Here is a 121896-nt window from a genome sequence, read left to right on the forward strand (position 1 = left end):
ATACAATTACAGTTACTTCCTACCAGATCTGCATAGAAAACTGTTATAAAAGATACCAACTCCAGGCTGAAACAGCCCTTCACAATACAAAACAGCCAAGGTCATCCTAAAAGAATAGCCTCTTTGTATGTGAAAACAGTCCAAAGAAAACTATAACGGTCTCTTTTAACAGCTATAATACTCCTGATAGGATAAACATTACTCTGAAGGCATTTCAAACTTTACCTGTCAAGTGCATTTTTTTCAACTCTTAAATAAAGATGCATTTCCTGTTGTGATTTTTAATCTGTATGTACCCATGTATGGGATATGTATCATGTATATTAATGAAGTGGAATTCAATGAAAGGTGAGCCCTTGCCTTGACCTTGCCTGAACAATCGACCAACAGCAGTGATTTTTTTACCAACGCTGACAGGATGCACATTGTGATGCTGGGAGACAAACAGGGAGCACATCACTCTTCTTGCCTCATGCACACAAACACATGCGCTGTTTATCACACACACACACACACACAAAACAGTGATTTGAGGTCCTCTGTTTCTGCTCTGCCTATCCCCCTACCTCATCTACATTAGTATTCCAATGGAGTATGAGATGTTGCGTAATGATCACATCCACACACAGGGGAGCAGTGTTGCATAAACACAGCCTAAAAGACAAGGGGGGATAGAGGAGAGGGGTGGTGAGGGACGAGTGGGGAAATGCGATGGAATAGAGAGCAGAAAGGCTAAGGAGAAAAATAGGGATTTGGTGAGAGAACAGAGAGGCGATAAAGGGAAGATGAGAGGGTGATGGAGGGGAATAAGATGTGGTGAGTGGGCGGTGAGGAGATAAAGGGAAGATGAGAGGGTGATGGAGGAGGGGAATGAGATGTGGTGAGTGGGCGGTGAGGAGATAAAGGGAAGATGAGAGGGTGATGGAGGAGGGGAATGAGATGTGGTGAGTGGGCGGTGAGGAGATAAAGGGAAGATGAGAGGGTGATGGAGGAGGGGAATGAGATGTGGTGAGTGGGCGGTAAGGAGATAAAGGGAAGATGAGAGGGTGATGGAGGGGAATGAGATGTGGTGAGAGGGCGGTGAGGAGATAAAGGGAAGATGAGAGGGTGATGGAGGGGAATGAGATGTGGTGAGTGGGCGGTGAGGAGATAAAGGGAAGATGAGAGGGTGATGGAGGAGGGGAATGAGATGTGGTGAGAGGGCGGTGAGGAGATAATGGGAAGATGAGAGGGTGATGGAGGAGGGGAATGAGATGTGGTGAGTGGGCGGTGAGGAGATAAAGGGAAGATGAGAGGGTGATGGAGGGGAATGAGATGTGGTGAGAGGGCGGTGAGGAGATAAAGGGAAGATGAGAGGGTGATGGAGGAGGGGAATGAGATGTGGTGAGTGGGCGGTGAGGAGATAAAGGGAAGATGAGAGGGTGATGGAGGGGAATGAGATGTGGTGAGAGGGCGGTGAGGAGATAAAGGGAAGATGAGAGGGTGATGGAGGGGAATGAGATGTGGTGAGAGGGCGGTGAGGAGATAAAGGGAAGATGAGAGGGTGATGGAGGAGGGGAATGAGATGTGGTGAGTGGGCGGTGAGGAGATAAAGGGAAGATGAGAGGGTGATGGAGGGGAATGAGATGTGGTGAGAGGGCGGTGAGGAGATAAAGGGAAGATGAGAGGGTGATGGAGGAGGGGAATGAGATGTGGTGAGTGGGCGGCGAGGAGATAAAGGGAAGATGAGAGGGTGATGGAGGAGGGGAATGAGATGTGGTGAGTGGGCGGTGAGGAGATAAAGGGCAGATGAGAGGGTGATGGAGGAGGGGAATGAGATGTGGTGAGTGGGCGGTGAGGAGATAAAGGGAAGATGAGAGGGTGATGGAGGGGAATGAGATGTGGTGAGTGGGCGGTGAGGAGATAAAGGGAAGATGAGAGGGTGATGGAGGATGGGAATGAGATGTGGGCGGTGAGGAGATAAAGGGAGCCAAGGAGTAGCTGACCAAGCATGTTAATGCCAAACATCGACACGCCATAGGGGAGCAGAGATGAGTGGAGTCACAACAGGGAGTCATGCAAACATCTGACAGATATACTAACACAATCAAAATAATCCACCGGCCATATTTCTAGGTGATGAAATTAGGCAATATTTGTCTGGGGTCTAAGTAGAAGAGTTTGTGAGATGAGCTATTTGAGGTTTTCATATCTGGGTTGAATTATTAGTCAGACTTCAATTTGTTTACATCAATATTAGAATGCATTGCAATGCTATGAAATACATGTTTATTTTCTACAACCTCGCGAGGGCTTTTTATACCGCAGGGGAACATAAATACTAGAAGAATTCATGATCACAAGTAGGACAACAGACACTATTCTAAATAATTTTGTAATAATTATTTTCCCAGGATTTGTCACATTTGACAAACTGAAAGACAAAAATGACAAGAGAACTGTATTATTTTCCATGCTTACCTTTGCAATTGTTTTATTACAAACTTAAAAAATAATCTGATACAATAAGAAAGTGCAGTAGTAAGTCCCCATTCCCATGGGGGAGCACAGAAAACAGGTCATTGCATTTCAGTAGTGAAAGGTTCATATACATCTACAGGGTGTACAGATCAGATACGAAATAGGAAAATTATAACAAAATACACACAAAAGAGAAAGTACTATATTAATATATCTTACTTTTCAATTATATCCATTTATTCTTAAATGTTAAATAGAAAATACTTCTTTATTACAACAAAATATTCCAAAGTGTTAAATAAAACACACGTAGATAGAATACAAAACTCTGTTTCTCACTTTGATTCAATCCTGGTGCTAGAACAGCCTGCTTTTAGTGTGGATTTAAAAACCAAGTATTTTTAATTACAATACTTGGAGAGGATAGTGTAATCTGTTACTCATTTTTAAATGCAAGACATATACCAACAGCCAACCACTATACTGCAACAAAACACTGTCCATCCTGTGGCCAAAAAGCCAATGTGAAACAATATTTATAGTCTTCCTGTAATCCATCAGAGCTTCCAAGTAGAGCAGCCCCCATCCTCAAACGTCACAGTCCTCTGGCCTTCCCATTGGCAGTCAGTGACCGCAACATGGCCTCCAAGCCACCACTCAAACCTCCAGACCTGCTTTGCAGGCACAGGGAATTATATACAGCACACATCCGATTACCAAGAGTAATCTGACCATTATTTAAGCAATGGGGGGCAGCAGCACTTTGGGATGCTCGTAGGGATTTTGGAAACCAAACATCTCACTGAATCAACAAGCACAAATAAAAAATAGCTCTATCCATCACCAGCCTGTCCACCAGGATTGACCAGTCACTGATCATAATAAACAGCACATTCAATGACGATCCTCCTCCTAAACCTACTTGAAACTCTTGACTTGAAGAAATGTATTGGAATATTTGTGGTTTAAAAGGGCTAAGACCCCCCCACAATTGTGGTCTAAAATAGTTACACATTGCACTGGACCAGGGTCAGTGTCTGTGAGTAAAGACAGTCTTAGTTATGGCTATAGTAGCGGGAGCAGGGGAATGTTACCACAAAATGGACGTGAGGTGAATACTCATCAAGGATTAGACTGCAGGAACGGGTTTTTTGCTTTCCCTCAGTCTGTGTGAGAATGAAATGGGCAGCCAATTCAGTCACAGTAGGACTGTTCAAACACACAAATAAGGTTAGTGGTATAAAGCAAAGATGTATGGCACTGGACAATATATAGATGGAATATGAATGACTAAGGGACAAAATTAGTAACATATGAGCACTACTAAGGGGATTTGGTTTAAATGTGGAGATTTTGGTTTAAGTGTACAAACAGAAATCTTACACAAGTTATCAGACTGCCCTTAGAAACAGACTGAAAATGATGCTGTCAGACTCTCCACCCATTGTAAACATTCATCTCTGAAGCTCTTCAAAACCCCAATTTAACAAATTACATTTACCCGTCTTTTATTGGACAAATTCTGTACAAGGTACAATCCACATTCAATACTTTATTTTATACATCTTTATTTTTATTCCCAACTTGCATATATATTTAGTTATTTTTGTAAAAAATAACTTCACCACATAACTAAACAAAGGAAACCTGAACATAATATATACATATTCCTACTGTTATAACATCTCGCTCTCAACTTTACAAATGTACTTAATTACTTTTGAAAAAAAACATAGGAAAAATATAGAAATTTTTAAATAAATTACAAATGTAAAAATGACCCCTTCCCTCACAACCATTACATTTATAAAGAGATCCTCCCCTCCCAACCCCTGGACGGAAAGATAAATAAACAGTTTGAATGACACGCATATGACCAACAATCACAGCAATTACCAGTGTACTTATGTTAGCTTATACACAGATGTTAACATGGCACAATCTAGAAAACATTCAGATGGATAGGGACACTCCCCCTTCTATCCAAATACAAATCTCATTGGAACAGAACCAACATTTCTTAGCAGATGCAGCTGGAACATAATGGGCCAATAAGAAGAAAAAAAATATGTTTAGCGCCTTACATGACTGGTGGGGGTGGGGGGGTCACATGGCATCTATAGCCCAATAATATAAAGTGCTGGATGGCTCAAAAGGAAAGGTGGGGGCTGCCTGAACCCTGGTGACAATTACTGCCCCCTCGATTACCTATATGGAGCCAGGGTATCACCACCACCTATATGAGAATGATCTGACATGGCATCATAAAGTGACAAAAACACAGGTTTAGTTAACATTCATAGTCCTGGAAATTGAAAAGGAAAACAGCTTTCATTATATGATGCTGGTCTCCCACTGGAGCAGCAACTGGAACAGAGATAATTAAGGGGTTAAAGAGCAGGGGACCTAGCGTGGGCCTTTGGCTGCAACGCCACTAAAGTTCTACAGAAACGTGCTCCGGGTTTTAAAGTGTCAGTCTAAAGCCATTGCACCCAAGATGCCAAAAAGTGTTTAAATATCGATGCCCCTGCCTTGCCATCCCTTTTTCCTCTCCTTACTCTCTCCCGAGTAAGACCTCTCCTTCATAGTCACGCTAAGCCAGTCATCACAATCCCCATTGCTTAGCAGCATCCTATTCCCCTCCAACAACGCCCGTTCACCTTCACACACAGCTGACAGATCCGGTCTGTGTGTGTCTGTGTGAGATTAGTACATCATTATATCCGAAGACAAAGATCAACTTGCCTCACATTCACCAAGGTTCGCTGACCTCCCTGGCAGTAATTATTTCTGTCATGACAGATACATTTCCTCATACCCTGCACATTAAACCCTCCCTTTTCCCAAGACACTACACACAGGCTCCCTTTCTAAACAAGTCCATGACCAGATTTCAGAGCTGATGAATGGCAAATACTGATACCTCACGCCAAACCAATTCAGACATGTTTCAAGGCTCTAGTAACAGACTCACTATATTCACAATGACCATAAGCCACAGAAGAGCACATTTAACACTTGTTAGCATGAATAAGACATCACCAAACCCGCACAAACCCCTCTGTGCATTTTTGGTAACTAAGGCCGAGCAGATTGCAAAGCGCTAAGCTTTCCAAAGCCATTTTACAGGACATTGGTCCTTTTTCACAGCATAACTACCATACTGCTGTCAATAGACCAAAGCTGAAGGGCATTTTACTCTGCTGAACATTCAATGAAAATTATGTATGTGCAATAGGAGGCTGGTTACTCCTCTGGTTAGAGAAACTGAAATCAAAATCCACAAAAAAAAATCATGAATGATATGGAAATAATCATATTGAAATATATAGTGGAGGTTGTAGTAGTAATAAAACGAATTCTACGCTGTAGTATCAGTAAGAACAATTTTCAAAAAAAAAATACTTGAGCTTTACCGCCCTACTGCTGCAACAGAAATACTCATAAGAAAGGCTTAGTTGGCCAGCACCACTGGCTGGAAGGCCTGGCTGGGATATTGCAGGTTATACCCCCCTATACCCTCCACAAATGAGGGCTTCTCAATGTAAGAAATCCCACCGCTACCACCAATGATGCCAACAGCTGGACCAGGTGGGGGGCTGGAGAATGGCTCAAATGAGGGGTGGGAGTGGGTGGGGTGAGGGTGCTGGAAGGGGCTTGAGTGTGGTAGTATGGGCGGAGCATCGCTGTCAAAGTATAGGGGCCCTGGGGATGCCGGGTAAACAAACTCTTTGGCATTAGGGGAGAGCTGGCTGGGGATCTGAGCCCCCAGGGAGTGCAGGGAGACTGAGAGGGGCTTGTGTTTCAGCAGCCCTGGGGGAGAGATGTTGGTAGGGGAACGGGCGAGCATCCTCTGTGGCGGGGGCACGCCTACACCCGAGCCGCCAGCCGATCCGGAACCACCACACTTCTTCATCTTAGTGGAGCCAAATTTTGTGGCGGCAAAACTGGCCGTGGTGAAGGTGATGGGCTGCAGCGGTAGACGGGTGCTGGGCAGTGCGGTCGTTGGCTGCTGAGAGGGGAGGTAAGGGAGTGCCCCACTTGGAGGGGAAGGTGTGGATGTGTTAGAGTGGGCCGTTGGGTTCGTGGGTGTGCTGGAGCTGGGATAGCTGAAAATCACTGGGCAGGATGAGGCTGAGAGAGGTGTGGGTGAGCTGGAGAGGGAAGGAAGCAGAACTGGAGATATCTGGGCTCCAATTGGAACAAACACCTGGGCGTCAGGGTTGAAACCTAAGCTCTTGGCCTCCTCTACCTCCATGTCCCCTTTACTCACTCCACTTACTACTTCCACCATTTCGCCTTCCCCACCTAAGCCAGATGGATCCTCCAAGTACAGGACCTTAACGGCTCCATTCTCCCCGATTTGGTAGGACACCTCATAGGGGTCAATCCACACACTCAGCTCAGGGGGGACATTGGCACGCACTTCCTCTGTGTCCAGTCCACTTCTCCTGGCAGCTAGCTCCACCACTGGGTCCCTGGGGGCCCCTAGGTGCAAGCAGCGGAAGGCAGAGCCCCGCAAAGGAGCTTCAGGGTACCAGTGGCCTTCATAGCGCGACAACAGTATCCGCTCCAACTCCTCCCCGAAGAGGTCAGCACGACGACGGGGCAGTTTGTTGTACAGGTAGGACACAATGAAATTCAGAGCTACCTTTACCTCTAACTGCATGACTGTATCTGGCCAATGCAGTCTGGATAGCCAGGTATTCAAATCAAGCCCAAAATTAGACTATACTGGAACAGTTATCTCTGGCTTGTAGAGAGAGGTCTGATGTTTTCTTCTCCACTACATGTACTGCAGGTCAGTTGAAATCCGGCAGAATCTTTAAACCTCTTCCTGGGTGGTCAACATGGACAGACTTGGTGGCCAGGAGGCCAAAACCTAGTCCAACCAGTTGTTTTCAGTTGCCAGGTAACAAGACTTGACAGGTAACGAGATGAGGAGTCCAACTGGTGGAAAAATAAAAACATGGTGTTATTTCTAGGAAGATAAAAGGCAGACCAAATAGGTTCAACAGAAGGGATAATGAGAGAGTGAATGGGTTAGCCAGCCAACATGGAGGGAAGTAACAGCTGCAGTGATCAAGGCAGAAAACCATGATCATCTGCTTCTGCCAGATGCTCCACTACTCAGGATTACACAATTAGAGAAAGTTCAAAATCAAACAGTGTAGGTGCGAGAGAAGGCTGTGGGTGTACAGTTCACATGTAGGCATGTTTTGCATACTGTAAGTGGCAAGGTACTGGCTACAGTGCATAAAAGACACCATTTCCCACCATGCAGCACTATTAACGTCATCACAACACGTGCAATACATAGTCCACCTACGCACCATAAACATTGCCCAGCAGGCAGGATTACCCAGCAAGCTAAATTTAACAACTGTATACTTGAGATCTACGAGAACATGGTTATAATGTATGCATCAAGGACGATTAATTTTATATTGTGAATCAGATTAGCTTGAGAAAAAATATAATTATTGATATGAGATATAGCTACTCTGTTTGCAGGCAGAACATTGCATCGATGGCTAGAAGATGGGCAAGAACAAGACAATACACAACCTGACTTCGCTTCTTATTTAAGACAGTATTTTATTTGTGTTAAATCTATGAAGAAGCTCATTTGGAGAGGTGTGAAACCATTCAATTGGAGATGTTTGGCAGACGGCAAACAAACTTTCATGACTACATTTAAATCAATGATAATTAAGTTTACAGTACAGCTTCAAAAAGCATTAACCACCATAGTCATTTCCCATATCCAATGTCATTCAATGTCATCCCTACAAAGCTGTTTTTTCATCTTTTCATATGCAGCTGGGACTTTACGTTCAGTACAAAGTAAAACCTGTCATGTATCAAAATGGATCCTAGTTAATTTTGACAATTGACCTATAATGCATACACTGTATTAGTTAATGCAACATTACTCAACCATGAACATGTTTGTTTGTCATGGTTGTGTCCTACTACTAAGTAGACTACACAAGCCAACAGTAGCTACATGACCTAATCTGATAGTTGACATTGTTTACAGTGCATCATCACCACCATAAAGCACACATCTGTCCACTCACTGTAACAACGTGGCAAGCTTATTCAAGTGAAAACTATAGCTGTATATAGTAACAGAACACATTTCCCTAATAAGGACACATACACTATTCTAACAAACTGGAAGACCTTCATTTATTTACAATTCCAATTTGTAAGGAGACTAATTAAGTGGTGAATGTTGCAGTCTCATGTCATTATATCGACACATGAGCAGGACTACAATAGCTCAATAATAAATTGGTCCTGCCCGAAAACAGGAAGAAATGGATTAGCTGTATATGAGAAGAATAAACACGACTCGAATCTCAAATACGAGTTTGAGTGGGTCTGTCTAAAAATAAAAATAATCTAAAATGGATGACAGAACCAATTACAGTCTGTTTCTCAAAAGGCAGGGCATATTTTGAGAGTCCTAAAGCCTCTTTGATTAAATCATGAGGATGCACCATCTAGCCAAATGTACGGTTATGGCAGATAAATAAAAATGTATGTCAATGCCATACATGTTTATATGCGGACGCTGTGTATACTTACTAATGCAGCTTGTGTTCAGTTCCTGCGGTTTTAATTCCCGTATTTTACATTGCATTTGAAGGTGATGTGGCTTTTCAAAGTAGTTGTTTAGAGGCAGATATAATGTGGTGTGTTAAATGGGTATTGAAACGTATTCTCTTCATACGGTCTCCATTTCCACAACCGACAGGATGACCAAAAACTGCCCGAGAAAACTTTGGTGTTTGACAACCTTGCGCATTTATACAGGACTATTTCGCCCACACCCCCTGTTCTATGACGTTGGTCTGAATAGGGACTACTTTCTTGATACTTTTGTAATGTACACTATCAAATAAACTCATACACTCCTAGGAGAGAATAGTCGACCCTCAGTAATAAGCCTATAGTTTCAAGAATAAGTAAATCATATGAAATAGGTTACGGGTAATTGAGGATTGCAAATTATGGTAGTTATGATTGAACATATTGGTATGAACCACGATGCTAAATAACAAAATGCATTTTCTTTATTTTTCCCCACCCATGAGCCACACAATTACATCCATGGCTCTACAAAACCAGAAAGCGAAATCCTAGTTTAGTTGGCGAACGGATATTTGTAACTCCAAGTAAGTACTGTGCCATTGCTAAAAATATAAGCGGTGATAGCAACAGAGTCCCTATTGGCTGAGAAGGGGGAGGACCCGTATTTTATTGGGCTGCAAAAAGGGTGTCCAGTCAGCAAGTAAGTGATATGACGTTTTGCAGGAGTTGTGGGTAATGTCGTTCCAAACATATTGCGTTATTTACAATATTTGCTTGAATTTCCCGCTGAGACTTGTTTTGGGAAATCATTCTGCAGATAAAATTACATAATGCTGTAAAGTTACCATGTAAGATTGGCAAGGTTTCTACTTTTTTTCTATTTTCTCCCCCAGAGTGAATAATACTTTTCAAAAATTAAGAATTGTTTTCTAACTGTTGATATAATTTTTAATGTATTTTTCTTTTATTTGATATGCTATATTTTTGAATATGCAACAACAATCTATAGCCACATAAGGAGAGTGATTAAAAAGGAAAATATTTGGACACATCATTGGTCCAGGACCAGGACAGGTACTGGAAGAAATATACTGAGTAATGAGTACTCTTAAAAGTAATTATTATAATTAGTTTTATAGATTCCAATTTCTCTGTCAAAATACCTTCTTCAGGAACTTCATTATATGACTGCTGTGTCACATCAGTCATTGTCATCAGTGGTACTATGTAAATACGTCCAATTAATTTGTATCAGTAAAACTCATAGCCGGCAGTTAGCCTAATGGTGCGGCTGGTGTTCTCATGGGGCGGCAGGTAGCCTAGTGGCTTGTCACCGAAAGGTTGGTAGCTCGAATCCCCGAGCTGACAAGGTAAAAATCTCTCGTTATGCCCATGAACAAGGCAGTTAACCCACTGTTCTTAGGCCGTCATTGTAAATAATAATTTATTCTTAACTGACTTGCCTAGTTAGGTAAAATAGACCCTTTTAAACTGTAAAAGTGCATCAACTGTACGCTAACTAGGCATAGTTTATTATAGGGAGCTGATGACAACAACCTTACAGATAAGTACTAAACATCAACCTCTTACATTATTGGAACCACTTTGATATTTATTGTTATCACTTTAATTATTGGAACCACTTTGATAATTGTATGGAAATATTATATTTTGACATTGGGTTATTAGAGTCAGTCGTAAGGATTCACAGAGATATACACTTGCAGTTTTAACACACCTGTCAGGACAAAAAAAATGGACGCGTTTAAATTAGCAACACAGCTTTGTCAGTGAACAAAATGGCGTCCTACTGTATGACTGTCACTCGGCTTCGGGTAAGTACAACTTTATTTTATATTAATAAATATATTCAACACTATGCATCAAGTACAAATGCTCAGTTAAAAATTAATTACGAGATATTGTTGTCCACAACGATATTTTTTTAAATAATCAATATTGTAAACAATCCATTTTAGCGGCTTTGTCGTTTGGTCGCGGTGTCCCAGTAGACTGTTAACTTCACTAACTAGCGCTCCATGCAACGGCTAAAAGTTAGTCTGGGAAGTGTATAATTACGCTTTATCTATAATGCTGGATTACAATACAATGTGTTGTCGAAATGCAATAAATTGGATACTTCAAATTGCACCAAATGTCCAGCTGTTAGCAAGGTGATTCAAGGTTACTGAAGTTAAGTGCGCACTTGTCTGATTTCCACGCCTAATAACAGATTTAGTAAAAACACGATATCGGACAATGCGGCACCACATTTAGAAATGTAATTGAACATGATATGATCTTATAAAAACCTAATGAAATTATCTGAATGGACACTGTCCAATACTATTCTGCTACGTCTGTAAAGATATTTGTCCAAGGGCCTGCTAATATGAGGTAGATTTATATTTGATTCGGCAAATTAACATTACTGATTTTTCTCAGTTGGTTGTGATATTCCATTTGCTTTACGTCTTTTTACTCTAGATAACTCAAGTTAGACAGGCTGATTAACATCTTATTGAGGACGATTAGCTGTGTTGAAGATGCAATGTTGAAAATCATAACTAGGTTAGGCTACTTGAGCTGTCACAAAATTGTTGTGCTAATGTGTAGGGATTAGGTGTCTGCTTTAGGGCGAAACACTCATTTAACCAACAGTTAGGCTACTCATTCTAAACTTTAGGTGCTGTGTATTTGGGAAAATGAGTGACAAGTAGCTGGCTGACAGATTTACTTAGTGTAATGCAATGATCTAGTTTTTACTTTATTAGTCTTGCTGTCAGTCTCCATTGTGTCAGAGGTGATGGAACATAAGTCACATGGAGATAATGCAGATTGTAGATGAGTCATTTTATGGTGGCCTTGTTTTTTTGTGTTTAAAAAAACAAACTATTTTATTTTATTTGGCTTTGGGATTCTTCAACCAGCATGAAAATCCATAATGTTGTCTGTCTGGGCCTCTCTGTTGATAATGCCAACATGTTTACTTGAAATGACCCCCATAATAACAGAGCCTAACACTTTGAACATGAGTCAAGTGAAACTTTATCTTGTTCTCTGAGAGTATGAATCCTATATGTCTCTGTTTAAAATTTCTGGTCATTAGGCTATAGACTAGGTCGGGGAAATTCAACTCTTACCCTACAAGGTCTGGAACCTGCTGGTTTTCTGATCTACCTGATAATTGCACCCACATGGTACAGTTATGAGAACGCAGTGGAACTGGCTTTGAGGTCCAGAGCTGAGTTTGAGGAGACTAGGTCCTATGTTTGCAATGATTAGGAACTTTAAAGCCCCTCTATCCTCTTCCATGATGATGAACATGTTTCCAAGTTTGATGTATCATTACTAAAAATGTACCCCCCTTTCCTTTAGCTTGTCCTTGGAGAAGGGGCAAGGCGTCTCCATGTTTCGGCAGCCTTCAATGCCAAAGCCAAGGTGGCCATGAGCCGCTTTGAGCCTGGCACCAGCATCAGCTATGAGAAGCTGCATGAGAACATCGACATTGTGCGCAAGAGGTAAGTAGCTACCGTTCCAACCTCACACCCAGCGCTCATCAGTGTTCCTCTGTTAATAACTACTACTACTATGACATGCCCATTACAACTGCTCACTAAATCCTTTGACATGTTAGTGTGTAGACTTCTCATGTTCAGCAACACTGAGCCAACTTTAGATTACAAAGCATTCCTCCTAGTGAGTTAACCTTTTTAAAATGTATTTTAGAAGTTAAATTCTAGCCACAGTGGCCTCCAATCCCCGCCCTCCTCTCACCTCAGGCTCAATCGCCCCCTCACCTTGTCGGAGAAGATTGTGTACGGTCACCTGGATGACCCTGTGGGGCAGGACATTGCCAGGGGCCGCACTTACCTGCGCCTGCGTCCGGACCGTGTCGCCATGCAAGATGCCACGGCCCAGATGGCCATGCTACAGTTCATCAGCAGCGGCCTGCCCAAGGTGGCCGTGCCCTCAACCATCCACTGTGACCACCTGATTGAGGCGCAGATCGGAGGGGTCGAGGATCTAAAGAGGGCCAAGGTCAGTAGGGAGCAGAGGAAACTCAAGGGCCTGTCCAGATGTTTTTGGGCTCCAGCTGATTTCTGTTGGCTGAGATTTAGGGTGTTCTTCAGAGGGATCATCTTTTCCATGGTATCACAAGTTCCTAGGGGTAACCAAAAGTTTATTTAACCTTTATTTAACTAGGCAAGTCAGTTAAGAACAAATTCTTATTTACAATGAAGGCCTACCATAAGTATTGCATTGGGGCCAAGATGACCCAAATGAGAGGGAATGTTGGTTAACTGCTACACACACACACACACACACACACACACACACAGCATCACATATTTTTTTAGACAAAGCGAAGCCCTGAGGAATATTTAGCATGGGTGACACTTACTACATCCAATTCCAGAGGTCAAATTGAGGGACAGGGATTAAAGGGGAATTAAGGTCTGCAGCCAAATATGTGCTGTGAACGTTACATAAAGGGGACTACCGGCTAAAAATATATTCTCCTCAACTGACACCCCAAACTCTTCTCCCTGGTCCTTTTTTAATCCAGGAAGTGAATCAGGAGGTTTACAACTTCTTGGCGACAGCTGGAGCCAAATATGGAGTTGGCTTCTGGAAACCAGGCTCTGGAATCATTCACCAGGTACTGGAACTAAACTGGTTAGATTGAGCTGCCATGAGACTCATTTTGTATTTGAACAATATCCACTTCTGAACTTAGATTAACAACTAGATTGGAGCTCAGGAATACTGCTGTGAAACGAGTAGCAGAATATATTGTTCACTCGTGATATCAAACCTGTTATACATTCAGATCTCAACGTTATTGAGATCAATACTTCAAAGGATTGTTGTGCATTGGCTAACATATTTCACTTACCCATGACAGATAATTCTAGAGAACTATGCCTACCCAGGAGTCCTGCTCATTGGCACAGACTCCCATACACCTAATGGGGGCGGCCTGGGCTCCATCTGCATCGGAGTGGGTGGCGCTGATGCTGTCGACGTCATGGCTGGTATCCCATGGGAGCTCAAGTGTCCCAATGTGAGCTGCATGACAGTGAACCACCTCACTACATTCCCTTCACCCACTCATGTATCTATCTCCTTCCTACATGTATAAAAAAAAAAGACCTTTCACAAATGTAGTAATAACTCCATCCTCCCCATCAGGTGATTGGAGTAAAGCTGACTGGTAGTCTATCGGGCTGGACCTCTCCCAAGGATGTTATCTTGAAGGTGGCTGGTATCCTGACAGTGAAGGGGGGCACTGGAGCCATCGTGGAGTACCATGGCCCAGGCGTTGACTCCATTTCCTGCACCGGTGAGGCCAAAAGATAGTAAGGTTTACCTGAACTAGTGAGTAAACTACTCTATGCTGTTTGTTTTAACACGGCTTGTTTCAGTTGTTTGTCCAGTGGTTTGGTCTTGATTTGGTGCTAGTTTACATAGAAACTTGAAGTGACTTTTCCCACCTCCTGGTTGCAGGTATGGCAACTATCTGCAACATGGGAGCTGAAATTGGGGCCACCACCTCTGTTTTCCCCTACAACCACCGCATGAAGACTTACCTGAATAAGACTGGACGTGCAGGTTAGTACTCACAATAAGACATTCTGGAATATTTTTAAAGCCTGTTATTGCACAATATGTTCCGTGTCAGCCTCACAGCCACTGATACACATACAGCCTTAGCATTTTTGTTTTCTCTTTTGGACTTTTTCCATCTACTTTCAGACATCGCTGCCCTGGCTGACGAACATAAGGATGACTTGGTCCCTGACAAAGGCTGCAAGTACGACCATGTCATTGAGATCAACTTGAGTGAGGTGAGTCCACTCTGTTATTAAGCTGACATCCATTACTTGTATATAATATATTTTCAAGAAATAACACACGTTGTCAATGCTAACTGTTTGTCTGTCTTCTTTCCCTGGCAGCTGAAGCCCCATATCAACGGGCCCTTCACTCCTGACCTAGCCCACCCAGTGTCTGAGATTGGTGCTGTGGCTGAAAAGAACGGCTGGCCCTTGGAGGTCAAAGTGGGTCAGTATCAGCACCAGCAGTCACACGGTATCTTTAACACTCCCTTAAAAAGTATACATTTTGCTCTCTGTTAATATTAAAGGAAAGCCCTATAATAGGAAAGTACAGTAACATTTCATTATCATATATTTGCAGGCATATTTACATGACTGTTAAAATCCCCTGCGTTTCTCCTGTCTTTATTAACCTGATTTCCGGTGGTCCCTTGTGGTCCCACTAGGTCTGATTGGCAGCTGCACCAACTCCAGCTATGAGGACATGGGCCGCGCTGCTTCCCTGGCCAAGCAGGCCCTAGACAAAGGCCTGAAGTGCAAGGCTGCGTTTACAGTCACCCCCGGCTCTGAGCAGATCCGCGCCACCATCGAGAGGGATGGCTTTGTGAGTTCAAACCTTTTGGGAAAAATGTCCATTGCCAAACTAGTTGCTCTTTACTTGATTTGTAGGTACATTCTTATGTTTGTTTTTTCTCCTTCAGTCTAAGATCCTGAGGGATGTGGGTGGAGTGGTCCTTGCTAATGCTTGTGGACCCTGCATTGGCCAGTGGGACAGGAAGGATGTGAAGATGGGGGAGAAGAACACTATCGTCACCTCCTACAACAGGAACTTCACTTCCAGGAATGATGCCAACCCTGCCACTCATGCTTTCGTCACATCTCCTGAGGTACCAATAATTACAGCACACACACACTTCTTATATTATGACGTCCACACTATGTCCCCCTTTAACTGCCTTAATAACCCTCTCTCTTCCTATACAGATTGTCACAGCCTTGGCCATCGCTGGTACCCTGAAGTTCGATCCTGAGACTGACTACCTCACCGCGGCCAATGGTGAGAAATTCAAGTTGGAGCCACCCAATGGCGATGAGCTGCCTGCCCGTGACTTTGACCCCGGCCAGGACACCTACCAACACCCCCCTGCCGAGAGCGGCTCCGTTATGGTGGACGTCAGCCCCACCAGCACCCGCCTGCAGCTGCTGGAGCCCTTTGACAAGTGGAACGGCAAGGACCTTGAGGACCTGCAAGTGCTGATCAAGGTGAGGGAAGGGGAGAGGTGTAGAGGAGATGTCAAGACAGCTATATGATGAGGAAGGCCTCTTCTCACTGTTTGGCTGAGTTCTATCCTCCACCAAGGACCATGGTTGGAATTGAGAGGCCTTCAACAGTGGCATTACATTCTAATTATTAAAGACTTAGAAACCACTGAGTTGGCAGATGGTTGTTCAGGCATGTGGTGCCACATTTCGATTGCCATTTACCCTACGGTCTCTTTTCTTCCTTCCTGTTCCGCAGGTGAAAGGCAAGTGCACCACAGACCACATCAGCGCTGCTGGCCCCTGGCTCAAGTTTCGCGGTCACCTCGACAACATCTCCAACAACATGCTCATCGGAGCAATCAACATCGAGAACGACGCGGTCAACAAGATCAAGAACCGGCTGACGGGAGAGTACGGGGGCGTGCCTGACGTGGCTCGCCACTACAAGGTGTGACAGACAGTAACTGTCAGGAGAGGACCTATAGAGGCTGTTGGGCTGTCCCAGAATGACAATATTTAAATTAGAATCTGATTTTAAGAAATATTCCCTTTCTGCTCCCGCCAGGCTAACGGTCTGTCGTGGGTGGTTGTGGGGGATGACAACTACGGGGAGGGCTCGAGCAGAGAGCATGCAGCCCTGGAGCCCAGACACCTGGGAGGCAGGGTCATCCTCGTCAAGAGCTTCGCCAGGATCCACGGTACGCTTAGATGTTACAAGTGGAGTCACCAAGAGAGAGGACAGGGTATAGGGGTGTGGCGGGGAACGTGGGTGGGTAGCATGAGAGGAAAAGCTTTTGGTGGGAACCTGCTCAATCTGAGACTATTTGTGTTGAGAGAGAGCTCATGTAGCTATCATGAGACCCATTGCACAAGAGGGGAAATGTGGTTAGAAACAAGATCACCCACACACTTTGAATGTGCACATTGTTCTCTATGACCTTGACTTGGCATGTAATGGAACTGCCCCGCTGTGGTAGAAGGCCTCTCTGTTTACACAATGGAGCTCGATACGAGCCAATTCCCAAAGCTCCCTCTTGTTCCCCACTTTCTTTTTGTCTGTCTTGTTTTCTTTCTTTTCTCCTCATTGCCATTCTGTCCTCTTCTCAGAGACCAACCTGAAGAAGCAGGGCATGCTGCCCTTGACCTTTGCCGACCCCACCGACTATGACAAAATCCGCCCCGATGACAAGCTCTCCATCATAGGCCTCGCAACCTTTGCCCCCGGCAAGGTGAGCGTCATTGACCATTCAGCTACCAAAATTACTTCCCTCCATATAATGGGGATGGGACTTGGTAGTATGTGTATTTTCCACGGATGCCTTACAGGCCAGCTGTCTTTCTCCTCTAGCCCCTGAAGGGAGTGGTGAAGCACGGTGACGGCAGCCAGGACATAATCACCCTGAACCACACCTTCAACGAGAACCAGGTCGAGTGGTTCCACGCCGGCAGCGCCCTCAACAGGATGAAGGAGCTTCAGTAACTGAAGGGACCCAGGGGGGTCCGGAGGGGCAGAGGAGCACAGAGAGAGGCGGGCCTGGAGATACTGGGGGGGGGGGGGGGGTGCACAGAGGTGGGAAATGGGCGGTAGCAGCCTGCCTAGCGTAACCACACCCCATGCCGCTGTACAGATGAAATACTCGCGCACACATACAGGATTACTGTCAAAGCTCTCCCCACAGACAGGTAGAGCTGTATACGCACACACAAACTCTGACATAACACACACAATAACCCTTGTTTTTGTTTCAGCATAGCATTTAAGTGTTCCCGTTCTAGGCAGCACTGCTCTTGTTGGCAGTACTCCGTTTGTGTAGAAATCACATTTGTCACGCTTCTTGCCATTGACTGTAGTGCGGCAGTATTCAATTCATTCTTACCTCACAAACACACTGCTAGCTCTCCATATCTGGTCTGTAGCTTGAATCCTGCTCACATTCCTTTCCCTGTCATAGTTGTTGTGTTAAGCTGTGTACCTGGACCTCCACTTGTTTCCTCCAACACAGACAGAGCTGGTTAACCCAGCTGCACATTTTAATTCACTGAATGTATCCTTCTCATTCCCAGGATTTGCAACTCTTGTTAGTTCAATATTACTGCTAGTGAAGATGAATGTGAATATTTGTTTAGTTAAGTCCACCATAGTTCTAGTGGGCCTCAGGAGCTGCACATTTTTCCTGTGACTGACCTGAATTGATCCGTTTTAGTCATTGATTAGAGAGCAAGTAGGCTAACCTGGTTACCCAGGCCTAATAACTGTTCACAGAGTAGATTAAAGGCATCAATGGAACCATTAGATTATGTGGCCCCAGGACCAGGTTGTAGTGACAAGGTCAATCCTTCTACAGAGTGTAGTGTAATCATGTACTTTTTTTTGTAAGGTTTTCCTTTTCTGGCGTTTCTCTTAACCCATGGAATTTGGGGTACCGTTTGTCACTCCTTTGGATTCCACACTTTAAATCTCTACTGCTGTTTTCTCCACATGCTCCATTTGTTTCTACTTGAGGGCTATTGCATGAAGTTATATTAGATCCTAGCAGCCCTTTTCTGTGTGTCTTTGTAGGTGGGAGTAAAATGCTACAGACTGCTGTGTTGTACTAGTCTTGCCATTACTTTCCATGTGCGTGTCCATATATGTTAGCTAGCTAATCAGACCATTGCCTGTCCATATCCCTGTCTGGCTTTGTACTGCTCCTCTGTCCTTGCTAATACCAGAGCTCCACGCACAGCTTGAGGGACCTCCTCTTACAAAATGAACGCACAATCTAGTTTCCAGACTGCTGTACACTAGCGCTATATGTAGTAGTATTGTAGACACTCAGCCACGCTTTCACTTATACATCGCAAATGCTGCACTCCATAGCATCTTAAAGCAAGGATGTGATTTTTAATTTGAAATAACAGGATACAATGACAAATGTAATTTGAGAAATGTATACCATTATCTGATTCAAGTTATTACATTTGGCTAAAACTCTTGCCATTTTGTATCTACATTTTGCCACTTAAATGGTACATTGTGTGTTTGAGGATATTGCAGCTAAGTCTTTAAGTGTGACTGTTTTAAGTTGGCTTTGGGGGGGCCATGACCACCTATTCATTGCATTTGTTGTCTTGTCACTAAGGACTAATTTACTTTAAAGTAAGTTATAATCAAAGTATTCATGGGATTACTTTGGATTGGCTACTTCCATTAAATCCTTTGGTCATGGAGCCAAGATGATTAATGTTGCTATCAAATCAACATTTATTTTCATGTCAGTTTATTTTGCTTGTCAGTGATGAACTGAAGAGCTAACTGTCTCAGTTTTTGTAGTTGCAGTAGGGTGTAATGAAAGTAGAAATGCAATGCCTATTTTTGTCCACTAGCATATTGACTTCAGTGACAATATATTCAGATGAATGGCAATAGCTCTGTCAAACCCAAATGTATTTAAAGGAACTTGTTTTGGGCCTGTGTGTAAATGTGATATAGAGGTGTACATATGCACTATATTATAAAATGGAGAGAGGGTGGGCAGTAGCTGCCTGGTTGAATGCAGAGCCTTTCGTTCTCTGATAAACCCACTGTATCAAACTAATCATTTAATCTCCCATCAATTATCTTTTGTTAATCTGAAGCCTAAAATAGTTTTTCCATTCCCCCCTCTCCAATCTAAGGGTTTCACAACTTGTCAAACTAATTAACAGGTGGTTGGAGGTTTTTAAATGAAAGGTAAATTATTGTTGAAGCATTAAAGTAGGGTTGTACTGTACGTCTCAATGTTTTGTCGCTCTTGGACCTGTGCTGTACAGTGGTCCGTCTTTGTGTTGCACCCAGGTGAATGTTGGAGTTGTCAATGTAAAGGGAGAGACTGGTCAGGTGAGACATGCCTAGGTTTTGTTTTAAAGGTATTTGATGCAGATGAAGGAACCCCTGATTTGAAACAGGATTGGCTCCAGATCGTTGCAACTTTAACCCATGTTGTATGCGGTTTAGAGCACATTAACACATTAACCAACTTGTTATACTAATTCGGTATTTGCTTAACCTTAGCAAAGTTAACATATTGCTGATGAATTCTCTGGTCTGTCTACTGAAGTTAATCGCCAAAGATGCCTCATGAAAATGCTCCATTACATACTAAAACAAACAAACATAAGTGTTGTTACAAAGGTTTGCCATTCTGTTTAATTTCTTCATGTTTATGAACCCCATGTTTGAGTATGAAGATGACCAGTGTAATGCCAGCAGCATTTAAGTTTGTTAGTTGTGTGGCTTTTAAAAATAATTCATACAGTCTTAAATTCCCAAGTATTTAATGCAGTCTCTAAATGGAACCATTCCTTTGCATTGTAATTCATAAGAATAACAGCCACCCGTGAAGCAGTATACAATATGTTGATCCCTGGTTTAAATCGGAGTTTCTGAAATGCTACTGTGACAAAGTAAACGCTTAGTTGTACTCTTTAAGTTGTCTTCAGGAAATCCAAATCCTGAACTGCTTTGTTTTATTGGCCTAGCTATTTATTTTCCATTTAGAAACACTGTCAATGATTGACTTAATAAGAATGCAAATTTTGTTCAGACACTGCAAACAATTTAAATGTAGAAACCCATTGACAGGTTTTATTTAATGTAATCTCAAGTGGTGAATTCCACTTCATGGATTTTCTGTATTTGTTTTGATTTTAAAGTTGGTTTTGTATTAGGTGATTTGAATGCTTGCAGTTTCATAGCGTGCAAGATTTAAAAAGAGATTTTAGGATATTTCATGTGATAAATATTTAATAAAGATGAATAAAATCTTTTCTAATTTTTTATTTTTTGAAAGTTTAATTAGATTTAATTCAGCATTTTTTTAGTTACTGTACAAGTAATACAGTTAAAATACTACACAATTCAGCACTGTGAATATAGTATCCCTTAGTCATAATAGAGCAGGGCTGTGGAATTGGAAACACAAGTCTGAGCCTTTTTGGTAAAAAACTGAGGTAAGTCTCGAGTGGAAATATGCAATTATGGTGCTTTTCGAATGAGACTTAACCCCACACTAGAGATCTTCACGGGTCCTAAAAGTTGGACCCAGACCCAAGGCCAATTTCCCCCTTTTCTCCCCAATTTTGCGAAATCTAATCTTGTTCCATCACTGCAACTACACTATGGACTTGGGAGAGGCGAAGGTCGAGAGCCGTGCATCCTCCAAAACACGACCTTGCCAAACCCCTCTCCCTCTTGACACACTGCTCGCTTAACTCGGAAGCCAGCCGCACCAATGTGTCGGACGAAACACAGTTCAGCTGGCGATTGTAGTCAACTTGCAGGCACCTGACCTGCCACAAGGAGTTGCTAGAGTGCGAAGGGACAAGGAAATCCCGGCCGGCCAAACCCTCTCCGAACCCGGACGACGCTGGGCCAATTGTGCCCGTGCAGTGCCTTAGACCGCTGCACCACTCGGAATGCCCAAACACATTTTTTAAAAGGGTGACCCGCACCTGAATGGACCCGAGAACAATTTAACCTGAATGGGCCCGATGACAACCAGACCTAGAGCCAAATTTCGGGTTCAATCGAACCCATGAAGACCTCTACCCCCACACCAGTTGGTTGCCAGTGTTTTATGTTTAATGTAAGCTCCAGTGTAATTGTGATTCCTTCAGGAGTGTGACACTAAAGACGGGGTGAGCAGAATCAACAACCTCTGTGTCATTCAAGATGGTTGATTTGTGAGAAGGTGCTGAAGTTCACAGTTAGTCAGTGTTATGTAAAACAGACAAGTCTGGGTCTTTTGGGTAAACAACCAGGGTAAACCCTCAAGGGAAACTCACTATTCATGTGTTACATACATACATACATATATACATACAGAGGAAACTGCATGACTGAGCATAAGGACAAATAATGTGTATCTCAATAGTATTAATAAGTGGCCTCCTTTCTGTGTCCTTTTCTACACTATGTTGAAGAACTGGGCAGGTGAGAACAAATGTATGAGTTCTCAGATCAGTAGACCAGATAAGGAAAGGAGACCAGAGGAGGAAGCCAAGAACTTTGACGAACAAAATAATCAAATAAAATGTCAGCAAAAAAAAGAAGCGTTCTGTGTCTTTAAGATTGCGACCTGCCGTAAACGGTAATGTAGTAAATCAATAACACGTGTAAAAAAAAAAAAAGAAGATTTAATGAAGCTAGCGACACGAAGATGGGGATTTTGGTGTCAGTTTATCTATGATACCAGTATTTATTCAAACTAATACGATGTTGGTCCTTGCAGTTGAAGATACATTGTCAGAATTTTAATAATTTGAGTAGTTTAAAGGATTCAAAGGAAAAGTAGGTAACGTTAACAGTTTCAGGACAGTGATGCTGTGTTAGCTAACTAGGGAGATAACATGTTTCTTGGTGAAATTGTTATACGTTACTAGCTACATTGTTTCATTACACTGTAACAATGGAATTGAATATGATAAAGTAGCTGGTAAATGTACCTGTGCGATAGTACGTTAACATATTGCAGACTTACTGTCATACCACCCTGTCTGAAAGGTAATTGTTCTGTGATTTCATAGCTACTGTATATTGTTTCTTGTTTTTCCTCGGACCAGAATCATGTTCGTGGCAGTGGAGATGGTTGACACTGTCAGAATCCCCCCATGGAATTTCCAGCGGCAGTTCAATGAAGCCATAGCCGAAGAACTCAACAAGAAATTGGCCAATAAGGTGAGAGGATGCAGTACCAAAGATACTGTAACCTACTCCCCTATTCATCAGTGGACAGGGGTTCTGTATATTGTCAGCTGAGTTAATCTTTTATTGTTTGCTTTGTTTAGCCTAACACAATTGTGACATTGTAGTCTTGTTAACCTATCTGCTTTATTTATGTTTGGCTGTTCTTTAACTGCATCTCGACAGGTGGTTTACCAGGTTGGCCTCTGTATCTGTTTGTATGACATCACAAAACTGGAGGATTCCTACATATTCCCAGGTGATGGAGCTTCCCACACCAAAGGTAAGGAAATTACAATTTGCGACAGATTTTCATGTGAATATTTAAAAATCAGCATAAAAATATTATGCACATTATCCCAGCAGAGGTGGGTTTCCATCAAACGGACTTGTTGCAGATAAAAAGCTGTGCGATGACGGTGCACATTAAAAGCCCTTTTGTGCTTACATTTCTTTGTACCGAATATTTTATTTATTTTTATTTTCAACTCGACCGATGGTTTTGTTACAAACTGTTACAATTAATAGCAAACGTGCTCAATCTGGTTTTGGCGCATGCTCTCTAGACAACAGTTCACTTATAAAGTTGACAGAGTAGGTTATATGATGAGATGTGGATAAAGCTAAACACGGATCATGTCACTAGCAATCAAATAATACCCTCAATATTTATTGGACATTTGCAAGCTTACAGTGTACTTAAAGGGCCAGTACAGCCATTTGTATCGTAATATCAAATCATTTCACCAGGCAGGCCAAAAATCCATCCCACCAAAACAGGCTGAAATTTCAGGTTGTCTTTTCAAACAGCGCTTACAATAACGGGGCATTATCATTATTTTCAATTTCAGTATTATTCCAACCTTATAGTATGTAAATATATATAAAACACAGGGAAATTGCAGTTTTGACTGCACTGGGCCTTTAACCTCCATTTATTTAATCTGCCTATTAACTACATGCTTTTCCATGGCATGGTGGTAGTAAGCTACAACGTAACATCATTGCGTGACTCGAAGTTAACCTTGACAAGATGGTTAATATATCAATAGTTGCAGCGTTTCGACCATGATTATTGCATAATCTTTCACAGGCAAAAAAATTATCCACCCTTGTCTAGTGTATTTTGTGTTGACATTTTGCCCTCAAATGTGCTGTTTCTATCAGGCCTGCTGTGAGTTTATTTTTTTTATGTGGATTTCATCTACATGAAATGGTTGGATGGAAACCTGCTTAATGTTGCTGATAGGCCTACATGTTTCATATGAATATTGATTTGCAGGTAACAAGTGAATACATTGTTTTAGGATTGATCCCACAAATGTATTCACTTGTTACCTGCAAATCAAAATTCATGCAATAATCGTGATCAAAACGCAGCAAAATAATTCAAATTAAATCAAAACGGCACTGGTCCAATAAACGTGTTTATTTTCAAACGCTCCGCATGGAATTATTACGTTGTCTTATCTAAGGTAGAAAAAATACAGGTTAGGACAGACTACGTAATAATTCCATGTGGAGCCTTTCGAAAATAATCACATTCATTGGACCAGTGCCGTTTTTATTTTATTTGCATTACTTTTTTATTTTAACTTTTTTATTTAACTAGGTAAGTCAGTTAAGAAAATTCTTATTTACGATGACTGCCTAGGAACAGTGGGTTAACTGCCTTGTTCAGGGGCAGAATGACAGATTTTTACCTTGTCAGCTCGGGGATTCGATCTAGCAACATAATCAGTTACTAGCTAGGTGTCAGAAGCAGCAGGTTCACCATCCTTTCTCCCCTGCCTCTGGAATGGTTGAAGTCTGGGAGAATGTTGGACTTCCTAGCTAACATTCTTGATCCTGCTCGTTTGATCCTGATCTTATTCCAAATGCTCACACGGACGTTTTCCAATTCAGTCTAACAAATAATGGCTTATTACCAAAGCGGTATTGTAAACGCATTGTGGCCGATGTGTGTGATTGTTTGCAGACTTTTTTTCCCCAGCTTTGACCGTGCTACTGACTATAGTGGTGGCGCTCGAGCTTGCGCATGCACATTTAGTTCACACAACATTCTAGAATAGAATTTTGTTATTTGACACGTCAAATTAAAAGCTTAATTGACGCGTAGCTTTTTTGACATGTAAAGACCCAAAAGGCATTCCATATGTTATAGAAGTAGCTCCACCTTGCCCTCTGATAGGTTAGGTGGAACTTTCACCACATTGCACCATATTACTATCAGATCTACACAAGTGCCTGGAGGTCACGGCCTAAGAGATGTTTCTGGGCAGGGACTTTCTCTTAGGACTGACTGTCCATTTTGATGTGACCTTATCTTTTCCCTACTCTGTTAGTCCACTTCAGGTATGTTGTGTTCCACCCTTTCTTGGATGAGATTCTTGTTGGAAAGATCAAATACTGCAGTCAAGAAGGAGTACATGGTGAGAGAAACACCTCATCTTTCCCCCCACCTTCCAGTGTTCTCCCCACCCATCTGAATGTTAAGTCCTAGTAGCCAATATGTCCATATCGCATATACGGTTGAAGTTGGAAGTTTACATACACCTTATCAAAATACATTTAAACTGTTTTTCACAATTCCTGACATTTAATCCTAGTGAAAATTCCCTGTCTAAGGTCAATTAGGATCACCACTTTATTATAAGAATGTGAAATGTCAGAATAATAGTAGTGTGATTTATTTAAGCTTTTATTTCTTTCATCACATTCCCAGTGGGTCAGAAGTTTACGTACACTCAATTAGTATTTTGTAGCATTGCCTTTAAATAGTTTCACTTGGGTCAAACGTTTCGTGTAGCCTTCCACAAGCTTCTCACAATAAGAATGTTGTCCCATTCCTCCTGACAGAGCTGGTGTAACTGAGTCAGGTTTGTAGGCCTCCTTGCTCGCACACGCTTTTTCAGTTCTGCCCACTAATGTTCTATAGGATTGAGGTCAGGGCTTTGTGATGGCCACTCCAATACCTTGACATTGTTGTCCTTAAGCCATTTTGCCACAACTTTGGAAGAATGCTTGGGGTTATTGTCTGTTTGGAAGACCCATTTGCGACCAAGCTTTAACTTCCTGGCTGATGTCTTGAGATGTTGCTTTAATGTATCCACATCATTTTCTTTCCTCATGATGCCATCTATTTTGTGAAGTGCACCAGTCCCTCCTGCAGCAAGCACCCCCACAACACAATGCTGCTACCCCCGTGCTTCACGGTTGGGATGGTGTTCTTCGGCTTGCAAGTCTCCCCCTTTTCCCTCCAAACATAACGATGGTCATTATGGCCAAACAGTTCTATTTTTGTTTCATCAGACCAGAGGACATTTCTCCAAAAGGTACAGTCTTTGTCCCCATGTGCAGTTGCAAACCATAGCCTGGCATTTATATGGTGGTTTTGGAGCAGCACTTCCTTGCTGAGTGGCCTTTTAGGTTATGTCGATATAGGACTTGTTTTACTGTGGCTATAGAATCTTTTGTACCTGTTTCCTCCAGCATTTTCTCAAGGTCCTTTGCTGTTGTTCTTGGATTGATTTGCACTTTTTGCACCAAAGTACCTTCATCTCTAGGAGACAGAACGCGTCTCCTTCCTGAGCAGTATGACGGCTGAGTGGGTCCATGGTGTTTATACTTGCGTACTATTGTTTGAACAGATGAATGTGGTACCTTCAGGTGTTTGAAATTTGCTCCCAAGGCTAAACCAGACTTGTGAAGGTCTACAATTATTTTTCTGAGGTCTTGGCTGATTTCTTTTGATTTTCCCATGATGTCAAGCGAAGAGGCACTGAGTTTGAAGGTAGACCTTGAAATACATGCACAGGTACACCTCCAATAAGGCTAATTGACATAATTTGAGTCAATCAGAAGCTTCTAAAGCCATGACATAATTTTCTGGAATTTTCCAAGCTGTTTAATGGCACAGTCAACTTAGTGTATGTACATTTCTGTCCCACTGGACTTGTGATACAGTGAATTATAAGTGAAATAATCTGTCTGTAAACAATTGTTGGAAAGATTCTTGTCATGCACAAAGTAGATTTCCTAACCCACTTTCCAGAACTATAGTTTGTTCTAAATACATTTGTGGAGTGGTTGAAAAACAAGTTTTAATGACTCCAACCTAAGTGTTTGTTAACATCCGACTTCAACTGTACCTATGTCTATTCTTGACTAATAGGCCTCATCGTGTCAAAATAAGAACACTTGAACATGCTGTGATTTGCTGATACACTAATTTGGGTCAGATGCTTTTTATACACCGCCGTCACAGCCCCAGAGGAGTCTGTACACACTGCAGTGTGATTTCTACTGACCCTGTCTCTCAATGCATAAAGTGGATCAACAGGGAGAATGTCTCAGTATGAAGTATAACATTGATGTGGCAGTCTGTCTGTATAGATTTGTTCACAATGCCATATTTTGTTTCACAGTCAGCCTAGGATTCTTTGATGACATCGTCATTCCCCCAGAGTCCCTACAGCAGCCTGCAAAATTGTATCCTGCCCAGTGATGTGTTTTTGTGTATTTCTTACCAATGTGCACATTTGACAATTTGTTGCTTAAAGCTGAGTTGATGGCTCTGGAATACAATCATGTAAATGTTAATTCAACTCATGTTGAAGCTATCTGATAGACATTTTAGTTTACCTGTAAAAGCTGCTGAAAATAAAGCAATCCAGCAAGCACTCCTTGACTGCTGCCTCAGCGACGAAGCGGAGCAGGTGTGGGTGTGGGAGTATGAGACGGACGAAGGGGCCCATGACCTCTACATGGACCAAGGTGAGGACATCCGCTTCCGGATCACAGATGAAGTCTTCTTGGACACGTCGCCCACAGGACCTTCTGCCGCAGCAACCAACACCCCTGCAGCTCCAGGAGCAGAGGAGGGTGGCCAGAAGAAAGAGGCCCCTTACACACTGCTAGTAAGAAGGCGCTCACTGATATAACAGACTTATTTTTACTATTGTTGTGAATTTTATAATTTCAGTATCCATATACAATGGGGCAAAAAAGTATTTAGTCAGCCACCAATTGTGCAAGTTCTTCCACTTAAAAAGATGAGAGGCAAAGTAATTTCCATCATAGGTACACTTCAACTATGACAGACAAAAGGAGAAAAAAAAATCCAGAAAATCACATTGTAGGATTTTTTATGAATTTATTTGCAAATTATGGTGGAAAATAAGTAGTTGGTCAATAACAAAAGTTTATCTCAATACTTTGTTATATACCCTTTGTTGGCAATGACAGAGGTCAAATGTTTTCTGTAAGTCTTCACAAGGTTTTCACACAAAGACCCAGCCACGTTTCATCTTCAAGGCCCTTGCTGATGGAAGGAGGTTTTCACTCAAAATCTCACGATACATGGCCCCATTCATTCTTTCCTTTACACGGATCAGTCGTCCTGGTCCCTTTGCAGAAAATAGCCCCAAAGCATGATGTTTCCACCCCCATGCTCCATGTGGGTATGGTGTTCTTTGGATGCAACTCAGCATTCTTTGTCCTCCAAACACAACGAGTTGAGTTGACCAAAAAGTTATATTTTGGTTTCATCTGACCATATGACATTCTCCCAATCTTCTTCTGGATCATCCAAATGCTCTCTAGCAAACTTCAGACGGGCCTGGACATGTACTGGCTTAAGCAGGGGGACACGTCTGGCACTGCAGGATTTGAGTCCCTGGCGGCGTAGTGTGTTACTGATGGTAGGCTTTGTTACTTTGGTCCCAGCTCTCTGCAGGTCATTCACTAGGTCCCCCCATGTGGTTCTGGGATTTTTGCTCACCGTTCTTGTGATCATTTTGACTCCACCGGGTGAGATCTTGTGTGGAGCCTCAGATCGAGGGAGATTATCAGTGGTCTTGTATGTCTTCCATTTCCTAATAATTGCTCCCACAGTTGATTTCTTCAAACCAAGCTGCTTACCTACTGCAGATTCAGTCTTCCCAGCCTGGTGCAGGTCTACAATTTTGTTTCTGGTGTCCTTTGACAGCTCTTTGGTCTTGGCCATAGTGGAGTTTGGAGTGTGACTGTTTGAGGTTGTCAAACAGGTGCCATTAATACAGGTAACGAGTGGAGGACAGAGGAGCCTCTTAAAGAAGAAGTTACAGGTCTGTGAGAGCTAGAAATCTTGCTTGTTTGTAGGTGACCAAATACTTATTTTTCACCATAATTTGCCAATAAATTAATAAAAAATCCTACAATGTGATTTTCAGGATTTTTTTTCTCATTTTGTCTGTCATAGTTGAAGTGTACCTATGATGAAAATTACAGGCCTCTCATCTTTTTAAGTGGGAGAATTTTATTAAATGGTACCGGTAAGCTCACTCAAAACGTCCAGTGAGCAAGTATTGGATGTTTGATCAGGAGTATAATTCACTGGACGAATTCTCCTGATGACCTGGATGGAAGTCCCACCCAGTTGACTACTTCAACATTTTGACAGTCCTCAATGATGCTGCCCATGCTAAAACAAGCTTTGGGGCACTGGAGCTGTCTATCTAAGTCTATGGTGATGGTGCTGCCAAATTGGTACCTTTTGGGTACTGGCAACTGGTTAGTACTTTGTCAAGCGTGTCACTTGTCACGTGTCACTTGTGCGTGTGAAGCAAAACTGTTAGCAGCAGGTCACATAGGTGTACTTTTGGTTTACGTCACACGTCCTTTTTTATATTTAAAAAAAAAAAAGTGAATTTTTACCCCTTTTCCTCCCCAATTTCGTGGTATCCAATTGTTGTCTCCCGTACGGGCTCAGGAGAGACGAAGGTTGAAAGTCATGCGTCCTCCGATACACAACCCAACCAGCCGCACTGCTTCTTAACACAGCGTGCATCCAACCTGGAAGCCAGCCGCACCAATGTGTCGGAGGCTACACCGTGCACCTGGCAACCGGCACTGCGCCCGGCCCGCCACAGGAGTCGCTCGTGCGCGATGAGACAAGGACATCCCTACCGACCAAGCCCTCCCTAACCCGGACGACGCTAGGCCAATTGTGCGTCGCCCCACGGACCTCCCGGTCGCGGCCGGTTACGACAGAGCCTGGGCGCGAACCCAGGGACTCTGATGGCACAGCTGGCGCTGCAGTACAGCGCCCTTACCCACTGCGCCACCCGGGAGGCCAACATCACACATCCTTATTACAAATGACTATTTTAAGGTATTTTTCAATACTATATGTCAGTTGTTTTTCTTCTAATAATGGCCTTGATTAATTCCACCCCTTCCCTCCCTTTCTTGTGTATCAGGGTACCATTAGCGAGCCAGGCTTGGGCCTCCTGTCCTGGTGGAACAGCTAGCGAAAGGAGAGACCATTACAGTAGAGAAAACAGGGGAGACTGCTGTCAAGTATTCATCCCAGCTGCTGGACATACACCTTCTTTTTGGACTCTTCTCAGTCACTCCTCCCAGGTTGTGACTTTAACACTGGAGAAACATGCCTCTTAAGTGTCCTCAAGGCTAATAGACACAGAACTGTGGGCTCAAGTAGAGGAGCCAGGATTCCCATAATAGGAACTGCCCTATCTGCCTTCATAATGGCAAACCCGAGGACAAGGGACTAGTAGCAAGGATTTCTAATAGAGCACACAGGCAGGGGACGTGGAGAACTGTCTCACTTGCAAAGCTGTAGATCCACTTCCCCCTGTATATTGTAAATACTACCACCATAACTGTTAACGTACCAGCAGTTACACCTGGTGCACATGACTGTAAGAAAGACTGATTAAAGGTCCCCAATTGGCCTATTTAGTGTCACCATGTAAGTCTGAGTGTTCAGTTGAACAAATAATGGAGTGAGTGTGCCTAAATATACAGTTGTGTGTTGTCTTTGTGACCAGTATAATGTTTCCTCAGTGATCATTTTTGTTTGCATAATTTTAAGTTGGGTTATTTAAGCAATAAGGCCCAAGGACGTGATGGTATATGGCTAGTATACTACGGCTAAGGGCTGTTTTTAGGCACATCGCAGAGTGCCTGGACACAGCCCTTAGCCGTGGTATATTGGCCATATATCACAAACCCCTGAGGTTTCTTATTGCTGTTATAAACTGGTTACCAACAGTAATTAGAGCAATACAAATACATGTTTTGTCATACCTGTGGTATATGTTCTGGCTCGAACCACCCAGTTTATAATTGTGTATAGGACATGTATCCCAAAAATATAATTAAAAAAGTACAGTCCTTAGGAAATGCTGTCATGAACCCACAAGCACTACACCTCACTGTATTTTGTTTATTTTAGTGGGTGTGGAGTTGGTCCTCTAAAGCGCCTAACAACACTTTTGATAAACCATAGAAGCCAGTGTCTTCCAGGCCAAATTAATGTATCATAGTCTGATCTTGATTTTGGTTATTTTTTACTTAAACCATTACATGAAGGAATACATCAGTATGGTTTACAATACGAATACCTAAATGTTTAATGTAATAACTGATTTGACACGTATGAGCATAGCAGTCTTGTTATGCCTACAAATTTTCCGGGAAACAAGCATCACGCCCATTCTCTCAACTACGGTGTGATCTCAGCCAGCGGCAGCTGCGCAGCCTCAACAACACACTGCAGATCAGGGTATTCCGCGACTACGCGTATTTACTGGAGTTATTTATTTAATTGATGTTATATAATGGTAACTGACAAGGCACACACCCGTTCTCTACCGACAAAACGGACTCTAGCAATGCAGTAAGTAGGCCCATGTTTTTTTAAATATAATTGTACGAATATTCAAGTATGGGTATGCCTGCTATTGTTTGGATTGTAGAAAATCTGTGTCGCCTATTCATTAACGTGTGACCGCCTTTTTGACCAAAGTATAGGCTAAAGGAAATGTATGATAATGACAACTGTTGGGTATAGAATACCTTTGACGAGGCTACTCATCCCTATACCGTCTCTGTTTGTGCGCTCGGACTTTTCGAATGTTCTGGAAATGAGGAAAAAGTCGGATGATATGCGTGTTTATTACAAAATAATTTGGCAATGCAAACTGGTCATTCACTTAGCCCGAAATGCACGCCTCCGCAACATGACGAATCATACAATGTTATCAATGTCTCACGTAGAGGGATTTTTCTTGCGATATTTAGACACGTTGAGCCGAGTCAACTGACTATTTCAGATATTTAATTCTGATGTAGACCAGAGAAAGTATCCAGAGATAGACTTCACTGTTTCTCTTTTTTCATTTTTACTTTATAAAAACGGATTCCTCTCGTTCTTTAAACAGTCATTTTTCATTCGCGTGAAAGGATCATCTACTTTTCTAATTTGACCGTTTTGGTGTTACAATGTAGCAGCCCTAATGTTTTGGTTTGTCGTCATTATCCAACGCTTTCCAGTATTGCATGCTGACGTCAGAAACACACGGCTAGCGTTTTGCCAGCAGCTCTGTCGAAAGCGTGCGAGCTGTCAAGAGAACTCTGATTTACTGTAACCTTGATGATGCAGGCAGAGCGAAAGCATGTAACAATCTTAAACCATGCAAAGCCATCTTGGCCTTAGAGTGTGTGCTGTATCCTATCTTATTGTGTGCCCATGCCATCAATATGCTCCACCATGTCTTGGCACACAATGGCTGCTTTATTTATTTATTTATTTTATTTAACCATTTATTTAACTGCTTTTGTTGCAGCTATTCCTAAAGCTGTGCTTTTCTTGAGCTTGAAGGACTTGATACATAATGTAAAGAACAGTCATATATCTAAGTTGAGCCTGTTATTGTTTGTGGGCAGACTTGGGAATGGTTTGCAGTTTAAATGAATGGGATTTGAAAGTAAAAATTGTCTGTAATGAATTGAAAGGCGGCCAGTGTCATTTTTGGTAAAACATTGCCACTAGGCTGATACTCTTAACCAGGGTGTTCGACTAAATGGCTTCATAAGTGTCCAGTAATGTAAATCCAAACATCCATCTTAATATGAAGCTGTTATGAATGATACATAATGTTCTCTGCGGTAGGGATGAACTTAATGAAATCTGTCTTTGTTTCAGTTGTTCCTTCTGGTTCCACTTTTGCCTTTTACTTTTGTTTGTTTTCTTCTCTTTCTTTCTTCACAGCAGGCCCCTTAAGAAACTTGCTGAAACAAACTGACCTGTGTACTCAATAGCAAGATATATTAAAGCAGTGACAGTGAGCAGAAAAACACATAACTGGAGTGTCAGCATCAGGCCAGGTGGTGAAGAACCAGTAGAGTGGTAAGAAGAACGACCTGGCCTGTGACTCATCCATGGCAGACCCCAGCCTGACGTCCCCCTCAGAGGCCCCTCTGCGCTCCCCCCGGGCTGCACCCGTTTCCCTCTCCTTCCCCTTTTTGAGGGAGGGCAGCCGTGTGTGGGAAAGAGGAGTACCACCCCTGCCCCGGTCACTGCCCAGCCCACTGCCCACCAAACGCAACCGCACCTATTCAGCGTAAGCATCTAGATATGCTGCTCATTAATGCGTTTCTGTATTATAATTGGTTTGATAGTGCATGTTTATTATCCTTCACTTTTATGACGTTTATATATACATTCCTTAACTTAGAGAATAACTTATTTCCACAAGCAGTAGCAGAAGGGATATGGTGTTTTGATGTAATGTTTTGTTGAGAGTGGACATGATGCTCTCTCCTCTGTCTCTCATCAGCACGGTGCGGGCCACCTCAGGGCCAGCGTTTAAGGGCGTGTGCAAGAGCTTCTGCAGGTCACAAGGTCATGGCTTCATCCATCCCTCCAATGGCGGAGATGACATCTTTGTTCACATCTCGGAGTGAGTGGCCTTCATCACTACAACAGCCTTCTTTAGCTTGGCAAATTGCTAAAATGAACAGAATGCCCTGTTTTGCACAGCTTTCTATCTCAGAGCAGCAATGTAACATCAGTGTTCAGTGTCAGATAAAATATGGCAAGGTTCAGAGCAAGAACTGACAGCATATTCATATTGTGCAGTAAATGAACATCTAAATCATTAATTCAATCTATTTCAGTATCGAGGGCGAGTATGTCCCAGTAGAAGGAGATGAGGTCACATACAAAGTCTCCCGGATCCCACCCAAAAACCTGAAGATCCAGGCCGTGGAGGTGAAGATTGTTCATCTGAACCCAGGGACGAAGCATGAGACCTGGTCTGGCCAGATCATCAGCCAGCTAGACGAGAGCTAGGCTTCAGCGCTGGCCTGTTTATCTACACTTGGCTACAGGGAGGGCTAGGGTGGGAGGTTGAGGGGTCTGGCTAGGGCAGGCAGGGACGGCCAACTGGTGCTGGAGAGTCTGTCTAAATCAGGTGTGCTAGAGCTGGGCTGAAACAAAACTCTAGATACACTGACTGGCTCCCCAGGACACAAGTTGGCCATCTGTGAACTAGGATGTGGTTGGTACAGACTGGATTGATAAGTCATAAAAGCAAGTAAGGGAGGAGAATATGTTCAACCTGAAGGTACTGAAAATGGGTGAGGGGACAGAGCAGAGTGGTGGAGGAAATAGAATGAGAAATCCGACACCATTTTGAGGAGAAGCATTACTATTGGTATGAAATCAAAAGGAGGTTGGAGAGAAAATAACTGACGAAGGTTTAGAGGTACAGAATTGGAAACGTCTGATTGAGAGAGCAATCGAGAAGGGAGGGAGAGATGGATGTCATGGGAGACAAAAAACGTCTGATTGAGAGAGCAATCGAGAAGGGAGGGAGAGATGATGTCATGGGAGACAAAAAACGTCTGATTGAGAGAGCAATCGAGAAGGGAGGGAGAGATGATGTCATGGGAGACAAAAACGAGCTTGGAAGAATGATTTATATTTTACTGTGAATGGAAAAGCCACTATTAATATTTTCTCGAGGTACACAACCATCTTTGTATTTATATATATTTATTTGATCCTTTTGTTTTGATTTTTTTGTATCCGTTAGTTTTGAGGTTACTGGATTTAAGTTTTGGGTATTGTAGTCAAACAAATGCACTTAAAAACTTGAACTTCCATTCTGAAATACTGCCGAACCGACTACAACTCCTATTAGGCTTTATCATGTGGCAATATGTAGTCCTGTTTGCAAATTGTAACTCACCATGATGGTATGAGAAAATTACTGCAAGGTCTTTGAAACTATTTGAAACTTTTCTATTGTCTGAGAGACACTGTAACACACTGTCAATGGAATTGAAATACATTTTAATGTTTTTGTTTAAGTTTTGATATGATCATTTGATTGTTACTGAACCATTATTCATATTTGTTTCATGTCTGCCTATTATGTTTAGCATTTCTCAATATTTAGGAAATTTCTATGCATATTTATATCCTTCATTCTTAATGTTTTGGGTTGTTTTATTTCATATTTTAGTTTTAGTTAAAATGCTAGGTTTTCCATTGGTCACAGTTCAGAGCATTTTCTGTTACACAAGCCACTGTGGCTATAGTTTACCCTCATTTATTTCTATGTGAGCCTTGAAAGAGCACTAATAACATTTTATGATTCACAATTATGATGGCTTATCTTTTTTTAGTATTTATCTTTGGAGATAAGGGTGTAGGCACACATTAGAATGCCATGCCTATGCCTTAGTTATAATTTCCATCTGTTGTACAAAAAAATAACAAGTCACACTTGGCACAATGATATAAAATAATTTATTACAATGAACATAGTTCAAATTAATACAGTACTCAACAATCACATGATGATTTCACAATTAGTGTATGTCGATCAAACTGTACAAGTGAGTCCACTGGACCTTTGTCATTCAGGAAGGTCTAATGGCCTTTGGCAGAAGGGTGAAGACATCCAGATTATTATATTTGTAGCAGACGGCATTAACCTTTTAATAAAATTTGATTTGATACAACTAAAGGATGTGTACCTGTGAATACTGGGTAGGTAATGTAAAGGCTGTATAAGCCATCTGTGAGATCCATTTCTTAAAGTGGTGCAGACTGAAGTAGTAGGAATAATTTATATGTAATTGCATAGATGAGGTAAGACTTCTCCCTACAGTACCTAAACACTTAGTACCTTTTTTTCTATCTAGATCCTAAAAGGGTTTTTCGGCTGTCCCCATTGAATAACCCTTTTTGGTTCCAGGTTGAACCCTTTCCAAAGAGGGTTCTACATCGAACCCAAAAGAGTTCTAGCTGGAATAAAAAAGGGTTCAACCTGGAACCGAAACAGGTTCTCCTATGAGGATAGCTGAATAACCATTTTGTGTAGAACATCTACACCCCCCTTGGATTTCTTCACATGTTGTGTAACAAAGTGGAATTAAAATTGATTTCATTATAATATTATATATTTTTTTGTCAACAATCTACACAAAATACTCTGTTAAAGTGGATGAAAAAATGTGAACATTTGTTTTTATATGCCTTGATTAGATAAGTATTCACCCCCCCCTGAGTTAATACATGTTAGAAACACATTTGACAGCGATTACAGCTTTGAGTCATCTTGGGTAAGTTTCATAAGAGCTTTGCACACCTGTATTATGCAATATTTTCCCATTATTCAAGCTCTGTCAAGGTGTTGGAGATCATGGCTAGATAGCAATTTTCAAGTCTTGCCATAGATTTCCAAGCAGATTTAAGTCAAAACTGTAACTTGGCCACTCCAGAACATTCATTGTCTCCTTGGTAAGCTACTCCAGTGTATTTTCAGCTTTGTGTTGTAGGTTATTGTCCTGCTGAAAGATGAATTCCTCTCCAAGAGTCTGATGTAAAGCAGACTGAAGCAGATTTTCCTATAGAATTTTGCCTGTGCTTAGCTCCATCCCATTGGTTTTCATCCTGAAAAGCTCCCGTCTTTGCCGATGTCAAGCATACCCATACCATGAAGGCAATTACTCGGTGATGCGTTGTGTTGAATTTGCCCCAAACATAAGGCTTTGCATTTAGGCCAAAAAATACATTCCTTTGCTGTGTTTTTTTTTGCAGTATTACTTTCGTGCCTTGTTGCATGTTTTGGAATATTTTAATTCTGTGTGTTTTTATTATTTTTTATCACTCTGTCATTTAGGTCATTATTGTGGAGTCACTACAATGTTGTTGATCCATCCTCAGTTCTCCCATCTAAGCCACTGAACTCTGTAGTTGTTTTAAAATCCCCAATGGCCTCATACCTAAGCAGTTTCCTTCCTGTCCTGCAGCTCAATTCAGAAGAACGACTGCATCTTTGATGTGTCTGGGTGGTTTAATGCATCATCCACAACTTAATTATTAACTTTACCGTGCTTAAAGATATATTCAATGTCTGATATGTTATTGTTATCTATCTACCAATCACTGCCCTTTATTTCTGAAGCTTTCGGAAAAGCTCTGGGAGGACAGAGCAAGAGGTGGTCATAAAAAAATATAATATCAACCCCCATTATTTCACACAGAGTGAGTCCATATAAATTATGTGATTTGTTAAGCCACATTTGACTTCTGAACTAATTTAGGCTTGCTAAACAAAGGTGGGGAATACTTAAGGAACAATTATATTTGAGTTAAAATTTGTTTTTACATTTGTAAAAATTGACAAACAATTACAATTAAATCTATTTCAATCCCACTTTGTAACGCAACAAAATGTGAAACAAATTCAAGGGGGTGCAGATTTTCTATAGGCGATTAATCTGAAAGTGGACTGGCACAGAGCAAAAAAAAACGATTCTGTTTTGCTCCATTTTGTTCAAAGACAACACTAGTCACTTCCTACATTTACAAAGAAAACAAATGATCCAAAACCCAGTTAGTCAGATAACTGTATCAATATTAGTGCAAAACATAAGTGGGTATTTACATTATATACTCAAAATGTATAGAATTCTTCACATGATATTCACAAAAGAGGATTGTCTTACAGGAGGGCCTATAAGACATTATGGTTCATTTGATGTTACATACAAATACAGGGACACGCTACAAAAACCATTGGGTTGATAGATGTTAAATAATCAGATATTACATTAAAACCTTAAAGAAACACTTAGTCATGATAAAAAACTGAAAACATTAGTACACTTCCTCACATTGTTTGAGCTACCATCCCTTTAAAAAAGCAGATCTGTCCACATCTCATAGTACTTTCCATGGGAGTCCAGCCAATGTGAATAACTGATGATCCCTTTATATGTCCAGTGCTAGTTAAAATAATATTATACAACAACAATGCATTGATTACTTAACAAATCTGTAGTGGTTTACCTCCCATCTCCACCTCTTCTCTTTCAGGTGCTCTTAGTACCTGCCCTGAACAGCAGGGGGAGCCCAGGGGAAGCTGACTGTGAGAGTGCCTGCTGCATGATTTATCACGACTCATTGGCGGGAGCTTTGAAGAAAATCTCTCGACAGTGTCTGGCTGTGTCCTCTGGTGAGTATACTGTGAAACCAATGGTCCGCGGGTCGTTGAAGATCTCATAGTCGTTTCCCCCCTGAACAGAGAGGAATGTAGATACGGCTTTAGAATCTGCTTGTTCACAAATAGGTTTGCACCGACTGCACTTTTCACTCTTGTCGACCTCTTTCCTTGTTTCCTCACTCACTCTTTATCTCTCTCTATGTCTCCGTAAAATAAGTTAAATAAACACAACCATCACAAAGCTCATGCAACATTGTTTCAGGCAGGGGTCAACTCCACTTAGATTGACAACAACAATGATATCTGAACTTTAACCTTTAACATTCAAGCCACAGCACAATCCTACTCTCATTGCTATCTTTAGCCTCAGAGCATTCCCCACCACTGACACGTCCACAAGGTCCTCCCCTTCACTTACAGACGACGTCTCGTTGCCAAAGAAGTAGATAGCGTCCAGGCCCTCCCCCTCCAGCACGTCCAGACAGAGCCTCTTGTCCCAGCCTTCAGGGAACACGTCAAAACTGATGAGACCGCCTGAATAGGGAGGCACAAAAGGGGGAATAATTCAGTCAAATTCAATTGATACATTACAATTTAACATCATGTTACTGAACAGAATATTAGTCCCCCCCCATAAAATAAACCCGGTCATGTTTTAGTGATGATTATTAACGCACTACAACCAGCTCTCTCATGCCATGTCAGGGATATTTGGTTTTGGTTGGTCAATGCACTGATTAGCGAGGATGCCCAATGCATGTAAAATAGGTGTGATATTTCCCCCATTACAGGAACAGCAGCTTTAAGATATTTTTTAATCTGCAACTTCAACCAGTTAATGCTGCACATTTCTCTGCAACAGACTTGGAGCCCAACACATTCTCCCCTCGAAAAGCATGAAGGTTATTAAAAGCCCCAATCACTGTGCTCAGTTCAGTAGAACAGACTTATTTATGCTCTGTGCATCGACTGTGTGATGATGGCTTTGACATACAGTCTGTGTCCAGGGAGGACAGTCTTATTATTGGTGATTATTCACTACTTGGCTGACCTCCATGAGGTCCCTAACAGTATGTGACAGCCATCAGGCTGCCCCATGAAGTGGACTCAGTTCCACAAACACAGCCTGTGGCTGACTCCTTTCTTTTAAATCGCTCTTTCCTTTTCATTCTACAACCAGAGCAGTTAGTCTTTAAATTCTGCTACATATTCAGGTCAACGAGCCGTGAATGTGCACGAAAAGCCCTCAGCAAAGTTTAAATTCTGCTTCTTGCCCATCCCCCCTGCCTTCAGATTCTACTTCATTACCCCCCAGTGTTTAAAGCGGCAATCAGCAGTTGAAGCGATAACAAAGCGCCCTCCTCACCACTGTTTCAGTAAAAGGTGTGGCGATGGGACTGGAGAAATGTAAGCACTCTCAAATTCAAAGGCAGAGCTATGAATGCAAGGACTGACCGTCCATGTTATCAAAAGTATAACTTTAACCATGTTTTCAGGCTATACAGTGTTTGTTTACATTTACTTTGTTTACATACTTTGGAGTAAAACTAGCTTATATTTTGTTTTCTGATTGGGTACGACAGTTGAACTAAGATCATATGGCATTTATAAGTTATATCCTTCAAGAATCAATGGTTACATATCATTAATTTATTCGTCCAGAAATGGATGTAGCAACTGCGGCTTAACCCTAAGGGAAAGCTCACAAATGCAACAGCTAGGGAGGTTTCAGCCAATCAGAGGGTGTATTGGCCACAAACGCCCACATCCTCAGCCCATCCCCCACACAGTTCCTTCCCCGCCCCTGCACCATAAAGGTGAAAGAAAACAGAGCCAGGACAAAGGTGCCTGTATCTGAAGTGACACTGCAATGTCGCCTTTTGAGCTGAGTGACACGGGCAAAAATCTATGGCGTAAGAACAGACAGTGCTGCATAGGCATAAACAGCATTGCATATGTGAAATGTGAACAAACCAAGGCAGGGTAGACGTGCAGATACAGACTGCAATGAGCAAAACACATACATCTTATCCACTAGCCTTCTCATTGGCTCGTTTTATCAGGCTCTGCGGCTGCAGTACAAACAGCCCTCCAACTTGCTCTGCTGCCAGTGCTATTAGCATCAGCTTCCACATCAGCAACCAGAAGGATTCCCAGTTAATATCAGCAATCAGAGGGATTCCCAGGGCAGTCACTCAGTTAGGGTGAAGTAAGGCCGTTAGGATGAAGTAAGGATGAATGTGTGTGTTTGTAACGACTGCTGCTACTGGCCCAAGGCTTTAACAGAGTGCCTTATGAAGACAACAGCCTTATCTCCAGTTGTTTGTGCAGCTGCCTGAATTGTGTACAGTTTCACAGGCCATTAAGTAAGCCCCACACCTCGTTACAGTCAGCAAACACCTAGTCTGACTAACCAGAGGAAAACATCTCTGAACCTCAGAGAGTGGAGCAGGGGAGAGTAATGTTTAATGAAGTTGGGCACAATGTGTCCAGGAGATTGACTACGCATGGCAGATCGTCTTTGTGAACTGGCAGATAGGAAACAACAGCAAGGAAAAGACAGCAAAGGAGCAAGTATATTCAAATCATAACAGGGTTCTATCTGAAAGATAAAAGAGTATTCAAATGTAGATATCACACCATGCACAGATGACATACAAAATAATACTGAAATACAAGACTAGAGGTGCTAATAGTTACACTGATATTCATTCCCAGCTCACATCCTGTGCCAGTTGGCTTACCTCTAGTAAATCTTAGACCCTTCCCAGCAAACTCCTCCTGCAGGGCCGCAACAAACTTCTCCCGGATTTTCTCTCTCTGTGAAGAGGTTAAGGAAAGGGGTCAGGCTTCAGGCCACTAAAGGTTAAGCCTCTCCACATCACCCATCAGACCACCTAGACCATCCATAATGTGTGGCTGTGAAACATCAATGTCTGTTCAGCCATCTTGAAAGCTCAGCATTGTTTTGACTTGTTTACTCTCTTCCTCTTTTAATAGGAGCCAACATAACAGTATAAGAAAACAATCATGCCTGCTTGCACTGTGCAGTGATTTGAGGTTATAAGAGGTTGAAAGCATGACTCAATCAATAACACGAGCTTTGTTTGTTTACTATTCATTTTAAAAAGTTGAGATGTTTTCCTTAGAAGATAATGACTGCTGTTTGGATCATTATTTAGGCACTCTTATACTGTGTAATACCTTGTCAATTTCAGAGAATTCGATTCGCTCCTCAAGTGTGCAGCTCCGGCCAATGGGGGAGATGTTCAGCATTCCGTTGCGGAATTCGATAAAGGTGCCCCTGAGGGCAGAATAGGGCATTAATCTGTAAGAAGAGAAGTTAGTCTGGCTTTGTTGCCATCCATCATACAAAAATTCTAGAGATTCTAGCGTTAAAAGTCAGAATTGGACTTAAGGAAATAAGTAGATACAGATCAATCCTTCTGTCTTAGTCTCTCCCTTAGGAATGCTGACAGAGCCATCATTAGAAGTTAATGAGAAACCCCACGCTTGCTCCGGAAATGTACATGAGAACTATGCACATTTCTCCCGAACAATATGGGAGAAATCTGACTCTTGCGCTTACATGTCAGGACTGTTCTCTTGGTACTTAACCATGTCTCTGGACTTCATACATCTCCTGAAATATGTGGCGTTAAAGACTCTGGTGACTATGGATTCTCGTCCAAGTGTTGTCTGTAACTCCAAATGTTGTAACCCTCGATCTAGACTTGCCATTATCTTGCTGCTTCTTTTGTCTGGAAATGTCCAGTCTAATCCAGGTCCTGACATTCTTACCCCTGTCGAGTTAAGTAGTCAGAGTGGCCTGAAGTTTTTGCATATAAATGTAAGATGTCTTCTGCCGAAGCTTGATTTTGTGAATATATGGATAACAACTGCCGACCCGGATGTATTTATGCTTTCTGAAACTTGGCTTAAAAAATCTATTACAGACAAAAAAATATTGGCATAAATGATTACATTGTTTTTCGTACAGATCGTAAATCTAAGGGTGGTGGTGTTGCTGTAAATGTAAAAGACAAGTTCTCGGTGGTCGTTCTGACCTCTGTTACTAAACCTAAGCAATTTGAATATTTGTCTTCGAACCTAAACCTTGGCTGATCTTTAAATATTGTTGTATCTTGCTGCTATAGACTTCCATCTGCTACTGTTGGCTCTCTGGATTGTATTTTCAAATTGTTATCACAGAGTTTGTCCTGATGGATGATCTGAATCAGGACTGGCTAACATCTAGCTCTGATCAACTTAAAAATCTGTGCAATACCTACAATCTCACTCAGATTGTCAACAGTGTAACTATGTTGAATATAAAATTTCCTCTGAAATCCTCTTTGATTGATTTGATCTTAACCAATACTCCTCATCATTTTAATGCTTCTGGTATTTTTGCAAATGACATAAGTGATCACTGTGCTATTGCCTGTGTGAGAGATGGTAAAATTCCTAAGAAATCTCCATGTGTTATTACGAAAAGAAACTGGAAGCGGTTTGACATTCAAGTTTTTTTACATGATGTATCTAGCATTGAATGGAATAGAATGGAATTAATCCCTGATGTTGAACTAGCCTTTTCTTACTTCCACAACGCATTCCAGGATGTATGCAATAGGCATGCCCCGTTACAAAAATTCAGGATTAAGGGCAGAGAGAACCCTTGGTTTACTAAGGAACTTACAAAAATCATAAGGGAACGAAATGCTTTGTGGGCTAAAGCAAGAGGGACTGGTTTGGCAGATGATTGGATGGCTTTTAAACATCTTTGAAATATGGGTGTGGCTATTATTTGTAAATTGAAAGCAGACCACTACCTGAAATCTACTTCACAAAATGTAAATAATCCATCCAAATGTTGGAGTGCAGAAAAGATACACAGCTTCCTAAACAATTGTTGGTCGACACACAGATTGTAACTCAGAGAACCTCCATTCTGAAATCCTTGAACCATCATTTTTTAGATGCAGGCAGTTTATTTTTAAAGGTCAAAGGTATTATTGAGCCCTCTATAAATTTACCTGACACCCCTGTGCACTCCTTCACCAGGTTCTCCTTTTCATCCTTCTCTGTTTCAGAAGTGTGTAAAGCCCTGAAAGAAATTGATTTAAAAAATCCCCTGGCCCTGATGAAATAGACCCCCGCCTCTTACACCTAGCCGCAGACATCATTGCTCCCCTTTAACATGTATTTTAACCTTATGCTTGATGTTAAGGAAACCCCCAAGTTATGGAAATCTGCTTTTGTACTGCCTCTCCTGAAAGGTGGAGATCCCTCACTACTTGACAACTATTGACCCAAATCAAAATTGTCTGTACTGTCAAAGGTACTGGAGTCCTTAGTTAGTTGGCAGCTAAAGACCTACTTCCAAGAAAACAACATCTTAAATGGAATGCAATCAGGTTTTAGGTCTGGCCACAGCACTGTTTCAGCAACATTGAATGTTTTAAATGACATCCACTGTATTCTTGATTAGAAGTTACATTGTGTGTCTGTTTTTATTGATTTGTCGAAGGCTTTTGACACCGTGGACCATGCTGTGTTAGTGCAAAGTTAAAAATGTTGTGGAATTACTGGTCAAGCTCTAGATTGGTTTATAAATTACCTATCAAATCGTACACAATGTGTAATGGCGGATGGTTGTAAATCCATAGAGGTGTGCTCAGGTGTTCCGCAAGGTTCTATTTTTGGCCCACTGTTGTTCATTTTGTATATAAACAACATTGGGGATCTTATTGAAACAGCAGATGTTCATTTTTATGCAGATGATACTGTTCTTTATTCAAGTGGTAGTAGTTTGTCTTTAGCTTTTGAAAATGCCCAAAGAGCAGGTAACATCATACAACAGAATCTGTATGATTTAAAGCTGATTCTAAATTTGGGTAAAACAAAATGCATGGTATTTTCAAATGCCAGGCATGTTACAAATCATGTCATTGCTACATTGGCTGGACATACTATAGAGCAAGTTAAAGTGTACAAATATTTGGGTGTGTGGGTTGATGATAAGCTGAGCTTCATTGTGCATATAGAGAACATGATAAGGAAGCTCAAGCTGAAAATAGGATTTTATTACCGGCATAAGGCTTGTTTTTCTTTTGAGGCCAGGAAGGAGCTGGTACGATGTACATTACTGTCGGTTTTAGATTTTAGTGATGTTTTATATATATATATCTTAGCCACTACCCTGAGAGCACTTGATTCAGTGTATCATGCAGCCCTTAGGTTCATTACAAATCAGAAACGTCTAACACATCATTGGGATCTCTACAGCGCTGTTGGCTGGTCGTCATTGACCTTGCGTAGGCTTAAACACTGGTATACACTGATTTATAAGGCCATATTGGGTAAAATGCCATTTTATCTCTGTTCTTTTTTAGTCAGGTCAGTAAATAAATATAAATTACGGTCCCATTCTGATTTGCTTCTAACAGTACCAAAAATTAGAACAGGTCATGGTAGAAATAGTTTTAGGTTACTTAGCACCGTGGTCCTGGAATTCTCTCCTGAACATTTTAAAATGTGATGATCTAGTTTTGTTGGTGGAGTTTAAACACTTGATCGATGTATATATCATAGAAGAGTGTAATTGTTTGTAGTCCAGCTGTTTTTAGTCAAGATGTTTGTGTTTTTAATGTAATATGTAATTGTTGTACTGTATGCGTGTTAATAGTTTTGTTTAATGTTGTGTTAGTGTATGTACATAGTTTTGTCTGAAACGTTGTTACCCCTGCTGCTATTGGACCAGGTCTTTCTTGGAAAAGAGATATTATCTCAATGAGAAAAAACCTGTAGAAATAAAGGTAAAATAAAAAATAATAAATTCCTTTCTCCAATGCCTACAGCTGTGATAGACAGGTTGTAGTGGCCATGGGGCCTCTGAATGACTAGGATGGAAAAGGAGCTGAAAGGAAAAGGAGCTGGAAGTAGGTCAGAGGGAGGGAGTCTCACCTTTTCTTAGGCAGCTTGATCAGCCCCATGTAGCTGAGACAGAAGTTAATGAGGTCCTGCAGTAGTTCCTCTCCTATCTGGTTCTGGATGGCCTGTAAGACAGAGGACATAGTTCAAATATTTGAACTGTCTTTTCTTATTAACACAGTGCAGTTTTCTTAAAGGCCCGATCATAACTTTCCCTTCCAATCTTAGCTGAGTACAGTTTACAAGAAAAAAGGTTGTCCCTGCATGTTGTTTACATGGAATCAGGTTTAAATAGCTTGTTAGTGAGCCAAAATATATTCTACTCCTTCCCTCACCTCAGTCACACCCACCTGTTTGGAAAGGAGCTTCCCATCTTTGTACTGCACCGTGCCATTCTCAGCAAACACATAGTCAAACTTCTGTATCACTATAAGAGAAAAAGAGGGCAAATTAGGTAAAAGTGTGTTACTGTGAGAACATTCATAGTAAATAGACAACACAAGCTACCAGCACATAGCCTAAAAAAATCCTCCCCCAACTGGAACACAGGCATGTTGCACCTGGTGCAGCGGGATTATTGGTCATTGTGGATTACCACCTATGTAACACTACCTGGAATAGTCCAGTTTAATCTCTGTCCTGTCCATTCACTGTACACATATCTCACATGGCTAGAGTATCAAAGTACTGAGCATCTCAATCTGTCTTGCATAATGCAGTCTGGGAATGATAAGGATAGAGAACTGTTGATGCAAAAAATGCACTGAAAACAAAACCTTGAATGCACTAGTAGCACTCCCACTTATAACTACTCTATCATTCATTGCTTTACTTTCTTTGCTGCTCTGAGTGATAACTGTCAGTTGTCAGTGTATTGGTGGCCAGTCTCCACTGCTGTGTGTAAACTCCACCACAGGGTCAGTGTGTCAAGGTAACACAGGTACATGAGCAAACATGTAACTCCAACTGGGTCCATGTGCGACCCGGAGCGGAGACATCAGTTATGATGTAGCTGCTTTCGTCTATGTCTGTTATTTATGGACTGATGTCAAATGAGAGTGGGCTGCCAACATGAATGCCCCTAAACTGTCTCTGGTGAATTTCCCTGAAATAATTGAATTACCATGAAAGCGACATCCTTTTGGGGTTTGCAAAGCCCTGTGAGAGAAAGGCAATAATGTGGGTTTGAGGGTGAATATGTGAGACTGAAATGAGACTAAAGTGAGTCTGAGGAGCGCTCACCTTCATCTCCCTCACCCAGTTGCTCTGCGATCTTTGAGTAGTCTGATCCACCCACTATGCCGATCTTCACTTTCCTGCGCAGAGACTGGAAAAACTCATCCAGTGTAGGGTCAATTTTCTGCAGGATGTAAGCACACATGCATGATGCGTACACACAACAAGTGCACACACACACACACACACACGGTCTGTACCTGTTTGTGTTGTCTATCATTGAAAACACCGTTTTAGGGACTCATAATATAAACTGTGACAAGACAGGCCATTTACAGTCCTGAAAACTGCTTTTGTTGTCTGACCACAAAGCAGGAGAATGCTTTTGTTTGTGAGGTTAGGTAGCATAGACAGAGTGAGATTGGCATCTGTCTCTGAAGGAGGAGGAACTTTGATAGTGGTTTATTCATCCTCTTCAGAAATAATCCTATTAAACCAGCTTTCCATCTTGCCAGAGAGACTTGGGCAGATGAATCAGGAAGGGACCGCTTCATGCTCACATGAGGAAACTACATTACATAATATAAGGGCAGTGGGTTTATTCTGCACACGTATGTCTCTGTGACCGACCAACGCCTGCTGAACTGGACACTGCCTACACGGCGGTCATTGAACATTTCTGTACATCACCGGTCCAGACACTGAGACAAGAATACAGATAGACAAAAAAACGATCATATTGTAGGCTGTTACAACAAAGACATCATCTTGTGATGATGGGCAGAGATAAGAGGGATAATCAACATTTTTATCCTCCTGTTTAATTGAATTATTTGAAGACATGGAGAACTGCCTATTTTCACACATGACAATTGCAAAGACATTCATTGGATGCAGCGTTGTGCAACCGAGTTAACCATTTATCAACATATGAATGAGTAATTTTTGTTAAACTACTGAGCATAAGGACATAACTAATAGGCTACCCCCATTATGAATGTCAACATCCTTGATCAAAGTAGTCCAAGTTTTTAGGGTAGGAACTTCATGTGACTCTTTACCCCATGTTCCCAATTTAAGTTGTTTACTATCAGTTATCTGTCTGTTAAAGTTCCAATGCAGCTGTTGTTATCTCAAAATCTGGGTAAAAATTAAGTACCTTAATTGTCAAAAAGAAACAAAAAAGAGCAATTTCTCAAGCAAGAATTTAGCTAGGACTGTCTGAGAGTGGTCTGAGTGGGGAGGGGAAAACGAAAAATTGTGCTGTTATTGGCAGAAAGGTCTGGAAGTCTCTTTCTCATTGGTCTATTAACTAATTTCCTGCCTTGTGATATCACCAGGCATGCCAAAACTCCATCCCACCAAAACAGGTTGAAATTCAAACAGCTGTCTTTTCAAACAGCTCTTACACTAAAAGGGTATTATTAGAATTTTCACAATATTATTCCAACCTAATAGTGTGGCAATATATAAGTAATTGATACTTCATATGGACGGACTTGAAACTTTCAGGAAACAGCAGTTATAGGGTAATTTGAATAAGCATTAGCAGTGTAACAGAGGTCTAGGGTTGACCATCAGCAGGATGCTATATGAAACTTGACATCATACGTGTTGTGCAAGTAGGCAACAGTAGCCTACAGTTGTGTTCTAGTACGGACGGGGGACATAACGTTCTTCCAAATTAATTATATCTCTGCTCCATGGGGCGCGCGCTACTTTTAGTGAAATACAAACTTCAGATGCGAACGAAGACATTTCAGTTTCATTCAAAAGAGTTGGCGGACGACTGCATTTGTAGGCTACAACCACGGGATGAAATAATATATGAAAGCAAGAACTTGGAAGGACAGAAAATGATGCTGTTTGCCTACATTATCAGGAAGTATATCGACAGAAAATAGTAAATCATTACATAGCCTGCAGGAACATTCCAGACCTTGCAGCAGATAAGACATTGACATTATTGCAACAGTTTTGCTCTATCAAGATGGCACGGCAATTGGCAAAGCGCCGTATAATTCTTTAAAAATAGAAAGCCTTGACAAGTTCGACAGCAACATTAGAATAAAGAAAATGACAAACAAAACACAATGGGATAATGAAAAATGTTATTTATCCTACCTCTCTCGGTGGGGTAAGAGTGCCGTCCACGTCAAATAAACACAGAATAGTCCTTTTTGAAGAACCGTTTGATTCATCCATTTCTTATTTTTCAATGATAGTGTTACTAATATGTAAGAGTGACTATTTTCTGATCTAGCCTCTTATGCAAAACAAAGACTACTGTATAGGCTACAATACAGTACACTGTTAAATGTATTGCCTACCACTAGTTGGATTAATAATTTATGCCACGCGGTCTAGTAGATAACGACAAACCATATCCAATGGTTGTTGAACTGTAGCTTATCCTCAGACTGAAGAATAGTTCTGCCACCGTTTTCGATCGAATTCAGAGAATCATCACATGCAGCTCGACACGTCTCAGGTTTATTTTGCAACAGTGTCTCGACTCTCGTAAACTACATGCAAACAGCCAATCGCAGCTTCTATGTTTGATGACGCGAGGTGGGCGTTGGTAAAGATATATAAACATAGAAGTCCATTGCCCCCCATGTCAAATCAAGACTGATTAAGACCCATCTCAACAGTCATTCGACCATTCACCTAGAGGGGAGGACAGTGCTCAGACTGTGCCTAGATATGCTATCGTATAATAAATTCACAGCCCAAGCAATGGAATGATTCCTTACTGCATGTCAGGCCAGCCAAGGCAATGAGAAATGTATGATGAATAACGTTTAGGTGATAGATCCATCAAGTGTTGCTTTAATTACCTCTGTAAAATAGATCCAACTTCCAAGATACACACTCACACTTGGCTCCGTCTGGATAGAGTTGTTGTTCAGGATTACCAGGACGTTTGTGTGTGGTCGCTTTTATTATCAGTAAGTTAGTTGCCCACAAGAGGGCAGGCTAAAACAATATACATGCCGGTGCACTATGGAAGCCAAATGGCATAGTGCAGAATAGCTATATCCCGAAGGAGGTTCTGAGGGCTGTTAGATGGATTTGTCTGTTAAGGGTATCTGTTTACATGAAGACATGATTATAGTCCTGGTCCCTATTAGCACAGATGGCCATTTGTTCTGCGTCACTCCTTAATAAACAGTCCATATTTTGATATTCTAACATCATGAATGGACATGAAAACCATGCATTTCAAATAGATTTCGAAAATATTTCTTATTGTTTCATTGTCGAGAAGGAACCTACAAGTACGCATTTCGTTGGACCACGTGTATCCTGTACATACGACTAATAGAACTTGCAACTAAATTAATTAAAACTTATGTTGTGTGTCTTTTATCCTTCTACCAGTTATCTTGGTATACCCTTGCTCTATATTTAGCTGGTACGCACAAGGCACCTTCATCTAGGAATCAATATCAGAGGCATATTTTATAGAATACGATGGTTTTGTATAACCTCATTCACCACTTTCAAGAGAATGGCTACATAATCATGAACACAGATACTGTGAAGCAGAGACAGGATTACTTACAGCCACAAGTCACAACACACAACTTACAGCATGCCTCAGTGAGTTTACCATTACTCAACTCTCACTTTCCCCTTCATTAAAAATGTGTCAGGGTCCTAGTCGGGGTGACAGTCTGCTTCTGCAGTATCCAGAGCTTTGTATTATCTGTGTTTTTGCTAAATATTTTATTTACAGGACGGACAGAGATAAATAGGGCTGGCTAAAGGAGACAGATGATCACTCAGGCCATAGGTATCCCATCATGAGCCTCAGTCACTGAGAAAAAAAACACTGAGAGACCCTTCAGCGGAACAGGAAATCCTCTGCTTGGAAGTGTGGGCGGTTATTGCTCATAAACACTTTGTGATGCACAACCAATCACTCTATGCAGTAGGCAAGATTGAACTTTTTACACAATTTATGATTTATATTTGAAAATGTGTTCATGTTTTAAGTAGTAGTACTTATATTAAAAATGACTTCTTTCTTATTTATGGTATGCCTACAGGTTTTGTCTGTGTTTGTGTGTGTGAGGAAGCATTTACATAGACAGCCTTTCTACATGTATCTTTTTATAGATGCACTGAAGTGTTCAGTAAAGTCCATATTTCTGAGGAAAACAAAAACATCCATAACAGGCATGTGTCATGCCACTCTGTCCAGTGGCAATCAGAGAGCTTTACAGTCACTATAAAAACAATCTCTTGTTCCTTTAACACATTATTACTCCATTTGCTAATCAACTGGGGTGTTTGAAGACGGAAGCATTATCAGCTCTCTCTCTCTCTCTGTGTTAACGTGACAGAATAACTGTGTTTCCCAAACCAACCCAGTCATTACACTTAGACACATTCCATGTAATATTTATATACGTTTTTACAGCCCCGGTGTCCAGTTCTCCTTCCTGAACACGTCGGTCTACATGTAAGAACGTGTGCAGAGTACATGACTTGAGTAAACAGAACTAACAGCTCATTGCCTCAGAACATGATGGAGTTACTGTCAGAGTTCAAGGTATTGGGGCGAATATGTTTTTATGCCAGAAAGAGATGCACACTCAGAGTAAATACGCTAAGATGTTGACATGGCAACCCTAACAATACACACACACGGCAAGTCATGATGTTCTAATCATTGAGGAGCAAAACAACAGCAATGTGAGAACATGAACAATAACGAGCACGATAATGAATGATACACATGGAGACTGGGCACAATCTTGGAAGGAGGGCAGTAAGGAGGGGTGGAATATAACAACTCGAACACATATGCCAGTCTGGAAAATGTATTATAGTCTAGACTACAGTACACACAGGTTCTGCCACAGAGAAGGCATATTTGTTTCTGCAACCAGTTCTCTTGATTTTACATGAACTATACATGTTTTGGATAATTGAAAATAAAACTGTGTAATAGCCTATAAATGTATGAAAATCTTTCGTTGATATGTCTCTCCAAAATGTGTATATTTCACAAAATGTTGTAGTGTGTGTGCTTTAAAGGGGCAATCCGCAGTTGTTACATCCATTTTTTGGACCTATAAATTAGTAGTATGTACCCATTGGTTCTTGAAGAATATAACTCATAAATAACTCATGAGCTTAGTTCAACTGTCATACCCCATCAGAACCATAAAATATCTGATTGTTTTACTCCAATGTTTGTAAACAGTGTAAATGTTAACATAAATTGCATCGTTTTGATATCATGGATATTTAATTTATTTTTTATTTAACCTTCATTTAACTAGACAAGTCAGTTAAGAAAAATTCTTATTTACAATGATGGCCTACCCCGCCCAAACCCAGACGACGCTGGGCCAATTGTGCGTCGCCTTATAGGACTCCCAATCATGGCCAGATGTGATGCAGCCTGGATAGTCAGACCTTGCATTCATAGCTCTATCTATGAATTTGAGAGTGGTTACATTTCTCCAGCCACGTTACTCAGCTTTTTACCAAAACAGTGGCGGGGAAGCACTTTGTTATTGTTACAACTGCGGATTGACCCTTTAAAGGTATAGCAAACAGTTTTATAGGCTTGCAATCTACCTGCTTTTATAACCGACACATTTATCTGTAGCACACAAGGTATCCATTTTATGGCCTTTTGTGACCTTCGCCCCTCTCCCTGCAAAAATTCTCCCTTCTACTGAACATGGAGTTTCTGGGGCATTCTAGACTGTGTTGCTGTATAATAATTCTGTAATTTCCATTGATTTCACATCTGTTTGTCCTCAATACGATTTGACATCTACCTGTTTGATTTTCACATACCTCCTTGTGAACTGGTCAACATTCCTTTGTCTTTGTTTTCCTTTCTTGTATATTCGTTTCTCCTAATTCTCATTAGGAGAAACACATTGTTTCCTCCAATTCCTTCTTCTAGTCAGTTGAACATTGGATTTGGGCCTACTCACCTGTATCCTATACAAGGAAACAATAGAGACTCAATAAAGGCCATGCTTAAAGAGATACATTCTCAGAGGCAAGTAGATTATTGTAGGGCCTACAATAAGTTAATACGGGCAATTACAATGTTTCTATAGGGTGTTCTGCATACTACAGGATTATTCCCATAAATGAGCAGGGTCGACAAATAGCATGTTTATAAACATAATTAAATCATTCAGTTTCATATTGAGATATATAAATAAATTAACTGTAGGTGTCAGGCATAGCTGCCCTCCCTCTTCTGTGTGCACAACTGGTGGTTGTTCATTAACGCGTGGGACAGAGTGGCTGGCAGGTACTATCTCACTGAAGCGCTCACTGGTGGATCTATTGCCTTTGCTACTCCTTCAAACCTTTCTACTTTTAATATCAGAGGGTTGTCTACTTTTTTGTTAATTTACCATTACTTTATCCAGAGAGTTGGTTGAGCTGACATAAACAACTTATTTCTATCCCATTTGTTCTTGTTCTACCTTAGCTCTGGTAGGTGTGTCTCCTGTGATTGCAACTAACTTAGTGTTCATTTGTTTTTGTATTTGATGGTCTGTCCATTGTTTTTCATTTTATATTTAGCCTGTCTAAGAATTGAAGTAGTTTACTCAAATAGATTTTCTTATTTTTACAGTCCCGCTTTTTAAAACAATCTTTTTTCTTATTTCTATTTCTAACTTTTCTACCTTTTTGGATTGGAGTGGCCTGTAACCCTTAAGGGTGTGTCTTTAAAGATGTTAAGAATTTCTACATCGGGATTTAGATAGTGGAGTCTTTTTTACAGTATTTTAAAAAATCCTGTTCTATACAGCATCAAAATGCTGAATTCACATTGTTTTCTTTGCGTGGGAGTCTTATTTGTGGCTCTTGTTGAGAGCCGAATGCTGGACAAGTGCATGAAATCCAAACCCAAATACACCATGAACGTTGTACTTTTGGAGGATCAAACCTCAGACTGGAGCCTCAGGTTTGTAAAGGTTGCAGTGTTGCAAGCAATTGAAGCGGACAGGCAACTGAACATGGCAGCAGGTACAGAAACATGCATTTATTTTTTCATTTCAACATAAAGCAAACATGTCAGTGATTAAACAAAATTCAGCTGTATCCTACCACACAAACCTATTGGACATTTCATTATGCTCGATAACAGTTATTATCTCATCCTCCTATAACACTCTCTCCCTTGCCAAGGTTTGAACACCAATTTAACGGCCAATTTCAATGGGTTTAACACCACGCTGTACAAACGAAGGGGCTGTGGGAGCAGCACCTGTGAGGGAGTGGAGATACTCAAGTCCCTGCATGTGAGCCAGTCTTTTTTAGACAGTAATGTCCATTCCCATCTTGATACCATCTCTTCCAGGAGACCATTGCTACTTGAATTACAGTTGAAGTCGGAAGTTTACATACACTTAGGTTGGAGTCATTAAAACTAATTTTTCACCCACTCCACAAATTTCTATTTCCTGTTCGCTATAGTTTTGGCAAGTCAGTTAGGACATCAACTTTGTGCATGACACAAGTAATTTTTCCAACAATTGTTTACAGACAGATTATTTCACTTATAACTCACTGTATCACAATTCCATTGGGTCAGAAGTTTACATACACTAACTTGACTGTGCCTTTAAACAGCTTGGAAAATTCAATAAAATGATTACATGGCTTTAGAAGCTTCTGATAGGCTAATTGACATAATTTGAGTCAATTGGAGGCGTACCTGTGGATGGATTGCAAGGCCTACCTTCAAGTGCCTCTTTGCTTGTGGAAAAATCATGGGAAAATCTAAAGAAATCAGCGAAGACCTAAATTGTAGACTTCCACAAGTCTGGTTCATCCTTGGGAGAAATTTCCAAACGCCTGAAGGTACCACGTTCATCTGTACAAACAATAGTATGCAAGTATAAACACCATGGGACCACGCAGCCATCATGCCGCTCAGGAAGTAGACACGTTCTGTCTCATAGAGATGAATGTACTTTGGTGCGAAAAGTACAAATCCATCCCAGAACAATAGCAAAGGACCTTGTGAAGATGCTGGAGGAAACAAGGTACAAAAGTATCTATATCTGTCACAACTTCCACCAAAGGTGGCTCCTCTCCCTGTTCGGGCGGGGCTCATTCTTATTGATTCACCAGCGTTACCCGTGGTGCTGGGGATACCCTGGTTGGCCCGTCACAACCCCAAGATCTCGTGGCAACAGAGGACTCTGAAGGGGTGGTCAGAAGAGTGCTCAGGCCTCCCGGGTGGCGCAGTGGTTAAGGGCGCTGTAATGCAGTGCCAGCTGTGCCACCAGAGACTCTGGGTTCGCGCCCAGGCTCTGTCGTATCCGGACGCGACCGGGAGGTCCGTGGGATAACGCACAATTGGCCTAGTGTTGTCCGGGTTAGGGAGGGGTTGGCCGGTAGGGATATCCTTGTCTCATCGCGCACGAGCGACTCCTGTGGTGGGCAGGGCGGATTGCACCCTAACCAAGGTTGCCAGGTGCACGGTGTTTCCTCCGACACATTGGTGCGACTGGCTTCCGGGTTGGATGCGCGCTGTGTTAAGAAGCAGTGCGGCTTGGTTGGGTTGTGTATCGGAGGACGCATGACTTTCAACCTTCGTCTCTCCCGAGCCCGTACGGGAGTTGTAGCGATGAGATAAGATAGTAGCTACTAAACAATTGGATACCACGAAATTGGGGAGAAAACGGGGTAAAAAAAATATAAAAAATATAAAAAAAGACAGATTGATCTGGTGGGCTCACACGTCCCCCTCCTCTGGTCATCCGGGCATCGGTAGGACGGTGTGAAGCCTTAGTGGGAAGTACTGGTGGTCCACTTTGGCCAAGGACGTGAGGGTTTATGTTTCCTCTTGCTCGGTGTGCGCTGAGTGCAAGGCTCCTAAGCACCTGCCCCGGGGGAAATTACACCCTCTTCCCGTTCCACAGCGGCCTTGGTCACATCTGTCGGTGGACTTCCTGACCGATCTTCCTCTCTCACAGGGCAACACCACGATCCTGGTTGTTGTGTATCGGTTTTCTAAGTCATGTCGTCTCCTCCCTTTGCCCGGTCTCCCTACGGCCCTGCAGACTGTAGAGGCCCTGTTTACACACGTCTTCGGGCACTACGGGGTGCCTGAAGACATAGTTTCTGATCGAGGTCCTCTGGTCTGATTAAACAAAAATAGAACTGTTTGGCCATAATGACCATCATTATGTTTGGAGGAAAAATGGGGAGGCTTGCAAGCCGAAGAACACCATCCCAACCGTGAAGCACGGGGTGGCAGCTTCATGTTGTGTGGGTGCTTTGCCATCACAATTTAGATGGCATCATGAGGATGGAAAATGATGTGGATATATTGAAGCAACATCTGAAGACATCAGTCAGGAAGTTAAAGCTTGGTCACAAATGGGTCTTCCAAATGGACAATGACCCCAAGCATACTTCCAAAGTTGTGGCAAAATGGCTTAAGGACAACAAAGTCAAGGTATTGGAGTGGTCATCACAAAGCCCTGACCTCAATCCTATAGAACATTAGTGGGCAGAACTGAAAAAGCGTGTGCGAGCAAGGAGGCCTTACAAACCTGACTCAGTTACACCAGCTCTGTCAGGAGGAATGGGACAAAAATCACCCAACTTATTGTGGGAAGCTTGTGGAAGGCTACCCTAAACATTTGACCCAAGTTAAACAATTTAAAGGCAATGCTACCAAATGCTATTTGAGTGTATGTAACTTCTGACCCACTGGGAATGTGAAGAAAGAAAGAAATGCTGAAATAAATCATTCTCTCTACTATTATTCTGCCATTTCACATTCTTAAAATAAAGTGGTAATCCTAACTGACCTAAAACAGGGAATTTTTACTAGGATTAAATGTCAGGAATTGTGAAAAACTGAATGTAAATGTATTTGGCTAAGGTGTATGTAAACTTCCGACTTCAACTATATATGTTGACTGACAGACTGATTTTGATGTGCAGATGAGAAGATGAATTGCCATTGAAGTGTAATTTCAACCATTCACTGTTGGCGGATCCGCTTGGCTAGTAAAACTGTTCTAAGACATCAGGTGGAGAAGTCTCCATTCCTACTGATGTATACTGCAATTACTATACTGAAACTAAGCAGTAATTTCAGTCAGATTAAAATTGGGCTGAAGAAGAGGGCCTATAAGATTAATAAAGATGACATTATTTCAGTAAGAGAAACGAGACAGGGACAAGCCCTTCCCCATTACTCAACAACATGAGTGCCTATGTTTATGTACATATTTGTTTGTGCTCCAGACTAAAGGTGAGGTGGGATGTGCCATGCTGGGACCCTCCTGTACATTTGCCACTTTCTTTATGGTGGAGTAAGTACTCTCTCTGTCTTGCACGCACACACACATGTCAATGATCCCCGTCTCTGTCATCCCCATTGAACAAGCATTTGTTTTGTCTGATTATTAGTAGTTGATGATGTGTATGTGTGGTAAATGACCCACTAGGTGATTATGATAACAGTGTTTATTGCTATGCTGGTTTATAATATGCTGTCCTGTAAGATAAGGACAGATTGTGACCCCCGGTCTGTGTGTCTCAGCGTGGAGATAGGCCTGACCCTGACTATCCCCATCATCTCCGCCGGGAGCTTCGGTCTGTCCTGTGACTACAAGGCCAACCTGTCCCGCCTGCTGCCCCCGGCACGCAAGATCTCCAACTTCTTTGTCCACTTCTGGAACTTCACCAGACATGGTCTGAAGATGCACTGGGGGAGGGCTTATGTCTACAAGAAGGCAGACCAAACTGAAGACTGTTTTTGGTGAGATGGAACACCTGTGCATTTGAAAGGGGATTTCTGCCACGTCCACACATACAGAAAGTACAGAGATGCTCATTGCATGTGTATGGTAGATTGTAACACTGTAACATACATATCTAGAGTAAGTTTGATGCCAGGGAGAAAAGCGTTTATTGTTGGGTGCTCCATGGTGCACCGTTACATCACTTCCCTTTTGCCATCGTCATAGGTACATCAATGCTCTGGAGGCACCCTCGGTCCAGTTTGCTATGTCAATCTCAAGAGAGATGCTACGCAGCAAGAAAGAGCTAAAGAAAGCTATTCAGTCTGAAAACAGACACAGCAACGGTGTGTATCTCCCTCTGTCTTCTTCAATACCTTCTCAAGTCTTATCCATGCCTTACACACCAGCCACTGTTTCCAACACAAATAGGAAGTAAATCAATGGATACTTAAAACTAAACTTTTGGCACCTAGCTACAATCTTTTAGATGTTATTTCATCACACAGATTTATAGCCCCTGCACAATATTTTCCAGTATTTATTCTCTGTGGAACCCCAGATGACATCACCACTATAAAGAACGAAACAACGATTCCCCCAGAAATTGTCTTCATCCTCATCGATATCTATAAGTGAGACTGGTTTTGGTAGTTTGTTACACTACATTACATTTTTTTTTTGTTGAGGACACTGATTGGAAGTTGAAACCATGTAACTTTTCTATCTTCTAGCCATGGGTATCACACTAACATGACTGCCAACCCAAGCATGGACAATGTTCTGGTGCTCACCATGCCTGAGAGACAATACAACAACACAGTAGTTTACAACAGCACGGTTAGTCCCTGCTCCACTCATCTGTCTTCATTCCTCAGTCCGTCTGACTTCCTAAAGTCTAAACAGAGATAACACCTCTCTCTCTCTGTCTTCCTGACTGCTTCTCCTCTCCTGTTGCAGAAGTTAAATGACTATGTGGCGGGGTACCATGACGGTGTGTTGCTCTTTGGCCATGTGCTGAGGCAGAGGTTGACCAGTGAGCTGAGAGGCAGAGCAACACAGCCCACCACCACAGAGCTCACCGATGTAAACCCCTTCAGGAATGTCTCTTTTCAAGGTATAGGAGGGCCTAATGGCCAGGGCCATGGTCCATCCTGTCCTCAGTCCTCCATTTAAACACCATAACATTTTACGTCAGGCAATGGTGAGAACCTATACTTGTTGGACTTGGCAAAGCTGCTCGGCAGCAACCTTTAGCATCTGATCTTTGACTCTCGTCCAATGGGAACTTGCGCAAACCAGAACAGTAAATGTTTCATTTTTGTCACACCACCGTCATTCTCCACACAGGAACAAAAAGCCACACATTATGCAGAAACCCATTCACTTAGATTTATTTTACAGTGCAGTACATGGCTAATTGGAGTGTTCTCTCTTTGCTGACTTTTATGGACAATATTTCACATTTTGTCCATTTAAAGCTGAGGACCATAGTAATTCAGCTGGTTATATGTCTTCTGCAACCTCTTGTATTAGATAACATTTCCCAACTTGAACCTTGAGTATAGCACTAGGTCATAGCCTCAATTTCTTTGGAATTGTTGCTCACAGTGGTGTGATTATTGGTGCTATAATAAGGGAGCAAATGGTTCTTAAGGGCAGGTGTTTCAGTCAACAGTTTTCTGCTCAGGAGGATAAATGGTGATACTCTTAAAGGGTTAGACATAATAGTGTCTGTGTGTAGGTATGGGGGGACACTACGTGCTGGATGAGAATGGGGACAGGGACGTGAACTTCTCTGTGATTTACACATCCACCATCGATAAACAGGTAGGCTTCATCCAATGTAACTGTTGGAATGGTCACCATCTCCGTCCCCTGTTAAACAGCAGCAGGACATCATTTAATGATCACTTAATAACACTGTCATTGCACCTCCCCTCCAGTACAAAACTCTGTTTGTGTTTGATACTTCCATAAATGAGACCAGAGTGGAGGACAACACCCCCTCACTGCCCTGGCCCGGGTCCCAACTGCCAGATGACAAGCCAATCAACCCTAACGGTAATGGCATACAGTGTATTTGGAATGTATTCAGACCACTTGACTTTTTCCACATTTTGTTACGTTACAGCCGTATTCTAAAATGTATTAAATTCGTTTTTTCGCTCATCAATCTACACACAATACCCCATAGTGACAAAGCGAAAGCAAGTTTACCTTATTTACTTAAGTATTCAGACCCTTTGCTATGAGACTCGAAATTGAGCTCAGGTGCATCCTATTTCCCATGATCATCCTTGAGATGTTTCTACAACTTCAATTTCCACCTGTGGTAAATTAAATTGATTGGACATGATTTGGAAAGGCACACACCTGTCTATAAAAGGTCCCACAGTTGGCAGTGCATGTCAGAGCAAAAACCAATCCATGAGGTCGAAGGAACTGTCCGTAGAGCTCCGAGACAGGATTGTGTCGATGCACAGATCTGGGGATGTTTTTCAGCGGCAGGGCCTGGGAGATGAGTCAGGATCGAGGGAAAGATGAACGGCGCAAAGTACAGAGAAATCCTTGATGAAAACCTGCTCCAGAGCGCTCAGGACCTCAGACTGGGGCGAAGGTTCACCTTACACCAGGACAACGACCCTAAAAAACACAGCCAAGGCAATTGCAGGAGTGTCTTCGGGACAAGTCGCTGAATGTCTTTGAGTGGCCCAGCCAGAGCCCGGACTTGAACCTGATCGAACATCTCCGGAAAGACTTGAAAATAGCTGTGCAGCGACGCTCCCCATCCAACCTGACAGAGCTTGAGAGGATCTGCAGAGAAGAATGGGAGAAACTTTCCAAATACAGGTGTGCCAAGCTTGTAGTGTCATACCCAAGAAGACTTGAGGTTGTAATCTTTTCCAAAGGTGCTTCAACCAAGTACTGAGTAAAGGGTCTGAATACTTACGTAAATATACATTTTCAAAAATGTCTAAAATCTGTTTTTGCTTTGTCATTATGGGGTATTGTGTGTAGATTGATGAGGAAAACAAAAACAATTTCATCCATTTTAGAATAAGGCTGTAACGTAACAAAATGTGGAAAAAGTCAAGGGATCTGAATACAGGCCAGTAGACGTTTCTACCCCCAAGCGATAAGATGGCTGAACAGTGGCTACCTGGACTATTTGCATTGACCCCCTTATTATATTTCAATTTTTGTCATTCAGCAGACACTCTTATCCAAAGTGACTTACAGTAGTGAGTGCATACATTTCAATGTACACTCACTGGATACTCACACACACACACACATGCACATTTGTTCACACTCTTCCAATACACTGCTGCTACTCTCTGTTTATTATCTATGCATAGTCACTTTAGCCCTACCTACATATTATCTCAATTACCTCGACTAAGCCACACCCCTTCACATTTATTCGCTACCGTTACCCCTTGTACATTACCTCGTTATAGTTTTTTTATTGTGTTACTATTTTCCCCTTAGTTTATTTAGCACATTTTTCTTACTTTTTAAAGACTCTTCATTGTTGTTTAAGGGCTTGTAAGTAAGCATTTCATGGCAAGGTCTACATCTGCTGTATTCGACACATGTGACAAACACTTATTTTATTTTATTTATAAACACTAGTGCTACTAGTAACAGTACAAAGTTTATTCTAGTACACAAGCTCTTTTGAAGTTTCTGTTACGAAGATACAGTATTGGTGGGGGGAATACTTATTCTATGTTTGTGATTCCAGATCTGAAGACAAAGGATATCATTGTGATCGTCCTGAGTGTCAGTGTTGTGGTGGTGACTGCCATCGCTCTGATCTTCTACAGGTCAAATATGCACCACACCAACCTCTGTGTTCGCACTTCTGTCCAATCACATTGTTACTTGATGACATGTCTCACTCACCTCTGTGTTTGTCTAATTATTATTATTATTATAATTATTATTATTATTAAACCTATTATTATTATTATTAACCTTATTCTTATTATTATATTTACCCTTCTGCTCAGTCACTTTAAACCTGATTACACAACTGTCACCAGAATCCATTTCATTGATTGGAACTGATATTGACCTTGTATATAGTATTTATTCTCGTGTCTATTTTTCTTTTCTGTTACTTAGCATTACTGCATTGTTGAGGAAGAGCTGGCAAGCAAGCATTTCCCTGTACTGTTTACACTTGCTGTATCCTGTGCACGTGACAAAGAAACTCTGATTTGATTTGATTTATGGCCGATAGGCAGAACATGAAGGAACGTCAAAACCAAAAGAGGTGGTCCCACATGAGCCCAGACCTGATTAGTCCGCTGGATGGGAAAGAGTTAAGCCTGGTCTCACTGAAGGTGAGCTCCCTCACCTCCTCCTTATCATTATGTTTTTGCCTGTCTATTTCTATTTATAGTATGTCATCTCTCAACCTCCCATAATGCATGGCCAACACAAGCTGGTGTTACAGTGATGTTGGTTTAAATTCTTTCATTTACATTCTGATAATCCCTGTGTTCTCTAATACCCAGGGATCTAATTGGATGCCTATAGTCTTGTGATATTTTATTAATGTTGATGGTTAATTCCACATTATTTATCCCCTTTTCTTTCTATATATCAGATCGATGAAGACAACAGGAAGGACAGCTGTTACCAGATTCACAGGGCTCGCTATGACAAAAAGGTGCCATTACACTCTTTGGTCCATAAACTGTCTTAAAGACGTGGTGTGAGTTGTCATACCAGGGTCGTTCCGCGAAAATATTTCCTTTTGTATCCCTTTGATTTGTGCACCAATATAACATTTTAAAAGCCTGTTATATTAAATTAATTGCCCTTTAATGTAGGCCACATGGAGAATTCAATCAATGAATTAAGACTTGCTGAAGTGCAAACATTCAGCATTGTGACATGTCCCTCTGTGCCCCCTCTCTGACGTCTAGGAAGATTATAACCCACTTAGCCCCCGAATTTCACCATCATTGTAAAGCCCTAGTTATTTTGTTGCTTTGACAAAGTTGTTTCTGAAGGTTATTATTTATTTCATGTGATTAGTGGTTCATTTACGTTTGTTCCTCATTTTAAGGTCAACCCTGTTACTTGAACTGAACTCTCGTTAATATGGTATAACTATTCCTTTTAAATATGTTTTTCAAAATAGACATCTTTATTCAGAGATAATTTTTTTTCTCAAAATAAACATCTTTATTCAGAGAGGTTGGGTTAAATGCGGAAGAAGAATTTCAGTTGAATGCATTCAGATGTGCAACTGACTAGATATCCCCTTTCCCTTTCCCTTATTTGTCAAATCATAGTGTAAAAAGCAAGTGAGCTGGTTCTAGTCTTTGTGGCAATTTTCTGGTGTTTGTGGTGGAAAACTGAGCGGTTCGAGCATAACACGTCAACCAGGTTACCCATAGATAGACAGGCTAGAAATGATAGAATAATTTTAAAAATATTGTGACGGTTGCATTAATTTGCAACCCCTGTTGCACACAACAAGCTTCCATTTCCCCTGTCACACGGGGATTAAGGCTGATTTAAGATGAAATCGTCAACCCTGTTACTTTATTTGACACTTAATAGGCACTTACTATAGTAATATTTTTATTTAACCCCTTGAGATGGGGAAAAAGTGTTTTTCATGAAGTTGAACATGTGCTCTTTGTGACAGTTACACTTCTTGAAAGGCACTGAATTGGAGGAAGACCCACCAGTAACTACTCTCAAAGGCTGAAATAGGCATAACTTCTACTCTATTATTATGGATCTGTTATTTTCAGCCCGTGATCCTGAAGGAGCTGCAACACACAGATGGCAACTTCAGTGAGATCCAGAGGATTGAGCTCAACACTGTAAGGTTCTTGCTAGTGATGTCACTTCCTCTCCCCCGCTATCGTAGTTCCTCCTAACCTGCCGATTCAAACACTAGTCCAGTCAGCTATCCACTGATCTAGTGTCCATTTTGAGTGGCTATATGGCCCAAGCTCAAGGTCAACCATATATTTGCTTATCTTGATGTGATGTGAACAACAGAGGTTTGCGGATTTGTGTATGTATGTTTTGTGGCTTTGTGGCCCTATGGAGGAATCTTTCATCTCCTTGTCAATCAGAGGAGATAGACTATGTAACCTTATGTGAGCAATTAGGTGATAAAGGTAGATAAGTGTGAGGAAGTCATGATCACCCATGAGAGGATGTCTTTCACAATGACTCTCTCTCTCTCTCCTGCTTCCTCTCTCTCTTTCTGCCTCTCTCAGCTCCTGCGTATTGACTACTACAACCTGACCAAGTTCTATGGCACAGTGAAGTTTGAGTATGGTCTGTTTGGAGTGTTTGAATTCTGTGAGAGGGGATCCCTGAGGGTAAGAGGATTGGCAGAGAACATGACTTTATGGTGGGAATCAGTGGCCTACTTTCCACCCATATATCTTCATTGTGCAATGATAAGCAAATGACATTTACACACATGTTAATTACAGGACTCCTTTACCGACAGCGCCTGGGTCACAATCACAGTTACATTCACTCAGTTTTCAAATACCCTACCAGGCAGAAACAAAAACACTCATGCATAAACCGAACTTCAGTAAACTCTGTAATTCACTGTCTTTACAGTATGTCCTTAATGACACAATCTCCTATCCTGAAAAGACCTTCATGGACTTGGAATTCAAGATATCAGTCATGTATGACATAGCTAAGGTATGCTTAGGTAGTTTGGTTGTACTATGTGTTTACTGTAGGTAAATGCACTGACATTGTAATATGGTGTAATCTAGTGCCTCCCAACCTTTTTTGCTTACTGTACCACCAACTGAATTTTGCTCTGGCCGCGGTACCCCTTAAGTACCCCCTCATGTGCATTGAACCAGTAACCCTATGGTCTCATGAGTTCTCAAGTATCCCCTATGGATAGGCCAAGTTCCCCCAGTTGTCCTAGTACCCCTGGTTGGGAACCACTGGTGTTGCATGCTGTAGCTGTGTGGGGCTCACCCTGGTGGCGGTTTCAGGGCATGTCCTACCTGCACTCCAGCAACATTGAGGTCCATGGCCGACTGAAGTCCTCAAACTGTGTGGTGGACAACCGAATGGTGGTCAAAATCACAGACTTTGGCTGCAACACCATCCTCAACCCCTGCAAAGGTGAAGCCCTCTGCCCACTATTTCCTTCACAAGTAAATGATTCAACCTGAAAGTATTATGCCATGAAGTTAATAAAAAACTCAAGCAGGAGAGTGATTTGATATCCCATTCTGGTCCCTCTCCTTTCTGTCAGACTTGTGGACGGCTCCAGAACACCTCCGGAAGCAGGGGATCTCCCAGAAGGGGGACGTCTACAGCTTTGCCATCATCGCTCAGGAGATCATACTGAGGAAGAACCCCTTCTTCACCCAGGCCTGCTCCGACATCGCAGGTAACAACGGTCTGGCGGCTAGAGTCAGAGCCATGCAGAACAGTTTTCAGCAATAGTAAAAGTTATCAAGTTTTTTTTATGTCTATACATCTCACACTGGTAATTTAACAGCGGCTCCTGAAGGCCATTACATGTAAATACAACTTCTGCTCACTAGGGATCACTGTTATCAATTACTATTCTAGGGATTTTGCAAAAGGAGAGTGAAATTCATATTATTTTACTGTAAATGTCTGTCAACTGAATTCCCCTTTCCTTCCTCCCCAGAGAAGCTGTACATGGTGCAGTACCCAAGTCAAACTGGCTTCTTCAGGCCAGATCTGAACTTTGAGACAGCAGCAGAAAACGAGGCGGAGGTACAAGGCCCCTCATAGCATTCCTCACGTACGCATGCATATCTGTGTTAGTTTGTATGTATGGTTGTCATTGTACTTGTCTCCTGCAGCTTCACATGCTAATAAAGAACTGCTGGGAAGAGGACCCAGATAGGAGGCCAGACTTCAAGAAGATAGAGGGATCTCTGGGTAAGATATTCAGGTAAGCCCAGTGCTTTATGAGAGGGAGAGTGTGAGTGCATGATGTGTGAGTTTGTTTGTGTGTTTACAAAATGCCTGATATTCCAAATCTACACTGAATGTACAAAACACCTTCCTAATATTGAGTTGCACCTCACATGGACTCTACAAGGTGTTGAAAGCATTCCACAGGGATCCTGGCCCATGTTGACTCCAATGCTTCCCACAGTTGTGCCAAGTTGGCTGGATGTCCTTTGGGGGGTGGACCATTCTTGATACACACAGGAAACTGTTGACTGTGAAAACAACAGCAGCGTTGCAGTTCTTGACACAAACCAGTGCACCATGCACCTATTACTATTACCATACCCCATTCAAAGCACTTTACTGAATGGAACACATACACAATTCATGTCTCAGTTGTCTCAAGGCTTAAAAATATATATTTTAAAAATTCTCTTCTCTTTAAAAAAAAATGTCTCTTCCCCTTCATCTACACTGACTGAAGTTGATTTAACAAGTGACATCAATAAGGGATCATTGCTCTCACCTGGATTCACCTGGTCAGCCTATGTCATGGAAAAGGCGGGTGTTATTAATGTTTTGTACACTCAGTACATTCAGTCAATCAAAACCCTTTTTACAAACCAAAAGCCATGGCATGTCAACAGCTGATTTGTGTTTAACATACAGACGTCTTAAAAATGTAGAGTTCTATCAATGCAAACGTTGGCGTGATAGACAATCTCCAATTTGGATGTTTCTCTTGTTAAAGATTTTCTGAGCTATTGGGCTTTTACCATTACAGAGATTTGGTCATTTTTTTTCCATGTTCCACAATCATTCAGCAACCTGCACAACCAGGCTAATGAGAGCTACATGGACAACCTGATCCGTCGGTTGCAGATGTACTCCAGGAACCTGGAGCACCTGGTGGAGGAGAGAACCTCTCTGTACAAGGCTGAGAGGGACAGGGCTGACAGGCTCAACTTCCTGCTCCTGCCAGCGTATGTCATGCATCCCAGCTCAACCTTAACCCTTAACCCTAACTCTAACACTAGCTTCATGTCCACATCCTGGCTCAACCCTAACCCTGGCTACAACCCTAACCTTAACCCTAAACTGAGCTTTATGTTCACATCCTGGTTCAACCCGAACCCTATCTATCACCCTAACCTTAACCCTAAACTGAGCTTTACGTCCACATCCTGGTTCAACCCTAACCCTAGCTATCACCCTAACCTTAACCCTAAACTGAGCGTTATGTCCACATCCTGGTTCAACCCTAACAACCCTAATACTCGTAACGCTTAACCTTAACACACCTGCCAGCCTATTTAGCTTTTGGAAGCCAACAGAACAATAAGGAGTCGCTCAGCCTAACCTCCCGTCCCCCTGCTTCCTTCCTCAGCCCAGTGGTGCGTTCCCTGAAGGAGACGGGCAGTGTGGAACCAGAGCTGTTTGATGAGGTGACGGTCTACTTCAGCGACATCGTGGGCTTCACCACCCTGTGCCAGTACAGCACGCCCATGGAGGTGGTGGACATGCTCAACGACATCTACAAGAACTTTGACAGGATCCTGGACCACCATGATGTATACAAGGTAGTTGGGAATGAGGCTTGACATGTTCACAAACAGTGCCTTGTAAAAGTATTCACCCCCTTGGCGTTTTTCCTGTTTTGTTGCATTGCAACCTGTAATTTAAATCGATTTTTAAGTGGATTTCGTATACTGGACATACACGAAATAGTCCAAATTGGTGAAGTGAAATGAAAAAAAGAACTTGTTTCAAAAAATGTAAATACAGATAAGTGGAGCGTGCAGATGTTTTCACCCCCTTTGCTATGAAGCCCCTAAATAAGATCTGGTGATACCAATTACCTTCAGAAGTCACATAATTAGTTGAATAAAGTCCACCTGTGTGCAATCTAAGTGTCACATGATCTCAGTATATATACACCAGTTCCAAAAGGCCCCAGAGTCTGCAACACCACTAAGCAAGGGCACCATTAAGACCAAGGAGCTCTGAAGGAGATGCAAAGCTCCACAGCGGAGATTGGAGTATCTGTCCATAGGACCACTTTAAGCAGCACACTCCACAGAGCTGGGCTTTACGGAAGAGTGGCCAGAAAAAAGCCATTGCTTAAAGTAAAAAATAAACAACCATATTTGGTGTTCGCCAAAAGGCATGTGGGAGACTCTTAGTTATGCATGCTCAAATGTTCTGTTTTTTTTGTCTTATTTCTTGTTTGTTTCACAGTAAAAAATATTTTGCATCTTCAAAGTGGTAGGCATGTTGTGTAAATCAAGTGATACAACCCCCCCAAAAAAATATTTTTTAATTCCAGGTTGTAAGGCAACAAAATAGGATAAATGCCACTGTACTAAAGAAGAATCTACAGTACTGTTGTTACTGTAGTATTATGGAATTGAAAGCATTCATACCATTTGAGATGGAATAGTTGAGTGGGGACAACAGTTTTCATATGAATGTTATTATTGTATTCAGATGACATTTCAGAGTTATTGTCTCTTCTTCTCTCTCTGCCAGGTGGAGACGATCGGTGATGCATACATGGTGGCGTCGGGGTTGCCGCGGCGCAATGGCAACCGGCACGCAGTAGACATCGCCCACATGGCCCTGGACATCCTAGCTTTCGTAGGGACCTTCCAGCTCCAACACCTACCGGGCATACCCCTGTGGATCCGCATCGGGGTGCACTCAGGTACCCCATCTCAGCACAATATAACTGGCCCATACAGTAGTTTGTATGGAGCTTTAATTTTCCCACAATTTAGTTTTATTTTAAGTTCATAATATTGGGCCAATACAGTCCTGTTAGCAACACTTTCACTGCCTGCTGTGTGTTTAGCTTTCACTGTGTCTGGTGTATTTACAGGGCCGTGTGCGGCGGGTGTGGTGGGGAACAAGATGCCACGTTACTGTCTGTTTGGAGACACGGTCAACACTGCCTCACGCATGGAGTCCACAGGCCTGCGTAAGAGACAGCACACACAGACACCGACACATCAAACATGTGTCATACATTCATACATACATTCTCCTCAGCTATCACAAGCACAGCTCCATTCTAGCAGCATATGTTCACCATAGGATGACACCTCTCATGCTTCCTCTCCAGCACTAAGAATCCATGTCAGCCAGTCCACCATAAACATCCTCCAACGGACAGACTGCAAGTTTGAGTATGAGCAGAGAGGAGAGACCTTTCTGAAGGTAAGCTGGGTTCATAAAGCTATGCGATGGTTTTGTGAGTAGAGTTCAGATTATGCCAACAATTTGTATGTTTGTATATGTATTATAGGGTAAAGGCAATGAGATGACATACTGGTTAACAGGGGTGACAGGGACAGAATACAACCTGCCAACGCCCCCGACAGCGTGAGTAGAAACCACCCATCCTGATCGTTTACTGTATCTATCAACCATATCTAAATGCAGCATTATGTATGTCAAATAATTCAAACATCTTGTCCCTGGTTGTCTCCTCAGGGAGAACTTCCAGAGGCTACAGCAGGATCTGTCTGAGATGATCGTGTCCAGCCTGGAGAACAGAGGGCCAGGGACCAATGGCATGGAGAAGAGGAAGACCCTCTCCACCAGAGTCAGGAGGAGGGAGACCAATGGGAGCCAGGAGGACGGCCTGCCAGAGTACCTGCACCTAGCCATCACAGACATTCCCAGCACCTACCTGTAGCCACCCAGGACCAGACTGCCTCCTGTGGAGATACAGGGCTACTACATGCTGTCAAATGGTGACAGTGAAGTCAAGTAGCCTTATATTCACCTGATACAATAGTTACAGTAATGCCTTATACATAGGAAACCTGACTATTTTCCAATGAATTTCTGGGTAAAAGACATGGTTTTCTGGTTTGAGCTAAAGGTTATTTTGGGTCACATGAGCAAAATGTGTAGGGACGTTCCATAAATAGTCTGTAACGGAGATGCTTTAGGAAAACCTGAACCAGTAAACCAAGAAGCCCCTGAAGAAAAGACAAATATGAGTATTGTTGCATTTTCCCAGCGATCAACAATGAACAATTGTTCAAAATAATATCACTGATTATCACCGAAGCATAATAATAATACTAACGCTTAATATTGCCATCAATAACGTGATGATTACATCTTAGAAATGATGTATGCACACAATGTTGGTTCATAGTTTCTCATTGTAATCTCAGTGCATTTTATTGTGTCATAGTTTGTCATTGTAATCTCAACGCATTTTATTGGTTCATAGTACGAAATGTGTTTTTATCCTCAAATTTGATAGTAGTGTGAAACACTAATACGTCATCATTTTAAAGGCCCACAATTTTCTTTATAGGTTTTCCAACCTTTATTAGTAAAGTGTGTCCACTGAATTGGAACAAAATAACTTTCTGTAAAAGATGAGTATACTTTTGTTTAACCAAAAACCTTTCCTCTTTCTTATCAAAATGTACTATATATGAGTCGGGGGTAAAATTTCTACATGATACGTTTTTTTGTTTTGTTGACTGTTGTGTCAAATATATCCCCAAGTTAATAGCAGTTGCCACCTTTACTTCTACATTATCTAAAAGTGAATCATAAAGTTCATGTAAATGTTATACCTCATTTTTGCTCATTTTAAAGTAATATTTAAAACCGGTTTTACATTGACATATCGGCAAATTGCATCTCATCATTTCGCAGCATTTGATGAATTCCATGTTATTGTTTTTCCACATCATGCACAATATATAGCTATATAATTGTCCAGATAATACCTTCATTCTAAAACTACCAGGAAAATCTACACAGTATAAGAGTTCAAATAGAAATATCCTATAACAGCCCTGTTATTATTGGAGTTAACCCAATCTACTCAGATTTGTCTTATTGTCTTTGAAAATATTTAAGTATAGAAACACAAGTACATAGTTGTCTCCCACAGTATTGGCTTACAGGTTTGTCTTTATGCCTACACCATCACAAATGTGTATTTTTACATCTAAATGATTATACTGTACCAACAATACTGTAAAGAACAAGTCCTTTTGCTTAACAATGGCCATGTGGTTTTATATGTCAAAATGATGTCCTCTCAGTCGGAGCATTGCACAGTCTTGGTGGTCACCAAAGCAGCATCCCCCAGCTCAGTGGCAGGAAGTGGGATCCAATGCTCCCTCAGACCATTGCACATGAACATGCCACCGACCTCCCCAAGACAGCCACACCCCGAAGCCCCGCTGTAGGTGGACACCTCCTGCCTGAAGCATGTTTGGGGCCCACCGTTCAGCTGAGGACAGGATGGAGGGGCCTCCTCCTCTCTCTGTACCACAGCTGCTGTACAGTCTCCCTCCACAGGTGGCAGGGCTTTAGCTGGAGGGTTAAGTCCTGCCTCTGGTTCACCTGGAGCAGAAACAAGCATTACCCAGCATTATTCTTCCTGAAGAGAAATATACATCAACATGATAAAGAAGGCCTATACTTCTAATCTGAATCACAGAATAATTGGCAGCAATTGGATAGAGTTAAGAAGAATGTTCTCTTAGAAAAGCTAAATTAATATACAGTGCCTTGCGAAAGTATTCGGCCCCCTTGAACTTTGCGACCTTTTGCCACATTTCAGGCTTCAAACAGAAAGATATAAAACTGTATTTTTTTGTGAAGAATCAACAACAAGTGGGACACAATCATGAAGTGGAACGACATTTATTGGATATTTCAAACTTTTTTAACAAATCAAAAACTTTAAAATTAGGCGTGCAAAATTATTCAGCCCCTTTACTTTCAGTGCAGCAAACTCTCTCCAGAAGTTCAGTGAGGATCTCTGAATGATCCAATGTTGACCTAAATGACTAATGATGATAAATACAATCCACCTGTGTGTAATCAAGTCTCCGTATAAATGCACCTGCACTGTGATAGTCTCAGAGGTCCATTAAAAGCGCAGAGAGCATCATGAAGAACAAGGAACACACCAGGCAGGTCCGAGATACTGTTGTGAAGAAGTTTGAAGCCGGATTTGGATACAAAAAGATTTCCCAAGCTTTAAACATCCCAAGGAGCACTGTGCAAGCGATAATATTGAAATGGAAGGAGTATCAGACCACTGCAAATCTACCAAGACCTCTAAACTTTCAGCTCAAACAAGGAGAAGACTGATCAGAGATGCAGCCAAGAGGCCCATGATCACTCTGGATGAACTGCAGAGATCTACAGCTGAGGTGGGAGACTCTGTCCATAGGACAACAGTCAGTCGTATATTGCACAAATCTGGCCTTTATGGAAGAGTGGCAAGAAGAAAGCCATTTCTTAAAGATATCCATAAAAAGTGTTGTTTAAAGTTTGCCACAAGCCACCTGGGAGACACACCAAACATGTGGAAGAAGGTGCTCTGGTCAGATGAAACCAAAATTGAACTTTTTGGCAACAATGCAAAACGTTATGTTTGGCGTAAAAGCAACACAGCTCATCACCCTGAACACACCATCCCCACTGTCAAACATGGTGGTGGCAGCATCATGGTTTGGGCCTGCTTTTCTTCAGCAGGGACAGGGAAGATAGTTAAAATTGATGGGAAGATGGATGGAGCCAAATACAGGACCATTCTGGAAGAAAATCTGATGGAGTCTGCAAAAGACCTGAGACTGGGACGGAGATTTGTCTTCCAACAAGACAATGATCCAAAACATAAAGCAAAATCTACAATGGAATGGTTCAAAAATAAACATATCCAGGTGTTAGAATGGCCAAGTCAAAGTCCAGACCTGAATCCAATCGAGAATCTGTGGAAAGAACTGAAAACTGCTGTTCACAAATGCTCCCCATCCAACCTCACTGAGCTCGAGCTGTTTTGCAAGGAGGAATGGGAAAAAATGTCAGTCTCTCGATGTGCAAAACTGATAGAGACATACCCCAAGCGACTTACAGCTGTAATCGCAGCAAAAGGTGGCGCTACAAAGTATTAACTTAAGGGGGCTGAATAATTTTGCACGCCCAATTTTTCAGTTTTTGATTTGTTAAAAAAGTTTGAAATATCCAATAAATGTCGTTCCACTTCATGATTGTGTCCCACTTGTTGTTGATTCTTCACAAAAAAATACAGTTTTATATCTTTCTGTTTGAAGCCTGAAATGTGGCAAAAGGTCGCAAAGTTCAAGTGGGCCGAATACTTTCGCAAGGCACTGTACATATGAGATGAGTAATGTAGGGTATGTAAACAAAGTGGCATAGTTTAAAGTGGCTAGTGATACATGTATTACATAAAGATGCAGTATATGATATAGAATACAGTATATACATATACATATGAGATGAATAATGTAGGGTATGTAAACATTATATTAAGTAGCATTGTTTAAAGTGGCTAGTGATATATTTTACATCAATTTCCATCAATTCCCATTAATAAAGTGCTGGAGTTGAGTCAGTGTGTTGGCAGCAGCCACTCAATGTTAGTGGTGGCTGTTTAACAGTCTGATGGCCTTGAGATAGAAGCTGTTTTTCAGTCTCTCGGTCCCAGCTTTGATGCACCTGTACTGACCTCGCCTTCTGGATGATAGCGGAGTGAACAGGCAGTGGCTCGGGTGGTTATTGTCCTTGATGATCTTTATGGACTTCCTGTGACATTGGGTGCTGTAGGTGTCCTGGAGGGCAGGTAGTTTGCCCCCGGTGATGCGTTGTGCAGACCTCACTACCCTCTGGAGAGCCTTGCGGTTGTGGGCGGAGCAGCAGTTGCCGTACCAGGCGGTGATACAGCACGACAGGATGCTCTCGATTGTGCATCTGTAGAAGTTTGTGAGTGCTTTTGGTGACAAGACAAATTTCTTCAGCCTCCTGAGGTTGAAGAGGAGCTGCTGCGCCTTCTTCACGATGCTGTATGTGTGGGTGGACCAATTCAGTTTGTCTGTGATGTGTACGCTGAGGAACTTAAAACTTACTACCCTCTCCACTACTGTCCCATCGATGTGGATAGGGAGGTGCTCCCTCTGCTGTTTCCTGAAGTCCACAATCATCTCCTTAGTTTTGTTGACGTTGAGTGTGAGGTTATTTTCCTGACACCACACTCCGAGGGCCCTCACCTCCTCCCTGTAGGCCGTCTCGTCGTTGTTGGTAATCAAGCCTACCACTGTAGTGTCGTCCGCAAACTTGATTATTGAGTTGGAGGCGTGCATGGCCACGCAGTCGTGGGTGAACAGGGAGTACAGGAGAGGGCTTAGAACGCACCCTTGTGGGGCCCCAGTGTTGAGGATCAGCGGGGTGGAGATGTTGTTACCTACCCTCACCACCTGGGGGCGGCCTGTCAGGAAGTCCAGTACCCAGTTGCACAGGGCGGGGTCGAGACCCAGGGTCTCGAGCTTGATGACGAGTTTGGAGGGTACTATGGTGTTAAATGCTGAGCTGTAGTCGATGAACAGCATTCTCACATAGCTATTCCTCTTGTCCAGATGGGTTAGGGCAGTGTGCAGTGTGGTTGAGATTGCATCGTCTGTGGACCTATTTGGGCCGTAAGCAAATTGGAGTGGGTCTAGGGTGTCAGGTAGGGTGGAGGTGGTAGGGTCATTGACTAGTCTCTCGAAGCACTTCATGATGACGGAAGTGAGTGCTACGGAAACGGGAACAATGGTGGCCCTCTTGAAGCATGTGGGAACAGCAGACTGGGATAAGGATTGATTGAATATGTCCGTAAACACACCAGCCAGTTGGTCTGCACATGCTCTGAGGGCGCGGCTGGGGATGCCATCTGGGCCTGCAGCCTTGCGAGGGATAACACGTTTAAATGTTTTACTCACTTCGGCTGCAGTGAAGGAGAGTCCGCATGTTCTGGTTGCGGGCCGTGTCAGTGGCACTGTACTGTCCTCAAAGCGGGCAGAAAAGTTATTTAGTCTGCCTGGGAGCAAGACATCCTGGTCCGTGACGGGGCTGGTTTTCTTTTTGTAATCCGTGATTGACTGTAGACCCTGCCACATACCTCTTGTGTCTGAGCCGTTGAATTACGACTCTACTTTGTCTCTATACTGACGCTTAGCTTGTTTGATTGCCTTGCGGAGGGAATAGCTACACTGTTTGTATTCGGTCATGTTTCCGGTCACCTTGCCCTGGTTAAAAGCAGTGGTTCGCGCTTTCAGTTTCATGCGAATGCTGCCATCAATCCACGGTTTCTGGTTTAGGAATGTTTTAATCGTTAAACAACATCTTCAATGCACTTCCTAATGAACTCGCTCACCGAATCAGCGTATTCGTCAATGTTGTTGTTGGACGCAGTGCGGAACATATCCCATTTGTGTCATCCACCTCCCTCACCAGAGTTGTATCTGGAGAAGGTATTGGCCCACTGCTCCCCAGTGTGTGACAGGGTGTGGGCCAGACGCACCCTCTGCCAGGCCAGCAGGCTGTGGGGCATGACCTGGGAGAAGAGGGACGTGTTGAAGACGTTGTTGGTGGTCTGGGCCATCATCAGGCCACTGCCCAGGAGGTAGAAGTAATCCAGAGACACCAGGAAGCCTGTGTAGAGGGTGTTCTCACAGTATCTGTTTCTGTACTGATGAATTCTGAAGCATGTTAACAGAGGCTGAGAGGCTGTCATTGAGGTATCCATATGCATCCCCCTCTTTTTCTATCACTCCTTCTTTCAGTTGGACAGTCTTATGTGTAGCATCCCAGTACACTGTGGCTGCTTTCAACTCTGTAAAGCAGGCAATATACACATGTCAACTTTCAACAGAAACATTAGAGTATTTCTTTCTATTGACATTATCAAGTAAAAGCAAAAATCGTTTTGTGGGTATCTGTACTTTACTTCACTATTAATATTTTTTAACGTTTACTTTTACTTCACTACATTCCTAAAGAAAATAATGTACTTTTTACTCCATACATTTTCCCTGACACCCAAAAGTACTAGTTACATTTTGAATGCTTAGCAGGACAGGAAATAGTCCAATTCACACACTTATCAAGACAACACATGATCATCTCTACTTTCTCTGTTTTTGCAGACTCACTAAACACAAATGCATCATTTATAAATTATGTCTGAGTGTTGGAGTGTGCCCCTGGCTATCCGTACATTTTTTAAACAAGAAAATGGTGCTGTCTGCTTTGCTTAATATAAGGAATTTCTCATTATTTCTACTTTTACTTAAGTATATTTTAGAAATTACATCTACTTTTGATACTTAAGTATACCCCATGTCTGGGTGCACAATCCATTGGTTAGGCTGTACAGTGCATAAACTGTAATTATGCGCCCAATGCAATTCTAAATTCAAATATATCCACATTAAAAAAATATATATTCTTCAAATGAACAAATCATTTTTTTGTTGAATTTATATAACAACATTCTAACCTTGTGTGGCATTATCTAGTCCAATTATGGCATATTTTCACAATTTTTATCAGTTTACATCCGTTACAATGACGGATTTTTATTTCAAAGTCGAACCTGCTGTTGCACCTATTGTTGCTCTCGGGAATGTTGTTCATGACACACAATTTATCTCGATTGGTTACCCTCCATCTTGGATTTCTCACCAGAAGCAAGATCCCATTGTATCAACCTACAAAGTGAAACAAGTATACTCCACTAAAGTCATTACATTATATGTACATACGGTACCAAATACATCATCCAGAATACGATTAATGATCGAACCCTAATTCCAATGAAGGAAAAGGAAATTTGACGCAAAATAATTGTCCACCCCAGATGGGACTCGAACCCACAATCCCTGGCTTAGGAGGCCAGTGCCTTATCCATTAGGCCACTGGGGCGAGTGCGAGCAAACACGCGGGGGCGTGTCATTTTAAATTCAGCGTAATTCGTTAACGTTCATTTTCCAAGCACAGCATAGCATCATATAAAATCAAAATGTATTGGTCACATACACGTGTTTAGCAGATGTTATTAGGGGTGTAGCGAAGTGCTTGTGCTTCTAGCTCCAACAGTGCAGTAATATCTAACAAGTTACACAACATATACCCAATACACACAAATCTAAGTAGGAATTAAGACTATATACATATATGGTCGAGCAATGTCAGAGCAGAATGGACTAAAATACATTAGAATAGTATAGAACACAGTATATACATATCAGATGAGTAATGCAAGATATGTAAACATTATTAAGTGACTAAGATACCGTAGAAGGATAGAAAACAGTATATACATATCAGATGAGTAATGCCAGATATGTAAACATTATTAAGTGACGAAGATACCGTAGAAGAATAGAAAACAGTATATACATATCAGATGAGTAATGCCAGATATGTAAACATTATTAAGTGACTAAGATAACATAGAACAGTATAGAACACAGTACATATGAGATAAGTAATGCAAGACATGTAAATATTATTAAAGTGACCAGTGTTCCATTCCTTAAAGTGGACAGTGTTTTCTAGTCTATGCCTATAGGCAGCAGCCTCTAATGTGCTAGTGATGGCTGTTTAACAGTCTGATGGCTGTTGGGGACTGGGGACAGCAAGGAGTCATCAGGCCATGTAGTCCTGAGGCATGATGGTCCTAGGGCTCAGGTCCTCCGAGAGAGAGAAATAAATAAATAAAGGAGAGAAAGGGAGAGAGAATTAGAGAGAGCGCATACTTAAATTCACACAGGACACCGGATAAGACAGGAGAAGTACTCCAGATATAACAGACTGACCCTAGCCCCCCGACACAAACTACTGCAGCATAAATACTGGAGGCTGAGACAGGAGGGGTCTGGGGGCAGGGCCAAACAGGCCCTGCCCCCATAACCCACCCACTTTGCCAAAGCACAGCCCCACCCTCTGGAGAGCCTTGCGGTTGCAGGCGGTGCAGTTTCCATACCAGGCGGTGATACAGCCCGATAGGATGCTTTCAATTGTGCATCTGTAAACGTTTGTGAGGGTTTTAGGTGACAAGCCAAATTTCTTTAGCCTCCTAAGGTTGAAGAGGCTCTGTTGTGCCGCCTTCACCACTGCGGTCCCGTCAATGTTGATAGGAGGTGCACCCTCTGCTGTTTCCTGAAGTCCACGATCAGCTCCTTTGTTTTGTTGACATTGAGTGAGAGGTTGTTTTCCAGGCATCACACTCCCAGAGCCCTCACCTCCTCCCTGTAGGCTGTCTCGTCATCATTGGTAATAAATCCTACTAATGTTGTGTCGTCTGCAGACTTGATGCTTGAGTTCGAGGGGTGCTTGGTAACACATTCATGGGTGAACAGGGAGTACAGGAGGGGGCTGAGCACGCACCATTGTTGGGCCCCTGTGTTGAGGATCAGCAGAGTGGAGGTGATGTTTCCTACCTTCACCACCTGGGGCAGCCCCTCAGGAAGTCCAGACCCAGGGCCTCAAGCTTAATGATGAGCTTGGAGGGTACTATGGTGTTGAATGTTGAGCTATAATCAATAAACAACATTCTTACATAGGTATTCCTCTTGTCCAGATGGGATAGGGCAGTGTGCAGAGTGATGGCGATTGCATCGACTGTGGATCTATTGGGGCGGTAAGGAAATTGAAGTGGGTCTATGGTGGCAGGTAAGGTAGAGGTGATATATGACTAGTGACTATGACTAGTCTCTCAAAGCACTTCATGATGACAGAGTTGAGTGCTATGGGGCGATAGTCATTAAGTTCAGTTACCTTTGCTTTCTTGGGTACAGGAACAATGGTGGGCATCTTGAAGCCTGTGGGGACAGCAGACTGGGATAGGAAGATTGAATATGCCCGTGAACACACCAGCCAGCTGGTCTGCGCATGCTCTGAGGGCACGATTAGGGATGACGTCTGAGCCGGCAGCCCTGCGAGGGTTAACACTTTTACAGTGCCTTGCAAAAGTATTCATCCCCCTTGGCGTTTTCCCTATTTTGTTTCATTACAATTTGTAATTTAAATAGATTTTTATTTGGATTTCATGTAATGGACATACACAAAACAGTCCAAATTGGTGAAGAGAATTTTTTTTTCTTACTTGTTTAAAAAAAAAAAAAAAAAAAAAAAGTGGAGCGTGCAGATGTTTTCACCCCCTTTGCTATGAAGCCCCTAAATAAGATCTGGTGCAACCAATTATCTTCATAAGTTACATAATTAGTTCAATAAAGTCCACCTGTTTGCAATCTAAGTGTCACATGATCTGTCACATGATCTCAGTATCTATACACCTGTTCTGAAAGACCCCAGAGTCTGCAACACCACTAAGCAAGGGGCACAATGAAGACCAAGGAGCTCTCCAAACAGGTCAGGGAAAAAGTTGTGGAGAAGTACAGATCAGGGTTGGATTATAAAAAAATATCTGAAACTTTGAACATTCCACGGAGCATCATTAAATCCATTATTCAAAAATGGAAAGAATATGGCGTCACAACAAACCTGCCAAGAGAGGGCCGCCCACCAAAACTCATGGACCAGGCAAGGAGGGCATTTATCAGAAAGGCAACAATGAGACCAAAGATAACCCTGAAGGAGCTGTAAAGCTCCACAGCGGAGATTGGAGTATCTGTCCATAGGACGACTTTAAGCAGCACACTCCACAGAGCTGGGCTTTATGGAAGAGTGGCCAGAAAAAAGCCATTGCTTAAAGTAAAAAATAAGCAACCACGTTTGGTGTTCGCCAAAAGGCATGTGGAAGACTCTCCAAACATATGGAAGAAGGTACTCTGGTCAGATGAGACTAAAATTGAGCTTTTTGGCCATCAAGAAAAACGCCGTCTGACGCAAACCCAACACCTCTCATCACCCTGAGAATACCATCCCCACAGTGAAGCATGGTGGTGGCAGCATCATGCTGTGGGGATGTTTTTCATCAGCAGGGACTGGCAAACTGGTCAGAATTAAAAGAATAATGGATGGCGCTAAATACAGGGAAATTCTTGAGGGAAACATGTTTCAGTCTTTCAGAGATTTGAGACTGGGACATAAGTTCACCTTCCAGCAGGACAATGACCCTAAGCATACTGTTAAAGCAACACTCGAGTGGTTTAACGGGAAACATTTAAATGTCTTGGAATGGCCTAGTCAAAGCCCAGACCGCAATCCAATTGAGAATCTGTGTTATGACTTAGATTGCTGTACACCAGCGGAACCCATCCACCTTGAAGGAACTGCAACAGTTTGCCTTGAAGAATGGGCAAAAATCCTAGTGGCTAGATGTGCCAAGCTTATAGAGACATACCTCAAGAGACTTACAGCTGTAATTGCTGCAAAAGGTGGCTCTACAAAGAGTAAATAAACTCCCCAAAAATCTATTTTAATACCAGGTTGTAAGGCAACAAAATAGGATAAATGCCAAGGGGGTGAATACTTTCGCAAGCCACTGTAAATGTTTTACTCACGTCGGCCACGGAGAAGGAGAGCACACAGTCCTTGGTAGCGGGCTGCGTCGGGGGCTCTGTGTTATCCTCAAAGCGTGCGAAGAAGGTCACATGTAAACATGTGATCCAAACAATCCAGTTATATTTTGTATCTTTACACACAGAATGGTTACCAAATCTTTTTTTGCAGAAACTTTAATTCAATCAGAATAATGAATGTATCCTTCTGCCACACAACATGTAACAAACAAAGACAGAAGAGCTCAACACAAGATTAAAACACCCATAAGAAATACAAATATTCAATATCTTCATAAAATAAGACATTCTGGAAGCTCCAGCAATGTAAATTCTGATATATTCTTAATATTGTAAATCCTTTATGAGCCCATGGTTTTCACAATGAATACATACTGTATTTGAATAATACATGAAGCATAGAGCAAAATAAAAACAATTTACACAAAAATATCAAATTGGTATAACGTTCAATGTTCACTTTGTTTGTGGAACTGAGCGAGAGTAGCAATGTAACCAGATTAAAGCTTCAGCACAAAATCAATACAGTTCAGTAGTTGACAAATCAAAACAAAGACAACAAAGGTCCCTTTGATTAAATACATTCCAATTTGAAAGAACACAGCCCTCTACTGCACTTGTTTTATGATTATTAAACTGTAGTGGGGCTGAGAATCTAGCATTGGGTGCAGCAGCGAGGCAGAGAAATCCTTAACAATGACAGAAAATGTCAAGTAACAAAAAACACACTGGAATTATAACATTTAATTTGACCGAGGTTCCTTCATCTAGTTTAAAATGCGGTTTGGGCTGAACCTTGCCCTTGCACACTCATCCTTTACAAGTGATTTGTACCTCACTATGTTCAGCTACCCCATTAAAATGTCATGTGGTTTAGTGCAGATACAATGCAAAATATTGAGTGGGACTGTTAAACTTGTAACATCAGGGCTTGTGTCAATGGAAAATGAGTCCTATTTTGGTCTGTGGCCAGTCCTGGTTAATGATCACTCTTAGTCATGTGCTCGCCCCAAATGACTACATCATTTTGACCACTGTCATCTCATCAAGACAGGACTGGCCACTTGTTGAGAATAGACTCGTCTGTTCACATATGATTCAAATGAGACTGAAGGCACCCCAAACATATAAACACTCCTAAACTGAAGCATCAGCACCTCTTAAAACCTGTAGATAAAAATAATCTTTGCCCAATCATTCTGTAACATACTATGCTGCACTCATTTAGCAACGATATAACATTTTTTTAAGGAAATATCATGCCTGACACAAAACGCTGCAGCTGGAACACGATGATATGCGTGTTTGGTAGGGACTAGAAATAAACTTGCAGAATAAAATGACCCAGAAAAAACCTGTTGAATCAATTCAAGCCCCAAAAAGTTAGTTACAGTGATGGCTGTCAGTTGTGGAAATGGTATTGGTTACAGTAGGTTGCAATAGTTAGTTCCAGAACAGTTGAATAGCAGCAATTTACAGTAGTATTTTCCATTGTGATGACTTTGCTGACCATTTCCACATATTTAACTAATCATTGCTAAATAAATGCAGAGTGGCAGTTGATAGACGTAGGTGGAATTTTGCTCCAGAAAACAATCATATTAACTCTCAATAATCATCAATCAGTTTTTCAGCACCGTTCTCAGCCTGCTTGCCAGCACCCCCATCCTGTTCTTCACTTCCTCCCCCCCCTTCCTCTTCCTCTTCTTCTGTGAAGGAGCGTGACTGGCTGCCGTAGTTGATCATTGTGCGGGAGAGGTCCACCTCGATGGGGAAAACATCAGCATCCTTCAGCACGGCGTAGCACTCGTCGTAGTAGCGCGACATGCCTGACACAAAACGCTGCAGCTGGAACACGATGTCCTGGACTGAAGCAGGAAGGGAGAAAGATGTTAACACGCACCCTACCTTTATACCATACTTTAGACAGATCTGGTGTTTCCTAGCAGTGCAGAGGTCAAAGAAAGAGTTGTTTACAATTAGTAGGCCATCTGTGCCGAGAAACGCTCAGCCTGATACATTAGTATATCGTGAAGCAGGGAGAGAGGGACTGATCATACATTGGATAAGATTTACCCGCTGGGCACAGATGTCAGTTTAACGTCTAGTTTTGATTTACATTTGATTGAGGTTTCAACTAACTTGAATCCAACAATCTAAAATAATTATTATAAAGTTGGGTGAATTTTTATTTTAATTCCCTTGCGTTGATGATTTTGCAAATCCAATCAGTTTTCCACGTGGAAACAACGTTGCTTTACCCAGTTTTTGCCCTGTGGAAAGGCTTTTATATCCATTAGTAATGGGCAAACAGAGAGATACTGTTTGGAGAGATACTCTGTCCACTTATTACAGATAGCTGGACAGAGCGTTAATGGAGAGGATGATTCTCCTAGGTAGACAAACAGAGAGAACAAACCATGTTTCTGGTCCAGTAGCTCAATCTTCTCCAGCACATCCTTTCTCATCTTGGCAAACCGAGCACGGGCCTCCTGTCGACACCGCAGCACAAGCCGGTACTCGTAGTTCCCGGTGCCGACGCGATACATAGGCTCTCCCATCGCCTAAGGAAGCACACAGGTATATAAGAAAAACTAAATCACAAACACGCTTATAGAGATCCACTTTGTTACTCATTGATATATCAATGTTTCTGTGTGGACTACAGGCATAGGAAGTAAGGTAAGGTACTCACAATGCAGCTGTACTCTTCATCGTCCATCTCCTTCACTTTCAGACAGTAAGACTGGAACACAAAATGGATTAACCTTTAAGCCAATGACTAACACATTAGAAATAAACGCATTGGTACAGTTTAGGCCCAGTTTTTAGTTGATCAATGTTGACATTTTGAATAAGGGGTCTGCTCTCACCAAGTACTCAAATTTGACATCCAGGTATTTGCGGATGGTGAGCTTGGTGTCTGGTATAGCCTTATGAAGGTAGGTGTTCAGGTCATGGAGCATCTACAAAACAGGAGACAGAAAGAGGAACATGATTAATTGATTCCCAATATATATATATGGATGTGTGGGGATGGAAGTTATCTAATCTAGGTATATGCAGGAGTGAATGCAAGCTTGTTGGGTGTTGGCATATGAATCCTGTTAATGGTTTGTGTATTGATTTGACTGTTTGTTAATTTCTTCTACTACTCACAGGCTTGATGGTCTTTAGCAGCTGGATACCGTACTTCTCCATGTTGCGATGGGCCTCAGCAAACTTCACAAAGGCCTCACTGGCTGCAGCCTGAGGCTCCCGTACCCCGATCACAGAGAACACATCCCCAAACGCTGAGGAGCGTCCAGGCAGAGGGAGAGAGTGGAACAATCAAACATCATCCAGTCTCATGGCATGCAACACATTACTGTAAATACAAACCTGTTCGCTTTCAGTGTGAGGGAGCTTGAGTATGATCATAGTACATGGTTATATTGTGTCTAGATCTGTAGTTTAACATAATGTTTGTGTAGTTTCAAGGTGTGGCAACTCACCTCTGTGTGTCTGAGAGAGTTCAAAGAAGGCTCTGAGCAGTCTTTTCGTGTGCTCCATCAGGCCTGTAAAGAGACAAACAAGGACAGTGGTGCAAGAAGAGGGGAGAACGTATGGAGAATGTCACACATAATAACATTAATCATTTAAAAAATACCTTTGTACAGCTCTGCTGTTTTCTCCAACTCCTCCAGTCTCTTCACCAGACCATCTGAAAACGAAAAGGGCCTAGTATGAGGACACTTACAGTAGTAGCATAGTGCCCCTCTCCGGTCCAGATGATATCAGTCATCATGAGATTGCACAGAGCTTATGCAGTGGCCGTGTCCGAATACCCGTACTAGATAGTATCTGAAAAAAGTTGACATATTTTAAATAGTACTCCGAATGAGTCATCTAATACGTGATTGCGTTGACTCCTGCCATTCGTTCATTTTGGTACTGCGCATCAATTTATCTGATTATCAGCTTTTGTTAAACACGCGAGTCAGAAAAGGCAAGTGAATTCTACGAGATCAAATGCCAAAATTAGTATATAGTTTAAGTATGTAGTACGCTAGTACAGTTATTCGGACAGGGCCAGTATCTTAAGGGTGATGTTATTCGAAAACATAATGTTAACTTTCACTGCTATGCGGATGACACACAGCTGTACATTTCAATGAAACATGGTGAAGCCCCAAAATTGCCCTTGCTAGAAGCATGTGTTTCAGACATAAGGAAGTGGATGGCTGCAAACTTTCTACTTTTAAACTCGGACAAAACAGAGATGCTTGTTCTAGGTCCCAAGAAACAAAGAGATCTTCTGTTGAATCTGACAATTAATCTTAATGGTTGTACAGTCGTCTCAAATAAAACTGAAGGACCTCGGCGTTACTCTGGACCCTGATCTCTCTTTTGAAGAACATATCAAGACTGTTTCAAGGACAGCTTTTTTCCATCTACGTAACATTGCAAAAATCAGAAACTTTCTGTCCAAAAATGATGCAGAATTAATCCATGCTTTTGTCACTTCTAGGTTAGACTACTGCAATGCTCTACTTTCCGGCTACCCGGATAAAGCACTAAATAAACTTCAGTTAGTGCTAAATACGGCTGCTAGAATCCTGACTAGAACCAAAAAAATGTATCATTACTCCAGTGCTAGCCTCTCTACACTGGCTTCCTGTCAAAGCAAGGGCTGATTTCAAGGTTTTACTGCTAACCTACAAAGCATTACATGGGCTTGCTCCTACCTATCTCTCTGATTTGGTCCTGCCGTACATACCTACACGTACGCTACGGTCACAAGACGCAGGCCTCCTAATTTTCCCTAGAATTTCTAAGCAAACAGCTGGAGGCAGGGCTTTCTCCTATAGAGCTCCATTTTTATGGAACGGTCTGCCTACCCATGTCAGAGACGCAAACTCGGTCTCAACCTTTAAGTCTTTACTGAAGACTCATCTCTTCAGTGGGTCATATGATTGAGTGTAGTCTGGCCCAGGAGTGGGAAGGTGAACGGAAAAGGCTCTGGAGCAACGAACCGCCCTTGCTGTCTCTGCCTGGCCGGTTCCCCTCTTTCCACTGGGATTCTCTGCCTCTAGCCCTATTACAGGGGCTGAGTCACTGGCTTACTGGGGCTCTCTCATGCCGTCCCTGGAGGGGGTGCGTCACCTGAGTGGGTTGATTCACTGATGTGGTCATCCTGTGTGGGTTGGCGCCCCCCCCCCCCCTTGGGTTGTGCCGTGGCGGAGGTCTTTGTGGGCTATACTCAGCCTTGTCTCAGGATGGTAAGTTGGTGGTTGAAGATATCCCTCTAGTGGTGTGGAGGCTGTGCTTTGGCAAAGTGGGTGGGGTTATATCCTTCCTGTTTGGCCCTGTCCGGGGGTGTCCTCGGATGGGGCCACAGTGTCTCCTGACCCCTCCTGTCTCAGCCTCCAGTATTTATGTTGCAGTAGTTTATGTGTCGGGGGGGCTAGGGTCAGTTTGTTATATCTGGAGTACTTATTCCTTATTCCCACTAATCTACTGACGGAACGCAAGAGTTGGCTAATAACAGACCTCCATCCTATGCTAGCTTGCTCCTATGCTAGCTTGCTACCGATTTAGCTGTCTAAATCGCCGTGACCCCCAACCAACCTCTCCACTCACTGGACCCTTTTGATCACTCGACTGAGCATGCCTCTCCTTAATGTCAATATGCCTTGTCCATTGCTGTTCTGGTTAGTGTTTATTGGCTTATTTCACTGTAGAGCCTCTAGTCCTGCTCATTATACCTTATCCAACCTATTAGTTCCACCACCCACACATGCAATGACATCTCCTGGTTTCAATAATGTTTCTAGAGACAATATCTCTCTCTTCATCACTCAATACCTAGGTTTACCTCTACTGTATTCACATCCTACCTTACCTTTGTCTGTACATTATACCTTGATGCTATTTTATTGACCCCAGAAACCTCCTTTTACTCTCTGTTCCAGACGTTCTAAACGACCAAATCTTATTGCTTTTAGCCGCACCCTTATTCTACTCTTACTCTGTTCATCTGGCGATGTAGAGGTGAATCCAGGCCCTGCAGTGCCTAGCTCCACTCCTATTCCCCAGGCGCTCTCTTTTGACGACTTCTGTAACCGTAATAGCCTTTTTCATGCATGTTAACATTAGAAGCCTCCTCCCTAAGTTTGTTCTATTCACTGCTTTAGCACACTCTGCCAACCCGGATGTTCTAGCTGTGTCTGAATCCTGGCTTAGGAAGACCACCAAAAATTCAGACATTTTAATTCCAAACTACAACATTTTCAGACAAGATAGAACTGCCAAAGGGGGCGGTGTTGCAATCTACTGCAAAGATAGCCTGCAGAGTTCTGTCCTACTATCCAGGTCTGTACCCAAACAATTTGAACTTCTACTTTTAAAAATCCACCTCTCTAAAAACAAGTCTCTCACCGTTGCCGCCTGCTATAGACCACCCTCTGCCCCCAGCTGTGCTCTGGACACCATATGTGAACTGATTGCCCCCAATCTTTCTTCAGAGCTTGTGCTGCTAGGCAACCTAAACTGGAACATGCTTAACACCCCAGCCATCCTACAGTCTAAACTTGATGCCCTCAACCTCACACAAATTATCAATGAACCTACCAGGTACCTCCCCAAAGCCTTAAACACGGGCACCCTCATAGATATCATCCTAACCAACTTGCCCTCTAAATACACCTCTGCTGTTTTCAACCAAGATCTCAGCGATCACTGCCTCATTGCCTGCATCCGTAATGGGTCAGCGGTCAAACGACCTCCACTCATCACTGTAAAACGCTCCCTGAAACACTTCAGCGAGCAGGCCTTTCTAATCGACCTGGCCGGGGTATCCTGGAAGGATATTGATCTCATCCCGTCAGTAGAGGATGCCTGGATATTTTTTTTTAATTCCTTCCTAACCATCTTAAATAAACATGCCCCATTCAAGAAATTTAGAACCAGGAACAGATATAGCCCTTGGTTCTCCCCAGACCTGACTGCCCTTAACCAACACAAAAACATCCTATGGCGTTCTGCATTAGCATCGAACAGCCCCCGTGATATGCAGCTGTTCAGGGAAGCTAGAAACCATTATACACAGGCAGTTAGAAAAGCCAAGGCTAGCTTTTTCAAGCAGAAATTTGCTTCCTGCAACACTAACTCAAAAAAGTTCTGGGACACTAAAGTCCATGGAGAATAATGCTTCTCCCAAATCTGCTCAGCTGATGTTCTGAATGAGCTGCAAAATCTGGACCCCTACAAATCAGCCGGGCTAGACAATCTGGACCCTTTCTTTCTAAAATTATCTGCCAAAATTGTTGCCACCCCTATTACTAGCCTGTTCAACCTCTCTTTCGTGTCGTCTGAGATTCCCAAAGATTGGAAAGCAGCTGCGGTCATCCCCCTCTTCAAAGGGGGGGACACTCTTGACCCAAACTGCTACAGACCTATATCTATCCTACAATGCCTTTCTAAGGTCTTCGAAAGCCAAGTCAACAAACAGATTACCGACCATTTTGAATCTCACCATACCTTCTCTGCTATGCAATCTGGTTTCAGACCTGGTCATGGGTGCACCTCAGCCACGCTCAAGGTCCTAAATGATATCTTAACCGCCATCGATAAGAAACATTACTGTGCAGCCGTATTCATTGATCTGGCCAAGGCTTTCGACTCTGTCAATCACCACATCCTCATCGGCAGACTCGACAGCCTTGGTTTCTCAAATGATTGCCTCACCTGGTTCACCAACTACTTCTCTGATAGAGTTCAGTGTGTCAAATCGGAGGGTCTGCTGTCCGGACCTCTGGCAGTCTCTATGGGGGTGCCACAGGGTTCAATTCTTGGACCGACTCTCTTCTCTGTATACATCAATGAGGTCGCTCTTGCTGCTGGTGAGTCTCTGATCCACCTCAACGCAGACGACACCATTCTGTATACTTCTGGCCCTTCTTTGGACACTGTGTTAACAACCCTCCAGGCAAGCTTCAATGCCATACAACTCTCCTTCCGTGGCCTCCAATTGCTCTTAAATACAAGTAAAACTAAATGCATGCTCTTCAACCGATCGCTACCTGTACCTACCCGCCTGTCCAACATTACTACACTGGACGGCTCTGACTTAGAATACGTGGACAACTACATGCAGTCTATCACAGTGCAATCCGTTTTGTCACCAAAGCCCCATATACTACCCACCATTGCGACCTGTACGCTCTCGTTGGCTGGCCCTCGCTTCATACTCGTCGCCAAACCCACTGGCTCCATGTCATCTACAAGACCCTGCTAGGTAAAGTCCCCCCTTATCTCAGCTCGCTGGTCACCATTGCATCTCCCACCTGCAGCACACGCTCCAGCAGGTATAGCTCTCTAGTCACCCCCAAAACAAATTCTTTCTTTGGCCGCCTCTCCTTCCAGTTCTCTGCTGCCAATGACTGGAACGAGCTACAAAAATCTCTGAAACTGGAAACACTTATCTCCCTCACTAGCTTTAAGCACCAACTGTCAGAGCAGCTCACAGATTACTGCACCTGTACATAGTCCACCTATAATTTAGCCCAAACAACTACCTCTTTCCCTACTGTATTTTATTTATTTTGCTCCTTTGCACCCCATTATTTGTATTTCTACTTTGCACATTCTCCCATTGCAAATCTACCATTCCAGTGTTTTACTTGCTATACTGTATTTACTTTGCCACCATGGCCTTTTTGCCTTTACCTCCCTTAGCTCACCTCATTTGCTCACATCGTATATAGACTTGTTTATACTGTATTATTGACTGTATGTTTGTTTTACTCCATGTGTAACTCTGTGTCGTTGTATGTGTCGAACTGCTTTGCTTTATCTTGGCCAGGTCGCAATTGTAAATGAGAACTTGTTCTCAACTTGCCTACCTGGTTAAATAAAGGTGAAATAAAAAAAATAAAAAAATTCCTATTCGGTGTCCTGTGTGAATCTAAGTGTGCGTTCTCTAATTCTCTCCTTCTCTCTTTCTTTCTCTCTCTCGGAGGACCTGAGCCCTAGGACCATGCCCCAGGACTACCTGACATGATGACTCCTTGCTGTCCCCAGTCCACCTGGCCGTGCTGCTGCTCCAGTTTCAACTGTTCTGCCTTATTATTATTATTCGACCATGCTGGTCATTTATGAACATTTGAACATCTTGGCCATGTTCTGTTATAATCTCCACCCGGCACAGCCAGAAGAGGACTGGCCACCCCACATAGCCTGGTTCCTCTCTAGGTTTCTTCCTAGGTTTTGGCCTTTCTAGGGAGTTTTTCCTAGCCACCGTGCTTCTATACCTGCATTGCTTGCCGTTTGGGGTTTTAGGCTGGGTTTCTGTACAGCACTTTGAGATATATAAATAAATTTGATTTGATGTCAACTAAATTGGCTTCAATTGACTGTAATTGGCTTCAAGTGTATGCAATGAGGAAAGTAAAAGTCAGAAATAATAGAAATGTATAACATGGCCAGACGGATGGACAGTGTGTTTTGTCCCAGTCTCACCATTGCAGAGTATGGCTCTGCTGAGCCCCAGAGCGTCGGCTGTACCAGAGCTCATGTTCTCCACCAGGCGGTGCTTCACCTTCTTCAGCACTAAAACACACCAGATGTAGAAACATACTATGATGGTAGCATCTGTCGGTCTGGTGGGTAAGAATGGTACTCTACCCATATATAGGAAACTGCCAAAATAAAGGAAACACTTGAGTAAATGTGGGATACAATGTACTGTATATTGAAAGCAGGTGCTTCCACACAGTTGTGGAATTAATATTCCGTCATATGCAGGGTCATGTATAAAAATGCTGGGCAGGCCCAGTTCCCCAATATTTTGGCTACCATCGCTAGAAAAGATCTTAGTGACTTTGCAAGAGGGATGATTGTTGGGGCAAGTTTGACAAGAGCTTCAGTGAAAAAGACTGCTCAATTTGTTGATGTTTCATGATATGCCACGGCCCTGCCAGTCACCCGATCTCAACCCCAGAACAGATTCTGGAGCGGCGCTTGAGACAGCCTTTTCCACCACCATCAACAAAACAACAAATTATGGAATTGCTTGTGGAAGAATGGTGTCACATCCCTCCAGTAGAGTTCCAGACACTTGTAGAATCTATGCCAAGGAGAATTCAATCTGCTCTAGCGGCTTGTGACGGCCCAACGTCCTATTAAGACACTATGTTGGTGTTTCCTTTATTTAGTCAATTACCTGTATATTTTAGAGATGTATTCTGCAACTGTTACCTATGTCCAGCGACTTCCCCTGTTTGGGGTCAGCCTGCAGCTTGTTGTAGTGGATTGTTGCTTCTCCCTGCAAAGACAAGAGGAATGAATGGAAGAGATAAGACAGTCACTCAAACCCCACCTCAGTATAATAAAAACCATGATGCAAATCCACAGACACTTCCCCCAGGGATCATATTACTCAAACTAAAATATATAGCCTATGGAGTTCCCCAGGCAATACAGTATTGCTAGATCTACCTAACATTGGCTTTCTCCCCTGGTTAATCTGGGGATTCGCGTTACATGCAGGTTATAGTCAACAAGGTATTGCCAAACAATCCATGTGTACAAAGTGTGTCTGCAACTAATTTCAACTGAAAATCATGAAGGACAAGACTGCACAATATAGCAGTCTTTAAGCTAAACAAAGGTGCTTCTGCAAGTGTAGAAACATAAGAATGACAGATTCTCTGATAAAACTGCACAACATTTGCAAGTAATATCAATAAATACCACTGTGACAATTTCAACTCAGTGGGCATAGCATGCAAAAAAAATGAAAGAGTCAGCGAAGCCTAAGGGCTACAATGGCACATACTAATCCTTTATACAGACAGTGGAGCATCTCTCCCCATCTCTCTAATCCTGAGCACAGACCATGGTGGGGTAGTCATTGAACTCGCATAGCTTCCTGTGTCGTCACAATGGATTTAAAAACAACATTGCCACTCCACACTGGTGACGTGAGGGTCCAAACTCCTGGCTATTGTCCTGTTCTCACTAACTCCGCTGAGCGATCGGAGGTGTCCCTATTATTTAACATCGAATAGTGACCGCAGTCCTTTTCAGACTGACTGGTAATTTACTGCTAAAAAACACAGAATCCAGAATTAAATACTGTGGCTTTGGACTTTCTATTTTTATCTACTGGTAAGTGTTAGTCTTGTTAGTTTTGTCAGTGTTGGTACAAGGTTTGGGTTGTGTGGCTAACAAAAAAATAACTATAGGAAATACACTAACTGGTTTGTAGTCTTTTGCAGTATCAAACAAAAATGGATTGAAAAGCTGATTCCAAGCCCTCTTAATGTACCTGGACAGCCTGAATCATCTTTGCCACCTCCACCTTTGTCTTGCCCTTCACAGGTTTGCCGTTCACTCCTGTGATCTCATCGCCAGCCGCCAGAGTCCCCTCCAGAGCAGCAGGGGTGTTGTCAAAGACCTGAGAGATCCCAGTTACAGGTAAAGAATATATCCAATAATGACAAAAACCAAGCCATAAGAGCACAGAGCCTTAAAACAAACTGCTTTAAGAAAGTTCAAGATAATGGTTTATGCAATGCATCTATAATCGAATGTTCCTGATTTAGTTAACACTCTGGATACATAGCTACTGAACCAAACATTACTGCTCTAAAGACTGAGGTACAGTATAGAGGTACATAATACCTGTACAATGTAGAGACAGGGACAGTACTGCGCCCCACCCCCGATGCTGATCCCTATCAGGTTCTGAGCATCCTTCTTCAGGGATATAGTCCCAGGGACTGTAGGGATCCCCCTGTTGAAGAATAATTGGAGATCTTGTTAATACATTGTCTAGTGTCTACAATATGATTTGGGAAAGCAAGCATTGTCAAAGACAATTAGATTAGATGTACAGTGCATTTGTAAAGTATTCAGACCCCTTCACTTTTTCCACATTTTGGTACGTTACAGCCTTATTCTAAAATGTATTAAATGTTTTATTTCCTTCATCAATCTACACACAATACCCCCATAATGGCAAAACAAAAACAGGTTATTAGAAATTTTGGCAAATGCATAATACCCCCCCCCCCCCCCCGGAAATTTTACATTTACATAAGTATTCAGACCCTTTACTCAGTACTTTGATGAAGCACCTTTGGCAGCGATTACAGCCTCAAGTCTTCTTGGGTATGATGCTACAAGTTTGGCACACCTGTATTTGGGGAGTTTCTCCCAATATTTTCAGGTCTCTCAAGAGATGTTTGATCAGGTTCAAGTCCGGGCTCTGGCTGGGCCACTCAAGGACATTCAGAGACTTGTCCCGAAGCCACTCCTGCATTGTCTTGGCTGTGTGGTTTGGGTCATTGTTGTCAAGGTGAACCTTCGCCCGAGTCTGAGGTCCTGAGCGCTCTGGAGCAGGTTTTCATCAATGATCCCTCTGTACTTTGCGCCGTTCATCTTTCCCTTGATCCTGACTAGTCTCCGAGTCCCTGCTACTGAAAAACATCCCCAAACCATGATGCTGCCACCACCATGCTTCACCGTAGGGATGGTACTGGCCAGGTAATGAGCGGTGCCTGGTTCCCCCCAGATGTGATGCTAGGCATTCAGGCCAAAGAGTTCAATCTTGGTTTCATCAGACTAGAGAATCTTGTTTCTCATGATCAGATTCCTTTAGGTGCCTTTTGGCAAACTCCAAGTGGACCGTTTTGTGCCTTTTACTGGAGGAATGGCTTCAGTCAAGCCACTCTAGCATAAATGCCTGATTGGTGGAGTGCTGCAGAGATAGTTGTCCTTCTGGAAGGTTTTCCCATCTCCACAGAGGAACTCTGGAGCTCTGTCAGCGTGACCGTCGGGTTCATGGTCAGTTTGGCCTGGCGGCCAGCTCTAGGAAGAGTCTTGGTGGTTCCAAACTTCTTCCATATAAGAATTATGGGGACAACTGTTGTTGTGGACCTTCAATGCTGCAGACATGGAATGTCCTTAAAACAAGTCAAAATGAGGCTCAGTAGTGTGTGTGGCCTCCACGTGCCTGTATGACCTCCCTACAACGCCTGGGCATGCTCCTGATGAGGTGGCGGATGGTCTCCTGAGGGATCTCCTCCCAGACCTGGACTAAAGCATCAGCCAACTCCTGGACAGTCTGTGGTTGGTGGATGGAGCGAGGCATGATGTCCCAGATGTGCTCAATTGGATTCAGGTCTGGTAGAACGGGCGGGCCAGTCCATAGCATCAATGCCTTCCTCTTGCAGAAACTGCTGCCACACTCCAGCCACATGAGGTCTAGCATCGTCTTGCATTAGGAGGAACCCAGGGCCAACCGAACCAGCATATGGTCTCACAAGGGGTCTGAGGATCTCATCTCGGTACCTAATGGCAGTCAGGCTACCTCTGGCGAGCACATGGAGGGCTGTGCGGCCCCCCAAAGAAATTCCACCCCACACCATGACTGACCCACCGCCAAACCGGTCATGCTGGAGGATGTTGCAGGCAGCAGAACGTTCTCCACGGCGTCTCCAGACTGTCACGTGCTCAGTGTGAACCTGCTTTCATCTGTGAAGAGCACAGGGCGCCAGTGGCGAATTTGCCAATCTTGGTGTTCTCTGGCAAATGCCAAACGTCCTGCACGGTGTTGGGCTGTAAGCACAACCCCACCTGTGGACGTCGGGCCCTACCACCCTCATGGAGTCTGTTTCTGACCATTTGATCAGACACATGCACATTTGTGGCCTGTTGGAGGTCATTTTGCAGGGCTCTGGCAGTGCTCCTCCTGCTCCTCCTTGCACAAAGGCGGAGGTAGCGGTCCTGCTGCTGGGTTGTTGCCCACCTACGGCCTCCTCCACGTCTCCTAATGTACTGGCCTGTCTCCTGGTAGCGCCTCCATGCTCTGGACACTACGCTGACGGACACAGCAAACCTTCTTGCCACAGCTCGCATTGATGTCCCATCCTGGATGAGCTGCACTACCTGAACCACTTGTGTGGGTTGTAGACTCCGTCTCATGCTACCACTAGAGTGAAAGCACCGCCAGCATTCAAAAGTGACAGGAAGCATAGGAACTAAGAAGTGGCCTGGTTACCACCTGCAGAACCACTCCTTTATTGGGGGTGTCTTGTTAAATGCCTATAATTTCCACCTGTTGTCTATTCGATTTGCACATCAGCATGTGAAATTTACAGTGAATTTCACAGAAGTGTGATTGACTTGGAGTTACATTGTGTTGTTTAAGTGTTCCCTTTATTTGTTTGAGCAGTGTGTGTGTGTATATATATATATATACACACACACACACACAAACAAACATTTCTAAAACAGTGTTTTCACTTTTTGAAAAGGATGCAAATCATATTTACTTACAGTTTGTCCTCCTCCAACTCATAGTCCATGTCTGTGAACATTCCAGGACTGTTTATCCTGTATAATCTGGCTAAGAGGAAAACATTAATCAATGCCATTCTTCTTAGTCTATCAAGACATTAAAAAAATAAGTTAACTAGTTATGTCACACAAAATTCCATCACGGGTTAAGGTTGCCAATGCTGACACAGTAAGTGTAACAGAATATGTGGGCAACAAAATAACTAGAAAGCTTTCCTTTATTTGCTGGCAAGAAATTGGAATTAGCTGGTCAGTTAATGATAAAGCCAACGGTAATAGTACCTGGGCTTTAGTAAACGACGAATATGACGAGATCGTCGTCTCCACAAGCACAGTTAGTCGGTCCTGGTTCAAGCCTAGCTAGGCTTTTATTTAACCAGGCAAGTCAGTTAAGAAAAAGTTCTTATTTACACTGACGGCCTACCCCGGCCAAACCCTAACGACGCTGGGCCCATTGCGCGCCACCCTATTGGACTCCCAATCACGGCCGGTTGTGATACAGCCTGGAATCGAACCAGGGTCTGTAGTGACGCTTCTAGCACAGCGATGCAGTGCCTTGGACCGCTGCACCGTAGCTAGCCACTTCCCTAAATACTGGTTAGCCTACATGCTAGCTAGGCTACCCAATGTTGGCAGCTGTCAGCAGTATGTATATTGCAAATGAGCATGATAAAAAAGAAAGGTGGCCACTGGCCAGCTATTTACCTCCGACAGTTGATGACGCGCGTTGTTATCTTAACACAAACGTTTATCTCATGCCCCTGGGGAATGTTTCTTTAAATGTACATTTTATTTTAGATTCTTTTGTATTTCTTCGGACCACTTCACGGGTTATTCATCTGTCAAAAAGAAGATTCTGTTTACTTGCTCTCGTCACTTCCGGGAATTTAGCGGAAACTGTCACTGATTCCCTTTTCCTCTTTCCCCAAAGATATTTTTATTTATTAAACAGTAACATGCAAAACAGCGCTATCCTGAACCCTTGGGACGTCCCACCCTTACCTTAACCCCTACCCTAACCATAATCCTTACCTAACCTTAATCCTTACCTTAACCATTTAACGTTTCTACTTCAATGGGGTAGGGAGGTCCCAAGAATTCCAGATAGCAAGGACCAAACTGTTTTGGACTGGATTTCAATATTATATCATAAAATTCATGAACACGCTGTAATTTAAGATATGTATAAAATTGTATTTGTGGATTCATCTACTTATTCTACCTGATGCCTTTTCTAAAAGTTTTTCTATAGCGTTTTTGTGGTTTTTTGCACTTGGTAGACCATTCAAAGACTAAAAGGTTGATAGGATAGGGACGTAGTCACACTTTCACAGCACATATATCTGAATATACTGTTGATTCATAAAATCTATTCACTGTTGTATTTGTTAAGGGCATATCATGCACTTTAACTGTCCAGTGGTTCCAGATTTCTATTAAATATGACCTATAATTAATTACAATATTAGTTGTATAGTTATTTCCTTCATTTTTAAAATTATGTTTAAAAGCATATTTTCTGTGTTTGAAACAACAGAACGCTGTGGGCGTATACCAGTAATTAAAAATATTAATGACAAGTAAACGACTTAATAGCCAGCTCAGCCAATGAGCCAATGAGACGTCTGGGACAAAAACGTGACATCACGTTATATGAGGAAATAGCAAGCATTTTTTTTAACGGTCTGTTTGAGATACAACTTTAAGGTGGGCTTTGAAGTGTGTTTTCTTCTGAAATGTATGCTTTGGACACAAAATATAAGTTGATAACATTATTTGGGTATGAGTTAACACAGCATGAGCTTTTAAAAGTGAGATTTTTCACTGGACAGTCATTTACTTTAAACACTCATTACAGCACCACTAGAGGCTGTCAACCAATTAGCATTCAGGGCTCAAACCACCCAGATAATAATATACAGTGCAGCACTACACAGTTGATTACTGATCAGATTGACTTTGATCAAAGATAAAGCTTTTCCATGTGAGTAAAAGCATCAGTTTAGTAGGCAACTATCTTCACTGCCAGTCTGCCACCAAGCTTCTTCTAATAACCTAGTATTAGGGTGTGAGTGAGAATCATTTTGATTTATTTATTGAATCATCATTAATCATGCCTCATTATCATGCTAATCAGTGAGTGACTTGTGCGAGGAGGGTTGCGCACATAAAAGGATAGTTCAAACTTCCAACTAACATTTTACTTTGTATCTCAGTAAATAAGGCTATCTTGTCTGATCCCAGTCCGTCCGTCTTGCAACTCAAACCACATTCAGGGCCCCTTTCGCCACCAGTGACAACATGGCAATGCCAATGGTAAGTCTCATTAACTTTCATGCATGGCTGATACTTTTATTCCACATAGTTACTTACTGAAGAGGCTGTGTTTATACAGGCAGTCCAAATCTTATCTTTTGTGGGAAAAGATCAGAATTGGGCTGCCTGTGTAAACGCAGCCATAGTGGCCTACATGCTTACTGCACTCAGATATGTGTTGCTGAGTGAATTAATTTAAAAGGTCAGGCCCTTGAGTCTTGATTATGTTTTGACAACATGGTAATTGTTGAAAAATAAATTGTGATTCCAATGATTATTAAAAGTCAGTCATTAAATATTTTATAATCCAACATGTCATATTAAAATACAAAATCACTTTTACCTTATGTTCAAAAGCACTCCATTTATTTATATGGTTCTTCATAGGAACTTGAGCTGAAGCATGTGGAGCTGAGAGCTGGAGACCAGTTCAAAGTACAGGGGAGGATTATGGATGAGGCTGAGAGGTACATTTAAACATTTTCATTTTTCATTTTATTTAACTAGGCAAGTCAGTTAAGAACAAATTCTTGTTTACAATGACGGCCTACCCCGGCCAAACCTGGACGATGCTGGGCCAATTGTGAGCCGCCCTATGGAACTCCCAATCACAGCCGAATGTGATGCAGCCTGGATTCGAACCAGGTACTGCAGTGACGCCTCTTGCACTGAGATGCAGTGTCTGCACCACTTGGGAGCTGCATTTAACTGTTTTTCTGTGTGTTTATATCACACAGAGGGACCCATAAATTAATCTTTTGCATAAAAATAAAACGACCAGTTTCACAAATTATTGCTCGAAAGAGGAGAGGACGGACCAGAGAAGGGTTTTGTTTTGGTATACTGTATGTGTGAAATCAATTCATGTTAGACAGACATGTATTAGGGTTTCTGGATTTCCCATATCCAGGTTCCAGATCGACCTGGGCTGTGATGAAGATGACCTGGCACTGCACTTTAACCCACGCTTCAATGATGACACTGATGGTACTGTGCTCGTGTGCAACTCAAAGATTGCCGGCTGCTGGGGTGATGAGAAGAGAGAGATCCACAATCCACTCCAAAGGGGTTCTACATTCAAGGTGTGAAAATGGAGGTTGAAAATATGGAGGGAGGGGGGTTTGGTCCTGACTATAAAAATTGATGTCCATGTAATCTCCCGCTAGTATCGTTTTAAGGAAACTAGCGCTAATGCTTAGTCCAGCTTGTTCGTTGCAATTGGCCATGTGGGTGTAAGGGTGAATGTGCTACAACACTAATGATGTAAACAAATGGGGTTTCTCCCTCTCAAGATTGTGCTGAAGCTGACGGGCGACATGTTTGAAGTGGAGATGCCTGATGGACAGGAGATCCAGTTCCCCAATCGTGAAGGCCTACACGTCATTACCTACATTCGTATCAAAGGAGACCTCAAACTTACTTCTTTCAAAATCTACTAGACCCCAATATATGAGGGGTGATTTAGTTAGATCAATGGGTTAGGACAGGAGCAATGACACTCATCAAATCATTGTTCTAATATATGTATTAGTGAACTGTTGGGCATATTAAATATGTATCTGGGTTGACCACAGTCTATCACTGTTTATCTTTTTTTCCCCATAGTATGGTATATTTGTTGCAATAATATTCACAATCTCACGTACACTAAACTCAAGGGTAATATGAAGATGAGGTTATGGAACTATTTGCCCTGGAATTTTAGGTCATAATACCTTTCCAGATCTTCTTGAAATCGACAAACAAACCACTTCCAGTATGGAAGTTCAGAGAGGTCTGGTGTGATGCTCCAATCAGCAAATCCTGGGCCATTTTTTCAGTATTCTTTCAAAATATATTTATTCTGATGGAATGGGTAAAACCGTCCATTACTTGTTACTGAAGTTGTACAAAAATCTATCCAAAATTCTACTGTGTCCTTGAAGTGGCATCCATTGATTAGTTTAGGGCGATGAAAAGGGACATTGTGATCCTTCGGTTTGGATGCCACTTGGTGTTTGTGCAGATGGCTTTACAGAAGGGACACCGTACCCAGCAGCAATCACAAAAATGTTTGATCAGAATCTCACCTGGCCTCTCCCTGAACTGCTTCATGCCCAGGAGTGACACATTGCTGAGGCTTCTGTTGATCTCCATGATTCTGTTGGCAAGACCTTCCCTTACCTCTTCTTCGAGGAAGTCAAAGTCGGTTATGTCACAGAAATCCCTGAAAAGATTTTCTGCTAATTTCAGCTCATCTTTTAGAGCCCTGGAAAGCTCTCTAAGCCACATATTGTTGTCTCCATTTCTGTTTTTGACCGTCTTGTTGCTGTATGCACTGCATGGCTCACACGCTGCTCTGTAGCTGTTATGTTCCCTTCAATCAAGGCAAGGACTTTGGACCTTTCTATGAGCATATATTTCTCTACATTCTCTCTCATAAATTCCTCAAAGTGTTTCCTTGGGTTGTGAATGTAGGTCATGAACTTGTCAAAGTTCTCCTCTGCCAGTGATGTCAGGATGTGTTTCTCTGTGTTAGGCCTGTTTCCACTGAATGGTGGGTGGCTTAATTGCGTTTCTCCAGCCAAGTCAATGGCCGTCTGGTCATAAACCGCCTGTACAATAGATAATTTCAGTGTGTTGCAAATTCACTCACCAATCACAGCTGCAGATGAGGAACCTTTGCAGTGTCTCTTGGAAATGTTGTTGTATTGTGTTCTCTTCTGCTCCAGGTAAGTAAGGGCATCATTGTTGCTTCTGAATTTGTTATGGGAATCTGCTAACTTACTTCCTGCAAGCTCACACACATGAAGTGAAAGATCAATCGTAAATTCCTTTTTGAATGCATATTTTCTTATCCTAGATTCAAATTCCTTTATGCTTTCTTTGACATGAGTTGCTATTTCTTGCACGTAACTGTCATTGTCATTGAAACTTGTCTAAATTAAGGGTGAAAAAAGCCAGTAGGCAATACGGTGCAGTATGAGTATCAGCAAAATAAATGATTATGAATTGAGTATGGTGGATCAAACCTACTTTTTGAAGTGATTTGTTTGACAATCAGATGACAACATCACACAACACCCATGTAATGTGAAACTGAGCCTGCACAGACTGTGAAAAATAACAGTAAACGGGATAAGATGTTTACATGCCACAGTATTCCGTCTAAGATGATCATATCCCAGGCATTTTATCCAGGTTTCTCATAAACGGGATACAAGCTTTTTGGGTTATTGGAAACAGGATATGATGTTCATATGCCTCAACTCAAAAACAGAATACTTAAGTATGCAGAATAATAACGGGATATTGGTGTGCACTAAAAACTGCTATGGTGAAAGCCCTTCTGAAGAAAGATCATCTAGATACTTCAGCTTTTAGTCATTTTTGGCCAATCTCCAACCTTCCATTCTTACGCAGAATTCTGGAGAAATTGGTGTTCAAACAGCTAAATTATTTTTTAAGTTCCAACTGTATTTAAAAATAAAAAAAATCCAATGTGGTTATTGTGCCCAGCACAGAGACTTAGTTAAGGCAGTAAATTATTATAGAGACAACACAGATGCCAAACAGCTTTCTGTCCTTGTACTCTTAGATTTAAGTGCTGCATTTGATGCTGTTGACCATGAAGTCCTTCTGGACAGACTGGAGAGGTGGGTTGGCCTCTCCGGTTCTAAATTGGTTTTATACCTATTTAACCGGTCAAGAGTTTTTTGTGACCCTTGGTGAACATAACTCAGAGAAAATACATATCACGTGGCGTTCCACAAGTTTGGGTCCGGTACTGTTCAGTTTATATATGTTACCCCTTGGCAGTGTTATCAGAAAGCACAGCATTGATTTTCACTACTACGCAGATGATACACAACCTTACATTTCTGTGTCAACAGAGGAATTTTAGCTCCATGGATAAATTATTAGACTGTATTAGTGATTTAAATACTTGGTTGGCTCATAACTTCCTTCAGTTAAAGACCAAGGTATTTATTGTTGGAGCCAAAGCACAGAGAGAGGATCTAGCCGCACATTTGAATTCCCAGGCAATAAAGATAAAACACCAGGTAAAAAATCTTGGTGTTATTTTCGATTCTGGACTACATTTTGAATCACACATTAGGAATGTGACCAAAAGAGCTTTTTACCACCCGAGGAACATTGCCAAGGTACGGCCGTTTCTCTCTCAGGCTGACACAGAGAGACTCATCCATGTTTTTATTACAAGTAGGCTTGACTACTGTAATGCTCTCCTGTCTGGTCTACCCAAGAAAGCCATTGGTCAACTGCAAAACATACAGAATGCTGCAGCACGGGTACTGACCAAGACCAGACAGAGAGCACACATTACACCGGTTTAAAGGTCTCTCCACTGTGAGTTTTACAATTAATTTTAAGATTCTTCTCTCGATTTTTAAATCAATCCACGATTGTTCACCCCAATACATGTCAGACATGTTTTTAAGTTATGTACCCAGTAGGTCCCTCAGGTCCTCTGGCACTGTCCTTTTAACTATCCCCAAATCTAGGACCAAGAGGCATGGAGCACCTCCCATAGAACCTGAGGGGGGCCGAAACTGTGGACATATTTCAAATAGATCTTAAAACATATGTTTTTAGCTTTACTTTTCCTTAGGGTGCTTTTTAGTTGTTCAGTTTGTGTCATTCCTTTGTTTTTTACCTTGTGTTTGTTGTGTAGTAAATATTGCAGCTTTTATTTTCAGTTTTTTCCTGTCAAGCACATTGCGTTTCATTCCATTTCTGAAATGTGCTGTATAAAGCTGGATTTGATTTGCATGTAAACGTGGTCAATGACAATCGCCAAATGTCATTACACTTTTTTGGTGTTTTGTAACAAATGTCTCTTTCCATTCATCAACTGGTGTGAGTGCACAGTGCTCTCTGAAAAAAGTTTTCTCCTCGCTTTGTGATCAGTCACCCCAATCTGTTTGGTTGCCGTTTCCTGATCTCTTCATCATACATTTATCCTGTGTAGCAGCATGGATCCTTTTCAGACACCATGAGGTCGGTCTGTTCAAGTAATGTTGAAATCTCGATTGGATCATTCATACTCTTTTTGCAGGTGAGATACCTATTTCCACACATCTCTATGAGGTTCATCAGATCATTGTTGTCCTTTAGATCACCCAACCCAAAGTCTTGCTCATTCTTGTGGGTAAAGACGATTATTGTAAAGGCAAGGGCTCCCTCTCCAAGCATTCTTTCCAGCCACCCCACTCCCATTTTGAATTCATCAATATGCTGACCCAATGGTAGAAGTAAGAGGACAGCATTGATACCCTGCTTATGCACAAGTGGACCTTTGTGATTCTCCTGGGTAAGTTCAGAACTCTGCAAGCCCAGCATGTTGATGACAGAAACACTACGACGGGACAAATCATACATCCTGGGTGCATCCTGGGTGCTATCTGTGAGAGTTCTGCTGCTGGTAGATCATCTTGACCAAGAAGGAGATTTCTAGATTCAATCTCCATAGAATCAGTGCCACCAATCAATGCAATTGTCAGAACAGGTGTCACTGAAAAAGGATTAAGAACAATTAAATATACATACTGTAAGTTAGTAGCTGTAAATCACTTACAATGCTATGACATGATGGTTGACCAAAACAATCTCACCTGTCTTACTTCTAGTTGTAAGTTGCTCTGGATAAGAGCATCTACTAAATTACTACATTTCTTACTACTTTCTGGGAAATTAGAAGATGTCATGATTTCTTTCTTTTCTTTATCAGTCTTGATTGTCTCTGCTGTGTTGACTCTCATTGTCTGTGATGTCAAGGGCCTCAGGCTCCAACTGTAGAAATAGTTGCAGTGCTTTAAAACAAAAGCTCTAACTACTGAGAGATGTTGGTCCAAATTGCCAAGTCTTCTTGAAAGAGGTTTAACCTTACTTGTACAGGCAATATCACTTATCTTCAACATTTCAATGACCCCCCCCCCAATGGTTTAACAATAGTATAAACACTGTTGTTGCAATATTTCTGACAGCTTTTTTGCTCACTGTGTCAACATTATCCACATTTCTTGAAATATGGGTGTCAGTAATGTGATCCAGGTGAACCATGGTATCTTGATCTTGATGAGCCGAAGGAATTGTGTAAATGGGGATTCAACTTTCATCACAACGATCCACCAAATCATTACTTTCGTTTTCAACGTCTGTCAGGTATGGACGGAGACAGGAGAGTTGTTTTTTGTTACGACATTTCAAGATTTCATATTCACATGGTTCTATTTTAACAAATCGAACAATGGTAACTTTTAGTGCAATCACGCAGTGCTGACAAGTTGTGGGTGTGGCAGAACTATTTCAATAGCTGGTGACGCAAAAGGGCAGGGTTTGGATGAATAAATAAATTGTAGGTGTGACAAGGGCTTGACCACTCACAGGCCAATCAACGTTCTTCATGGCTTTATACTGCATGCGTTGCCTCAAATTGTGTAGATTATTAACCGTCTTTGCATTATAATCAACTCCTATTCGTCTGGAAGGCACGCAATATTCTGGATTGATACAATTATTAAATAGCACACAGTAACGAATAATAGCAACAATAAAATACATCCAGTTTAGCTAAAATGTTATTTGCAATCCACATTGTTCTAGTTGGCTTCAACATGTAGGTAGGTATACATGTCTTTACACATCACAGTCGCACTTCTCCAGAAATATTTCATGTGCGAGGCAGGTTCTCAATAGGCAAGATCATTTTGCCGTTGATATGGCGTTATAGGACTGAAATATTTAAATACATTTGAAGGAGCGTGGCTTTGGTAATCGGACCAGACGCGTTCTTTGAAAATGGGGATGGATATTTGAACACGCGAAATGAAGTATGCAGGTGGGTCATTCTACAAAAAGAGCCATAACCCTTTGATATTATACACTAATATTGCATTTATAAGCCGTTTATATTAAATGTAAGTGCCCTTTCATATAGACCACATGGAGAATGCAATAAATCAGATTTTTTGGAATATTAATAAAGATTTGCTAAAGTGCCAAAATTCTGCATTTTGACATGTCCCTCCATGCACGCTCTGTGACTTCTAGGAAGATTTGAATCCACTTAACCCCAACATGTCTCAAAGTGTTCACCATCATTGTAAAGCCCTAGTTATTTTGTAGCTTTGACAAAGTCATTTCGGGAATATAATTATTTATTTCATGTGATTAGTGATTAATTTACGTCCCTGTTACAGGAACTGAACTCTCATATTAAAATGATAAAATTATTCATTTTTCAATATAATTTCTTTCAAAAGAGACATTGAAAATCATAGTCAAATCATAGTGTAAAAGCACTCTACTCTTTTTGGTAATTCTCTGGTGTTTTGTGGTAACACTGAGCAGGTCGAGCATAACACGTCAACCCTTTACCCATTGATAGACAGGTTAGAATTGTTAACTAAAAAAAAATATATATATATTATGCTAGCATTCAATTGCCACTCCCTGTTACACACAACAAGCTTTCATTCACCCTGTCACCTCTTGAGATGGAAAAACTATTTTTTTAAATTAAGTTGAACATGTGCTTCTTATGACAATGTTAAAATTAGGTGAAATCAAAAGTTCCACCAATTCAGTGGCTTTTGAGTGTAACGGCGCAGGTACAGTGTGTGAATTATACAAAAGCATGCGGGCAAAAACCTCTGGCACTCTGATGAGTAGACAATTTTAAAACCAATTTTAAAACCTTTTATTGATAGGTTGCTTGACTAATGCATGGCCATTAAAATATGCACAGACGCAGATGAACCAGACTTTGTTGTAGTAGGATAGCCTATTGATGGCCTGATTTTGAATGAAATGAAACGTAAAACAAGAAATTGTACAGGAAAATAACTTAAACGTTTCTAAATACTAGGGTCACCGGCATCATCGCATCTCTCGATCCATGGTGGGCATGTCCATGGAGGGGGTTTTACGCACATCCAAAATAATAACAGAAACTGGATAAAATAATGTCCAATACATAGATAAAAAGGGAATGTCCGCTCACTGTTTTGCTGCTCACAAACATGGTTTTGATAAATCTTTGGTGATTAAGATGTACAAAAAAAATATATATTTACATGGGCATTGCACCATGGCCACCGCTGACAAAATCCATGCTGTAATCATCTGCGTTTGGGAAAAGAGGTGATTTGAGTGGTTCTCAAATGTCCCCACCTGCCACCCCTCCCACCCCTGCGCAAACGAGCTGATGTTAGACAGGTAAATTGCCAACCCTGGTGCAAAAGGTGGAAAATGCCAGAGCGCCAGTTTTTACAAGCCAAAATTACTAACTAACTAACTAACTGTTTGGCAATAACCGCCTTGGCACCAGCTGAGAATAGAGCCAACAGAATCAATGTCACCAATCAATGCAATTATCAGGTGTGTCACAAAAATATAGTGCATAATAATAAGAGCAATTTAAAGATATACTGTGATCATTAAATGATGGTTGACTACAACGCTCCCACCTATCTTACTGCTTTGTGGGAAATTAGAAGACATTGTTGTGATGTCTGTCTTTTCTTCATCTTTGTCTGTGATGTCAAGGGCCTCAGGTTCCAACTATAGAAATAGTTGTAGTGGATGAATCATTATCATGGGAGTATCAAAATACATATTTGGATTACATCATTTGAGTACAAACATTTCTACAAGTATTTTGTTATAGTTACTGTGTAAATTAAAAGGTAGTGATCAGATTACATTTACTTCAAACCCGAGGTTTCACCAAAAGAATAACACGACTTTTGGGCTATTCATCACCCTAAAATTGCCACTTTCTATACTTTGTCGACATTATACAAGAATGTTACTAAACCTCCAGAGCATGCTATTGTAGCGGGCATTGACGCCGTAACGGCCCCTTTATCAACTTTTGTTGACTTTTTTTATTAGACCACTCGCAGAACAGCTCCCCTCCTTAGGACACCAGCAGTATGATCTCTATTATTGAATCTCTTGATTCTCTCCCTGTGAATATTTAGTTACTTTTGATGTTGAATCGTTATACACTAATGTTCCACACGAGGGCGGTATTGAAACCATGTAACATATTCTTCTGCAACCTTACCCTAACGAACTACCTTCCAGTGCATGCATTATAACATTTACTGAAATAGTACTCACACATGTTTAGAAACAATTCAATGTTTATAAATGATTTCTTCATTCAGACCAAGAGTACTGCTATGGGATCACCCATTGGCTCCTAACTATGCTAATTTGTATATGAAACAGTACTCAATACTCAAAAAAATATGTATTGCCTAACATTATTATATGGAAACGGATCATTGATATTTTTGTTTTATGGAGGGGTGATGAAAAACAGCTCCAGGCATTCCATGCTTTTCTTAACTCTTGTTCTGAGCACCTGAGATTTATTATGCAGTCTGGCACACGCCAAATCCGTTTCCTTGATCTTCTGATTTTGTGTGAGGATAATGTTCTGTACTCTGATCTATACAGGAAACCTACTGACCGTAACAGTTTGTTGAGGGCTGACAGCTGTTCCCTTGAAAAACAGTTTTCCCTACAACCAATTCTGTCGAATCAAAAGAATTTGAAAAAAAACCCAATCAGATTTCGACAGAAATATGGCTGAGATGCAAAGTAAATTCAAGGAGAGCTGGTACACAAATGTTCAGATCAAAAAGGAAAGAAGAAAATATGCATTCTTACTACCTGCTATTTAGAGTGGGGCGGCGGGTAGCCTTGTCGTTAGCGCATTGGCCTTGTAAGCGAAACGTGACATTATCTAGTCACGAACTGACAAGGTAAAAAAATCTGTTATTCTGCCCCTGAACAAGACCGCCAATGAAAATAAAAATGTGTTCATAACTGACTTCCCTAGGTAAATTAAGGTTAAAATCAAGAGCTCTGAACAAATTAAGGGACATCGTTTGCAAATATTGGTACATTCTACATTTTCTGACATATTCTCACGCGACAGAAATCACAATTGTTAAACTCTGATTTACCACCCCACAAATTCCAATCAAAGGTGTGTTAGCACACAATCCTTTATTGGAGTAGTAGGGAAACAAAACTCATTAATTATGTAATGCAGTATAAATTTGACCTAATTTAAAAGTTGTATACAGTTGAAGTCGGAAGTTTACATACACTGTTTTTTCAACCACTCCACAAATTTCTTGTTAACAAACTATAGTTTTGGCAAGTCGGTTAGGACATCTTCTTTGTGCATGACACAAGTAATTTTTCCAACATTTGTTTACAGACAGATTATTTCACTTGTAACTCACTGTATCACAATTCCAGTATGTCAGAAGTTTACATACACTAAGTTGACTGTGCCTTGAAATAGCTTGGAAAATTCCAGAAAATTATGTCTTGGCTTTAGAAGCTTCTGATAGGCTAATTGACATAATTTGAGTCAATTGGAGGTGTACCTGTGGATGTATTTCAAGGCCTACCTTCAAACTCAGTGCCTCTTTGCTTGACATTCTGGGAAAATAAAACGAAATCAGCCAAGACCTCAGAAAACAAATTGTAGACCTCCACAAGTCTGGTTCATCTCTAGGAGCAATTTCCAAACGCCTGAAGGTACCACGTTCATCTGTACAAACAATAGTACTCAAGTATAAACGCCATGGGACCACGCAGCTGTCATACCACTCAGGAAGGAGAAGTGTTTTGTCTCCTAGAGATGAACGTACTTTGGTGCGAAAGTGCAAATCAATCCCAGAACAACAGCAAATGACCTTGAGAAAATGCTGGAGGTAACAGGTACAAAAGTATCTATTTCCACAGTAAAACAAGTCCTATATCGACATAACCTGAAAGGCCACTCAGCAAGGAAGAAGCCACTGCTCCAAAACCGCCATAGAAAAGCCAGACTACGGTTTGAAACTGCACATGGGGACAAAGATCGTACTTTTTGGAGAAATGTCCTCTGCTCTGATGAAACAAAAATAGAACTGTTTGGCCATAATGACCATCATTATGTTTGGAGGAAAAAGGGGGAGGCTTGCAAGCCGAAGAACACCATCCTAACCGTGAAGCACGGAGGTGGCAGCATCATGTTGTGAGGGTGCTTTGCTACAGGAGGGACTGGTGCACTTCACAAAATAGATGGCATCATGAGGTCAGAAAATCATGTGGATATATTGAAGCAACATCTCAAGACATCAGTCAGGAGGTCAAAGCTTGGTCGCAAATGGGTCTTCCAAATGGACAATGACCCCAAGCATACAGTGCCTTGCGAAAGTATTCGGCCCCCTTGAACTTTGCGACCTTTTGCCACATTTCAGGCTTCAAACATAAAGATATAAAACTGTATTTTTTTGTGAAGAATCAACAACAAGTGGGACACAATCATGAAGTGAAACGACATTTATTGGATATTTCAAACTTTTTTAACAAATCAAAAACTGAAAAATTGGGCGTGCAAAATTATTCAGCCCCTTTACTTTCAGTGCAGCAAACTCTCTCCAGAAGTTCAGTGAGGATCTCTGAATGATCCAATGTTGACCTAAATGACTAATGATGATAAATACAATCCACCTGTGTGTAATCAAGTCTCCGTATAAATGCACCTGCACTGTGATAGTCTCAGAGGTCCGTAAAAAGCGCAGAGAGCATCATGAAGAACAAGGAACACACCAGGCAGGTCCGAGATACTGTTGTGAAGAAGTTTAAAGCCGGATTTGGATACAAAAAGATTTCCCAAGCTTTAAACATCCCAAGGAGTACTGTGCAAGCGATAATATTGAAATGGAAGGAGTATCAGACCACTGCAAATCTACCAAGACCTGGCCGTCCCTCTAAACTTTCAGCTCATTCAAGGAGAAGACTGATCAGAGATGCAGCCAAGAGGCCCATGATCACTCTGGATGAATTGCAGAGATCTACAGCTGAGGTGGGAGACTCTGTCCATAGGACAACAATCAGTCGTATATTGCACAAATCTGGCCTTTATGGAAGAGTGGCAAGAAGAAAGCCATTTCTTAAAGATATCCATAAAAAGTGTCATTTAAAGTTTGCCACAAGCCACCTGGGAGACACACCAAACATGTGGAAGAAGGTGCTCTGGTCAGATGAAACCAAAATTGAACTTTTTGGCAACAATGCAAAACGTTATGTTTGGCGTAAAAGCAACACAGCTGAACACACCATCCCCACTGTCAAACATGGTGGTGGCAGCATCATGGTTTGGGCCTGCTTTTCTTCAGCAGGGACAGGGAAGATGGTTAAAATTGATGGGAAGATGGATGGAGCCAAATACAGGACCATTCTGGAAGAAAACCTGATGGAGTCTGCAAAAGACCTGAGACTGGGACGGAGATTTGTCTTCCAACAAGACAATGATCCAAAACATAAAGCAAAATCTACAATGGAATGGTTCAAAAATAAACATATCCAGGTGTTAGAATGGCCAAGTCAAAGTCCAGACCTGAATCCAATCGAGAATCTGTGGAAAGAACTGAAAACTGCTGTTCACAAATGCTCTCCATCCAACCTCACTGAGCTCGAGCTGTTTTGCAAGGAGGAATGGGAAAAAATTTCAGTCTCTCGATGTGCAAAACTGGTAGAGACATACCCCAAGTGACTTACAGCTGTAATCGCAGCAAAAGGTGGCGCTACAAAGTATTAACTGAAGGGGGCTGAATAATTTTGCACGCCCAATTTTTCAGTTTTTGATTTGTTAAAAAAGTTTGAAATATCCAATAAATGTCGTTTCACTTCATGATTGTGTCCCACTTGTTGTTGATTCTTCACAAAGAAATACAGTTTTATATCTTTATGTTTGAAGCCTGAAATGTGGCAAAAGGTCGCAAAGTTCAAGGGGGCCGAATACTTTCGCAAGGCACTGTACTTCCAAAGTTGTGGCAAAATGGCTCATGGACAACAAAGTCAAGCTATTGGATTGGCCATCACAAAGCCCTGTCCTCAATCCTATAGAAAATTTGTGGGCAGAACTGAAAAAGCGTGTATGAGCTAGGAGGCCTACAAACCTGACTCAGTTACACCAGCTCTGTCAGGAGGAGTGGGCAAAATTCACCCAACTTATTGTAGGAAGGTTGTGGAAGGCTACCTGAAACGTTTGACCTAAGTTAAACAATTTAAAGGCAATGCTACCAAATACTAATTGAGTGTATGTAAACTTCTGACCCACTGGGAATGTGATGAAAGAAATAAAAGCTGAAATAAATAATTCTCTCTACTATTATTCTGACATTTCACATTCTTAAAATAAAGGGGTGATCCTAACTGAGCTAAGACAGGGAATTTGTACTGGGATTAAATGTCAGGAATTGTGAAAAACTGAGTTTAAATGTATTTGGTTAAGGTGTGTGTAAACTTCCGACTTCAACTGTAGACCTTTGAGAATGCATACCCCCACCCTGTCACATGATGAAGACAGAGTTTGTTCTGAATGACTCACCTTTATAAAGCAGGTTTACAAGGATAATGAGTTTTGTTTGCTCCGAGAAATTGCATAGCATTGTGTGTGTGGCTGTGGTGGGTAGATGTAAAAGTGCATTTGTGTTCATACATGTGCTTGTCTGTGAATGCTTTTGTGAAATGTCATCTTACTTGTACCAAGATAACCTCAAGTGTGTGTGTGCAGGAAGTAGTTGACAGAGAGAGAGGAAGAGATGCAGTGCCTCTGCTCTGAACTAAAATCAGCTCTGCCCAGTCCTATACAACAGGTGCCATGGAGTCCTCATTCTTAGTCATTGGGATCTCAGAAAGTGGAATTTGAGTGTTTAGCTTCTACATCTGAATGAAGGGACACTATAGTATTGCCTTATTTGTATGTCTAATGTAGTTTTTAGTACAAATTATGATGTTAATCTAGTAAATCTGTTCCCAGGTATTCCCTTGAATAAGGAGAGAGACATGTGATAGTGTCTAAATGTATGGTATGAAATGATAATGTTATTTCCAAATACAATATCTATCTGGTCTTACTTGTGGTCAATTTGCAGTGTACAAATGATTATCATTATGTTCCAGCCCCCTATTCACTCAGAAATAAATCGTCCCACGGCTGAATCAAGTTACCTCTGGTCTATAGTGAATATCCATTCCTGGTTGAAAATCACTGCTTGTTTCTGTATATTTTCTTTATCCCCTCAATGTGTCAAAAAGGACAGAACCAATGCTTATTAAAAAAACGTATTTATTAAGAATATGACTGTTTAGACAGCTACTGATAAATGGATCAAATTATACAGTCATATTTTTTATTCCGTATACATACTGTATTCATATGTGACATCACATACAAGTCTGTACTGGTAATTTTAAGTAGAGTGCCTGTAGTCTTATGAACATAGCTAATATTCAACTTAATTTGATTACCTTCATGTATGACAATGCATTAATTTCCTTGTTAATAAAAAAAATGTATACTCACATGTATGAACATAACACTGAGAACAAACATACTTGGAAAAAGTACTTGACAATAACTATCACTGTAAGGCAGCTATAGGTTTAAACGATTATAGGGCTGCGTAACCCAAATTAGTTTGATACATTTTACAGGGCACACCCTTCATTTCCACCTTAGCATGCAGTACAATCTCAGATATTATTCCAGATATTAGTGAGAAAAGCTTTATTCCTTTCAAACTTTTCTCAGGAAATGATAAATGATGAAACTGGCTTTGTGTTAGGTCTAAATGAAAGTAAAAACTGTGACCACCAAACTCACTGAAGATATGTCAATTTAGGTCAGGTGGATAGAAACACAATCAAACAAAACAAAATGGATTGTCCCTTTAGTATCCACATACTGTGACAAATAGTTTTGCAGACAGTTATGTTTTATTTCCCTTTTCAATCCTTTTCACAGAAGGAGTGTGTCATTAGGCTGGAAATCCTACCTTTGTCTTCTAAAAATAAAACGTATTATGTTCCTTACTTCTGTGAATGACCACTATGAGTGCTTTTGACAGACACAGCCTCGGCTCATCATTGTGTCCTTCCTTCTGGTTGTTGTACGGGATCTTGTGTGACTGTTGTACTGCAGCTGCAGCTGAGTTGCGCAATATCAAGAGATTGTTCCATCCCAGAATTTAATGACAGTTTAATGGAATCTGCTTAGTATAAGGTATATTTCTTATGAAGATATAATGAAACCTGTCATGTTTTAAAGGTTGTTTTTATATGTACCCTGTCCAATGTTGCTGTCAGATCATGTCTGAGAAACTCTACACAAGCTTCTCTAGAACTGAACAAGAGACAGTATTGATCCAGTTGTTAGATGGTAGACAAGAGAGCTCTTATCATTATGAGGAGGAGCTTTCCAATTCAAATCATTCATGTAAAAGGTTTATAGAAAAACATGGATCCCTCTGAAGGTCTTGAGTGCAAGGATTCAGAACCAAGGTCACCTAGTAAGTAGTCTAATGATCAAATGGGTTCTTCTCCTCACAATGGTAGACATTTGGTAAATGTTTCAGACTTTGATCTCCTCTTCCTCAGGGAAGGCGTAGGGGACTTTAGGCTGGCTGAGGGGTGAGGAGGAGGAGGCAGAATCGCTGCGATGACTCCTGGAGAAGGAGCCTCCCCCGTAGTGACGCGCCAGCATGTCAGCTGCTCTCTGGAACCTCTCAGCTTCCATAACTGGTTCTACCTGTGTAGGAGACCCCATAGATGCATCTGGCGTCTTAAGAGCCCTCTCATCCTCCTCCTCTCCCTCTGCCCACACTGAGCTGCAAGAGCGCCCACTGTTGTTCACATTCACTTTGAGCGGAGTGCTTGACATGGAAGGGTTTGATGAGCTTAGCATGGGGCTCTGCACAGCCAGCTCAAACACAGAGCTCTGCTCCTCCTCTTCCTCCTCTTCCCCCAACTCCCAGTTGTGATTGGGCATAGTGAGGCAACCGGGGCTGTCAATCATTCCCAGAACCTCACTCATGAGGGAGGGACCAAGGTCCACTGTGAATGAAGTGAAGGAGTCGGAGCGCGTTAGCGCGAAGCTGTTGTTGTCTGGGAGCGAGCCACAGCTAAAGTTCTGAGCGAACAGACCGGTGCCGTCCTGCAGCTGTTTATCAAGGCGGGAGTGGCGGGGTAGTGTGACGAAACCAGACTGCAGGCCTTCAGACAGGAAGGAGACAAACATATTCAAATGTAAAACAGTTCATAACTTGAAAAAGGCCATTGTCTATTCTATTAATGCATCTACAGTATAATATCCAATTACTTTCATTAGACAGAGAAACCAACTATCAAATAAGTGCATTGAAAATCATGTCAGGGAGCCTTGCAGTTTGCCACAATCGCCAGAGGGTGACAGTATAAAACAAGCAAGGTAGTGTTTTCAGAGCACCAGCCCAACCCACACACATTCCACAGTGCCATGACTTCACTGGTTCCTGGTTCTGAATGCTCCCTGGGGGGGGGGCTTGGTTTTATGCATAGTGGACAGTTCTCAGCCGCTACTGAAAGAGAAGTGAGGGGAGGACCCAGAAAGATATATAAAGAGGATAACAGAGAGGGAAAGAGAAAGGAACTTAAAGTTTTAAAAAAGTTGATGATGTGGGGACTAGAAAAAGAATGAGAGGAAAATAGGACAGGAGAGGAAAGAAAGAAGAGCTAAAGAAATGACCAGAATATACAAATGAACATGTACATCACAGTAAGAGGTGGTACAGTGTGAGTTAACCTGTTGATCCCCCAGGTCATCTAGCTCTCTGTGCCCTCTGTTGGTGCTCTTTATTTGGGTACATTCCATCTGAGTTGGGTAACTATTCCAGTGGCTGGGGGGAATTCCAGACATCCCACATACTGTTCTAAAAAACCCTACCCCTTAACACACACACACAGTTTTGCTGTACCAGCAGTGATTTAAAAAGGGAAATGAGTGTTGGGTTTATGCGGTGCAGTCAAGCAGCACACAAACACTAAAGATGACAGGAAATGCCCTCTCGGTATCTTTCTCTCCCCAGCTGTGTTTGTTTGTGTTTATAGGTGTAATTGTGCACAGGTGTAACCAAGGTAATTGCAGATGACTCAGAAAAAAATAATCTGTTTGTTGACTGTTTGGTGATTTGAGAAGGGGAAATGGCAACCTGTGTGTGTGTGTGTGTGTGTGTGTGTGTGTGTGTGTGTGTGTGTGTGTGTGTGTGTGTGTGTGTGTGTGTGTGTGTGTGCGTGTGTGTGTGTGCGTGCAATATGTGCTTTTTCCCTTTACAGATGTTCTTACCGTAGCTGTAGAGGGAGGTATCTGGGGAGCTCTCTGAGCTGGGGAACAGCACCCTCTGATAGCCGTTGGGCATGTCAATGTTCAGCTGGGGCAGTGAGATGGCGTTCTTGATGATGGGTGAGACAGGAGGCGGTGGGGGTGAAAGATCACGGGAACCGATCCTGGCACGGGGCACAGGGGACCGGCGTACATGCCTCAGGGTGCGGGAGAAGAAGCTGGTGGTCTTTGTGCTGCTGGTGGGTGAATCGGGGCTCACTGATTCCCCTTTGCCCCCATGGTTGCTAAGGAAGGAGGTGTCTCCGAACACATCGCCACCACGGCCCACGTGCATGGTGTGGCGAAAGTCTGGGAGCGGTGGGCTGATCATGTCCACGGAGAGTTCACTCTTAAAGCGCCTCTTCCCCTGAGAGCCCGACACTAGGCCTTTAATTCCTGGCAGTTTTCCCAGACTCATGGTAGCAGAGATGATTACCCTTTAAATATAATTAATCACGGGGATAATAAATCCAGTAAGAAATCTGTCAACTTTTCCAATGTAAAAAGAGTGTTAAAAGACACTTAAACAACTTTCTGGATCCTTAAAAAAAAGAAAAACACAAATTGTGTGCTGAGAATGTGTGTATAATACATTCTCCACACGGCAGCAAGTGCCAGCTATTCATCGAGCGTAAAGCCTGCAGTTTGGCTTTAGGAAGTCCCACTGAAGTTTTCAGCTGAATGATGGTTATCTATTGGAGTCAGTCAACATTCAAAGCTTTCTCTCTCAGGGCCAATTCTGTGCTTTAGAATGACTCCAGCCTCAAAGAGGCCTGTCCTCCTTCCCAGCAGCTTTCAGTCATGAGGAATAAAAAGAGGAGGAATGACACATCCCAGGGATTTTGGAATAACCACAGCCTATGTGGTCTGAGAGCTTGGGATCCACTGTTCCTTTCCCAGACGGTGGGTTTTTGAATATCAGTTCAGAAAATATATCCAGTTGCGGCTCCAAATATATACTGACAGTGAAACATAACTCATCCAGTATTTGTGCAGTGAAAGAGTGAGAGAATACCAAGAGATGCTCATATTCTGTCCATCAGACAAAATACATTTCACTCTTTGTGGATTGGAGTATTGCCTGACTGTTATTTTGAACTTGTGTTTCTGCTTGTGAACACTAACAGTATAACTATGATGCTCTCTCTGTTGGCAAGCTCATACCTGTGAACGTTTCTAGAGCTAAATCAATATTAGACGTGCACAACAATTTCTATAATTAGGTCACTTAAATGCACCTTTCCCTTCAGCAACAAAAATATACAGGTCCTTAAACTTACAAATATTCTTGTTCTTCTCTTTTTAGGATCAGTCCAAACTGAAGTCTATACCTACCTCCTTTAAAATGAGCACCAATGGCTTCTGTCAAGGCTGGACAGCCAGCACTGTTACCTAGAGACCCCTTTCTGTGAAAACCATCCAAGGTCTTGTTTACAAACAATTAACGGACATCCCACCCGTCTAGACACTAATCACCTTGCCAGAGGTTTACGAGATCCTCGTAAAATGAGAAGAAATATTTATGTTTTCTGTAAACCTAGTTAAAATTCCTTCTCGACTTGGCACACTACAGTAGATAGGAGTCAGGTTGTGTTATACATCTGAAAGTGGTTATGTTTAAGCTGCTTGGCCCTGTGTGCTCTGTCCAATAAAGTTGTTGGAGATTATAAATAACTTGTTAAGGAACTGTAATGGGATTGTGTCAGCTTTAAAACAACCTCTATTACCACTTCACAATCACCCAGTGCTTTCTCTTCTCACCACTACAGGTTTCAACACCAAGACAACACCAAGACAACAACTCTCACCAACCAGGTCACTTTAGATGTGGCTTATTGAGGAGTGACTCAATAGGCTGACACCTTTGATTGTCAGCTAATAATCTTCTCTAATGCACCTACACACATGAACACACTGCACTCAAATACCAAAACACACACTTGATACTTAGTCACTTAACTGACAACTCAGGTCCTGCCCGTTAGTGATGGAGGTTTCTAGGCTGCCGCAGGTCTCCTCAATCAAGTCCTTCTTCCCTTCAGATACAGTAAGTGTTTCCAGAAACGAATTTGTAATCCTGCTTTGAAAGCAACCTCACCTTATACTCCCCTGTAATCAACAACTAAAATATCTCCAACCTGTCACTCACTAGCCGCTCAGTCGTTTTAGTATTCCCTCATAGAAGTTTAATCTTGAATGTACCGTCCACAGGGGTGTCAGCTTTCAGTCCCTCTGAGACCCAGCAGAAAGAGCAGGGGGTCAGTTCACACATGTCGTCTCCACTAAAGCGCTTTATCTGCGTGTGGCACCACACAGTCCATGGGACATCCTGTCACTTCGCTCCCCTCTCACCGGGACTGTTGTCCTCTTTTATCCTTTGTTGTACAGTTCAGAAAATGTACCACAGGCCCGGGACACCAGGCATTTAGGGACAATGAAACACCATACAAAAAGGGATAATGCTTTAAAAAAAGGCAATACACTAAAGTGCAGTAATCCGTGCGACTGTTTTGTCTGCGTCTTGGAAGAAAATGAGCTCCTCTGGGATTGGCTGTGTCCTGGATTAGCTTCTAATCCCTCCCTCCATTCCTCCCTCTCCTCTCTCGTTCTCTGCCTCCCACAATCCAGTTAGTGTTTTGAGATACAGGTAAGTGGCTCCTCTCTCTTTCTTCATTCAGACCACTTCAGGGCTGCCTGGAGAAGACTTCACAGAGAGTTACAGAGTTAGAGAAAATGCAACCATTAATAGGACTCACATAAATGGGGTCACATAAATGTGTCCGGTTGCTGAACATCTACATTGACTTATTTTGGGAAGGCTTCTTTTCACCCAGTTTTGGCTCATGAGTCACTTCTTACGGCCAACAGGTCATAAAATGTTTGTTTTTTTGGTATGTGAGTTGTTTTCCAAAATAAGAGAGCACCACAACACATTTTAGAGAGCCTTGCATGTCATTGCCAGTCTCCAAATGCAATATATCCATTTCAACAAGACCACTTCACACAGAGGTCTTTACAGCAGGGTTCAACTTGCTGTCCGCAGGTCAGGTGATTTTATTCGTCCTCCCGTTTTCTGAGCAAAAGAAAGCATAAAAGACTGTAAAAACACCAGAAAATCAGCTCTAAGTGATTTTGGAAATCTGTTCCAAACTATTCCCAAGTACAATAGAGAGATGTGTGATTTAATTCAAATGTAATGTGATTATGTTTTGGTCAAACATGATAGTTTTTCAGGCTTCTTGCGGTCAATTTGCAGTCTACAAATTATTTGTAATTATGTTCCGGGACCCTGACCATCCGCTCGAGAAAAGAAATCAGTCCGCGGCTGAATCTAGTTGGTGATCCCTGCTTTATAGAATCTTAATTGTTTAATTGTCAGGTTTGTCTCAAACCCTCTTAACTAAATTGACACCCTAGGAAGAATGCGGAATGACATAATTCTGTATTCTAGAGTTACAATATACCTCCAATTTTACACCACTAACTGTATTTAAGGCACTTCAGGACTGTGTAGGTACAAGGTAGCCATGTTTATGTAGGTCTACTCTAGTCTGCCATGTTCTTCCTGCATGCTGAGGAAGTGAACACCTAACTTAGCCCCATGTGGCTTTGGCTGACTGCTCCACAGCGTCTCTGAGGATTAGTGTCACGGCCTGTCAGTGTGACGTGGTGTCTCATTTGGAGTACAGGGGTTAGAGTAGAGGCACCTGTGGCTGCTGCTACTCGGGCTTAGGATAGTGAGGGAAGGAAAGGGGGAAGGAGGACTGAGGATGTTTGTCGTTGGCGCCTGTACTGTTTCGTCTTCTCATTAACGATTAGCTGCAATTCAATTAAGAGGCTGATTAGTCGTCATGCTACGGTAGCGTGCGAGTGACAGGGAGGAGGGACGGTCGATGCTGGCTGGTTGCCTGGTGCTTCAAAACCAATCTGTTGTAAGGGATGCCTGTCCTTGGCTAGTTGCCACTCCTATCGTTCACAGTGGGTGTCTCTGTCTCTTATAGCACCTCTGCAAGCTCTTCTAATCTCACACTAAATGGCTCCCTCCTTCTCCTACCCTGACATGTTACACGGTCCCATCTCTCCCTCTCTTTATCAGTACTTCCACAACTTTCTGTGAGCTTTTAGATGCCCCTGTGCTCATAAACCCCATACTGCAGATCAGGAATCCACTGCAGGCTCTTTATACAGTACATGGATTGGTTAGAGACGCACAGGGAGATGCATGGCTCTGCTAAACATTATATTTATTATTTAATTGTACCGGCACACATCCGTAAACAAGATGAGTTATGCCGCAAGGCTGGCGAGGGCAGCCTGTCTGATTGTATCTAAACTATGGGAGACATGGCGATCTGAAACTGTAATGGGAGCAGTGTGTGAGGGGAAGACAGCCGGGCGCGCTTCATTATGGCCGTCAAATAAAGGACCTAAAGCTCTGAATGGAAACACTTTTAATCTCCCTTTCTTGTAAATGTTCTTCTTTTCTCTCTCGGTGTCCTCCTGCTTGCCCAGTAAATGGGTTTAGTTTTCAGAGGAACAGCTGGTACCACAAAGCCTGCAAATTGCAGAACTGAGCTCTGCACTGGGACGGTCCTGCCACAGTGGGGCAGCTCTGAGGCTGCTTCCACTGGATAGTCCTGGTCCCTTTCAACCGCACCCGCGGGTCCCCGCCCCCCCCAAGATTTATGAAATAAATAAATAATTGATGGAGGAAATCAGCTCCTAGTGATTTTAATTTGGTAAATCTGTTTGCAGATATTCCCACACATTATAGAGAGACACGTGACCATATACAAAATGTAAGCAATGTTTGAAATTATTTTGTTTTATTCTAAAAATATACTTCTGCTCAAGAAAAAATTGTCCCACAGCAGAATCTAGTTGATTATCCCGGTTTTAGAGTATTGCACCACCAGGCTGTGGGTTAAGACGCATGACTCCAAATACTGTCACTTAGTTTACGAGGATCTACTTTTGCGACGTGGCTATAGAAGGTCTGCCAGGTCCCCTAGTGGTGTGTGTGTGTGTGTGTGTGTGTGTGTGTGTGTGTGTGTGTGTGTGTGTGTGTGTGTGTACATAGTCCTCCCTCCCCATAATTCCCTTGATGCAGTAGATTGCAACATTTCAACACTGCATTGCCTAATGCTCAAATAAATCTCCAAAGATGTTCATTTGCCAACACTTTCTCTCGTCATTAACCAGTGTCTTCTTGACCATACTTACTGTATGTTAACACAACAGAGTCAGAACAACAGTGGAGTGTAAATACATCCCTATTCCATTTCAATAGCATGTTAGACCACCAGACCAGAGAGTGTTTGCTCTCTAAACTTCCACATAGCAAACATCAGTAGAGGCCATTTACAGAAATACCATCAGAAATGTTGCTCCCTTCTTGCTGCTCTCAGATCAGTTATTAGCAGAGTGATTGTGTGAGGTAAGCCTCACTATTCACTGGCCTGTGATGCTGGCAGGATCTGAGTACAGTTGTGCCATGACACACCAGCAGTAGCCAATTGATTTCACTGTTTCAAAGTATTGGGTTTCTTGGGGTCCAATTGAAAGCCACAGAGATTTTAAGACACCTGTTTGTGAAATAATTAACCCCTATAGAATGTATATGAGAGAGCATTGAGTTAGAATTACATATTCAAAGTGTTACAGGACAATGAATTAGGCTTTTGGTTACCCTTGTTCTATTTACACATCATGCTGAATACTGACAGTGGGTAGTAATTCCCTGATGTAGGGGTGCACACATTCAGAGGAAATCAATCAATGTTAATCAACTTGGACCTAATTTTGTAAGTTAACCCTGATTTACAGTTTCTTAAACATGTACATGCAGCCAAGATGAGTGGTCTGGTTTTAGGTTTATTCTACAGTATGCACCTGGGGATGTTGAGAATGTAAGTATGTAATGGGCCAGAAAGAAAATATCAAAACACAAAGACAACTTTATCTCCCACAGAGATTGGATTTCCAGAGCTTCCCTTGTTGGTGACACACACGCGCACACAGACACTCACAATAAAACATTAATGCATAAGAGATGATAGTCCCAGACTCCAAAATAATTAGCCTACCTTCCTGTAGCCTACTTGAAATTATAATCACTGAAACACAATAACAATGTGAATTTCTAATGATATTTTGGACTGAGAACATTCACTAAGTGGCGGTTGCTGTCACCTTGTGTACTGGTCCCTCTGTCCCCAGCTATGCGCCACTGTCAGCTCTCTCTCTCTCTCTACACACACAATTATGCGCTCCAGGCACACAACGGATCCCAACTCCCGTCTAGAATATCCGACAGTCTACCTTGTCTCGATGTAGAAAATTACTATACGTTACAGATTTGATACAAAATTTAAGGACCCGATCAACGTGATTTATACCAGTACATTACCCCCACCATCAGCAACTAAATTGAAAACAAATTGTTTCAATTTGTCTTTACTTTACAGTTTATTTATGCATTAGCCTATAATAATGTATCAGCAGTTAGGATACATATATGTGAATAAAGTCATTTCCATACGAAGTACAGACAGTGTAATCATTTATTCCGATGTAATCTTACCATAAAATCCGTTGAAAGTTCGCTATCGCTCCATACACTATAAAGGGAAAAGGTATATAGAAAATAGTATTTTAAATGTGTGCCAGCCACCCTTGTCTTCTTTGATATGCTTCGGTGTATTAAAAGGTTTCCAGTAAAGTCCATAATGTGCTGTGCAGAGGTGTTGCGATGCTGCTTAGAAATTGTTTCGCTGGAAGATGGGAAGGAGATACATGTTTGCGCCGCAGGAACGTGAGTGACAAACAGTTGTAAAATCAGGATTTGAATGACGCCTTCAACAAACGTTCACCGTAAAAAATAAATTGGGAGGGGACTTGGAAGTCTTGTAACATTTATGCACAGTAATCGCTGTACTGTTGCAGCAGCAAGCGCCTTTATGATACATAAATTAATTGTGTTTTCTTTTCTCATTAACAAATACAATGTGGTTGTTAATCAACTCCGCCTTTTAAATTCAATTGATACGTTCTCTTTATTTTAGTTCCTGAAAGATGTTTTTTAGTCCAATACAAAAAACGTGCCACTAATTATTTGTACACTCTTGAAAAACGTGCTATCTAGAACCTACAATGGTTATTTGACTCTCCCCATAAGAGAAACATTTGAAGAACCTTTTTCGGTTCCAGGTAGAACACTTTTGGGTTCCATGTAGAATTCTTTCCATAGAGGTATCTACATGGAATCCAAAAGGGTTCTACATGGAATCATAAAGGGTTCTTCCTGGAACCAAAAAGGGTTCTCCTATGAGGACACCCAAAGAACCATTTTGGAACCCTTTTTTCCCTAGATTGTAGGTCTTGATGTCTACAAAGCATTGCCATCCATCCCAGCCAGCAGGAGTTTGGAACAGGGAGTTAGATGGAGGGGGTTAGGGGGGGGCACTGCAGGACACTCCAAAAGGATACAGCCTCGTCAGGAATGCCCAAGAATCGACAAAGCCTTGATGTGCCAACAAATAGTTTCCAAATTCCAAAGTGGTTAGTGATTGGGCTAATCTTGTAAAACTCCTTGAGCCCTGGTGACCTGGGCTGTTGGCTGTTTCTCAAAACATCAGGCGATCAGCAGGAAGGCAGGCAGCTCTGGAGTGTCTGGGGGTCAACGTGCTACATTTCATGTCTGTCCCCAAAACACAAAACCACATACCACTGGGCTGAAGTTAGAAGGCAGAAAGAAGAGGGGGTGTAAGGATGTCAGACACCGAAGACACTCTGAGACCAGAACGATGAGGCATAGTTTGGAATCTTGATTTCCCTTACTCATACAACCCTCTCTAAGTCAGCTCCCTCCCTCCCTCTTTTCCTTATTTTTTCTCCCTCACAATTTCCCACTCCACTCTATCCCAAGGAAAACAGTCTTGGGCTGAGTATGCCGGTTCTTCAACAAAAAAGAGCATGACAGTTTTGGACCCTGGACAGACATTGGTCCCTAAAGGATGGCAAGATTACAACCCCCTCTTTTACTCTTTCTCCCTCTCACACTTTCTCATACATAGAATTAATTCCTCACACACTATTTGCCATTTTCCATCGCTCTCCTCTCTTGTTGTACCCTCTCAACTTTCTAATCCTCACCTTTTTAATCACCTTTTCTCATGTTCTCCCCTCCATGCTCTCATTCAGAATTAGAGATACTTATGTTCTGCAGCTGTTGTCAACAGGATCTGGTAGTCCTCATACATTTACAGAAGTCTGTCTGACCTCATCAGCCCCCAAATCCATCCTTTACACCCACTCCACCCACACCCACACCCATTCCCTCCCTCCCTCTCTCCATCCCTCCCTATTGGCTTCTGAGGTTCCGGCACATTCCCCTTCATGGGAAATGGATTTCTCCACTGATCACTTATTTCCCAGGCAACTATGAAAGCCTCTCCTGCCATTAGTCTCTATTTGTTCAATTCTCCAGCTGCCAGGCCTTCCTGAAGTGGGCGTCAGTGAAACCACAGGCACATCCACGAACCCCAGAAGCCTTGGTGCAAAGTTGAAGTAAAATATGAACTGATGATCTGAGGGTGAGAACAAACAATATCCACATCGTTGGGATGTTCAGAATCACCCAGGATATCTTTGTACAGTGGCAAAGTCTGACAAACTTATAGGACTGTTTTTAT

At 42.1% G+C, this 121896-nt stretch overlaps 9 protein-coding genes and 1 non-coding gene across 30 annotated transcripts; 5 read left to right on the plus strand and 5 right to left on the minus strand.

Moving 5' to 3' along the window:
* Nucleotides 1-2443: 2443 nt before the first annotated feature.
* On the minus strand, nucleotides 2444-9281 carry LOC110538370 (protein Tob2). Its single transcript, XM_021625145.3, has 2 exons — nucleotides 9058-9281; nucleotides 2444-7410 (listed from the first exon to the last, which is right to left on the minus strand). The coding sequence occupies exon 2, from the start codon at nucleotides 7127-7129 to the stop codon at nucleotides 5915-5917; it is 1215 nt and encodes a 404-aa protein (XP_021480820.1). The 5' UTR covers nucleotides 7130-7410; nucleotides 9058-9281; the 3' UTR covers nucleotides 2444-5914.
* Nucleotides 9282-9696: 415 nt separating this feature from the next.
* On the plus strand, nucleotides 9697-20958 carry LOC110538366 (aconitate hydratase, mitochondrial). 6 transcript variants are annotated; one of them, XM_036938448.2, is made up of 16 exons: nucleotides 9697-9763; nucleotides 12442-12584; nucleotides 12846-13104; nucleotides 13634-13726; nucleotides 13973-14131; nucleotides 14260-14410; nucleotides 14575-14679; nucleotides 14824-14915; nucleotides 15027-15132; nucleotides 15353-15510; nucleotides 15608-15793; nucleotides 15891-16169; nucleotides 16426-16617; nucleotides 16735-16867; nucleotides 17277-17398; nucleotides 17518-20958. In XM_036938448.2, the coding sequence occupies exons 2-16, from the start codon at nucleotides 12511-12513 to the stop codon at nucleotides 17647-17649; spliced, it is 2241 nt and encodes a 746-aa protein (XP_036794343.2). In that variant the 5' UTR covers nucleotides 9697-9763; nucleotides 12442-12510; the 3' UTR covers nucleotides 17650-20958. The 6 variants fall into 6 exon arrangements, with proteins under 6 accessions (XP_036794343.2, XP_090049611.1, XP_036794341.2 ...); XM_090193485.1 differs by having other exon boundaries at nucleotides 9704-9763; nucleotides 14260-14445; XM_036938446.2 differs by lacking the exon at nucleotides 9697-9763 and adding an exon at nucleotides 9770-10898.
* Nucleotides 20959-22258: 1300 nt separating this feature from the next.
* On the plus strand, nucleotides 22259-31078 carry LOC110538368 (DNA-directed RNA polymerase III subunit RPC8). Of its 4 annotated transcripts, none has more exons than XM_021625140.3 (7): nucleotides 22259-22479; nucleotides 22752-22866; nucleotides 23059-23155; nucleotides 25218-25304; nucleotides 27300-27363; nucleotides 27575-27791; nucleotides 30114-31078. In XM_021625140.3, exons 2-7 carry the CDS (start codon nucleotides 22756-22758, stop codon nucleotides 30162-30164), a joined length of 627 nt encoding a protein of 208 aa, XP_021480815.1. In that variant the 5' UTR covers nucleotides 22259-22479; nucleotides 22752-22755; the 3' UTR covers nucleotides 30165-31078. The 4 variants fall into 4 exon arrangements, with proteins under 4 accessions (XP_021480815.1, XP_021480817.1, XP_021480818.1 ...); XM_021625142.3 differs by having other exon boundaries at nucleotides 22273-22483; XM_021625143.3 differs by lacking the exon at nucleotides 25218-25304 and having other exon boundaries at nucleotides 22273-22479.
* Nucleotides 31079-31161: 83 nt separating this feature from the next.
* LOC110538369 (cold shock domain-containing protein C2) lies at nucleotides 31162-35700 on the plus strand. 2 transcript variants are annotated; one of them, XM_090193487.1, is made up of 4 exons: nucleotides 31162-31555; nucleotides 32930-33281; nucleotides 33498-33620; nucleotides 33838-35700. In XM_090193487.1, the coding sequence occupies exons 2-4, from the start codon at nucleotides 33100-33102 to the stop codon at nucleotides 34010-34012; spliced, it is 480 nt and encodes a 159-aa protein (XP_090049613.1). In that variant the 5' UTR covers nucleotides 31162-31555; nucleotides 32930-33099; the 3' UTR covers nucleotides 34013-35700. The 2 variants fall into 2 exon arrangements, with proteins under 2 accessions (XP_090049613.1, XP_021480819.1); XM_021625144.3 differs by having other exon boundaries at nucleotides 32933-33281.
* Nucleotides 35459-48822, minus strand: LOC110538367 (phosphomannomutase 1). Of its 2 annotated transcripts, none has more exons than XM_021625139.3 (8): nucleotides 48414-48822; nucleotides 46356-46473; nucleotides 45464-45540; nucleotides 45147-45238; nucleotides 41385-41484; nucleotides 40925-41000; nucleotides 38599-38714; nucleotides 35459-38253 (listed from the first exon to the last, which is right to left on the minus strand). In XM_021625139.3, the coding sequence occupies exons 1-8, from the start codon at nucleotides 48492-48494 to the stop codon at nucleotides 38131-38133; spliced, it is 783 nt and encodes a 260-aa protein (XP_021480814.1). In that variant the 5' UTR covers nucleotides 48495-48822; the 3' UTR covers nucleotides 35459-38130. The 2 variants fall into 2 exon arrangements, with proteins under 2 accessions (XP_021480814.1, XP_021480813.1); XM_021625138.3 differs by having other exon boundaries at nucleotides 41385-41508; nucleotides 48414-48820.
* A 3733-nt stretch (nucleotides 48823-52555) lies between these two features.
* LOC110538365 (guanylyl cyclase C) lies at nucleotides 52556-70050 on the plus strand. Its single transcript, XM_021625134.3, has 27 exons — nucleotides 52556-53309; nucleotides 53472-53584; nucleotides 56553-56620; nucleotides 56851-57069; nucleotides 57278-57396; nucleotides 57588-57684; nucleotides 57784-57889; nucleotides 58010-58166; nucleotides 58794-58879; nucleotides 58996-59113; nucleotides 60801-60882; nucleotides 61302-61404; nucleotides 61671-61733; nucleotides 62833-62904; nucleotides 63310-63414; nucleotides 63668-63754; nucleotides 64063-64195; nucleotides 64329-64466; nucleotides 64734-64822; nucleotides 64912-65003; nucleotides 65830-65988; nucleotides 66393-66585; nucleotides 67535-67709; nucleotides 67884-67982; nucleotides 68127-68221; nucleotides 68310-68386; nucleotides 68498-70050. Exons 1-27 carry the CDS (start codon nucleotides 53099-53101, stop codon nucleotides 68700-68702), a joined length of 3261 nt encoding a protein of 1086 aa, XP_021480809.3. The 5' UTR covers nucleotides 52556-53098; the 3' UTR covers nucleotides 68703-70050.
* Nucleotides 70051-75684: 5634 nt separating this feature from the next.
* On the minus strand, nucleotides 75685-75757 carry trnar-ccu (transfer RNA arginine (anticodon CCU)). The gene has a single exon. It is a non-coding gene; the product is annotated as a tRNA-Arg (tRNA).
* A 3885-nt stretch (nucleotides 75758-79642) lies between these two features.
* LOC110538362 (PRKCA-binding protein) lies at nucleotides 79643-94568 on the minus strand. 3 transcript variants are annotated; one of them, XM_021625130.3, is made up of 13 exons: nucleotides 94372-94568; nucleotides 93646-93711; nucleotides 90988-91099; nucleotides 90632-90760; nucleotides 89560-89626; nucleotides 88822-88911; nucleotides 82970-83023; nucleotides 82815-82877; nucleotides 82480-82613; nucleotides 82194-82286; nucleotides 82016-82066; nucleotides 81740-81884; nucleotides 79643-81188 (listed from the first exon to the last, which is right to left on the minus strand). In XM_021625130.3, exons 2-13 carry the CDS (start codon nucleotides 93684-93686, stop codon nucleotides 80929-80931), a joined length of 1239 nt encoding a protein of 412 aa, XP_021480805.2. In that variant the 5' UTR covers nucleotides 93687-93711; nucleotides 94372-94568; the 3' UTR covers nucleotides 79643-80928. The 3 variants fall into 3 exon arrangements, with proteins under 3 accessions (XP_021480805.2, XP_021480806.2, XP_021480807.2); XM_021625131.3 differs by having other exon boundaries at nucleotides 93646-93715; nucleotides 94372-94565; XM_021625132.3 differs by having other exon boundaries at nucleotides 93646-93715; nucleotides 93949-94555.
* On the plus strand, nucleotides 90193-97558 carry LOC110538363 (galectin-2). 6 transcript variants are annotated; one of them, XM_036938453.2, is made up of 6 exons: nucleotides 90193-90471; nucleotides 90685-90780; nucleotides 95883-95982; nucleotides 96370-96449; nucleotides 96893-97064; nucleotides 97275-97558. In XM_036938453.2, the coding sequence occupies exons 3-6, from the start codon at nucleotides 95968-95970 to the stop codon at nucleotides 97419-97421; spliced, it is 414 nt and encodes a 137-aa protein (XP_036794348.2). In that variant the 5' UTR covers nucleotides 90193-90471; nucleotides 90685-90780; nucleotides 95883-95967; the 3' UTR covers nucleotides 97422-97558. The 6 variants fall into 6 exon arrangements, with proteins under 6 accessions (XP_036794348.2, XP_090049614.1, XP_036794345.2 ...); XM_090193488.1 differs by having other exon boundaries at nucleotides 90282-90471; nucleotides 95911-95982; XM_036938450.2 differs by lacking the exon at nucleotides 90193-90471 and having other exon boundaries at nucleotides 90690-90780; nucleotides 96869-97064.
* Nucleotides 97559-110117: 12559 nt separating this feature from the next.
* On the minus strand, nucleotides 110118-121488 carry LOC110538361 (cdc42 effector protein 1). 4 transcript variants are annotated; one of them, XM_021625128.3, is made up of 3 exons: nucleotides 121358-121488; nucleotides 113168-115907; nucleotides 110118-112059 (listed from the first exon to the last, which is right to left on the minus strand). In XM_021625128.3, the coding sequence occupies exons 2-3, from the start codon at nucleotides 113619-113621 to the stop codon at nucleotides 111419-111421; spliced, it is 1095 nt and encodes a 364-aa protein (XP_021480803.2). In that variant the 5' UTR covers nucleotides 113622-115907; nucleotides 121358-121488; the 3' UTR covers nucleotides 110118-111418. The 4 variants fall into 4 exon arrangements, with proteins under 4 accessions (XP_021480803.2, XP_090049616.1, XP_021480802.2 ...); XM_090193490.1 differs by having other exon boundaries at nucleotides 121370-121453; XM_021625127.3 differs by lacking the exon at nucleotides 121358-121488 and adding an exon at nucleotides 119787-121017.
* Nucleotides 121489-121896: the final 408 nt, after the last annotated feature.

Source organism: Oncorhynchus mykiss, chromosome 12 (assembly GCF_057628025.1).
Source record: "Oncorhynchus mykiss isolate SJ-2025 chromosome 12, ASM5762802v1, whole genome shotgun sequence".
NCBI lineage: Eukaryota > Metazoa > Chordata > Actinopteri > Salmoniformes > Salmonidae > Oncorhynchus > Oncorhynchus mykiss.

Bases quoted from the DNA above. Each gene is read 5' to 3' on its own strand.
- LOC110538370 (XM_021625145.3), bottom strand. From the start codon at position 7,129: ATGCAGTTAGAGGTAAAGGTAGCTCTGAATTTCATTGTGTCCTACCTG.
- LOC110538366 (XM_036938446.2), top strand. From the start codon at position 10,863: ATGGCGTCCTACTGTATGACTGTCACTCGGCTTCGG. The intron at 14,411-14,574 runs GTGAGGCCAAAA...TCCTGGTTGCAG, and splicing joins TGACTCCATTTCCTGCACCG to GTATGGCAACTATCTGCAAC. The intron at 16,868-17,276 runs GTACGCTTAGAT...TCCTCTTCTCAG, and splicing joins GAGCTTCGCCAGGATCCACG to AGACCAACCTGAAGAAGCAG.
- LOC110538368 (XM_021625140.3), top strand. From the start codon at position 22,756: ATGTTCGTGGCAGTGGAGATGGTTGACACTGTCAGAATCCCCCCATGG. The intron at 25,305-27,299 runs GTGAGAGAAACA...TTTGTTTCACAG, and splicing joins CAGTCAAGAAGGAGTACATG to TCAGCCTAGGATTCTTTGAT. The intron at 27,792-30,113 runs GTAAGAAGGCGC...CTTGTGTATCAG, and splicing joins AGGCCCCTTACACACTGCTA to GGTACCATTAGCGAGCCAGG.
- LOC110538369 (XM_090193487.1), top strand. From the start codon at position 33,100: ATGGCAGACCCCAGCCTGACGTCCCCCTCAGAGGCCCCTCTGCGCTCC. The intron at 33,282-33,497 runs GTAAGCATCTAG...GTCTCTCATCAG, and splicing joins CGCAACCGCACCTATTCAGC to CACGGTGCGGGCCACCTCAG. The intron at 33,621-33,837 runs GTGAGTGGCCTT...AATCTATTTCAG, and splicing joins ATCTTTGTTCACATCTCGGA to TATCGAGGGCGAGTATGTCC.
- LOC110538367 (XM_021625138.3), bottom strand. From the start codon at position 48,494: ATGGATGAATCAAACGGTTCTTCAAAAAGGACTATTCTGTGTTTATTT. The intron at 38,715-40,924 runs GTAAGCCAACTG...CTCCCTATTCAG, and splicing joins GGGTCTAAGATTTACTAGAG to GCGGTCTCATCAGTTTTGAC. The intron at 38,254-38,598 runs GTAAGTGAAGGG...CTCTCTGTTCAG, and splicing joins TTGGCAACGAGACGTCGTCT to GGGGGAAACGACTATGAGAT.
- LOC110538365 (XM_021625134.3), top strand. From the start codon at position 53,099: ATGCTGAATTCACATTGTTTTCTTTGCGTGGGAGTCTTATTTGTGGCT. The intron at 53,310-53,471 runs GTACAGAAACAT...TCCCTTGCCAAG, and splicing joins GCAACTGAACATGGCAGCAG to GTTTGAACACCAATTTAACG. The intron at 57,890-58,009 runs GTTAGTCCCTGC...CTCCTGTTGCAG, and splicing joins CAGTAGTTTACAACAGCACG to AAGTTAAATGACTATGTGGC.
- LOC110538362 (XM_021625130.3), bottom strand. From the start codon at position 93,686: ATGTTCACAGACATGGACTATGAGTTGGAGGAGGACAAACT. The intron at 91,100-93,645 runs GTAAGTAAATAT...ATTCTTCAACAG, and splicing joins GAGTTGGAGGAGGACAAACT to GGGGATCCCTACAGTCCCTG. The intron at 82,287-82,479 runs GTGAGTAGTAGA...CCTGTTTTGTAG, and splicing joins TGCTAAAGACCATCAAGCCT to ATGCTCCATGACCTGAACAC.
- LOC110538363 (XM_036938450.2), top strand. The intron at 96,450-96,868 runs GTACATTTAAAC...GACATGTATTAG, and splicing joins ATTATGGATGAGGCTGAGAG to GGTTTCTGGATTTCCCATAT. The intron at 97,065-97,274 runs GTGTGAAAATGG...CTCCCTCTCAAG, and splicing joins AAAGGGGTTCTACATTCAAG to ATTGTGCTGAAGCTGACGGG.
- LOC110538361 (XM_021625128.3), bottom strand. From the start codon at position 113,621: ATGAGTCTGGGAAAACTGCCAGGAATTAAAGGCCTAGTGTCGGGCTCT. The intron at 112,060-113,167 runs GTAAGAACATCT...TCCTGTCTGAAG, and splicing joins TACCTCCCTCTACAGCTACG to GCCTGCAGTCTGGTTTCGTC.